This window comes from Megascapheus bottae, chromosome 7 (genome assembly GCF_031878675.1).
Source record: "Megascapheus bottae isolate mThoBot1 chromosome 7, mThoBot2.hap1, whole genome shotgun sequence".
In the NCBI taxonomy this organism is placed as follows: domain Eukaryota; kingdom Metazoa; phylum Chordata; class Mammalia; order Rodentia; family Geomyidae; genus Megascapheus; species Megascapheus bottae.
The window spans coordinates 6869094-7012419 of NC_143515.1; the positions used below are offsets into that span (position 1 = coordinate 6869094).

Here is a 143326-nt window from a genome sequence, read left to right on the forward strand (position 1 = left end):
AGGAAAAGCCTGACAACAGCACTGGCTCTCCCTTTGGCCATTAGCTCAGCTGCCCTCATTTTAGGCCCCAAGGCCTTCACTGCTCCCTTCAAAATTGTCACCAGCAGAACACATACCCGTCCCCTGACTCACATGCCTCACCCACAAGCTCGAGCTCCCCCTTCCTTTTCCTCTCCAAGGATCTTACCCAGTACCCAGGGCAGCTTCTCAAAAAACTCACCACCACCACCACCACCGCGAGCATTCTTTGGGAGAAGGATTAAAGGAATTGACATCTACAGCAAAATGTTAGAGGAGTTTCAACTCTGCCCTTCTCAACTGCATTGTTCCTGCCTTTGTTGTCTAATAATAATTAACTTTTGTACAGAGCTCTAGTTTTCAAAGGGCTATCACGTTCATAACTCTATTCAGCCTAACAATAAAGCCACAAGGCAGATCTTAACCTCTTTACTCCCACCTGCACTCATATCCTACAAAAGAGGAAACTGGGGCTTAGAGGAGGGAAACATGATTCCATTTTATACTGTTGGGTCAAGAACACTTACGTGCGCATGTGTGTGTGTGTGTGTGTGTGTGTGTGTGTGTGTGTGTGTGTGTGTGCGCGCGTGCACACACATGCCAGATTTAGGGCTTGGATTCAGGGCTTCCACTTTTCAACTCAGCTAGTACTCTACCACTGAAGCCATGCCTGCAGTCCAGCACTTTGCTGGTTAATTTGAGGTGGAGTCTCTCTGACTTTTCAGCACAAGTAGTATGAATCTCAATTCTTAGATCTCAACCTCCTGAGTAACATTACAAGCTGGCCACTAGTGCCCAGCTAACACTTCTGACTCAAAGTAGAAAGCTGCACTTTTCTTCCTAAAGGCTGTTCTTTAGGTCCAATATTGCTTCTTCATGTAGGAGAAGCTGGTTCTGTAGATAAGAAGGAAGGTTTTGGTCAGGGAAGGGTGGGATCAGGGGAGAGTAAGAAATTTCTGCCATGGCTGACTTCAAGGATACCTAGCTTATGCAGAGAAACTGTTAAGAATTCATGCCAAAGGACAGAAGTGGTCTCAAGTTTTCTTTACTATCTAGGTCTGAGATAGAGAGGCCCATAGAACATTTTGGAGTACTGAGGCAGGTCAGCTGAGCCAGCAGGTGGGTAAGATTCCACAAGACAATGAAATACCCAATAAGTTAGTTGAATACCCAATAAGTTAGGCTATTTACCAAAGACCCCAAATCATGTCCATCTAACCAGCTACTATGATAAGCCAAACTCACTTCTCCTGGGTAGGCCATTTTAGCACTGAAAAATCCCATGACTAGTGGCTGGCCTTTGGTTTTTGTCTGGAGTTAGCCATACACTACTAAGCAGCACAGTTAGTTTCAGCTTAAACCCAGAAAGAAAAACCATGAGTGCTCAGCAGATCATCACAGAATTTAAAAGTCACAGATTTAATGCAAACTCAAAAACTTAGGAGAGTTAGGCCGTTACCTAAAACAGCTGAAAGTGTAAACATAAAAGAATATTCAGTTCCACAAAAACACACAAGATGTCTCGCCACACTTCTCAACTTTTTAAAGGCCAGCCTGAGTTATTCACTTTGCTCTACTTTTGCATGTTAATATGAGCAATGAGTTAAACTTTTTCAGAAAGTTTAAAATAGTACGTGGGTTCAAATCATGGGTTGTAAACAATAATCTTGGCAATGAAGCACTATAGATATAAGTCTAAGGAGAAAAGCTAGAGAAGGAGGTGGTAGTTTTAAAAAGTGCTATCTTGGGGCCGGGAGTTTGGCCTAGTGGTAGAGTGCTTGCCTAGCATGCATGAAGACCCGGGTTCGATTCCTCGGTACCACATACGTAGCAAAAAGCCAGAAGTGGTTCTGTGGCTCAAGTGGTAGAACCCTAGCCTTCAGAAAATCCAGGGACAGTGCTCAGGCCCTGAGCCCAAGCCCAGGACTGGCAAAAAAAAAAAAATTAAAAAAAATAAAATAAAAAGTGATATCTCAGTTTCCCACTGAACTAAGACAAGATGTAAATTCATTGTGAACTCAAATAAAGTTAAAGGAAAGCTTGAAGTCTTTATAGGTTAATGTAAAACTGATTAAAGATATTCAACACATATATGTACATATGTATTATATCTCAAAATATATTTTCCAAAATATATGTATTTCCCAAAATATATGCGTTTTCCTAACTATATGTATTAGGAAACCATTACCAGTGAGGCTAAGTTGGGGTACTTACTGATGACAATGCTATGTCCCTTGGTCTCAAGGAATCAGGAAGAATGCAGACCTGATTTCCAACTGTAATTTTGTTTATCTCTGCAACAGAAGCTCACCGTGTTCTTAGTGCTTTTTTGGTTCTAGAAGATGATCTTTCTGAGTGTCCTCCTGTTATCTACTGTCACCTGCAGCCTGTAGAAGGGGTTTTCTCAGACTGTGTGGGTGTTTTTCTTTGAGAAGTAGTCCTGCTCGGCTGTGCATTGTTTTTATAATAAAGTGATTTTTCAAAGAGTTCCCAAACGGGACAAGGAGGTTTAATCTACTGATATTTCCCTTTAAGAACTTTTGCTCAAACAAGGGAGGTAGGAGAAAGATTTATTTTGTTGGTCCATAAAAAGAACATTGGCCAGAATAGATATATGACTCTCAATTATTGACATCTGTCGGGTCCTTGGCTTGAGTAGAAATTCATGGGTTTGCAGAACTTTTTGAATGAGACAACTTGGAAGCAGCTCAGAGTGCGACCTCTCTAGTGAGAGGAGTGCAGAGTCTCCATCTCTCTGTCACTCCACTGGGTCCCCTCCAGTGTCAGGGCAGAGATCCCTTAGGGGGGTTAGGGGTGGAATCCTTGGGACTAATGATCCACTTTCATCCTGTTAAGTGTCTACCATTTTTCCCAGGGAGGGAGTCTAATGGAAGAAGCTGAGGATCTAAATCTTTCCAAATCATAGCAGTTTTCAACCATTCTGGAGAAACATTTAAAATACTAAAGTGTTTTTACTTAAAGACCTTTACAAATGGGGAAGCTCTATCCCATAGCATAGATAATTCTTTTCATGAACCAACTAATGCCAGAGAGAGAGAGAGAGAGAGAGAGAGAGAGAGAGAGAGAGAGAGAGAGAGAGAGAGAGAGAGAGAGAGAGAGAGAGAGAGAGAGAATGGAGAATGTCCTGGGCCCTTCCACATGTTTCCTTCTCCATCTAATAATGCCTTAGCCTGTCTATGCCTCAGCAACCCTTCAAGGTAACACAGCTCCTTAGAAGCCTTTGGGGATGTCTATCAGCTTCAATCCTAAAGCCAGAGATCTGGCATGGGGTTGGGGAAGTATCGGGCCTTACTCCATTGGCTTGTAGGTATTTCCAAATATTTGCTTCTACCAGCTCAAAATCTTCCCTGTACCCATAATCCCTCCTCCACAGACAAAAGGGCCTCTGGAGTCTACCTAAAGAAAGCCTCCTTACCCTGACCAGACCTCAGCAATGAGAAGTGTGGACTCCAAACTCCAAGGCCACGGGTCAACCCACTCCTGTCGATTCTAAAGCCCTTCTAGGAGGAGGTGAAATTTAATCCCTCAGTGTTCTTTCAAACTTTTCTTCCAAGTGCAAAATTTTCAAGGAGTAAACAAGAGGAAGGTGGCTGTACATGTCTGCCCGCATGGAGAAGAATCCCAGTGGCTTGGGATGTGACCAAAGGAAACCAATTTCAAGGCTGTTCAGGGGCCTTCCCCAGAATAAGTCCACATTAGTGATTCCCCACCCACCCTCACCCAGAAGCTGGGAGCACCCTCTTAGCGGGCTTCTAGGGCAAAAAACTAGGCTTCAAAACTAAAGTTCCTTCCTGAAGAATAAACGTCTGTTATCCGTGAACAGATCAGGGGAGAGTTATGGGTGTCACAGAGGAACTACGCTGCTTACTCTGATGGTCAACCACCCCACGAGGCCCCAGAGAACCTCACCCTCACCCTAGGTCTTTTATCTCCCACTCCTCTAGCATTTCCAGGCTGGCTGAGTTAGGGCTTCCTCTCTTCCCTCCGCTGGAAACAGAAGCTCCGGCAAATGTTTCTAACTCCTGAGTCCACTCAGCCATGTCCCCCTTGCAAAATCCTCCCCTTCCCGCACCCCCCTGCACCCAGCCAGCCAATCGGCGGCCTGAGAGCCTCGCCAGACCCATCTCCCAGGGCCTCAGCGGGATAAAACCGGTCGGCGATGCCGAGTGGATGGGAACAAACTTCAGAAGGAGGAAAGACACACGGCCCAGGGCACCATACAGGTGGACCCAGGCAGTGAAGGCCTGTGTCCAGCCAGCCAGGTATGCCACGCGGGGGTTGACAAGGAACAAGTTGGCTGGGGGAAAAGTGGGACTTGCAGAAATGACAGGGTCCCAGCAAGTCTGGCCAACCCTCCCACGTCAACTAGGTTAAGGCCGGGACAGTGGAGAGCAGGGTGGGTAATGGGACTGGAGTTGGAGCTTCTTCTGTGCCTCCAATTCCGGATCTTCCAGACTGATAAGTAAGCGAGGCCTGGCTGAGATTGGCCTTATTTCCCCGTCAGGCTCCTGGAGGCTTGGCATGCAGTTGAAGTCTAAGGGGCAGGGTGTGGGTACCCGGTCTAACGTTAAGGGCATCGGATCTCAAGCCCCTTCCTTTGGGTCTGTGCAGGGCAGCGGCGCAGCGGCATAGTGTGCGGGCCGGACCTGAGTTTAAAAAAAAGAAAGAAAGAAAGAAAGAAAAAGCCCCAAGTGCCACAGGAAGAGAGAGAGCGACTCCCTGGCGATGCCGCACAACTCCATCAGATCGGGTAAGGATGGAGCTGGGCCCGGCGGGGACCCCCGAGCCCCCGGGCGCCGGGGAGCGTCAGTGCGTGCGCTCGGATCCGCAGGGCTGGCGAGCTTTGAGCTCCCGGCTGGTGAGGACCACCTTGGTGGGGACCGAGCTTGGGGAAGCCCTGGGCCTAACTCTCCGCCTGGCTGTTTTGGGGTCCCCCTTCCACCTGACCGAGCCACCCTCGCCAGGCTTTGGTTTCGGCCGGACTACACAGAGCGGTGAGGGGTTCTCTGCGGGGCCGCAGGGGTTGTACTTGGCGCTCCATCTTGCATGGCCCGTTCTGGTGAACAGCCTTCGGCTTCTCAGATCCGTGGGCGCCTGGGTGCTGCCGGGCTCGCGACCCCCTTGCCCCCCGCCGACCTCTGCGCTCCCGTCTCTCCCTGTGAATCCCCTAATGGGACTGTGAGCTCTGCGCCTCGCTCACGCCCAGGGCTGAGGAGCCCAACGCCGGGGATCGGGCAGCCGGGGACTGGCTCTGACGCTCCGGGAGTCCCTGGCCCCTCACCGGGCAGACAGCGAGCGTCTCCTGCGGGTGTCTCGCCGGCGGGGACCCAGGCTGTCAGCGCGTCCGATCCGCCTCCACACCTGCGCCCCGGGCCTAGGGCCTTCAAAGCGCTTGGGCTTCCCGACTGGCGTGCCTGCTCCCCGGGCTCCTCACCCGGGCCAGGCGGGGTCTGTCCGGGGAACGAGTGCCCCCCGCCCCGGGGGTCGGGGCGTGGAGGACGCGGTGGGTACCGCCGCTCCGCGGACGGCCAAGGGAAGCGCGATTCGGCCCCCGCGGTGATGGATGGAGCACGGGCGGCCGCGAGGAAAGCGATTTATGGGGCCAGGGCTCATCGCTATCGATTTGGGCCGGGGACGTGAAAGGAAATCGATATTCTCGGCGAATATGAAGTCCTGCTCCGCAAACGGGACATTTGTTATAATAAGGAGGGTCGGGGGGCCCGGCGCGGCCCCGGGCTGAGATCTCTCTATTGAGCCGCGAGCGCGCGGAGGTCGGGCTGCGGGGCGCAGTGGCGGGGTCGGGGCGCCCCGGCTCCTCTCGGAGGGGGCGTCGGCCACCTCCTGGGGCGCCGAAAGGTTTCTCATCTTGGTTCGTTCTAGATCCGCAGATGGAGCCAGCAGGATGCTTTCTCCGTTGCTCCAGCTGCCTCCTGAGAAAGGGACCAGAACCGTGCCAGCCATTCCCTGCGGACCTGGGGCAGTTTCTGGGGCTGCCAGGTTAGAGAGCTAAGACCTTTCACCCAAGTCGCAGGGTTGGTGAGGCCGGGGACTGGGCAGCGGCTGCTCCCAGAAGCCCGGCGAAAGCCAGAGCAAGCTGGGTCCAGGACCCGACGTCGCCCAGGTCTGGGGATCCGGATGGTCTCCCGGGCCTGGCGCGCCGTGCCCGGGCCCAGCCCACGCCAAATGCTCGCTCCCATTCACTTCCGCCAGGCTTGTTTTTTTTTTTTTTTTTTTTTTAAAGAGTTTCGCTGTTTACCCCCCCCCCCACGACCTTCCCCTGACCTTTCGGGCAACGGTACGAGTGGGTGCTCAAACACCTTGAATTTACTGGGTTGTGCGAGATCTTTCCTCCCCACTGACGCTGCGGAAAAAACGAAAACAGTCACAGCTTAAAGAAAAAAAAAAGCTACTTATTTTCATGCTAGTAGCACTCATTAGAATTTATGGGGATCCAAGAAGGAAAGACGAAATAGGCACAAATTTATCTTTATTTATTATTTTTATCAACAACGATCTCAGATGATGAGAGGAGGATTTCCCATTAGCTCAGATACAGATTTCCCTTGGGGTGGGGGAAGGAGCCAGGCCAGGTATGGGGGGAGTGTTGCAGGGGGAGATCAAAAGGACTTCAACTCTCTCCCCCAAACAAATAAGAACAAGGGAAAAAAGCCTTTGGAGAAGGGAGAAGGACACTTCCTTCCTTCATTCGCTGAATTTAGTGCTTGAAGAAAATGGCTTTAGATGTCTTCAGCTGTTTAAGGTTGTCCCCTAATTATTTCTGACTCTCTAGTTCAAGCTGAGCAGGAGACTATCGTTTTGATCCGTTTACTTGGTACTATTGCCTATATTTAAGCGGAATTCATAAGCTGATCCTTCTTGTTTTTAGAAGCCCATTTTCCCCCCTCTTAGTTTTTAGCATCCTCCCGGCCTCTCAGCCCCGCACCTCCTTTTCTAAGTTGAGCAGTAAGCAGGGAGCTCTCCTTGAAGTTTTTTCCAAAGCAGACTCCTGAGAGTGAGCATCTGCTTGGCTTTTCCCAACGGCGAGGGCGGCCAAACGCGCTATTTCCCCAAACTTCAAACCCTGAGACACCCTAGAAAAGTTTCCTGCACGCTTTCCCCTCCCAGGTTACCAAGGTTCGCTTTAGGCTCACCCTCTGCTAATTTCGCTGTGCAGAGACCATCTTTCCTCCCCTACAGCTTTGTTCTGAAGAAATGGTGCTAGCGAATTATTCTGAGGCCGGCAAGCCAGTGAGAGCTAAATGCTAGGTAAAATCCGCAAGATTTTTTTGTTGCATCAGGGAACAAAATGTTCGATAGCAGAAATATTTGTTTAATTTAAAGGTTCATGAAAAATAATAAATGGCACATAAGTATTAAAGTGTGAGTAAATGCTGTATCAGTGAGAAAGAATTATGTAAAAGCAAGCCAGGTGCCATCAAATTTTATAAAAAAAATAATTTGCAATCTTCATAATGACTTACAAAGAGAATCCGCTTGCTAGGATGATCATAGTTCACGAAACTAAAGCTCCCGCCCTTCCTCCTGGTTTTAGACTTGAAGGAAAAGGGAATAACTACATCTGAGGAAGGATTCGTTTCTTTCCCAGGATTTTTGCCTGGGTTAAAAGCAAAGTCTTTGGGGAGAGGAAACATAGTATTGAAGAACATAAAGAGGTATTGGGGTTCCTCAATTCATCTTTGTTTCAAGATGGTCTCTCCTCCCACCCTTCTCAATGCAAGTTAATTAGGAGATAATTTAGTTACCTTGTGAATTAGTTTTAAGATAAGTATCTTTTCAAGCTTTGTCACTTTAATTGCCCCACTGATTGATAAGAAGTAATTATTTCTAATTGACACTTTTTGATGTCTATTGGAAGCATTTATCTGGGACCTTTTTGGACTAGGAGGAAAGTTAATTAATTTTTTTCAGTCTAGATCAAAAAAAAAAAACCTGCCTAAATTTTCTGAAAAGGACAAAGGGAAGTAAACTGAAACAAAACCCAATCTCATGGAACTTCAGTTATTTAAAAGTATTCTGATTCAAATGAAACAAATCTGTTGCTAGAAAAAAATGTACTATTTATGAACTGAGATCTCTAAGTTTAACGAAGTGTGCATTTGGGGGAGACATATTTTCTCATGAATAAATTTACAAGCTCTTTATATGCCAACTTCATTTTAAATTAAGCCTCTCTACTTGATAATTTTTGAAATGTAAAAGGCAATGGAATTTACATATATAAATATAAAATCAATAGAATGTTCAGAATAAATAAAATCATTTTTGTAATAGTTAATAGTAAGAAGGATTTACTAGGTCATTCTTGTTCTGTAATTATTGATGGGGTTGGTATAAAGGTGAAACTTTTCTTATGGTGACATGCCATCTCATAACTAAACCTTGGAGTAAACAGTTTAATAATTTACAGCCTCTAGAACAATTTTTTAAAATTCTGTGCGAAAGACAGGGAAGAATAGAGAGAGAAAGAACGTCAATGAAGACGAGGTAATATCAAAGCAAAAAAGATAAGCAAAGAAGGTGGCTGAGAATAAAATGAAAGTGCTTATTACAGAAAGGAAGGTAGCCAGGTGTACAGAATCTTTGCTATTCGATATAAGAAAACTGAAATCCCATTTTCTGAATTGTTCTTTTGAACACAAGTTCTTTATGATAAACCCTAACCCACTGTTTTCTACCATCCTAGACCCCCACTTTTTCTATACATAAAAAGGCAGAATCTTTGAGAACCGTCTGGTCAGAAGATTATCTGACTATCAAAGTTTTAATTTGAGAGTCCAAGGAAAGAAAACAAGAAAATAATCATCATGCTTTGAGGATTTACCAAGATATTGGAGTGTTACTGTTTTATTTCATGAGAGCCCCTGTAATCTTCATCGCTAGTACCTATGCAGTCTTTTCATACTCAGACTTGTGACTTCGTGACATGAGGATATGTTTCTGAGTAAACCAAAAGAAAAGACACACACACACACACACACACACACACACACACACACACACCCGCATACCTGGTATTAGAAGAACATAATTATGCAAGATTAACTTCATTTAGATTAATTTCAGCTAGTGCCATTTCAATCATTTATATATAAAATATTGTTTGCTTTTAATGATGTTTCTCCCAGATTACTCGGAGCTGAAAGAATGAGGAAACATTTTAAATGAAAAAGAAATTTAAGACGCACAACAGCAGATAATATCACATACCAACCTCACTACTAGCAAAATTGAAAAAAATATAAATAATGCAAAAAAATCAGCAAGGGAGAATTTAGTAATGGAAAATTCCCCTGCAATTAAATGAAACAGTAATTTAGTGCAGATATGCCTGAATGAATTAGCATTTATTAATTGGTTCTCATAAAAAACAATTTGTGTGCGTATGGGGAGGGTAGTGTAAAAATTTTATTTTTCCATAGGAAATGTTCCTCAAATGTTCATGTCAAATTATGTCATTAGTACATGCTATTTTGTGGAAAGTTCCAATTCTTTCACTGGTAAGTTCCTTCTGAAGCTCCCATCTCCACCCCTAGCAGAAATAGATGAAAGGGGGTCCCCTTTCTTCTCTTGGTACATTTCCAAACATAAAATTGATGGGGTACACATACAGGCAGAATCTACTATTCTTAGGAACATCCAAACCAGGTACTCCAAAAGATTGTTAGGTGATTCTCATTCTCTGGATCAAAACTCACTGAGGCAGAGAAGGCCTCTGAGGTTTTGGTCCCTTCCAGCCTGCTGAAGTATCCTCACTGGCTCAGGCAGTAGCTGCAGCTTGCAAGCTCAGTGAGGAGCTTGCTAGGGTTGACTGGTGCATGGATGTGTTTACTTTCTCTTCTTTCTCTTGCCTTAGTTGGTCTGTTTTCAGTTCTAAGCATGTTCAAGCTGCTCTGTCAGTCGAAGAGGTGCTCAGTTCTCAGTTAAGCTAGGAAGCTTTGAGCTCAGTGGTTCCCAGTACAGAAGGAGTCAAAAGATAAAAGAAGCAGCTTCCTTTTAGGAGAGAGTTGAAAGAGGGAGGAGAGGCAGAGAGAGGAAAGTGGGGTGGGGGGAAGGGAGGGAGAGATGATTTTCAAAGGAGGAGGAAGGGAGTGAGCCCCTTTGGAGATACAGATTGCTTCAGTTATAGGTATAGGCTGAGGCACTGGTTCCCCATCAGTCCCCGCTTCCTTCAGTGCTAGAAGCCAGGGGTGCACTATACAAGAGGAGAATAAGCCCCTCACTCTGTGCTTGGAAGGGATGGGCTCAGATTGTAGCACCTTAGCCCAGGTTGTTTAAAAGAGGAGATAGGTGAAATGCTTGCTTCTAAAAGGGATGTTTGGAGGCTGTCTTTCAGGAGAAAAGTACAGAAAACAATCCAGTGTATAGTGAATAGCCCTAAAATGGTCTCTGGAACAGGATGGGTGAGCAGAAACTAACTGCACACTTATCTACAGTAATGACAGACTTTCAAGTACATCTTGAAGATTGATGGTTATTTTTAGCATGTCCAGAGTTAGGCTGATGGGTCTATTTGGGTTTCCAGCCTGCTCTAGACCCCTTCCATAGCCACAGGGGGACTTGATGAGTAAATGTCTGTCATTCAAGCTATTGGTCATAAAAAAAATCTTGCCGGAAAATTTTCTGTTTAAACATGGAATTCATATTACTGAGTCTGAGTTACCCAGGAATGAGTGTGGGTAGAAACAGGTCTTTACTAAGTCTTATTCAAGGTCAAAGGCGGGAGAGTTCAAGACTCCTCCTGGGATACTTAGTCCCATTTTCTGTTTATTCCTGAAGACCCCCCCAATAGTCTCACATATCATGTATGATGCCAAGTATTTCTAGGGTGCCTTATAACCACTGCTGCCCTTCTTTTATATCCAAAGAAAGAGACTATATTTACAAGAGCCAAGCTTATACTGTCACTAGGGTGAGCTTTCAGTAAGTGGTAGCTACAATGATGATCTCCAAGGCCTGTGACAGGTGGGGTGTTGTGCTGAGGGTGGATTCATCTGTCATCTCATTTAATTCCCCTAACGCTGCCCTACAGCTGCTGCTATAGATGTTCTCACAGAAAAAAAAAAAGAAGAAGAAAACTAATGCTCAGAGAGGTAGATCTGTCTCTACTTTCCTGCCCACTACTCGGACCCACCCACATCTAGTTCTCCAACAACTCCTTGTCCTACCAGGAGAACAATGATTCATACCTGCAAATTCAGTGAAAACTCAGCCAGAGCTCCAAGTGCCTGCACCAGCGGAAATCTTCATGGTCTTCTAAGAGCTCTTTCCATATCCATGTCCTGAGCTTTATTGAAATTGATTATCATAAATGTCATTTTGGTGTGGTCCTCAGTCTTCCCGCTGTGAAACAGGTGATGTAGCACTATCGTGATATCTCATCTCAGAGCAACTTCGGAGAGAAGGAAGGAGAAGGACCTTAAAAAACACACACATTCCCTCAGAACTATAGTGTGTCTGCTTCCACCAGAGAAGACAACAGTCTCTGGGCATCCCCAAATGCTTGAATGTCTATTGGAGGTTTATTTCCCTCCTTGGCAAGGTAAGACCACAATAGCCTGGGCCCATCTTAAGGATGGAGAAGTATCTGTGGCAGAATAACTTTGGAGTCCCCAGGCTTATCCACTCTTCCAAGGGCCAGCATTGGACCTTCCCTCCTCCATGCAGCACAGCCAGAAGTGGTAGAGGCGCTGGTGGCTGCATTCCGTCTGCAGTCTCCTCGAACGCCTCTGAGTGGAGACTTCAAAATTAAGGCTTTTGCTCGTTTGATCTTCTGTAAAGGTTCAGACTGTAAGCATGTTTGAAAGGGGAACCTTCTTAACAATGTTATTGTTGCGTGTGGAGAGTAGCTGGCTTATACTTGAGCAGTTGGTATTTCTCGGGTGAAAAGCTCTCTTTGAGGAAAAAAAATGCATTTCTTCTCTTCCTCCTTCTAATTCTAATTTTTCTTCTTTTCAGCTGCAGTGGTCAGTGGTTTTGTCTTTTATCATTCGTTTTTCCTCAGTGGCCTTGGAGTGACCTGGGTAGTTAGTGCTAATTAGTCTGCTGAGACATAATGTCACTGTCAGGCCAGCACAGCAGAAAGGTCCAGCATGGTCAGGATGATGCATCTAAGAGGGAAATGGCTTAATCTGCTGTCACCGTGTGAACTGTGTGTTTGCACACACCCGGGGCCCTCTGTGTGAGCTGCATTTTTTTTTTATTCCCCAGTGTTTCTAGAAGGACAGCACATCTATTATTTTGAGGATAAGCTCAGGGGCCAGGAGGTGTCAAGAGGGTGAGGGACGTTTGATTTGAGTGTGAAGTCCAGGCTGTATGGCAGTCCCCAAAGTGCCTGCTTTGCCAGCAGCAGCAGGAGGATAAGCCTGGAGGCTTTGTTCTTAACCCAGACCCTTATGGAAGTCAATTGTCTCTCTGAGCTTGATTTCTTCATCTGTGTAAAATAGAAGGGATGTTGTGGGGCTTCTAGAAAGCAATCTAAGGAAAATCGGTGTCTTCAGTGGGCAGAGAGCAGCTAGTCAAGAAATTGTTTTCTACCAGATACAGAGATAACCAGAGAAGGCCTCTCTAGGGCACATTTCCAGTTTCTATTGTCTTAGTACTTTCTGTGAAACTTCAAATGGGTAACTTGAAACCCAGCTTGAAATTTTGTTTCTCTTAAAATATGGGAGAGACTTCCACATAGTGGAAACAATAGGCATATCACATGTTGAGGCAAAAAGCCAGAGATAAATGGGCTAGTGACTCAAGCCTATAATCCAAACTATTCAGAAGGCTAAGGACCTGAAGGATGGAGGCTCAAAGCCATCTCTGGCAGAAAAGTCTGAAAGATTCCACTTCCAATCAGACAGCAAAATTCTGGACAGGAGGTATGGATTAACTGGTAGAGTGCCAGCTATGAATAAAACAGTGAGGACCCGAGTTCAATTCCTAGCACCAACACAACAAACAAAAATAAATGGAAGCAGTATCTGAGAAAGTTGGCCAGGCTTCCCACAGACATTGTAGTTCTGTATAGAAAAGGATTTCCTATTTCAGTTTTCAAGAAAACCCAATAGTAGCAGGAGCATTAGGAAATGATAGGACAATTCATGTATGGACTTATTATTTTGGAATCAGAACACTAAACAAGAGCTCACATGAATCTGCACTGGTTCTTTTGAATACAGTTAAGATGCCAGAGACACAGAAACACTAGTCTTAGGAACTTGTTTTGCTTTTTGTTTGTTTTCTTGTATTGGAGTTTGAACTCAGGGCTTGGGGTGGTCTCCTCTAGCTTGTTTTTGTTGTTGGTGGTGCCTGTTTGGGTTTTTTTTGTGTGACTTTTTTTTTTTGCCAGTCTTGGGCTTGAGCTCAGGGCCTGAGCACTGTCCTTGGACTTTCTCAAGGCTAGAGCTCTACCACTTGAGCCTCAGCACCACTTCCAGCTTTTTTCTATGTATGTGGTACCGAGGAATCGAACCCGGGTCTTTGTGCATGCTAGGCAAGCACTCTACCGCTAGGCCAAACTCCCGGCCCTGTTTGGGTTTTTTTTTTGTACTGATTCTGGGTCATGAACGCAGGGCCTAGTTACAGTCTCTGGGCTTTTGAAGCTTAAAGCTAACACTTTATCACTTGAACCACATCCCTAGCTTTTTTTTGGGGGGGTGTTAACTTTTTTGGGGGGAGGGGATTCATCGAAGACAAGAGCCTCACAGATTTTTCTTCCCAAGCTGTCTTCAAACCAGGATCCTCAGATCTCAGTCTCTTGAGGAGTTAGATTTATAAGCGTGAGAGCCTTGGCCACCTATCTAGAAGTCTGCTTTCAATCAGCATAGAATCACATAATGACTTTAAATATTAAAACCCACCAATCTTCTACTTTATCCTATTTTTTTAATCTCACCTTTCTCATTTAGTTGTTTTGTAGTTTCCTGCTTCGGTATGATAATCCAGTTTTGGCATGATAGCAAATGCTATTGCCATACAAAGGTCTGAGGAAAGGTGCACTAACACTTGGCATGAATCTTGTGTTCTTTGATTCTAACATTGAGACTGAGCCTTGTTCCTGTGTCAGAATGGAGGTGATGGTGGTGAATTCCTGACACTCTCACTGGGGTGTTGTTTTTTTTTTTTTTTTTTTTTTTGCCAGTCCTGGGCTTGAGCTCAGGGCCTGAGCACTGTCCTTGGACTTTCTCAAGGCTAGAGCTCTACCACTTGAGCCTCAGCACCACTTCCAGCTTTTTTCTATGTATGTGGTACCAAGGAATCGAACCCGGGTCTTCAAGCATGCTAGGCAAGCACTTTAACCACTAGGCCAAACTCCCGGCCCCTCACTGGGCTGTTTCTAATGGGAGGTCTTGCTGAGGTGGGAGCAAGGTGGCAGAAGGTTGTTAGAAGCTGGGAATCGGGACAGGAAATGGTACTGGAGGCAAGCTAGGAAGCAGCTGGAATCTGAGGGTTAGTCATCACTCAACTTTAACTAGTCCTCATAGAAGCTACTGCCACATATAGAACGTCATGCCAGCAATACTGGCATTTGTGACCAGGGGAGAGAAAGTAAATGATTTGAGATTTGACAAAATCCATGATTCCATTGAAAGAAAACAGACCCACAGTCTCAGATGATAGGAATAAGCAGGCTAAGTAATTGAAGGACAGGACTAGAATGAGCCTTGACAGTTCAAGGGGGGAGAGTGGAGCTGCTGATCCACCAGGGAGCACCGGAGATCATTTATCTTGAATAGGCATCCCAACCACAGCATCATCTCTGATAGTTAAACCTCCTCTGGCCCTTGAAGAGGCAGCCTGGGAAGCTCTGTGAAATTAGTTCCATGATAATCTAGGCTAGGGGTCCATGTCGTGTGGCCTTCCAGCTCAAAGCAAATGGTGACAGAGCTGGAGGTACCAATACAATGGAGACATATCCACTTCCACCAAACCTAAATGCTTGCTGGACACATCCAGTGCTCGATTCGTATGCCGTCATAGTTTGCAAACTTTGTAGGGCTTTTCATCTCTAAACCTCCCTTATCCTTGTCATTGACATGTCCTACTGCCCTGAGATTCTGCCTTCCTCTAGTCCGGGCTAGCTGAACTCTATTATCTAGAAGGTGTTTAACTTTCTATACTCTAGTATAGACACAATTATGGGCAACCTTCTATTGCCTGCAGATTATTTTGCTAGTGTTCCTCAATTTGCCCATGTTGATGGTGTCATTCTTGCAGCCAGGGAACTGACTTTTTTCCCCATTGGCACAGATAAAATGGACTGCTTAAAAGGCTGGTCTTTAGGAATAGCTACACCTGGATTTAAATCCCATTCAACTATTCACACTTCAGGAACCATTTAGTTTGTCAATCAAGTGGGACTCATCAGTCCTGGCTCAAGATGGGCCGGTGTTATGTTCATGAAGCATTCATACCCCACAAATTCCAACTATACTCAGCCAACCTAGCTCTTATGCCATCACACTTAAAGACTTCCAGTTTTCCTCTCCCCAGGTCCCTAGGTCCCCAGGCCTCGTAGGCCTGCATTTGCAAGGCTGTTTTGAAATCTGCTTTGCTGAGGTGTATTCATCTCTGGTTCTCACCTTTTAGACTATAGCTACTTAAGTTCCCAGCTAGACAGGTGTTACATACATCTGAAAAACTGTAAAGATTTTGTTATAGTGAATAGTCCACTTAGACTAAGGGTCATTCAAGGCCAGGAGACTCAAAAATGAGGCCAAACACCACATACTATGGATAAAGAAACTGAAGGCCAGAGAAATGTGCCTTGATCCAGATCCGCAGCCCCTGTGGCAGAGCTGAGAACTCCTCAAAACCAGGACACAATGGTGCCTCCCAGGGTATGGTATGGGTAGAGAGATGACTCTAAGCTGAGGGAACAAACCCAGGTTGTAGCCTGTTCTGACAGAGCATAGACTGGATGATAGAGCCTCTTTCACCTGCTGGTGAAGACTGGGAAATCCAATGACAGCTTCTGGACACGCAAACATATAATCACACACCATGTATACACAGATACACAATACTCATTTTCTTATAATAGAAACACACTAATAATAAACCTTTACAACACACATTCGTGCATATTAAACACAGTCCTAGATCTATAGGTGAATAAGAAACAGGCATGCAAAGAAGAGACTTCTAGAAATTCAACTATGAAGTTACAGGTTCGATGCATCCTGGTTGACTCTACAGTTGGACAGAAGGACAACACAATGGATGGGATGGGGACCATTGAAAACTCAGGGAATCTGTTCTGTGTTGCAGGTCCAGTTAGGTCCTTAGAGCCGTGGATCTCTTGTTCTTGCCGCCTATCTAGAGAAACAAAAGCGTCTAGCCATTTCCTCCCTTTCCACCTGTATAAGGAGGCCCACACAATCTTGCATTTTATATTCTGGTGTTTAGTTGAATCCTGGGGTTAGTCAACTATAGTCCCTAGTATCACTGGATCTCTGGGGTTCATGGTTATGTTTTTCTAGGTCAGGGCAAAGCTAACAAAGGGGGGTGTAGCAAATAGCAGAAAGGCTCATTCTTTCCAGAATCCAGCCTGTGTTTCACCCTGAGGAGTGAGGGTGTCCTCTGCTTAGATCACAGGATATCTTCTCTAGCATCCTTGCCTCATTCAGATTTTATAAGCAACGAGGCTCCAGTGAGGTCCTTGTTTTGGCCCCACTGCCTAAAGAATAGCAGTGTCCTACCTTACTCATACCTGTGCTCACTAGGACCTGAAGGAGGGATGTGAAAGTGAACAGCAAGGTAGCAGATGCCCGGCCTTGTTTATTGCCCCGCTTACATAGGCAGGATCCATGATGGTTGCAAATAATATGGTGGTATCAAATATTCTGCACATTCGACCAAACAATATTTGTGGACATTTTTAGATACCCGGGTCAGAAAAGGTGTTCATTGCTACAGTCTAAATTACTAGCAAGAAAAATTGGAACTGAGAGTGTGGCCTAGTGTGCTTGTCCAATATGCAGGAAGCCCTGGGTTCGATTCCTCTGTATTACATACACAGAAAAAGCTGAAATGATGTTGTGACTCAAGTACCAAAGTCCTAGCCTTGAGAATGCTCAAGACTCTGAGTTCAAGCCCCAGGACTGGCAAAAAGAACCAAGAAAAGAAAAGTACATTTGTGCCTTTAAGCTTAAGACATGAATGCTTCTATTTAGGAGCCATTTAGGTTTCCTTAGAACCTACGATCTGATTCAGCAACACATCCGTTTTACTGTATTGAGCTCACTGTTTTATGGTATGGTTTTGCTGAACACTGTGACCCTCTATATGTCCCATGTCCAAACAAGTGTTACAACAGCTGGCATTGGCATTAAGTGTGTCTTCTCTGATGTCCACAGGAGGAGAAACATTGTTTTGTACAAAAGCACCTCTTAGTTCTGTTTCCTGGTAAAGCCTCCTTCTTCCTAGGCACATAGCATGGCTCATAGATGTTGGCCACTTAAGGAATCCAGCTGCTTTGCAGCCATGTATGGTAGGCTAGCAGAGAAGGCCTCCTGGTACTCGACTCCCCAGATGTGCCTATCACACCTGTTCAAGTTGCTCCCCTATCTTCTATTCCACCCGGGGCCATGTGTCCCTCTCAAGTTTTAGTGATTATTAAAGAAAGCATGATTTCTTTTGTCTCCTTCTGGGCAACAGGCACAGACTTCTGGGAAGACTCCTAGTCCTAGTCCTCCACTCTCTCCCTCCTCCTGGTCCCTTTCTGTGATAGGTGAGTAGTGCTCTGCGCTCAGATCTTTGCAAGTTTTGTTCTGGCATCTAAAGAAAGGCCTTGTGCGACCTATTTTCTGACTCTGACTTCTCAGTCTCATGCCTGGCTCTCTTTTGTACCTAGAGGTGCCCTGTGCAAATCCAACACTCCGACTCTCTGCCACTTAATTCAGTTACCTTTGGGGTTTATGATGCACCCTCACCCAGTCAGGCAATCATGTATTCTTTGGCCTTGCCTTCAGTTGCTGTGTGTTTGTTTGTTTATTTGTTTTGCCAGTTCTGGGGCTTGAACTTGGGGCCTGGGAACTGTCCTTGACCGTTCTCAAGGCTGGTGCTCTAACCACTTGAGCCACAGTACTGCTTCTGGCATTTTTTTGTGTATGTGGTACTGAGGAATGGAACCAAGGGCTTTGTGCACGCTAGGCAAGCACAGTCTATCACTCAGCCATACTCCCGGTCTTGCCTTCAGTTTTTTTTTTTTTTGCCAGTCCTGGGGCTTGGACTCAGGGCCTGAACACGGTCCTTGGGCATTCCTCAAGGATAGGGCTCTACCACTAGAGCCACAGCACCACTTCTGGCTTTTTCTATGTATGTGTTACCGAGGAATTGAACCTGCATCTTCGTGCATGCTAAGCAAGCACTCTACCTCTAGGCCATGCTCCCAGCCCGCCTTCAGTTTTTAACTTCAATAATTCAAGGAGCATTAGTACTTAATTATACCATTCAATAAGTAAATGTCTATTAAACTCTCTAGTGTGGCCGATGTGGAGTTAACTTCAGTGTCTGAGAACTTAAGATCAAGTGCTTGTGCTTTCAAGTTGCCATTACAGAGAGAGAAAAACCAACTGGACTTTTACCCACAACCAAAGGAAGAAAGAAAAGGCTTCAGTCCTGCCAGGCAGAAAGTGCTGAACTAGTGAGGAGTGAGAGGCTAGCTGGATGCCGCCCAGTGGGTGGGCCCTGAGGCAGGAGTTCAGGGAAGGAGCCACCCAACAGAGACATGGAGACCTAAGAGCACCTGTTAAGGAGACAACGAAATAAAGATGGGCAGGATATGTGCATGCAGTCAGGGCAAGGTACCAAGTGAAACCAGGGGAGGGCATTAATTCTAATCTTCTCTCAGAAAGTCTGTCTAGAGCATTTGACTGCTCAGCACAAATTCCATCCTGGACTGGCTTGACCTTGCGTTTCTGTCATTGGCAATGTTCATGTCCCCTTTGCTCTCCTTGCAGAGCTACCTACTTCCTGACTCAGTCCCTTCTGGGACAGAGTGTTGTTTTTATTAAGTGGAACAGCTGTGCCAATAGCCCGTGATAGCTAGATTATTCACATTATGAAAATTTTCATTTCTTTCTTCCCCTGGCCGTGTTCCAGAGAAGCTTTGCCTGGTGATTTTCCAAAATAATCTGAGATTCCTGCTTATACTTCCTTTTAATCCAATCATTAACAAAACTTGTAGGACCTACCATTGATATGCAATCCAGAGGACTCTATTTCACCTGTCTGACCCTATATCCCACTATTTTTGCATGCAAAACCATGTTCCAGCCAATTAGCCATTGTTTCCAAAACACAAGGTACACACGCCCACCCCCACGTAATGCTGCTTCTGGAACACTGTTCTTTTGCCTGCTCCTTTGACAAGTTTGTCCCAAGTTCTACCTTTTTCAACTAGACCTTCTCAAGCCTCAGGACTATGCTTTTCAACTTTCACTACCCCTTCCCCTAGCTCTCAGTATCTGTTACCAGCACAGCTTGTCACTTACTTGGCCTCTTCCAGTGGCCTTCTATATCTAGAACTGGTTCAGACCTTTCTGTAGCCTCAGCGCCTCATACAGACTCCTATAGGAAGGGAAGACTCCACAAATGTCTGTATTAGTTATTCTAAAATGATATGGTTTATTTTTAACACACTTGAGTTTTATATGCGAAGTTTTCCTAACGTGAAGAACACTTGATTCTTTTCCATGATATTAGTATCATTAATTTTCCATTTTCTTTATAGTAGTTGGCAATTAGGGAGCTGAGGAAACAAGAAATGCAGCCCTTCAGAAAACCCATTTTCTTAGTCTTGAGGACATGTTTGTGACACACACACTCAACTACAGAGTAGCTCAGTTGGGCAGTGGAGGCCACTGGAAGTAACCAACAAGAACATATGTTCTGATTTAACATATGTTCTGGTGGTCTGCCTGGTAGACGTAGGGTGAGGGTATAAACAGGTAGTTGAATTTAAGTCAGAACCCCTTAAAGGACCAAGAGTTTGACATTCTTAGAAGTGGGGACTAAAAACTTCAAACATTTTCTAGCATAGATCAGACATATACATACAAATATATGCATATATATATATATATATGGTGAAAAAAATCTTTCTTGCTTCACCCTCCCCCTCCTACTGGCCCTTTCCTTCTTGACTTCCTTTGTTTCTTCTTGGCTTTGGATTCTTGTTTCTCAAATGGTCTCTAACACAAGAACTTCAGAGGTTCCCAAGATTTGTTTAGAAAATACAGAACATTAGAATTTGTATCCTTTCCAAGCTCCTGGGGATTCTTTTGCAGATCAATGTGAGGAGTGGTCAATGTAATGATATTGAGAGGTGAGGAGACCTTTACAAGTAGGGCTCAGTGAGAGATAATCAGCTCATAAATGTCTCCTGGGAAGGTGCCAGTTCTCTTAGGACTGGGTTAGTTTCTGTGACAGTGGGTGTTTTGTGATAAAGACCACCCCAATGTTGTACATTTTCTCTATTGGAATGTCATGTCATAATGCAACACAAGGCCTTGATGTGGCCACGTAAATGCAGGCTCTTCAGACTTTAGAACAATTAGCAAAAATAGCCCACATTTGCTTATAAAGTATCTAGTTTCTGGATTTTGGTTATTGTATCATGTCAGCATTTGTGAAATACTGAGAGTCATCAGACTGGGAGCCAGCCAGAGGCCAGCCCATGTGTAGACTCCAATACCAGTCAGCTGGGAACACAGCCCTTCTTGTATAATGTCTTTTTCCATTTGCCTGTGGACCAAAGCAGTTTGACTTGGGTGTAGGCTCAGGTCTTCTTCCAGCTAGCTGTGCACAGCCCATTTAGTGCTCCTGGATGAAACCTACAAAATGAGGCTCCAGGTGTCAGCCACCTCCCTCATAAGGCTATTGTGAAAGTCCAGCTCTGATGAAAACCAAGACTCCGCAGATGTCTGTTGGAATTGAATTTAGGAATAGCTAATCTGTAGACTAGAACTAGGATCTGGAAGGTCCTAAAAGGAAGGAGAAGCCTGGAAGGTGGGGAGGGAGGCCGCAGGGTGTGGGGGGTGAGAACTCACAGATACCTGCACAGTGGCGTTGCTATGCTGATTTATGGACAATCTTCCATTAAACAAAAAGAAAATTGGCCACTTTTGTTCAGGCTGGACCTATATCTTCCTACCTCTGCCTCCCAAATAGCAATGATTACAAATATGTACTACCCTGCCTGGGGAAATCAGACATTTCTAACTGGCACCTGTTCCCCACATATTTGAGGAGTGTGGTCAATTGTATTCCAAGAATGACCTTAAGACACTGTAACACCTCAAGCATCCTCTGAATCATCAGGAAAGGAGAAAATTGTACTTATTAAGTGAACACATATATTCCCAATGCATTTTCAAGTGGTTACAAATGGATCAATATTGTTCACTAACCACACATGAAGCAGCTATAGAGACAAGAACTTTTCTTCCTTCTGTTCTTTCAAAATCTGTCTTGCTCCAGTTCCTGATTCCTGATTTGTTTGTTTGTTGTTTTGTTTTATTTTTCTTTTGGGGTTATAGGGTTGAAGTCTGGGCCTGGACACTGTTCCTGAGCTCTTCAGTTCAAGTTCTATCACTTTGAGATACAGCACCACTTCCAGCTTTCTGGTGGTTAATCAAAGATAGGACTCTCACGGACTTTCATGCCTGGACTGGCTGTGAACTAAGATCCTCAGATCTCAGCCTCCTAGGATTAAAGGCTAGGATTAAAGGCATGAACCACCAGTACCCAGCTTCCTGTTTGTTAAAGGAGACTTGGTAGTCGAAGTCAATAGGTCCCTCTCAGAATGTTGTTGTTGTTTTTTTTAACAGGCCCATGGGGTCCTTTTTTATTATCTGATTCACATACAACAGTAATTAAATGGGCTTGCAAAAAAAAAACCAATCAAATGAATAGTTTGGACAGTAATTGTAAACACAAGTGTCAGGACTCGGGTTGTAGGATTAAACATAGAATGTTTGGTTTTCAACAAATAAAAAAAACAGACATGATTAGCAATGCAATCATATGAAAGCACAATTTTTTTTGCCCTTTTTTTTTTTTTTTGCTAGTCCTGGGGCTTGAACTCAGGGCCTGGGCACTTAGGTTTTCTCAAGACTAGCACTCTACCACTTTGAGCCACAGCACCACTTTTGGCTTTTTCTGTGTATGTGGTACTGGTGAATCGAACCCAAGGCTTCCTGCATGCTAGGCAAGCACTCTACCACTAGGCTGTCCTCCCAGCCCCTAAAGCACAACTCTTAAACCATGTGAAAGAAAAAAGAAAAAAAAAAAACCGCCATGTGACAGATGGATCCAGAATAGAGAAAAGAGCAAAGTACTGGTAGCTCCTACTTTTAATCCTTCTCAAGAGGCTGAGATCTGGAGGATCACATTTTGAGGCTACCATCCTCAGGAAGGCTCACTAGTCAGACCCCAGACTCCATCTCTAAAATAACCAGCAAAACATGATAGGCTTGGCTCAAGTGGTAGAGATGCCAGCCAGCAAGCATGAGGCTCTGCATTAAAAGAAAGGAAAGTAGGGCCGGAATTTTAGCCTAGTGGTAGAATGTTTGCCTAGCATGCATGAAGACCCGGGTTCGATTCCTCGGTGCCACATACATAGAAAAAAGTTGGAAGTGGTGCTGAGGCTCAAGTGATAGAGCTCTAGTCTTGAGAAAGCCCAAGGACAGTGCCCAGGCTCTGAGTTCAAGACCCAGGACTGGCAAAAAAAAAAAAAAGAATGAAGAAAATACAGAAGGAGGAGGAGGAGGGAGAGACTGATGGCAGCTCTTTAGGGAGAAGAAGTAGATATACTTACCAAAGCTGGGTGTAAGTAAGCATTTTCTCCAGCAGCCTGACTAGATCTGCTTTATACTAGACAGCATTTGGACAGCAGCTGGAGAGCTAGCCAAGTATTTCAGGAGAGGAGCCCACAGGGCCTTCTCCTAACTGCTGGTAAATCCAGTTCAAGGTTAAAATCCTGTTGCGCCAGGTGTGATGGTACATATGCAATCTCAGCATTCAGGAAGCCGAGGCAGGAGGATTGAAGTTTCACATTGTGAAACTACTCCCTCTTTAAAAACATTAAAAAAAAAAAAATAAAACCCTATCAGCCCGTGAGTGTGGCCTAGAGGTAGAGTGCTTGCCTAACATGCAAAAAGCCCTGGGTTTGATTCCTCAGTACCACATGCACAGAAAAAGACAGAAGTGGTACTGTAGCTCAGGTGGTAGAGTGCTAGCCTTGAGAAAGCCCAGGTCCTAAGTTCAAGCCCCAGGACTGGAAAAAAATACTTATTTATCTGTAAATTCATTTTCTAGAGCTATTATAACAAAGTATCACAAACTAACTGACTTTAACAGTAGAAATTTTTTGTCTTACAATTATGGAAGCCCAAAGTGTTAAATCACAGTATCAGCAGGTGGTGTGGAGCAGAAATGCTTCTCTCCTTATTCCTGATGATGTGCTGGCAATCTTTGGCAGTCTTTGGCTGCAGGCAGTGTTAAGTCCATTCTTCACATGGGAGCCTTCCACTTTTTCTACGTCTGTGTCCAAATTTCTCCTTTCTTTCAGAGGCATGGGCTTCACTAGGACGGAGTCCTATCTTCCTACTTAACTCATCTTCCCCTCATCATCTGCAAAGACACTGATTCCGAATAAGGTCACATGGGGAGGTACTGGAGGCCAGCACTTCACATACAAATTTAGAGGGGCTACTCCTCAACTGCTAACAAACACGGGTGCTTCATGTTATTGGCCTAGCTTAGTTGCCTGTGACTGCAGAACTCCTGCTTTAAGATTGACAAAGAGAAAAGGAAAGCTTAGAGAAGAGGAAGCCAGCCCCTGGCCTCTAAAGATTTCCTTATCATTCCCCAAAAGGAGGAATTCCGCCTCCTAATCTCAGAACTCCTAATAAGAATCAAGTCTGGGTTCAACATCTGGGAGGATAAAAAATACCAAGCAGATAAGAAAGCCATGATCTTCCAAGGTTCCTTATTTAGAACACTTCTCGCGAATTCTCACCATCTCTTCCTCCAGTCTAGCAAAATAGCTTAAGCCCAGATCGTGTTAAGATCCCCAAAAGTTTTCAGGGATGAGAGAGAATGAGCAGGAATTTCAGTCAAAAAAAGTAAGTTCTGTTATCTATCTACCAGAAACTAGGACTACCATAAAACAGGTCATCTTCTCCTCCCATCTGGCAACAGTCTCAGACTCTGCACAGACTCCTATTGGCCACAGCAGCTCCCTCCTCTACCTTCTTTCAGGAGCCCAAAGGACCCTCCTTGAAGCCTGTTACCTTTTAGCAGGAAGCCACGCTGCTAGTCAGCTGCATGTTCAGAGATCTATAGCTAGGCACATCTGGCCTCTCGCCCAAACTTACATTTCTCCGTGTATTGTGTAGCCTTTCTTCATTTGTTCCTACTTGTTTTGCTCCTCAGAGTGGTCAGATCTCTTCTGTCCCTGCCCTGAATTTCACTAGACACACAATCTTACAGAGACATGCACGCATGCACGCACGCACGTGTGTATTCTATCCTTCTCTTTCTCTCTCTAGGTTTGCCACCTACTTCAGCCAAAGCCTACCCTTTATTCCTCTCTGAACTTGCCAATCACATCTTAGTTAAGATCTGAAATATAAAGAATCCCAGAGTTAAAGGGGTCATTTAGTTCAACTCACTTGGTAAGAGTCTCCTCTGCCTATTTTATGTGGCTTCATTATATTTAACACTTTCTTATTTCTCTGCCCCCCTAGTCACTACAACTGCCCCAACTACAATTGTGGTTCTTTCTAACCTGCTCTCTCTTCCTCTCTCCTTTCCCTTCCTCATTCTCATAGTTTCATGTCCCCTACTAGGGAATAGCCAACTCTCTGTTTCCCTCCTTTATCTATCTGTAAGTAAGTTTTTAGTGGATGTGCATAAACCCACATATTTATAACATTGCAGCTCTGTGCTACAGAACCTAGCACCACATTATTATGTGTGCTGTAGGGACCCAGATGGTTTATTATGCACCAGCATCATAGACACATATTCTCTGCACCCTCTCTCACACATGTGCACACCCCAGCATCTTCCACAGGTCTACTGGTGGAAAACTAGTGCATGAGAGTAAATTAAAAACCCTTAAGGTTCTATAACTTGCCAAAGTTATTAATTTATAAGTTTCTCAAGGGCAAGGATTGTCTTCTCCACAGTAACCATTTCTCCACATGAACACCTCCTGGAATGCTATTAGACTGGGAGTGGGCACTAACTGGATTGGAATCTAATGAACTGAAAATTGCTTTAACATCAACCCATTTTTTAAAGCCAGCATTAATAGCCATAGGCCTCTGACCCCCCAGGGATGACTTGGGGTGCAGCAAAGTGATTTGTACAGACACTGGAGATCAGGCTATATGTTCAACTGGCTCTTGGCCCTCATAGGCAGCCCACAGGCTCCTCCCACAGCTGGTGTGTAATACTGGGAGCCTGGAGGCCTCAAGAAACTCAGAGGAAGGAGCTAGGAAAATGACTACTAGACAATCTGCAAGGAGCATCGGCAAGCTCCATGAATAGCCCTTGATGAGAGTTCACGTTTAGTGAATTAATGAATGCTTTCAATCTAGTTTTAAATACCCACTGAATGGATATAAATTCTGGAAAATCACCACAGGCACTTTTTCAAAAACTCAGGTTCAGGAACATGATGTCAGAAGCTTATGGTTGAACTGATCAAGGTGGAAAGTTCCCAAACTACTCAAATGATTCTAGTACAGTGTGCACCAGGGCCAAAGACAGGGCTCTAATCCCTGTTGAGAAGCCTAGACAATCAGGACAGGTGTTGCACCTGCCCCCAAGGTACTTAGTATTCAGGGGAGGTTGAATCATGAGGCTATTTCACAGAGAGATATATGGGTTGTGGGAGTGGAAGCTTCTTGAGCTTTGTCCTTGGGTGAATGGAGTCCAGAGTGCAAGACGGGGATTAGCCACACCCAGGGCCACAACCTCAGAGGGGATTTTACCTCTTCCAGAAGAGGGGGGTTTACTGCCTATTTGGGAAATAGTACCCAGTACCCAGTACACAGAGAGAAAGGATCCCATTTCCTCTTTGGCCTACTGATAGAATTGATTAAATCTAAGGCCTACAGGATCTTAAATGTTCTTATAAGATCTTATAGGATCTATGATGCATAAGAGACTTCCAGAAATCTTTGACAGAACCTTGCAGACCACCCTACCCATGAAACCCTTGGACCTGGTGCCCTTCAAGCTCTGAGTAGTCTCTGTATATCCTATTTGCTTCCAGCACTCAAGGCCTCCAAGACTGACGACTGACTTTAGGAAAAGGTGGAGGCCTTCAGGTTAAGTGATACTTATCCTAGCGAGCTTAGAAGCCCATTGACATTTTCAGTGGCTCCATCCTTGGAAATCCACACACCAGGGTCTTTCCTGGGAGGGAGGTGACAGGGTTAATCTAAGGGCTGGGGGAAGTAGAGAGAAAGGCCTTGAAACCACACAGTGAAGCCAACCAGATTAATAGAGAAAGAGAGAGGGGGGTAGACCATTAGGAAGACAAAGAGAAAATCATGCTGGAGCAATAGAAAGGGAAATCTAATATCAACTAGGGAAAAATAAATGGAGATTAGGGCAAACAAATTAGCTTTAATGGGTTCAGTGCTAATACAAGAATAACAGCAGAGCTGTGAATGCCTTTGAGGGGAAGACGGGATAAAGAACCTGAGCAGTCATGCAGACAATAAAGATGATGCAGGGAAGGGGGATCAGCCAGGGGGGTGGAGAGGGGAGGAGAGAGAGAGAGAGAGAGAGAGAGAGAGAGAGAGAGAGAGAGAGAGAGAGAGAGAGAGAGAGAGAGAGAGAGAGAGAGAGAGAGAGAGAGAGAGAGAGAGAGAGAGAGAGAGAGAGAGAGAAAAGACAGGGGTGAGTGGGCAGGGGAGATTTGGCATAGGAGCAGCCTGCCACCATTGACAAGAAGGGACTGGGGCAGGGAGGGAGCTAAGAGCTGGTAACAATGGAGAAAGAGGCAAACAACATGGGGTGGAACTAAAGAAAAATAAAGCAACTAGAAGAGACTGAGGACAGGGATATAAAACTCAGAACAGGAACTAGAAAGAAAAGAGATGGTACAGACGGATGTAAACAAAGAAAGTAACAAAGTAACATGGGAGAATGGGAAAAACAAAGGAACTGGGTTTATTTTCTGTCTGTAGAAAATAAAACAGAAAAAAAAATAGGCCCCAACAAAATGAAAGCTTGGAAAGGATCTGGACGTGGGATTTGGAAAGCAGCAGGCTTGGCGGGTGTTGTTGAAGCCAGGTTGGCTGGCAGGAGAGGGTCTGGTTATGCCTGGAATGACCACACTGTTGCCAGGGGTGGTACAGAAAGTGGGTGGGCAAAAACCACACAGTGCAGAACCTTCACTATGACACTGAGAGACTCATGGCCTTGGGGCTTAGTTCTGACCCTTCTTAAGGCCAAACCTTGCAACATGGAGCAATTAATATATTATTTCTTTAAAATGGGTATTATGTCTTTCCTTCATCAAAGACTTACTATGAAAATTAAAGGGGAAGACACATTTGCAGTGTTCAAGGTAGGACTAGTATGTAGGTATAGCCTATCCTATCTCAAGAATAATCACATCCAATAATGTTGCCTATAATTACTATTCCTAAGCGTTGTCTAAATGAGAAGAGGGACTGAATATTAAAGAGAGTCCTTCCTCCTTTCTTCTTTCTCCTCCTTCCTCTTTTTGTTTTCTTTAATTAATTAATTAATTTATTTATTGTGTCAAGGTCTCAATTTCATGAGCCTCCCAAGTGCTGGTATTGCAGGTATGAGCCACCATGCCCTGCATTTTCCTCTTCTTTTAGGTCCAACATAAAAAAATAATAATAATAAATAATATTTTAAAAAGCAGCCAAGTTTGGGGGCCGGGAGTTTGGCCTAGTGGTTAAAGTGCTTGCCTAGCATGCATGAAGACCCGGGTTCGATTCCTCGGTACCACATACATAGAAAAAAGCCGGAAGTGGTGCTGAGGCTCAAGTGGTAGAGCTCTAGCCTTGAGAAAGTCCAAGGACAGTGCTCAGGCCCTGAGCTCAAGCCCAGGACTGGCAAAAAAAAAAAGCAGCCAAGTTTGAAAGTTTGGTTCTTTTCCAAAAATAATCTAATACAATGAAACCTCCTTATCGATCCTTCTATCCTCTTCATCCATCTACTCCTATCCATCCCTCTGTCCACACTGGAGACAAGTAAATGGTGCCAAGCCATGCACTAACAGCCCCCATCTGGGTTGACCCAAAGAAAGGGCATGCCAAGAAGACAAACGTCATAGGCTGGGCGCCAATGGCTCATGCCTGTAATCCTAGCAGGAGGCTGAGATCTGAGGATTGCGGTTCAAAGCCAGTCTGGACATGGAAGTCCATGAAACTCTTATCTCCAATTAACCACCAGAAAACTGGAAGTGGTACAGTAGCTCAAAATGGTAGAACACTAGTGCTGAGCTGAAGAGGTCAGGGAGAACACACTGGCCCAGAATTCAAGCCCCACGCCTGATAGATACATAAATAAATAAATAAATGTCAAACATGGTATTCTATGGGGAGACCCTCTCAGATTTGCCTGAGCTTCCCAGCTGCAGTAAAAAGCATGGGAGGCCAGCTGGAGGAATAGAGCCCAACAGGGTAGGGGAAGGCATTCAGAAGAATGCCTAAGAGTCAATAAATAACTGCCCAGTCATGCACTCAGTGGGAGAAGGGATTTTAGAAGAGTGAGAAGAGAAAACAATCCAGATACAAAGAGGGGCAGACAAGGTAAAGAGTTGTGTCACTTGCTAAGATATGAAAAGTTGAATGATAACTATTACAGAAAGCATTTTCTATAAAACTCTAGTCTGGAAGAGATTGGACACTAGCTCTCTTGATCTTTCTACATGCTGAAGCCTTAGAGCAGCACCTGGCACAGAAAGAGCAGAGGCTCAAGTGGTCATTTTGCGGAGCGCCACACATGAATCATATTCACACAACAAGGAGAAGCAAAGGAAGAGGTGGTTCATACAAGGTCATAAATTAAAGATGAAGCCGAGATTTCCTAATCTTGATCCTCTATAGCTTCAAAGAATGAAAGGAAATAAATACATGAACCACTCAGTTTCCTATGTATCAGTGCAGAGGAACAGATTGAAAGTTGCCTGTCGCATGAGGCTTCTGTCGGGAACTGATAAAATGGCAGCCTGGCCCACAGAATGCGTGAAACTGATAGGATTTCCTTTTTGTTCTAAGCGATTCTTGTGGGCATTTCCTCAAAGCAATTGAGGCAAACGTTCATCTATATTCTAGCTCTCCCTGTGTCAACCTCACCTCTTCCAGCTATAGCTGGAGTCATTGTCTTGTAGGTGTGAGCCCCAGTTTCATGGACTCTCTTCCTCCAAGTATCTAAAGACTTCAGCTCTTTCCTTTATCTCTTCCATCGCTGCAAAGTGGCTGCTTCTTACAGGTTATATATCCCTTAATCGAGGTATTATAATGTTTGCATATACACAAATGGGACTTCTTAGGAACAGGATCTGAATTAAACAAGATATTCGATTGCATCTCATATATACCTTGAACTCATAACCTGAAGGTATACCACCTGCGTTTTGACTAACTCCTTTCATATTGGTCATGTGCAGAACTTTTAATTTGGGTGTTAATGCTGATGCTCAGAAAGTTTCGGGTTTTGAGAAATTGCAGATATATTTTTTTAACTCTGAATCAGAGACACTCAACCTTTGATTCAGAGCATCTGAATCCTCCCTTGTGTGTTTATATTCTCTCAGTGCCCAGATAAATCAATTCCTTGTGTTAAAGATCCCCATTGAAATAACCAGGAATAGGTTTCTATTTTCTGACTGTGTCCTGATTGACTATACATATTAAATACCAGGAGAAATTCAAGGAAACAGAATTCTATGACTGATGGATTGTGCCCCTAGTCTTAGCCCTAGCATTGAGCTCACTGGCCATGAGAACTAGGATCTCGTTTCTTTTTGATTGACTGGACCATGGCAGACATATAGGGACAGCACTGACAATATACACTGCCACATTCAGCCATAAAGCTTCTTATGAAAGGATGTGCTCACACTCTGAATGGTGACATTGAAGGCTCAATATAAAGGTCAGCAGGAAGACTTCTGCATGCGTTCCCTGGCTCCTGCAGAAGCTTGGATATGCAGACCTTCTTTCAACAACACATGTCAAAAACATTTGTGAAAAGGATAATTCTGCTTCAGACAATGTGTTGGCTTCACTGAACTTGTTTTAGATATGCCTTCTTCCCTCTTTTCCTCATTTTTTTTCCTTGCCTCTCTTGTTCACCTTTTTCTTCCTTGCATCTTTCCTTTGTTCTTTCCTTCTACTGATAATAAATTCAATCACTGTGCACAAAGCATTACATTACATATTAGGACTTCAGGGATAAAGAAACTATGTCATTCCTCAAGGAACAGGGAAAAAATTCATGCAACAGGGCACAGCCATTGGACAGGAATGTCTAGTCTGCTAAATGTAGTGCCAGAGGTTAGACTTGCAGTATGCCAGCTCCTCAGTCCTCGTCCAGGGTCTGCTATATATCAAGGTATCCCAAAACTTCATGGATGCAGGATTGATCTGGTGAACAGAACTGGAACATTTGGATCCCGTGGTCCCGAGACAGTGGCTCCAGACTTCCTTCCAGAAAGCATCATGCCAAGGAAGCATCTGAGAGGTTGCAGAGGAGGAGGTTAAGGACCTGCAGACAAGCAGGTTAAAAAGCCAAGAACAAAGGGTATCAATGTATGTGAATTAATGCAACTTCTATCTGGCAAATATCATGTAACCCTTCTATTAATTACAATAAAAAATATATGAAAAAAAAAAGCCAAGAACACTGGAAACTAACCAGCACTGGGAAGACCATTCCTTCATGGCAAGTCATGTCTTTCTGGTATATAGCACATTTGAAAGGCACTGCGAAGCTAGAGGTATGCCTCTCATAGCAACCCTGTCATACTCAAGCTCCCACCCACCTTGACCCTCTTTGAAGTTAGAGAAATACTCCCAGATTTTAAATGGAAAATTTTTGCACAGCACATTGAACCATTGTCCAAACTTTAAGAGTTGGACAGAGTTACTAGAGATCAAACAGATGAAAAACACCTAGGGGGCCGGGAGTTTGGCCTAGTGGTTAAAGTGCTTGCCTAGCATGCATGAAGACCCGGGTTCGATTCCTCAGTACCACATACATAGAAAAAAGCCGGAAGTGGTGCTGAGGCTCAAGTGGTAAAGCTCTAGCCTTGAGAAAGTCCAAGGCCAGTGTTCAGGCCCTGAGCTCAAGTCCAGGACTGGCAAAAAAAAAAAAAAAAAAAACACCTAGGAAAACACTGGAATATAGAATGTGAGGTTCACAGTGGGGAATTCTGAGTTCCTAGAATTGCTATCACATAGAAAGCGCTTTTCTGCCACATGTTTATACTAAAGACTAAATCAACTTAGCGAATGGGTTATATAGACAAAGACAGGGATCCTACCCTTGAGGAATTTAGAAAGAATCTAAACAAATAAAGTTGTCTTTACAGCTGGGAATTTGGCCTAGTGGTTAAAGTGCTTGCCTAGCATGCACAAAGACCCGGGTTCGATTCCTTGGCACCACATATAGAGAAAAAGCCAGAAGTAGTGCTGAGGCTCAAGTGGTAGAGTTCTAGCCTTGAGAAAGTCCAAGGACAGTGCTCAGGCCCTGAGCTCAAGCCCAGGACTGGCAAAATAAATAAATAAAGTTGTCTTTACAAAATCCTTATCAGTACCATGACAAGGAGAGGGATTTTCCTATGCTGTGAGGAAAGTACCTCACATCGTAATGGTTTGACAACAATTCATGTAATCAGTTTTAGTCAATGAGCATTTTTTTTTCTTTCTACCATCTTTAACTTTTCAGAATCTTTTAAGAGTCAAAAACTTACTAAAAGGCTTTGGATCTGCCCAGATGGTCATTTTTTTCCAAATCAAGTATCAAGCCAAATCAAGCCTTCCAGCCACAAGGCCTACCTGTCCACAGAGCAGCATGGAATAGGGGTCCATCCAGTAGGTACCGGTCCCCCTTTCAGGGCAGGAAGGAAACTTGCACCCACCTCTGGGCATTCAGTGGTGACTCACTCAGAAGAGTCTACTCCCCCACACCGGACACAGGAAAGACAAAAGACCTGCCATTACAGAACTCAATTTGAAACCTCAGACCATAGATAGCACCTTTCATATGCAACAAGCTGGCCCTTTCCAAATCCTTCTTCCTGCCTGTCTGCAGCCACAGCAAATATTACTCAATTTCTTCAACATACTGAGACTTTCTGCATGGAATTTGTTCTTCCTTTCTACAGAAACTTCTTCAGTTAGTTACCTCTTAACCATTCATCCCTGAATCTTTACTCTGGCTATTTGTAAACTCACTAGGCACTTAGACTTGCCTCTTCCCAAGGATCTCACCCCCCTACCAGGGAAATTCTCTGGTTATCTGACTGTATCTCCTAAAAGGGTTTAACTTTTTGTAGGTAAGCATCTTGCCTTGTTCAGGCTTGAGGCCTGAGTCATCATAAGCACTTGGTTAATATATATTGAGTTGAAAAGAATTGGGAACCATAATGTGGAAATAGTATTCCTAAAAGAAAGTAGAAAAGGATAAAAGATGAGAAATGATCTCTTTAAGTTTTCCTTACCAGCTGCTACTCACTAATACTCTCAAGTTATGGTTCCCTGATTCTTAGGATTCCACCATCTAGAAACTTCTTAGAAACCAATTATTGGTTCCAATCAGAATTTGATTCAGCTGTTTTAGTTTTAACAAGCCCTCGGAATATCTCTGATACACTCTTGAATCTGAGAACGACTACTCACTCAAGTCCAAGCATGGATCATAGTACTTGACCAACTAAACACTGAGATATTGAAAAAATTTTACACTGATACTTACATTCAGTTACTCAAATGCTTCTCTATCCTTAAACCTCTGACTTCCAATAGCAGTTGTAGGGTAGTTGCGGTTTTGCTCCATTCCATAGTTCAGTTGGAAAAGAAAAAAAAAACCAAGAACCACTTTCTCAAAAATAAAACACACACACACACACACACACACACACACACACACACACACACACACACCATGGCAAGCAAGCAAGCAAGCAGACAGAATGAGATCAGGAATCGAGACATAGGCTTTTTCTAAAATCACTCAGAAACTCATAAAAAAAAAAAAGAATAAAACAAAGCCCTAGAAAATTCACAGTTCAGGTGCTGAAAAGGTGACTATATAGTTAACAGACTTCAGTAGAGTTGCTGGGGGAGTGAGTTTCTAAGGACATGGAATCAACTCCACGTAGTTAGGGCCCATATTTTAAAGCATTTTGGTCTCACAGCTTACATTGAGCAATTACGTTCATGGATTTATTTTACAAAGCAAAATGCCCAACTCATGCCATTCAAAAATCACTTTTCATTTTTGAAAACTCTATTTTAAGAGGGTAGCACTTCTAAGAAATCTTCCTTCTAGATAGAGAAATCCCAACACAAACACCTAAACCTCAACAGACACACCATGAATGTTCTGGAAAATGGGGACATCGCAGGACTTCTCAGTCTTGACTGTGTTTGGGTGACTGGCTGGTGCTGCCCCCTGGTGTTCAATGACCAGACACAAGAGTTCAAAGCAGAAATAATGTTGGCTTAGGAGTGCAGAATTCCCACCAGTGGCAGCGGACCCAGTGTTAAGGAGTGGGTCAGGGCCACTCTGCTTATCCTCTGGGCTACACTGATAGCCCCTGGGGCACTGTCCCAGCTCTGGTGGCAAAGCACTCACTGAGACAAGTGGCGTAGAACGAGGCAGGTAGAGGCTGTGCCCAAGCTCACCCAGTTGTCCAGTGGGGAGAGATGATCATTGTGTCCCTTACGCTGAGTGTTTGGCTAGTAGGCTTTTCCCGTTGACTTACTGCCCATGACAGAGGCTTACAGCTTTTTGTTGTTGTTTGTTTTAAGGGAAATTAACTGTTCTTCTGAAAACAGCTCGGGCCCCTGAGGAGACATTATGAAGCAGTTCTGAATGTTCTAAGCCAGTGGGTGATAATGGGCACTGTGTGCCCAGCAAAAACACTTCCCACCCTTGGTCATAAATAGTCTTAACTGGCTCATGCGGGGACCTGCTATTGGTTCTTTCTTCTCACCTGTCTCTCCCTGTGACTCCCATCTCCCAGGCTTCAAGCCATCACCAGCCAGATCATCAACTCATGTCCCTAGTGTGAAAAGACAATCTGCCTAGGCCATCATGCCATCACGACTACAAAGCCCATCCCTGCAGGAGGTCTAGGGTCAGCTTGCCATGGAGACAGGGTTTACTAAGAAAGCAGCACCAAATGGAAACCTAAATCATGTTGACTCCTAGCACCTCAAAATACATCCTGAGTCATTCCAGCCAAAGACATCAAGTCACTACAACTCTCCTCAGTCTCCTGCTTGGAAAGATGGAGACCTTGAGTCTTGGCCCCGAAATGAGCCCAACATGGATCTAGGGACTTAAAGGAATCAAATATGTAGGTAAATATCACAAACACAATCCTAACTTCAAAGCCATGACACACGTTCTTCTCACTGTCTTCTCACTGTCTTCTGTTTCACTGCCCACTGTCTACCACTATTTGCCTTAGTCTTAACTTTGATATGTCTAGGAACCCATCTGCAGTCCCACAAGCTTCCTCAACCCCCAGTTTCAGAAGTAGTCAACTGGCTGTTTGGTGGTCTAGAACCCTTTTATAACAGATCCTGAGTCAAGAACAGGCATCAAATACTTACCTACTTTTCACCTGCAGGGCCTGGCATAGCCCCTGGCCCATTGAAAGTACTCAGTAGATACAATGAGGATAGATGAAAGGGATCAGAATGAAATATGGATTCAGACTAAAAGGCAGAGGTTGAGTCAGGAAAACAACGAAAGCTTGGCGTAAACTATGTAGCATGCAACTTCTTGCAGCTCACTGTGGCAGTTCTGGCACTTGTGGAAAGTGTCCAAGTGAGTTCTCTGCCTGTCTTTTTGTTTTCCTTGCCAGTCCTGGGGCTTGAACTCAGAGCACGGGCACTGTCCTCGGACACTTTCTGCTCAAGGCTAATACTCTGCCACTTGAGCCACAGCACCACTTCCACCTTGTTTTTGTGTATATGTGGTACCTAGGAATAGAACCCAGGGCTTTGTGCATGCTAGGTGAGCACTCTCTCACTAGGCTATGCTCCTGGCTCCTCTGCCTGCTGTTTTTAGGGCTCTTGTCTCTTGGAAAGAAAAGAAGAAATCTTGGGGATCGTTCAGGTGAGACACCATTCTTCCCCAGCTAAATCAGAGATCTTATTTTCTTCTTTTGTATTAATGTTTGTGTTTAAAACTGTGGTTCTATGGTTGAAGAGGAGAGAAAAATGGAAAAAGCCACTGATTTCATTCTATGCTTTCATTTCACAGAAAAGGAAAGGAAAAACAAGGAGGTGGGGATTCTCTTCCCCAAAAATCACTCGCCTCAGGAGCAACATCAGAAGTCACTGAATCCTGTACCTTTAACAGCTTTTCAGATGGAGGAAAGCAGATAGGGGACAGAAAGAGATCAGTGGTTCCCAGTTGAGTTATTTAGGAATGGGGAATGCTCTTCATAGTCCTCTGTCAGCCTCCCTAAGAGATGGAAAGCAAAGCAGGAAGGGTTACAGATGGGGGGGAGCATCGGAGGACCTGGCCCTGGAGCTCACAATCACGGTCAGACATACAAAGCACTCATACCCTTGACTGATTCTCACCTAACCTCACTGCCCAATACTGACAACTATCTCTGTAAATATCATCTCTTTAGGTCATGGAGGGCTAAACCAGCTGGGAGGAGCCTTTGTGAATGGCAGACCTCTGCCTGAAGTGGTCCGCCAACGCATTGTAGACCTGGCCCATCAGGGTGTGAGACCCTGTGACATCTCTCGCCAGCTCCGGGTTAGCCATGGCTGTGTTAGCAAGATCCTTGGCAGGTAAGCACAAAATTCACCTAACACCACCCTTCCTGTAGTGTTTGTCTTCTGACTGACCTTAAATGCAGTCCTTAGATTGGTCCTCCTGTGGACCAATCCCAATATTTACCTTTAGTCCTATCCATTGAACTGAAGGAGGGGATGCTGCAAGACCTCTCTGCCCAGTATTGCTCTTCTTCTATTGCTTTCCTGTCCTCCTTTTCTTCTTTGTCCATTTCTCCTTGCTTTAGTTTCTCCTTCTCTCTTTTACTCCTTTACCCTGTGTCACATTTTGTAGCTGTCAGTCAGTATTCCTGGGGTAGAATTGTCTCAGCTGAGACCCAAGGAAATGAATAGTGTAGGGAAAGAGCACATGTTAAAGGTGGCTCCTGAGGTTTAAAGGGGCATTTGAATTCATGATGTTCAAACCAAAACTCTAAGAGCATCTGCCACAGAAACAGAGGGGAAGGTGGAATACCGATTCCTAGGTACTGAATCAGCCTTTCTGGAAACCAGGCTTATAAGATGCTTATAAGATGACTATGTAATCAACACTTCAAAACGTGAAGGATACTGAATGACTGATCTATAAGACAGACTGTCCTCAATCCTGGCTGTACCTGAGAAGCTTAAATTTGAAATGCAAAAATAAATAAATCAATGAGTTGGGTGCCAGTGGCTCAAGCCTATAACCTGAACTACTCAGGAGACTGAGATCTGAGGATCGTGGTTCAAAGCCAGCCTCGGAAAGCCCATCGACTCATATGTCTAACTAAATACCAAAAAGCAAAAACTGGAGCTGTGGCTCAAGTGGTAGAGCAGTAGCCTTGTGTATAAATCTTCAGGGACAGCACCTAGGCCCTAAGGTAAAGCCTAGGACCAGCACAAAATAAATAAATAAATAAATCATTGTCTAGACTCTAGCCCAGACAAATGTAGGAAAATGGACCCAGGTCAAGGTCTGTTTGGGGTACCTGACCCCCACATTGTTCTGCTTCCTGGCAGCCAGTTGAGAATCACTGGGGCTAGGAGCAGCAAAGGCTTTCCATGTGTTTTGGTTTCAGGAACCTTGATTTATATCAGAGTACCTTCTCCCCTCCCTGCTCTAACTCATGTGTGGATTTAAGGGTGGCTCTGTCATAAAAACAAAAACAAAAAAAATGGGTAAAGGGGCTGGAATGAGCCACAGAAAACCTTGGCCCCTGCCTGAATCCTCGGGGAGAATGTGGCCTTTGGCTGGGATCAGGAAGAGGGGAATTCCAAGATGGCTGTAGAGTCTCAGACAAGAAAGAACTCTAGATGGGAATGACACATGGAAATCTAAAGAGCCAAGTTGTTTGTTTTTGAATGGCAAAAGAGACCAGATTTGCAAAACAAGGAAAAGAAGATATCCTGACTAGAGGATGAGTCTGCTAGGCTTGGTTGGCCAGGAGGGAGGGTGGGGTGGTTGGAAAATGGAGAGTAGCTGACACCCTGGAGAAGAAGGCTAGTTGAAAAGGCCAGAAGTCTAAACAGGCCTGGATTCTAGAGTCTAGGAGGAACAGATTTAACTTGAACAGAAAGCCCATGAGTGGTGGAAGGGGGTGCAAGGGTTTGGGGGGGAGGGGCAGGTGTCACAGGCTACAGCAGGACTGTGAACAAGGGTGAACTATTAAGATAGGGCAAAGGGCTTGATGAACCCAGCCAGCTTCTAAGGAGGGGTAAAGAGAGGAGTGAGAGTGAAGGCTTTGGTAGAAAGTTCTGGTTTGGCAGCAGCCTAAACCTACCCAAGCAAGGGAAACAGGCTGTTCTGGGAACATGGAGTGTTTGAGCCCAGCCAGGGGGCGGGAGTGGGGGTGGAGGAGGGGGAACAGCTCACTCCCACACATCTTCCCAGAAGTGTGGGAAGAAAGAGTGGCTCTAGCTAAGTCATTGCCCAAAGGCCCCACCTGCTTACTGGGTAATTCTTTGGGGTTCTCTATTGGAGTAGGTACTACGAGACTGGCAGTATCCGGCCTGGAGTGATAGGGGGTTCCAAGCCCAAGGTGGCCACCCCCAAGGTGGTGGAGAAGATTGGGGACTACAAGAGACAGAACCCCACTATGTTTGCCTGGGAGATCCGTGACCGTCTGCTGGCTGAGGGTGTCTGTGACAATGACACTGTACCCAGTGTCAGCTCCATCAACAGGTGAGGGACAGCAGCCTGTAGCATTTGTCTGGGCCCTGGGCTTTAGGGGAATCGTGAAAGGGACCTGAAGAAGAGTGCAGCTTTGTTGAATCAGGGGCTTGGATGAGGCCTCGTGCTGAAGAATCAGCCACTTCCTGTCTCCTTACTGGCCCCCACACCAACGTGTGTTATCTCTAGCTGCCTTTTTCAAATACCTCATCCTTCCTTTCATTCCATTTTTTAAATTCCTGAATTCATCTTTTCATTTAGTCCTTCGATTATTCACCCACTACCTCAATCATTAACTTACTCATTCCTCACTCATTCCTCCATTCATTCACTCATACAAATTACCCTGGGAATAGATAAACCTTCCCCGAGTGAAGCCTACAGTCTCATAGGAGCATAGACACAAACCAAGAGCCCTTGTAAAACCAAGAGCCATTGCAAAAACAGAGCCTGGCATCCTGTGAAGGACAGGAAAATGAACACCTGTGAGGTGGCATGGGGGACTTTGTTTCATAACCAGGAGGTTCCAAAAGTCTTCTCCTAAGGAAAAACAAAATGAGTAAGAGCTAACTAGATGAAAATGAGAGCAAAAGGAGCTCTGATACAGCACATGCAGAGAAGCCTTAAGTCTAATAAGATTGTCTACAAGAAGGTGAAAGAAAGCCAGGAGACAGAAAGAGAACATGAAGTTCATTGAGTCTGGAGACGTTAGCAGAATCCCCACCTCTGGGGCCAATGCCTTGTTCCATATTCAAACCTCGGACCTATGAAACAATGGAAAACCCTTAACATAGATTAAGCAGGAGGGCGCCTACCCTTTCCAAAGCTCCCTCTGGCTGCAATGGAAAGAATCAATAGAGATTCATGAGTGAATGGGTTGTGATCATGGAGGGAGAGGGTTGGTGGTGGCATGCCCTGTGGTGTTAAGGAGATACAAAGAAACATGGCGCTGTAGAGGTTAACGGAGATGATAAGGAGGCAGATGTTAAGGAAGCTCCATCTCCATGGCCTTGAGTGGCCATGGTTCCAGTCATGTAATGGGAATATAAAGGAAGCCTAAATATGAGGAGTGAGGTCCTGGACTTGACTGTACACTAGTTAATTTGAAGATGTCTTTTGAGAGAGCCAAGTGGGATGTCATAAAGATGACTGGATCTGGGGCAGCTAAACTTCCTGTTTCCTTCTTTTGTCTTTAATGGCTTTTCTTCTCTTCCTTGTAGAATCATCCGGACCAAAGTGCAACAACCATTTAACCTCCCAATGGACAGTTGTGTGGCCACCAAATCCTTGAGCCCAGGACACACACTGAGTGAGTGCTGAGGGCCTCAGAAATAAATGTACCCTAACTAAGTCCCCACAGACAGAGACATAGAGACACACTTACACAAGCTCCTACGGGCTCTAAACTTGTGCTTGTGGAAAAGTTGAGACGTCACACACCAGTAACTTTAAGTCCCTTCTACCAATAGGCCCTAGGGAGGACTGACCTCCAGTCTGCCCAGGCCATGCTGACAGCAGGTGCTATGAGGAAGGGTCACTGTCACATCTTGATTAATCCCCTCCTTCTCACCCCTCTGCAGTCCCCAGTTCAGCTGTAACACCACCAGAATCACCACAGTCAGACTCTCTGGGCTCCACCTACTCTATCAATGGGCTTCTGGGAATTGCTCAGCCTGGGAGTGACAACAAGAGAAAGATGGATGACAGTGAGTATTGAAGGGGGACAGGAAGGTAATTAGGGGTGCAGGAGGGCAATTTCAGATCCTGATGGGGAGAAACACTTTTCCCTCCCTGGCTCAGGACGTAGTCAGGTTCTGCTACTTCTCAATGGCAGTAGTCACATGACCTAGTCTCTCAACCCTCCCTGCCAACCCAGGAACCTGACCTTTTCCTCATTCTTCAGCCTGTTTGTGCCCTCTGCTGTGGCCTAGGGGGTTCCTCTGAAAGCTTTCTCCCTGCCTGGGGGGTACCAGGTGACCAGGACAGCTGCCGGCTGAGCATTGACTCACAGAGTAGCAGCAGTGGACCCCGCAAGCACCTTCGCACAGATACCTTCAGTCAACACCACCTGGAGCCTCTTGAGTGCCCCTTTGAGCGACAGCACTATTCAGAGGCCTATGCCTCCCCAAGCCACACCAAAGGCGAGCAGGTGAGGATGTGGGCTGTGGAAGGTAAGCAAGGGAGCGCAAGGGGTAGAGTAAAACATCCTTGAGGCCACAGAAACTTGCCTCTATGGGGTCAGACACAGGCTTCGTGTGTCATGCAACCAGACACAGAGGCCCTGGTATCTTCTCCTAATCCTCTTACCTTCCCTCAAACAACCTGAAGCTGGCCTTTTTACTGCAGGGCACCATAACTTGGTAGCCCTGACCCTTTGTCATCAGTGGCTTTCCCAGACCAGAAAGCAAGACCACTCCAACTATAGTATAGAGGCTTGAAAGTAATGTATCAATAAAACTCCCAGCGCAAACTCTACTCCCCTGGCACAGCTCAGAATTCTGTGTTACTCATGTCCCCAAGCACGCCAAGCTCATTCATGCCTCTCTGCCCTTGGGCCAGGTGTGCTCTTCATAGCATGCCTTTCCTCCCACTCCTCTGCCTGGAAAAATACCAGTTAGCTTTTGCAATTCAGCTCAATCATCCTGAGTGTGAATTTGTCTCTGCCTGTCTGCTGTACTTCTTCCCCCAGTGTGTCTGTGACTCTTCATGACCTACAAGTGTCTCTTAGGGTCTTGACATGGTGCATCATAAGAAAAAAATCTAGTGGACAGAAAGATAAAGACAGGGAAGCTCTTAAGACATATTTTTACTCTAGCACGGAATATTGTGTATCTCTCTATCATCTATCTATATTCATCCATATCTATCTTTTTATCATCTATACATCTATCCATCCATATGTGTCCAACTATATCCATCTGTTCTATCTGTCTGTCTGTCTGTCTATCTATCTATCTATCTATCTATCTATCTATCTATCTATCTATCTTCCTTCACTGGGAATCAAATTCAGGGCCTCATACATGCCAGGCAAGGCCTCTCCTGCAGTGCCCCTCTTTTAATCGGTACTCAGTAAAGTATATCAAATGAATGTACAAATGAAGAAGTTGAGAAATCTGGAGCAATAAATCACAAGCTGCAGGGAAGTTTTCTTTCCAGTGTTCAGGACAGGTGAAATGGATTACAATGGGTTGGTGTCTATGAAAAGCTGACAGAGACGTGAGAGGTCCCACCCTGAGGCCAACGAAGCCTACAAAGCTGTCAGCCACTGAATTCAGTTCATTATTATCTGTCAACAGTTTCAGTGTCTTTCTCCCCTCAGTGCATCAAGTCAACCAGCTGAGGAGTGTCTTTAGGGTGAAGTCTATTACCCCTTTCAACTAAAACTATAAGTGAGGCAAACCTGTACGTATGTGTGTGTATTTGATAGAATATATATATATATATATATATATATATATATATATATATTCCCTAGACAGCCTGGGCACTATATCTGAGCCTTTTTTATGCTCAAGGCTAGCATTCTACCACTTGAGCCACAGCTCCACTTCCAATTTTTCATTGGAGAAAAGTTTCTCAGACATTCCTGCCCAAGCTGGCTTCAAACTATTATCCTCAGATCTTAGCCTCCTGAGTAAGCTAGGATTACAGGCATGAGCCACTAGCACCCTGCTGTATACACATCTTTAAAATCTTAGACAATAGAGATGATGCCAATAATCAGCTGATTAACTGCCAGTGACTGGCTGGCTGCTGGCCCAGGCAGCTGGGCAGGCAATCTCTGTCAGCCATTTTTATCAGCCCCCTGTAGCTGTGACAACTACAAAGAATGCAGAGAAAGCTGGCTATCGACAGACCTGGGGAATGGGGCTGGGTGCTCAGCCTTAAATCAGTGAGTGGCTCTTAGAGGGAAATAAGGACTCAGTGGTAGGTCTGCAGGAAGCCTAGTCCATGAAGACTAAACTTGTAACACCCAGTATGCACACATTAGACATTCTGGGGGCATAAAGAAAGCCTACTGAGGCGACCCTGTGTATCTGCTGGGTCCCAGGGCCATTTCCTGGTTCCATCAGTAAGCCTGAAAAGGACTCTGCTTGATTTCAGAGGGGCCCCGTGCTATGCTAGCACATATACATGAGGCATCCTGGAATGAGAGACTCGTAGATCTAGAATAGATCTTAGTCCAGCTTTTCTATTTGTGTGCAGATAGCCAAAGACCAAGTGGCATAGAAAGGACCTGGAGAAGAAGCTGGTTGAATATGCCGGCCTTGGTTTTATCAGGGTGGTCAGTTATTACCTGTTTTGATATGGAGCCTCAAGTGTAATGTAATTTAAAGACAAAACAAAAACATTTGCAAACTGTTTGAATTTCTCCAACACTTTAGCCTATAGAGTCTAAACAGATGTCCATCAATAATTGATTGTGAGAAGCAGAAAGAGTCCAGACTAAGCCACAGCCCTTACCTTCCCTATCTCTAGTGACTGACTGTGCTAGCAGAGTACACTGTGTTCTCTCACCTGGGCATGGGAAAGCCCTCTGGCCTGAAAGCTGCAGAAGAAGCACAGACATGCACACTTAATCTTAGCATGGGATGAAGACAGAGACTTCTTGTTTGGAAAACTGATTAAGAAGATGTTCAACAGATACATCATATGGCTCATTTGTAGTTGCTATTTTACTACCACATAGTTGGAAGTCCATATAGTTCTTCCTCTATCATACAAGTCCATCCAGAGTTGGATCAACAGAATAAAAATACTATGATAGAGCTACATGCTGGTGTTTCACCTATTATCCTTGCTACTGCAGAGCCTGAGATATGAGCATTGAGGTTCAAATCCAATTCAAGCAGGAAAATCTATGAGAGTCTTATCTCCACTAAATTACCAAACAAGCCAGAGCTGGAACTGTGTCTCCAGGGGTAGAGCACTAGCTTTGAGGAAAAGAAACTCAGGGATAGTGTGTGGGCCCTAAGTTCATGTCCTAGGACTGGAAAAAAGAATTATAGAGATCAAGAATTAGGCAACTTATGCCTCTTTTCAAAGTCCTAAAACCCTATGATCCTATACCTGTCATCACTAGTTATTGGGCACCTATTGTCCATTCTTACCAACTTCCATGGGCTAAGCACTTTAGAAGAGTACTGAATATAAAACCCCACTTAGTCTGTGTGTTAGTCTTATAATCCCCATTCTGTGATCCATATTATGACAGGTTAGATAAACCAAGACTCTGAGAAGGCAGGTAGACTCATGCTACCTGCCAGACAATTGCAGAATTAGTGATCTAACTCACCCAATTCAAGTTCAATCCCAGAAAAAAAAATCACTAGAATGTTTAAGCCATTGATATTTGCAACATCATAAAAAATATTTTGACTATATAGGTTTCTTTTTCTTACGGAACTGCCTACAATTTGACATAGAAATATTTTTATATCAAGCCAACACATTCATATGGCATTTAAAATGGTTCTTGCTTTCTCCACAAATTAGGTATTTTTGTTCAGTTTCATCCGGCCATCCAGTTTCATCTAAGCAGCTCTACTCTGTCTCTAAGTGGGCCTCCTCACAAGGAATGCAACCAGAGCACTATTTAGTCAGTAATTGCCGCTACATGCTGATGGAGCCCTGGTGGCCTCTAGAATTGACTAAAGCTTCCAAAAGTGCCCCGCATGCAACCAGACAGTGCTGTGACTCCTTGGAGAGCCTAGCTCAGTGGAAATCACTGAAAATCATTGTCTTCGGTAACACTCTATGCGTCTGTGCAACCTTCTTTCATTTCCATTTTGTACGATATTTCACACACTGCATTTTGTAATATGTATGATCCGAGATGGGAAATGGATATGTTCTGACCCTTCATGAAGAGGAAGGGATATATTTATGCTTTTAATTGAGCAAAAAAGTTCCTTTTGAAGGAACACCTTAGGCTATGACAATGCACATGTGTCCAAGGAACATCAGTAGGGGTCTTCAATTTGTTATTGAAACCCCCTCCCCAGGTACTTTGTAAGAGTTTTTCAGATAAAATTAATCCTAAGTATCTTCCAAGCTAACCTGAATACTTCTATTTGCTTGGATATAGAGAGACCGAGAGAGAGGAAAGAAACCGTCTGACTGTTCTGTGGAGCACAACCCCTGTGTCAGCATAGTGAAGTTCTGGTTTCAATAGAAAATACTTGAACATTCCCAGTCTGGGATCTGGGCTCTCAGAGTATGATACATAATCTTCTAGGTCTATGCCACAAGGCTGCTGTCCTATTCTGTAGGTCTAAGCCACATGAGGAAGAACACCAGAATCCATCCAAGGCTCTCTCTAGATGATACCTGGCCTCCCAGCTGGCCTTGAATTGTAGAACCTGGAAGGGGAAGCCCTAAGCCAATGGTAGGGCTTTGAGGTAGAGGATCATGCCAAGTAGAGCTCTGGCTGAGAAGGAAGGAGACAACGGGCAAAGGAAATTTTCCTGGGGCAATTGCCATCACCAGGTCCAAAGACAGGTGGTAGCTTCTGGAGGAAGGCTAGCTTGCTCAGGGGCCTCTGTCCTGTTGACTTTTCTTTATTCCCCAGGGCCTCTACCCACTGCCCTTGCTCAACAGTGCCCTGGACGATGGGAAGGCTACACTGACCCCCTCCAATACGCCCCTGGGGCGCAACCTCTCAACACACCAGACCTACCCTGTGGTGGCAGGTAGGATTCCTGGGCCAACTGGAGCCAGCTATGAAAGTGGGCTGGAGAGGAGGGGAAGGCAAAGGTGGCTGGCTGGCAGAAGGAAGGTGACTGAGATGCCTGCCTGGAGAAGAGTGGTGGATAGTGCTGGCTGGGCCTCAGAGTGGGGCAAAGGGGTTATGCCTTGGCCTCCTGGGGTCCTTCCTTCTGGGAACACACAGTGAGCAGTTTCTCAGTCCACACCAGGGGCAGAGGGCACCCCGCAGGGAGGCAGAGCATCAGGCCCCCCCCCCACCTCTTTCACCCTGAGAAACCACCCCTGGATCCCCCGGACTCCAAGAGCAGCCAGGCCTTCCTGCCCCCCACGCCACCCGCCTCACCCCCCCACATCTCATGGCTTGATTTGTGCATATTCCCGCCCCGTCATCTCACACCCCTCTCTCCTTGTTGTCTCCCTCCCTCCAGCAGATCCTCATTCACCCTTCGCCATAAAGCAGGAAACCCCGGAGCTATCCAGTTCTAGCTCCACCCCTTCCTCTTTATCTAGCTCGGCCTTTTTGGATCTGCAGCAAGTCGGCTCTGGGGGCCCAGCCGGGGCCTCGGTCCCGCCCTTCAGTGCATTTCCCCATGCTGCCTCCGTGTACGGGCAGTTCACGGGCCAGGCCCTCCTCTCAGGTATGGCTGGGAGGTCCCTCCAGGTATCTCAGGGATTGCGAGGGGAGGGAGGGGGGTCAGCAGGGTCAGCCCACACTCCCTTAGTTTGGTCCAGCCTGTCTTTGATCCCAAACTTGCCCAGCACCGTACAATTCCCTACCTCCTCCAGAGCTTTTTGGAGTCTCCAGTGTCAAAGTGTAGTTAGTTCTCCATGTTGAGGAAGAGAGGGGCCACCAGAAAGTGAGGTTCGTTACTTCAAGACCCCATGAAAGGACGGGGATTCTAAGACAAGGAAAGTCTGTATGGAAGCCAGGTAACCAGTGAAGAACTACTCTATTTGAAGTAGAGGGCCCTGCACCCAGGGTGACAACTACTGAACCAGGAAAACACCACTTTGCCAGCCCAGAAGGACCACAGGTCCTCTGATTCAAGGTCATGGATCCGGTCTTAAAACGGACTGCCATGCCTGTGTGGCACTTGGGATTCAAAAAAATTTTGTATGCATCCCTGCATCTATGCAGGAAGTTCTAATGAAAGATGGACACCCAGTGTGGGGGCAAAAAGGCACGCCTGAGGATCTGAGACAAGGTAGGGAAAGTTGACTTCGAAATTGACATTTCAGCAGTCGGAAGTCAGCAGTAGATTTATTTTGATCCAGGTGATTAAAGAAGAAAAACCTGTAAAGAAATGGGACACAGAAGGGGAAGGGCAATGCCTGCTACAGAGGACAGGCTGATTGTGGGAGCATACTTGTGTGTCTTGTGGAAATGGCAAGCTGGGACTGAGTGAACCAAGTCAGGGGTGAAGTGTGGATAAAGCACAAGATGACAAGAAGCAGTTTTTAAATTACTGTGGGAGCTGAGGAAAAGGACAGATAGCAGCTTGGGAACGGGGAGATAGATCAGAACACAGACAGGTCTATGATACAAAGAAGGACTGAAACAATCCAGGCAAACTCCCTGATTCTGAGGTCCAAATTTCTCCCTGTCATCCTTTTAAGGCTGCAGGATTCCCTGTCAACATGCAACCAATGAGAATTAATGCAGCCCGTGTCTGATCAGCTGTTCATTTAGTGAGCATGCTCACTCTACAAGGCAGCTGCAGGATTGGGATGTCATCCAATCTATGAGACAAAGCAATTGGCAGTAGATACCAGGCAGTCACCCAGGCAGCAAGCAGCCAAATATGCGGCATCTGCAAGTCCTCAGCCAGGTGACCCCAAATCCATGCTCATAGGCTGCTGAAGGGCAGGTGTGAGCACCCATGTAGACTAGCCACGGCATTGGAGATTTAGCATAGAGGCCAGCAGTCTGAAGAGATCCACAATTGGAGGGAGTGGGGTGCAAATAGGTAGCCATAAACAGAAAGCGAATCAGAGCTATACTTCACAGCCAAGTCTAGTCCTGCAGTTCCAGGCTGATGATAGCCTGTGTCCACTATGAATTCAGGACATCAACCCCAGAGCTCCTTCTAGACACGCCACCTGATTCCATTGGTCAAGATTGAACCTAACTACTTAGTACAGAGCTAAGCTCTCATGGGAGGGCAAGGAGGAAATGTTAGGATGGAGGATAGAGGAAGGCTAAGAAGAGTCTAGGGCTGTAAATCCATCCATGGGAGGGGGAGAAATATTTGAAATAAAGGAGAGGAAGCAGAGACCAAATTATTCCTGAGAAATGCTGTGGTCAATGGTGAAAGGAAGAAAGATCTTGGTTAGTTCTGATTTCATAGTTAGCTCTAACCTATATGGACCTTCTTAGCTCCCCTCTACTGTGTGACCTATCAAAATTCTCTTGCCACCGCCTGAAATGTCTTTAACCTGCTTCCCACTATGTCATTTTTCTTGATCCAGCAAGTAACTGACTTTGTGTCTAAACTTATCCCAATCAGTCAAGAAAGTGGAAACCATAAGGTTTGAGGAATGGTGAAATCACCTAGGATTTCTGACAGTCCCCTTTAGATATTCTAAGGTGGCTTCCCATACTTGGGTCACAATAGTGACATCAAGGCTGGCCTTGTACTGCCAGCTCCAAGGCTGACTCCAGTTCAGGTCATCAGAAAGCTTGGAAATAGTTAGGTTTTATCATCAAAGAGTCCAGTATCCTCCTCCATTCTTTTGTACAAATTATATTTAGTCCTGTCAAAGAGATTTCTGGGTTACCATAAATTCTCCTTGCTATCAGAACAAGATAAGAATTGAAAAATGGCTACATAGAGGCCAGACATCAAAGGGGACAAATGAAATAGTCTGAAACACCTCTACCCTCTAAATTCCTCTAGCTAATGGCTTTCTGGTCCAGTTCTCTACCATTTAGCATATTTGCCAATAGATCTGGGTGCTTTAGTGTTCTTAGAGAATCTTATTTCACAACCTGTTAACTTGGTCCTGAGCCTGAGTCAACTTCCAGGCCTATACTGGAAATGTTTTTTTTTTAATACAGAGGAGATGGAATTACTCAGAAAGGATACATTTATGATAAAGAGCTTAATAAAGAGATAAGTCAATAAGAGGACTTGTTAGACCATGATGAAGTATCTCTATCCCATAGCTTCTGTTGTCTTGTTTCTAAGAAGGGTGCAAGTTCTTGGCTTTCTGGGGGAAAACAAAAACATTTTTTTCAGTGCAAGCTTGACAAGTAGATTATCACCAACTCCAGCCCAATAAACCATTTTTTTTAAAGGAATTAAGAGCAGAGAGTCTTAGGACAGTTGTGGTAGCAGTTTAGGTGAATGTTAGTAGAACGTTAGGAGAAAGCTCTACTGGGTTTTGCAGGAAAATCAGGTTTTCTTATTTGTTTCTTTGGATTTTGTTGTTTTTATACCAGTCCTAGAGCTTGAACTCAGAGATTGGATGCTTTAACTGAGCTTTTTTGCTTAAGGATAGCACTCTAGCCACAGCTTTACTTTTGGATTCTTGGCAGTTAATTAGAGCTAAGAGTCTCCTGGGCTTTCCTGACTATCTGGCCTCTCACTGCAATCCTCAGATCTGGGCCTCCCAAGTAGCTAGGGTTTCAGGCATGAGCCACTAGTGCCTAGCAGGACCAGATTTTATGAAGAAAAATATTCAGGATTTTTCTTCAGTCATTTGGTTCAGAAATTTACCCTGTTATGAGAAAATCACACAACTGATAGAAAATGATTAAAATCTCAGAATCTAAGGAAGGAAGACAATGATTTCCACTTGTGAGAGCTGTGTTGGAAAGAATATCAATGTGTGCGAAGTAATGCACCTCCTATCTGGTGAATATAATGTAACCCTTCTATTAATTACAATAAAAAACATGGAAAAAAAGAGCTGTGTTGGGACTGCAGCACATGGGGTAAGATCCCAATGGATACCATAGATTATATTGTGGCCTAAAAAGAAAATGTGTTCTGGAATTCTGCCCAGTAGGCAACATAGCTTAGGAAGCTGCAGGGTCAGGTGATGGAAAGTGACAGGATGACAACAGGAGGGAGAGGAGAGTGGCTGCCAGGGGTGGGGAAGCCCAGGAACATACTAGACCATCACTAGCAAATGACTCATATCCCATCACCCTTCTCTTAACCACAGCAGACACAGACACACAGACACTGCCTCTGAATCCTTCTCAATACAAGGAAGCTTCTACCATGGAAAGCAATGTGAACCCAAGTTGCAGGTTCTCATCTAATTCTCCTCATGTGACATGGAGAAATTAAATGATTTGTCTTCCCTAATCTTGCCTACATCTAGTCTTTCCTCTCCTCCATCCCCTAGAAGTAGAAGGGAAGAAGAAAAGAGGAAGTATCAGACCGGAGTCTGATACCATGCCATTCATCTATCCCATCCATGTGCCCTGCACTCCTGCTGCTAGAAATTTCACATTGCTCCTTCCCTCTCTGGGTCTCTAGTGACTGGCCAGGTGCTTTACTAGGATCAAGGGGACTGAGTCTAAGAGTTGAACACGTTAAGGTCCTCTCAACAAGCTCAGTTGTTACTGTGGCCTATCTTCTTTCTATTTCTCCTTCTCCCTCTAAATATATCAAAATTCTCTTTTCCACGTTTGTTTCCATCCTTCCCTGGGTTCTCCTGATGATCCTGTGTTAGGTGAACAGGAGTGAACCTGTAGAATTTCAGTGGGTTCTATCCTAGTTGCTGCAGCACCAACCATAGCTGGACACTTCAGGAGAAATCAAATTAGAAGTTGGTGTTCGGATATTTCAGAACCGTGTATCATTTAAAATAAGAACACTGACAGCTCATTCTAAAGAGGATTTATTCGTAAGAGTTCCACAGACATAATCATTTCTAAATTATATACATTGCATTCTTCAGTGTATATCTGGAGCATGAAACGCTGGGTTTGCTGATAACCCCAGAGTAATAATAATGTGTGTAAAATACCCTCATTCCCCCCACTCGCCCATTTTGCTTGTGAAGAAAGGGGCACATAGTGGATGGTCAAAGGGCACACAGAAAATTAACGACTCTGTGGTCATAGCTCCCTAGACTCTTGGAAGCTCAACAGAATTATGTATAGTTAGTATTTGGATGAAAGAAAGTTAGCCATAAAAGCAGGGGGAGGGGAGAGAAAAAGGAGGAAGAGGGAGAAGAGGAAGAGGAGGAGGAGAAGGAGGAAAGTTAGCAGAAAGTTAGGTAAAAGCTCTACTAGTTTTTGCAGGAAAAACCAGGTATTCTTATTTGTTTCTTTGGGTTCTGTTTTGTTGTTTTAATACCACTCTTGGGCCTTGAACTCGGGGATTGGATGGTACCTCTGAGCTCATTTGCTTAAGGGTAGCAAAAGGGGAAAAAGGAAGAAAAAAGGAAGGAATTGAAGACACAGGTCTTTTACTGATCCCTTAGCTGAGCTCCAAATGTTCTTCCCAAACGATATGCTTCATGTTGACTTAATGTTTGGCCTTGAGAACTAGCATTTCTGTTGTCTTATATATCCCTGAGTACTTAGGAAAATACATTGTATATACTAGAAAAATACATTGTTGGATGAAATAGCTATGCTGAGGAAACGCCAGCAAGAGAAGTAGGGGAGATGGAGCCCTTATCACATTAACAACTGTAGGGTTTCATGGGATATACCTTCCCATGGGTACCTTCAAGGCCCTGAGGTATGAAGGACAAAATTGGAAGAGGGGTGATAGATGGGAGGAAAGTGGGGTGAGAAGTACCACAGAGAATACAACTATGGTAAGTTGATGTACTGGCCTCACAGGCAACCTGTTCATCCTAGGAGAAAAATCAGCCCCAGGAAGGAGGCAAAAGGCATTCGGGTCAAGGTCATAATCTCAGAGAGTGGTCTTTAGCTCCCACTGAGGACGTATGACAGTGTCTGAAATCTAGTAGGTAGATACCAGAGATGGGCAGCCTCCCGGAATTCACATGACAGTCTCACAGTAGAACACTAACTAGCCTAAAACACCAATATTATTCAGCTTGAGAAACTATGTGGGCATCAGCAAGAACTAGGATGGCCAAACAGCACAGCCATTGTTTTATTAGTAGTATTTTGCCAATATTAGCATATGAACTCAGGGCCTTATGCTTGCTTAGTTTGCTTGTTTAGCAGGAACTCTACTACTTGAGTCATGCCACCAGCTCTGCTTTTTGATGTTAGTGACAGAATCTCAGACTTTTCTGCTTATGCTGACCTCAAGCCTCAGTCCTGCAGGTCTTGATCACTTGAGTAGCTAGGATTATAGGCATGAACCACTGGTGTCTGGTTAATGAAAAATAATTATTAATAAGTATGCTGGGACAGTTATCACTTCTTAGGCAACCCCAAATCCTTGGGTGATGCAGATTCTGGTCTGGATCTGCAGAACATAAGAGATGATGGAGGTACATGGGAGAGGATAATCAGATCAATTGGGGTCTCCTGAATGGAGATTTATGCTTTTTCTTTTTGATGGGGAAGACACATAGAGCCAAGAAGATGCAAACTAGTTTATAAAACTACCCTGATGGCTCCAAATGTAGGTTTGACTTGAAATTACAGACAAAAGGGAATCTGTGTTTTGCTGCAAAAAAAAAAGTTTAGAAATGCATTTGAGGCTTGACACCAGTGGCTCATATCTATAATCCTAGCTGCTTAAAAATCTGAGGTTTGAATATCTAGGTTCAAAGCCAGCCTACATATACACATCTAAGACGCTCTTATTTCCAGTTAACCAGCCAAAAGGTAGAACTGGAGGCATGGCTGAAGTAGCAGAGCACCAGCTGTGAGTGTAAAGTGTGAGGTCCTGAGTTCAAGAACTGGTACTAGCAAAGAAAATAAAATAAGAAAAAATGCATTTGACAGATACATAGTTCATAGTCATGTGAACACTAAATATTTCTCAGCCACATCTCCTTTTAGTCAATAGGTTTCATGTCTCTTGTATCCTTGATCAATTATATCCACCTAGAAGACCAGAATATAGTATAGGAACCACCCTCACTGGCTCAGTGGAAAATGGGATGGTGACTGAATATCACTATTTACCGCAGGACCAAAAAGGGGAAGTAATAGGCTGGAGGGCCACACATCTGTCATCTGTCCCCAGGATCTGACTCTTGATTCTTTCAGAACTGGGGCTCTCTATCTCTAAGAAAGAGATGCTTTGAGTCAAGTGGATTCTAGTTATTTTAAGTCATTGATGCCTATCATTATGAAGGACAAAAACCACTAGAGACCAGAGAACAAAAGAGGACTGCACTATTAGAGTTGAGAGCCCTGCTAGAAGAGACAGGTACCTGGGCCTAGAGGAAACAGGGGAGAAGATTTGGAGAATGGCCTTGGAGGACTTGGGAATGACTGAAGGAAGATTTGCTAAACCTCATTTAAGTGAGATGATAAGCATGGGAACCCCCTCCACTGATGACTCTGTTGTATTTTTCCAGGGCGAGAGATGGTGGGGCCCACGCTACCCGGATACCCACCCCACATCCCCACCAGTGGACAGGGCAGCTATGCCTCTTCTGCCATTGCAGGCATGGTGGCAGGTAAGGGGAGGGGTTGGCAGAGGAGAAACTCTGAAAAGGGAAGCATAGAAAGAAGGGCCTGGACAAGAGAGGAAAGAGATAGGCTGAGTCCCGTTCATAGACGCCATTCTCCAGAGCTTCCATTCAAGGGCAACAAATGATTGACCAATGAAACACTTTCTTGCAGACACCGGGAGAAAATGCCCCAGTACCACTCTGGCTCTTTAACTTCTATCAGCTCAGCCTCATTTTTCCAAGAACATCCATATCCAATTCCAAGCTTTTACCTTTTTCCACTTCTTCCACTGACTTAATGAATACTAATAGAGCATGTAGAAGAACTGGTTCAATAGGAAAGCCATACCTGAGACAGTTGATGGTATCCTAGAGATTTAACTGATGAATCTCAGTTGACCCCCTCTCAAAGATCTGAAGACATTCTCTTTTGCATCCTATCCTCTTGCAAGTCTGCATGAGAAGGGCCAGGTTCTAGGTACTCTGAGGGTACCAGAGAGTAGGAATGTCTCTCTATCCTCCTTTGGTTTTCTTTGTAATTAGCATCTAATAGTAACCGAGGATGACAAGGTCTGGACAAATGAGGACAATGATGATTTCTTCACTGAAGTCTCTTTTAGAAACCAGATTGGAAAAACCCTGGGACAGATGGAGTTGAACATTTCCACTTCATAGAGAGGTCTAGGAGTGGTCTGGAGCTCACAGAAGAGGCTCCAATCTCAGGATCTGTGTGACCCCTGTGTCAACCCGGGAACCAGTCTCTTTGGCTCTGGCCTAGAAGCTTGTACATTCACCCAGGCCTGCTTCCCCTGGCAGGGGTTAATGTTTGTCAGCCACCCACTCTGGGCACCCTGTGCAGAGGCAGGTGGGCTGGGTTCTCCTGGGCAGAAGGAAGGGAGGGGGAGAGAGGAGGGAAGGAGGCTCTGCTCCCTGGGAACCTGCTGAGCTGGCACTTGTTGCTGCCGTTACCGTGGCAATGTGCTTAATGCAGCGTTGAAAATACAGAATACTGACTCCTCTCTCCCTCCTGGCCCCGGACTGCCTCCCTCCCTCCTTCCTCTTCTGGAGCGTGAAATGAGATTGGTCAAGATAAAAAAGGAAAAGATTCGGTTATTTTTTTAAGAGTGTGGATAATGGGGCCTCTCAATCAAAATCCCAGGCTCCAGTCTCCGCCCCCCCCCTCCTCCATTCCCCTTCTAGTCCTTCCACCTTTCCTTGCTCCTGCTTAGAGGAGGAGGAAGAAATATAAAGGCAAGCCTTTTCTCTTAATTATGAATCATTCCTTGAGGGCAGGCCCAGGGCAAGGAATTCCTGGGGCCAAAAGTTGACCTGTGAGGTAGCTAAAAGGCATGGGCCTTCTCATCAAAGGCCCCCAGGTTCTTTCCAGAAATGCCTCAGCCAGAGTGGCTGCAATGAAGAAACACACACATATACAACCATCACATAGACTGTAAGAGGATTGCAAATGAGAGAGGCCTTGCCTCACATAGTAGGAAGTCTTCCAGTAAGTTTTCAGAAAATACAATTCCGTTCACCTAGCTCTTAGGAAAGCCTTTGTGCAAACGAATTCTTAGAGACTGTGTTTGTAGGAAAACTCTATGTCTCTCCCTTACCATTCTACGGGCAGCCCAGTTGACAGAATGAGGACTTCTTCAATGGAAGACAGTCAAGTCAACCAGCATTAATTGCATACCTGTAGGTACATAATAATGTTTGGAGTTAATTGTATCAATGACATTCTCCAATCAGTTATGGAAAGGAAGAAGTGATCATTTATTATTCCTGTTGCATGCCTGGCCTTTCGTACATATAACTTAAGCTCTCATTTAATTCTTATCATAAGATAGGGGACAGGTTGATGGTAACAAGATTTAAAATTAGAAAAAGGTGGGGCTTCAAAAGCAAAGTGGTATGCCCAAGATCTAACAAAGCAGCAGAAAGATTCAAGCATTGGCCCTTGAATTTCAAATCTGGGCTCTTTCTTTTCACTACACTGTCCCCCCACAACTCCTGTGTATATCAGAAATTTAAAGACACAGGCTTTGGGTAAATAGAACTAAAAAGGGTCAGAACACAGATTTCTCTTGTCTGTTCATCCTTTGTATCTTCAATCTCTGTCTCTGTCTCTCTTTCTCCCCTGCTTCTTTCTTCCCTGCCTCTTCTCCCCTCCCCTTCCCTCTCTTTCCTTTCCTTTCCCTCCCCTTCTTCTTTTCCTTCCTTCCCCTTTCTTCTCCTGTCCTCCCTTTCCCTTTCTCTTCTCCTGTCTCTGAATCTGGCTTCCCTAGCACAGTTAATAACTCATATCAATACAAGAATACAATCAACAGCTCTAGAGACGAGGATCCAGCCAGATGTCTAGCCTTCCTTCTGTCTACTCTTTTCATCTTTATTTTTTAAAAAATTGTTGGTGGTTCTGGGGTTTGACAGTACTAAGATTTGCACTTGCTAGTCAGGTATAGTTGTTTTTGCTTTCATTACTTACGGAATAAGGGCTCACTTTTTGTATGGTTGGCCTGAACCCGCTGATTAGGCTTCTTGCATTTCTGAGCTGACAGGTACATTCCACTGTCCCCACTGTAGTTAAGCTAATTCTCACTAACATTTTGCCTATGCTGGCCTCAAAGTGAAGCTCTCCTAATTTCTCAGCCTCCTGGGCATCAAGGATTGCAAGCACAAGCCCCACACCTGGCCTTCTATTCATCCTTCTATTTAAGTCCATCTTTTCCATCTACTTGTTTTTTGTCTATTCACTCACCTACCTGTTCTTCCCTCTATCTTTCTATCCACCAGTATTTCTGGCCACTTTTTCATCCATCTAGTCTTCCATCTAGTTGTTGATTTTCCATATATCTATCCCTTCTCCTATTCATCTTTCCGATCATTTGTCTTTAATCCACATTGTATATATCCTCACACCCTTATATCTGTTTGCTACTTTTTCCTTAACATATACTAGTAAGGATGGAATTCTGGTGGTACAGAAGTATATAGGATATGTTCCTCTTATGTATAACCTACTAACGAAAAGAAATGGACAATGAACAAGTCAATAACTGGATAAGTGTAATATCAGATTGTGATAAGTGCATAAAGACAATGAAACGTAATGATGTAACAAAGAACCACAGGGAGAAGAGATAACTGCTTTAGATTGGGTGATAAGGGTAGGCCTCTCTAAGAAGTTCTTCAAAGTGGGCAGCCAAGTGATAAACTGGAGCTGACCATCCCTGATCCAAAAGAACAGCAAGTGCAAAGGCCCTAAGGCAGGAAAGGACTATAAGGTAAGATTTTGGTAGAAGCAAGGTCAGCTGTTAAAATATCATTCAGGCTTCTAGGAAAATAGATTACAGACCACCAAGAGAAAGCATGGACACCAAACAGGTGATATAATATTTCTTGCAAAAAAAAAATGCTGGTGGCATGGGCTATAAAAATAGTAGTGAGGGAGGAGAAGAGAGACACTGATGAAATGTTTTGGTGGTAGATCTACCACAAAATTATCTGCTGATAAATGTGCTACACTGAGAAGAAAAAATAGGTGGCATCGTTATCACTCATAGAGTTGAAGCGTGGGAAAATCAACAGATGATGACATCAAGTATCCATGGGGGAAAATGAGAGGAAAGGAGTTACAATAAATTACAAGTCAAAATGAAGTTCTGTTAGGCCGTGTTATGATTTAAATACCTACTAAACACCCAGCTTACTATATCAGTAGGCACAGGATACTTGTGAAGTCGGCAAACGATCCTGGCTGGAGTATACATTTCCACTGTGGTACAAAGCTAATATTCATTGCCAAGGCATGAGACAAAAGAGAAATGAATGAAAATTCATAAAGTCCTTCAATGCAAGAATTCTAACATAAAAATAAACCAGCAAAGGACCCACGAAATTATGAAGCACACCAGGAGATGGTCTCCAGAATCAGAGAGGAGTGAGGCTGAGTTAGCTAAGAAATACGAGAACTAGTGATACAAAGGTGACCGTTGGGTCACATTACAGATCATGATGATTTGGTCAACATTGGTCTGAATGAAAGAAGATGGAAGATGGAGGCAGACCATGGGAGGAAGGAAGAAAAGGGTAGCTAAAGAAGAATCTGGAGTTTGGAAGGGATTTTTAAGATTATAAGAGTTGAAAGGCTTAACGAGTTAGAAAAGAATGAACTAGTGAAGCAGAAAGAGTAGATAGTTGTTAGGACGACATGGAAAGGTGAGTGGGTGGAACTGGCCTCCCATAGGCCTTAAGGACATTTCATGCTCCAGGCTGTACACAAGTTGGTAAATCTAGTGATAGGAAGATGCCAAACCTAAGATTATACTGCCTTCTAGTCCCATTCCCTACGGTAGACTTCCGTGTGGCTGATGCAGGTAGGTATGCAGTGTATGTTAAGTAAATGAGTGAGTGTATAGGTGAAAGGATGCACGAATGAGTGACAGAGTGAGAGAGCAAACACATTGTGTTTTCCATCTCTCTTCCTTGTCCTTTAAACTTGTGGTGTTCAGTGTTGGGTAAGGCCAAATAAAAGTCTATTGCTCTATAGCTAGTTCAGAACTAGCTTTCTTCCAAGGATCACTGTAACAGGAGAGGGAAGTAAATCAGTAGTAAACAGGCTGTTTCCTCTGTAGGTTTTAAGCAAGTCCCATTGTTGGAGTTGGGAGTCAGCTTCTAGTTCAAGCTCTAACTAAACATATGGCCTTGGGCAAATATCTTTCCTTCTCTGTATAGCAGTTTGTTGAATGAATGACTGAATTAGATAATTTCTTTTTTTTAAATTTTCCCTCTTTGTTCCCCCCACACACACACATACTTTCTTTTTATTTGCATACTTTGCCCTTTCTGTGCTTGGCTCAGTCTGTTCCCCTGGGGAACTTGGTGTTTGCTCACTGTGATTTGCTGTCTAGTTTTGCACTGCATAGATTCAAAGGATCTGGTAGCCTTCCTCTGCCTCAAGTCCTAACAAATGTCTATGTCTCTGTAGGAAATTAGCCCCAGCAGTGGCATGAGTTATTGTGCCTCAATTGAACTTTTAATGCTTATTTCATGAGAAAATAATAACAATCAAATATTTATTAAATGGTATTTATATCTGAAGCATGGGGCTAAGCATTTAGTATACATTATCTTAGTAATTGTCACTGCGTGAGATAGGAACAGTAATTGGTCCCATTTGACAGATATGAAACCAAGGCTCAGAGACGCTCAGTGACTTAGCCAAATTTGCCTGCTAACATAGGTTAGCTGTAGAACTAGAGAGTTTTAAACCTTTCTTCCAAACAGTCTGTGGAAGAGACAAGGAGCCTAAGAAGGTACTTAGCTCACAAATGAAGATGAGAGTTTTGTTGTTGTTGTTGGATTTTTTTTTTTTTTGCCAGTCCTGGGCCTTGAACTCAGGGTCTGAGCACTGTCCTTGGGCTTTCTCAAGGCTAGAGCTCTACCACTTGAGCCACAGCACCACATCCAGGTTTTTACTATGTATGTGGTACCGAGGAATCGAACCCGGGTCTTCGTGCATGCTAGGCAAGCACTCTACCACTAGGCCAAACTCCTGGCCGCAAAGCCTGTGTGGACACTCATTGGCTTTCAAAGGTGGCAGGAACCTGACTTTGTAAATGAAATTATTGAATAAGTGCACCAAGAATTATTTGGAATTTAAGGTCAAGTTCTGCTCTACCATTTGAGGCTATAATTTGCAGCAAACCACTCAATCAGTCTATACTCTTAATTTTCTTTTCCATAGATTGACAATATGGATAAATATGTCATAGAATAGTTATAAGACTAAATGTGCTTTGCAAACTTTAAGCTTCATACCAAGTACCAAAAGTAGCTGTAGTGATCAGCCAATCGTCGTTCTACCTTACAAATAGGACTAATGCAACTAATTACAAAACAAATAATAATGATGCACAACCCAAAATTGACTTGGTCACTGTTATATTATGAGGGAATTCTTAAGTGATTTTTTTTTTGGTAAATAAATCTTGGGAAAGACAAGAATTTACTCAGAGAAGGAGGTAATCTGGTCTATTTAGTGGTTAAAAAAAGACCTAAAAAATTCTTGTTTGGACTTCTATTTCCTTCCCTTCCTTATGCATCCACTCCCCCTTCCTTCCCCCCCCCCCCCCATGACACTTCCTTACCCCTACCTCTGCCATAGGTTCCTCTGGAAACCCTCTTCTACAGAAGGTTCCAGAAGCAGATAAAGACCCCAGAGTTGTAGCACAGCTTCTACTCTGCACTGGAAACTCTTCTACAGAAGGTTCCAGAAGCAGGTAAAGACCCCAGAGTTGTAGCACAGCTTCTATTCTCCAGTGGACCCTCCAGCTGCTGCAGAGCCAAGAATCTTAATTTATTTGTCTGGAAAATAAGAGAGCAATGACGTCTGACTCGTCGGGCTCTTTTGAGGGCTGCAGTGTATCCGAGCAGAGCGCCTGGTGCCTGGGGAAAAAGGACACGGTGCAGTTCTCACAAAGGACAATAGAGAGGCCACCTGTGTTCTTCAATCTTTGCTCTGGTTTCACCTGCCTCTTCCCTGTGGCTCATCCCGGGCTCATTCACCTCCAGCCATGGAGATGCTTCTTCCTGACCCCAGCCCTGTTTGACTGCCATCGGCCTCACAGGCCTCTATTTTTGTGTCTCCAACAGGAAGTGAGTACTCTGGCAACGCCTACAGCCACACCCCCTACTCCTCCTACAGCGAGGCCTGGCGCTTCCCCAACTCCAGCTTGCTGAGTGAGTCCCTGGGATGGGGGGCTGTTCATGGTTCCTGCTAGGCAGGGTGGAAGGGGAACAAGACCAGACAAAAATGAGTCTATAGCTGGGATGCCCTACTTAGGTGGAAAAACTGGAGAAATGATGGGTGTCTGCTGTAATAGAAAGAAGTAGCTTGTTTTTTGGGCTGGAAGAAGGGGAGGAGATCCCACAAAGCTAGAAACTTTCTGGCTTCTGTTTCCCTTTAGCTTTGCCCCTCAATGCTGGAGCTGTACCACCATAGATATAGCTCCACTTCTGGTTAGTTAATTGGAGAAGTTTCCAACTTCTTGGTCTGGGCTGACTTTGCACCATGATCCTCAGATCTCAGGCTCTTGAGTAGCTAGGATTGCAGGCATGAGCTACCAGCTCATGCTAAATCTTTTGTGTGCTTGTAAGACTTAGGGTTCAAGCCTTCAAAGACAGGAGAAATGGAGGGCAAGGATGGACTCAAGAAAAGCCTAAGTAAGACAGGCCCTGAGGCTTATAACCCACAGCAGCAAAGACTGGCTCACGGGCCTCTGCAGGCATGCCAGCTGCTCTCTTTTGTGGGGGCTGATTTCAAGATGCCATCTGTGCTCCCCATTAACCATCTAAGTAGATAATAAATCATGATTCAGCAGCAAAACTCTTACCCAGCCATTCTCGTTCCACCCAGTTTTCCATATTTGTCTGGAGAAAACAGCATTTAGGGCAGAGGTCCAGAAAGTTGAGTGTCATTGTCAATGAACTTTGAAGCTATTCTTCACCTTCTTTTATCCTGACGTCCTTAGTCTGGATAGAGAAAAATGTTCAGGAAAGCAAGCCCACAAATGGGGGACTTGAGGGATTTCCCTAGTGTACCTCCTGAAGTGGTGGCCTTGGGAGTGTCAGGACAGACCTGAGCCAGAGAGAACAGTGGCCCACAGGCACAATCGCAAGCTAGCTGAACTGTACGTTCTCTGAGACCTTCCTTCTCCACTTGTTATGTCCTGGTATCCCAGACTAGAAGAGTGGACAGTATGAACTCTGTTTGCCAAATGCCTGCAACAACAAGCCACCTATTCGTTCACTTTAGATGGAGAGCATGTGAGCAGTGGGGGCGCGGAGGGGAGGGGCTCTGGATACCTTCCTGCTGAGCTCCTCCAGGCTGCCTACCCCGCAGGGGCACAGAGCCTGTTGTGAAGCACTTATGCCCAGACTGATGATGGAATCCCCAGTCTATAACCTGTCACTGTTTGGGCAAGGCTGGAGAAAAGCCCAGTGGCCTCCAGTATATTTGGTTGTTGGGGGTCCCATATATAACTGTTCTTTTTTACCCTCTTCCAATAGCCAGGATATTGAAGGCCAAAGAAGCTGGGGTTGGGTGGGTGGGGGGGGGTAGGGGAGAGACAGAGAGCAAAGAAGCCACCATTCTCTTTCTGGCCAGAAATTCAAAGGTGAGGCTAGAGAAGAGAGCAATAAGGCTGGAGAGGAGTTAATCTTTGATGATTAGGTAGGCAATGTGTAAATGATTAACACATGCTGTCCTATAGGTCAGCAGGTGTAGGGAAGGCTGTGAGGCAATTTCCTCCTCTGACCAGCAATGTCGTTATTTTTTTTTTAAACATGTCCAGGTTCTCCATATTATTACAGTTCCACATCAAGGCCAAGCGCACCACCCACCACTGCCACGGCCTTTGACCATCTGTAGTTGTCATGGGGACAGTGGGAGTGACGGGGAAGCAGGAGGACCCAGCTCGAGACAAGCCCCCGAGAATCATACAAAGGAATCTTTATTTATTACATGAAAAAAATAACCACAATTCCAGCATTGCGACTCACTCCCTGTGTGGTTAATTTAATGAACCATGAAGGACAGGATGACCTTGGAGAAGGCTGAACTGTCCTCTGAGACTTCTTGATGATGGGCAGAAGTCCCAGAGAGAGAGAGAATCAGCTTATTTCAAAAAGAGACCAAATTGGTGGAGAAACATGCTCAGGCTGGTCCCCACCACAAAAAAAAAGGAAGAGAAAAGAAGAAGGGCATGAAGAGCTTGAGGGGGTTGAAAATGGGCTAACCAGTACACAGCGACTCGTGTGTGTTATCTGTTATCAGCACAACTCCAGCACTCGTGACAGTAGTAAGCGAATCTTTTGTCTCACAAGTCATACCCCGAGCCAAGGCTCTCCAGCAATTACTAAGAAAGCCACCCCCTTCTGCTACCTTCTTCTGCTCAGTTTGCTTGGGTCTGCCGACACCTCCCTCGTGGACACGAGGGAAGGCTGGCCAAATCCACCTCGAACTCCACCCAGCTGCCAGCTGACCTGCCCTTTGCTCGCTGCTGTGAACTTACAAGCACTACCCAGCCTCTCTTCCAATAGATTGCTTTGGTGGTTGATGTCAACCGGATCTGCCAAAAGTAACTGGAGCCAGAAATTCCAAAGATCCATGGCCTTTGGGAGATACAGTGCAGTTCCACCAAGGGCAGACCAAGGCAGAATGGTGGGGACTTACTTCTTCCCAATGTCTGCCAAACCAAACGTGTTGTCTGCAGCTCCTGCCCACACAGCCACTGAAGAGACCTTGAGGCCACCGTCTGGAGCTAATAACGAGGACCCCTCTTTAAGCCCCTGCAGTTTGTTCCCCCCACACCCCGACTGTAAATACTGTAAATGAAGCTCTGTTTAGGTCAAGCTTCCCTCTTTCCATTCCCCATATTTTGGCCTCCAAGTGAATCATCTTCCTCCTGTGTTGGGCTTTTCTCCTTGATGCTTTTTTCTTTTCTAAAGACAACCCACCATTGCCAAATGACTCAATAAACCATTACTCTTTATCTCAGGCTTTGAGGTTGACTGGAAAGGAAGTACCCTAGGGTTGAGGCTTCCTCTGAGCTGAAAGCTGTGGCCAACTATCTCACTTGGGAGCTTTGGGTGAGAAAGAACCTTCTGCTATCCCCAGGTCCTGACCTAGCATTCTTCCTCTGTCCTTACTAGATGTCCACTACGGTGTAGATCAGTTATTTTGAGCTTTGAGTTTTTGCATTCTTTAAATGTGAGCATGAACCAAGCATGTGACATTGTCCCATCGTGTACTACCACCCATCAGAAATTTCTGTTGGTATTAAAACAGGATTGAGAGAATCAGTGGCCTTGGTTAGGGAAGTATACAGGAGTAGCTACAAACTGGGACATCTCTTATGGGGCTTCATGGTATTGGAGGGTGGTAGGGAGAAGATGAGGCTCTCTGGCATGCCCTCCTGGGGGATGGGGACGGGAGGTGTGTGTCGTGTTAGTTAAGTTGGAGTCAGCAACACTATACATAGTAGGAAATTGGGCCTTAGGAAGGAATGAGTTGGTGTGCCTAAGATGGGAAGGGTTGGGTTGAACTTGAATTTCATCTTCTTACTCTAGCACTTTCAACTAATGATACCTGGACCTCATCTTGGTGCAAGAGGATTCTAAACCCAGGGGAGAGTGTAAATTGCCATTGAGGCAGTAAAATGGCACAGGGAATGGAACTGCTGGGGAGAATAGGGGATTTGAATAACTGCCTCCAGGAAACTTGGGAATAAACAAGAAGGATTCCCTAAGAATTGCCTACTACAGGTTGCCCACTGGGGACTGTGTAGTATTTTCATGGATCTTCACGGATGTGGCATCCAACTGTAATGAGAGCTGGGACCCTGCAAGGCAGATGCTCAGGTTAACATGGATACCTAGGCAGATAATTGATGGAAGAAAGGTTCTTTATCCCACCAAGGGACTCCTAAGGTGGGGGAGACAGAAGTGTAGAGATGAGGCTGCTATCTTCTTAGGTCTCCCAAAGGAAAGACCAGAGAAGCTCATAGGGCTGGGATGGCTTGACAATAGTTGTAGCACAAAGGGAACCCTCCTGTGAAGAAAAGTTCCTGTTTGTTCACAAGGGTTTGAAACAAGGCCCATTCTCTAGCAACAGTGCTTCTCCTCTGGCTATGAGCTTGGCAGCAGGACACCAAAACCAGTTTTATTTGAGCTTCCTTATGACCTTGCACCCAAGTTCCTAAGTACCCTAAGACAACCTCCTGCCCAAGACTCCTTTTAAGATGTGTAGGGTCTCCAGAAATCTGTACATCAGTTCTTTGCGTCCACATACGAAAAACTCTCTACAAATACTGTGGGGGCCAGGAATTTGGCCTAGTGGTAGAGTGCTTGCCTAGCATGCAAAAACAAAACAAAAACAGGTTTAATTCCTTGTTACCACATACATGGAAAAAGCTGGAGGTGGTGTTGTGGCTCAAGTGATAGAGCTCTAGCCTTGAGAAAGTCCAAGGACAGTGCTCAAGCCCTGAGTTCAAGCCCTAGGACTAGCAAAAAAAGAGACAAAGGAAGAGAGGAAGGGAGGGAGGGAGGGAGAGAGAGAAGGAGGGAGGGAAAAATACTGTGTGCCCCTGGCAGACCCCCTCTCCAAATGACTTGAATGAGCTTTTAGTGAGGTGACCTTGGCACAAAATCCACCTTCCTTTCTCTGAGATAACCTGGGCATCTCAGGGCACTCACCTTAGAGCAGATGTTGGGTGACTGTGTGGTGTAACCACGGGGATTTGGTTTTCACTAGACCCTATATGGATAAGTCATCCAAGTATCCAAAATGGAATTGTGGATCATTTGAGGTTCAGAAAACATAGGCATTTATCATCAATGTGTTGGGGGAGAGAGATGATTTTAGGTACCTCAGCACCACTGGGTGTGGTGTTGAGAGTTAGGTGGCTGGTGAAAGGGCCACAAAAGAGAAGGATTTGAGGACAAGGCTAGGGACACTTAGGAAATGCTAGGGACAGAGCTGGGAGTCATTCCACCCTGGGGGAGAGAGGGAAGCATCTGTGGATAGCTGGAGTTGAAGGGGACTGGTTTACCATGCAGGAAGTCAGTTTCTGAGGGTTGGTGGGAGTGGTATTTGTTAAAAGGGAAGTGGGAATGAGCCATGGGTTTGAAATATCCCCAAGATACCAAGGGCTCTCTGTACAGACACCCCCACTGCAACTGCTCCTACACTAATCTCTGTCACTGCCCTATGTGAAAAGACATGGGCTTTCTAGGCAGCTCTTTCTGATGTATCTCACGCCCGTCCGTCCTTCCAGTCCTGCCAGCTTCCCAGCACTGACCAAGCAAACCCAGAACCCTAGATCAAGTCTCCGGGATTCCATTTGACAGAGGGGCTGCGGCATGGTTCTGGGTAAAAGGACTCTTGCCTCCCACAAAAATTGCTTCCCCAGGTCTCTTATTTGCCCTTCCTTTTTTCCCATCTTATTTCCTTAGTCCACTCTCTCTTTTTGCTGAGTTCCTCCATGTGATCCAGCAATTGGGCTTTTGTGTCTCCAGGCTTGTGAATGTGTGAGGGAGAAAGTGAATGAGCCTGGAGGTCCTTCTTGAGCTGGGGTGGGTGGGGGGGTGCCTGGAAGCTTTCTCTCCCTTCTCAAGTCCTCTTCTCTTTGGGCTTCTTGCTCTTCTCACTGCTTGGCTCTCTTCTTTGGCTCTTGGGTGACTCTGGGACACAGACTCTGGAGATGATGAGTCCATTCTGTTCACACACTCTGACACACCCCTCACTACCATCAGCCTCACTCAGCCTCTTCCCATCCTCAAACAGAACCAGAATCTTCTTCCTGCAAGAAGCTGGAGGAAGGCAGGTCGGGTGGGGCTTTTTTCTCTCCTGGCAGTGTTCTCCTCAGGGACCCCTTTTCCCCTCCTCTTGAGAAGCAGAACAGACCAAGACCCAGCTGTGGAGGGCTGCGTGTGGTTTGGGGCAGGAGCCTCCGAGCCTGTGGGAGGAAGCCCGGTGGGGGCGGGGAGGAGGACCTGCTCCTCTGCATCTGTGCCCTGTGGCAGCCAGCCAGGCTGGGGGGCGAAGCTCTGCCTCCGGCTCTCCCAGGGAAATGTGATTTCCCTTGAGTGAAGCGGACTGTGCAGTGTGGAAATTGGCTCTTTTCTGAGCGAGCAGTCGCCGTGGCTTCGGAGTTGGGGCGGGCTGGGGCCTGCAGGAGGCCCCTGGAGTGAGCCGGGAGCAGCCATGTGCTGAGAACTCATTAGGGATAAATCAAACTAGTAACAGCATGAAGCCAGCACCCCTCCTTTCCCACCCCCTCCAAGGCCTCCCACTCCCTCTCTTCCTCTACAGTGGTCCTCTCCCATCCAACTCCCTCCTGCTTCTTCCCAGCCAGGATGCTCCCCCACCCCCCAGCTAAGACACCATACCCTGAAGTTCCAAGAGCCTGAGCCCAAGTCCACACCTACACAGGCGTCCATGTCTGCGTGCTCTTGTCCATACATACTTTTACCCAAACTCCAGGAGCTGACATGAAAAGAAAAATATATTCATTTAACAATATAGCCCTTTGGTTTGTTTTATGTTTGTTTTTCAGTGGTATAGGGGTTGATAGTGAGTCCAATCCAGGTCTTGCAGGTGCATAGAGAGGGACACCCCCCCTGCCCCAGCCCTTTGCAAGTACCCAGCTAGGTTCTGTATGATCTCCAACCCACCTCTTCATCCTTGCACAATCTTTTCCTGGATTTGGGAGTCTCTCACTGTAGAGACTCCTAGGTGTAGAATATCGGCTTCCCAATGTAGGAAATCCTGGGGAGTAGAGAACAACCAGAAGACTTCCTGCATCTGGAGAGAAATTGTCCATAAAATGGAAGGAGAAAGAATGATGTGAGGGAGGCCAAAAGAGAGGGCCAAGGACTGGACCACTAATACAGGGCTGCCCTATCACTGTCGTTAGAATCTGTTAGCTAGCAGTGTTGAGTCCTGCACCCCAACTGTAAGTGGCCAATGGATAGTGCTAGAGGAACCCAGGCCTGGAGTAGAGAGCTGGAGCTTCTGATCCACCCCACTGGTGATCTGAAGAGCGTCTATCTGGCTCCTTCAGCTATGGCTTATCCCCGATAGATGCTCTGCTTTCACCTCTGATGCCATGGTTACAGGGCCAGTGAAAACCTGGAGAGGTCTCATCTGACAGGATTAAGAGTTCTTAGTTATGAAATTTCTTCTCAAATTTCCAGGTGAAGTCATGCAAAATCTCATATTTGGAATCTGGTCTATCTTTGTTTTGTGGATGGGGTAGCTTTTGCCTCCTACCTACCCATACAAGCACAGGTTCTGGCTCAATATGTGAATGACAGCCAGGCTCTTAAGGAATTCAGGATGGGGCAGAAATGAAGGAGGAAAGAAGAAGGGATAGAGACAGGGATATGAAGATTCTGCTTCATCTTCACATTAACTAAGTGGTCCATTCATTCTTCCACGAATCAACCTACTATGGGCCATTCTTTTTGGTAGGCACCTAGAAGAAAATAAGGTAAATCCAATAGGAAGCTTCCTCCTGCAGACTCCATCTTAAAAAAAAAAAACAAAGCACCTCCGAGCTCAGATATGAGATGTATACAAAGCCATAGAATGGGGGAGGTGGTAAAGATCATAAGAGAGATATAAAATACAAAATATATTTGCAAAATCCCTTATGAGCCTGTTAGGTTTTTCTCTGGCCTTGCTGTCTTCTTCTACAAACACCTGCCACAAACTTCACTAATAAGCTCTATATTTCAAGCCCAACAGCCTGGCCTGTCTCTCTCTTAAGGGGTTACTCCCTAACTCATCTGTGTCTATGCCCATTCCATTCAGTCTCTAGACTTTCCCCTGCCTAACTTGTTGAATAGGAAAATCTGGCACCTGGAGGGCTGTGCTTCTCAGCCTGCCTCTTCCTTCCTCTGCCCTGGTAGGGGAGAAGGGGATTAAGTGGTCAAAAGTTGATCCTCCCTACACATCTTGCTGGTTTGTTCCTGTTCTTACCTTGACGCTAGGTACGCAGGGTGGGGCAAGCTGGGATCCTGACTAAGATCTGCTGAACTAAAGGAAGAGAGAGAGAAGGAGACTCAGGAGAGTAGGAAATGACAGGCACAGAAAAGGGGGTGGGCAACTGGAGCTGGTAACATGACATCATCTGGCTGTGAGTTCAAGGACTCCGGTGACAGTAAGATAGACCTTGGAAACCAGTCTTCCTTTCATGACCCTCCTCTTTCCCCTGCTGTGTCTTTCCTCAGGGCCCTACTTGAAGCCGGGAGGGAAGGGTATTTGCGAGCTGAAACACAAAAGCTGTGGGTGGGTTTCCCTTCCCAAATGCCCTGGGGAAGGAGTGAGGCAGAGGCAGAGAGAGGGGAGCAAATCTTTTCCCAGCAGCTACTCAGAGATGGTGTGTGTGTGTGTGTGTGTGTGTGTGTGTGTGTGTGTCTAGGGGGTGGGGAGAGAGACCCAGACTCAGACCAAGGCTCAGGACCTATTTGAGCATGTCGCCTGCTAAGGAGGAGCCGAGGCGGGGGAGGGGAGGGTGGGGAGGTGAATAAATAATAGGAAATAAAACTTCATGAAGCAGAAAATAAAAGGCAGATTATACAGATGTGGCAATTTGAAGGATCATTGCTTCTGTCCTCTTTTTAACTGCTGCATCTGGAGTTTTGAAGCGGCTTATCCTCTCCCTCCCTCTGGCTGGAGGCCCCCATGGGGCCAAAGCATGCAAGGGGACAGCATCTTGAACACCTCTGTCCATGGCATTTCCTAGTATCTTGTGCAGCTGCCCAACTCTGGGCAAATTCATAAAGCTGGGGTGGTGGTTAGAAAGGGTGGCAGGGGTATCTGAGACGATGCTTCTAGCCAGGTGTGGATGTGACTATGGCTGTGACAGGGTTGTGGGCAGGCCAGGGACAATAGGATGAGCATGCATAGTCAGAAATTGGGAATCATGTGAGGAAGGAATTCCTGGCAAGAGAGCTTTGAAGGACTGTCAGCTGGAGAGGGCCTCGGTGGCTTTTTTCTTTCTTCATCAAAATTCATTTGTTAAGCCTCAGTTTGACACTGTGCCAGGTGCCATATAAACAGACATGGTCCTTGCCCTTAAGGAATTTCCAACTTAAGACACACACACACACACACACACACACACATTTACTGGCATTTTGTTTATCTTATTTTAAATATTAATATATTCCCAGCTTGTTCCAAGGAGGATTTGTGACAGCTCATAGGAAATGCATGCAATACATTAATAAGATACAAATTAAAAAAAAGAAAAGAAAGCACCAAGACAACAGAATAGTCTCTATGGTAGGTAGGAAAAGCCCTAAGAGATGGCAAGGTAAGTCTGGAAACTGGCCTCAAATCCCACGGTGATCCCGTGAAAAGGTGACTATATCATATACTTGGCTCTTACTCAAAGGAAAGCAGCACTTTTCCTAGGAAAATCAGTCTTTTTTTATCATTAGTTGTATGAAAGGGCTTCCTCGTGTCAGTTTATGAGTATAATGCATCTTGATGTCACCTATCATCATTCTCCTCCATCTCTCCTAACCCCACCCATTCCTTCAGTTCTCCTTTTACATATATACATTGAATATTATGACCGCATTATCCCACCTGTCCTCTCTTTGTCTGCATCCCCCGCCCCCCCCACACCTCATTACCAGCTTCCTGGTATTCATTCTGTTAGACTGTAAGTTAATTCTTCAAAGGAGTTACAGCACTGCAATTATTCACCTGATCCTGATCAAGGAGACTCAAGTGTGGATAATCCCAAAGAACCTCGACAGCCAGCTCAGGCCCAGTACTCCCAGCACCCAGCAGGCAGAGTTAGGAGGCGGTCACTTCCAGGCTCTGTCCAGCAAGAACACTGAGCTCTACACCCTTCTGCCCTCCTTTCAGCGTTATCTATGAGTGGAGAGGCGGGGGGAGGGGGGCTGGGAGGTGAGGGTACTGTTAGCTAGGGATAGAAAAATGGCAGATGGAACCTGTAGCAGACAAGAGATGGCCTATGGGCATTTCCCTTAATGGCTTGCATTCCCAGTCATCCAATGGAAAAAGGTAGGATGGTGGAGTCAAAAGCCATCAGAAAATCAGTACCCAGCCCAGAAAAGGAGATGTGGAGGAGCTCCCATACTGAAACGATTGCCCTCTAAAAAGACTGTGATGGACCCCTCCGCTCTAGGACGTCTTCCCTAGTTTATTTCCCTTTCGCTAACCTTCTGTTTTATTATACTTCATGACTCCTCTACCTCTTAATTCTTTACCTGAAGTAGGAATGGATCTTCTAGACAGTATCAGGTCTTTTATTCCAGTGGGGTTTGGACTGCAAACTTAGCACACGATCAGAGGTTCTGTGCTTGAGTTATACATGACCAGAGTCTCAGAGGCAAAACTAATGCCAACCTTAGTTCAACCCAAAGTGAGTTGATATGAGCAGGAGAGCGGCTGAGAGACAAGCAAAAGACTGTTCTGCAAATCCTGAATGAGGAAGAAGTCTTTTCTCTGTCCACTGACTTCTCCCAATCCAGTGTCTTATCACAGATAGGGACAGGGGGATCAGAAAGGAGAAATTTCCAACCTTGCACGGAAAGTGAACTAGAAACCCGTGGGTTGAATGTCCTTAGGGACCTAGTGAATTATCTTTCAAAGTAATGGAGAAAGCATCACAGATTTATTCAGAAAAATAGACAAGAGGGGATAAGTCTGGGAGACAACATTCAGCTCAGTCTTACAGGTAACAGGTAATACTTGCCCAGAGTCTTACAGTTCCAGAGAGATTTACAGAAGCACCACGTCTTACAGTCAGAACTACAAGTCTGAGATTCAAATTGGGGCTGACTGTTTCCTTTTTGAATAATGCTTCCTGAAGCTATCCTGAAAGGCCCTCAGTGAACCCAGCCAAGAAAAGACCTCAGAGGCTGTACCTGGAATGAATTTAGGGGTTAGGAGGAGAAAGAAAGGTAAGTAAAGGCAGAAAAGGAATATGGAAAAAAAAGGAGTGCTAGAGGTTTGGAGGTGGGGGTGGTAGTCTTGAGATGTCATTCTTTGGTCTATTCTTTTGGCTCTGCCCTTGGAAAGTTTTGTTCTCTTGGGCATAGAGAGAAATACACACATACACACACACCACACACACACGAGGCAGGGAGGGGAAGGAGGTGAGGAGGAAAGGAGAGACTTGTGGAGGCAAAAAAATCACTGGAGGAGGTCACTCAAGGTAGACCTCACAGAGGAGCGACATCGGGATATTAGTTGGTTTTAATCCATTTTTCCATTCCTCCTAATCTGTCATGATAAAATTCCCAGTTCTCACGATGGTGAAAGTTCCTTGTTCTCTGGGTGGTATTGGTCATACTCCTGTTATCTTCTGAGGTGTTCATGAAATTGGCTCAGAAATAGGCATATGGCCCAAAGCACGAAACTCAAGGAATCTTTGGGTTGAAACTGAAATTACCAGAAACATATCTGTCCTCTAGATTTGCACCAAGAAATATCTTGGGAGTTACTGGGGCCATCTGGGTATCATGAAGAGAGTTCCTGAGTCTAGTTTTGGAATATAATCCCAGAAGAATATGAAACCAGTGAGGTGCTGACTGAACTTTACTTGTGTTCTTGATATGGATTCTGATTATACAATTACTGAAAATAATCCATGTCCTTTTCTGCTTGGGCCAATTGAGCTAAAATGGGCATCTGAATCCTCCAAGCAGAGAGAAAGCCAAGTGCAAAGATGGACCTCAAACTAAGTTGCCTTGTTTATAAGCAAGACCTAAATCAGAACCTGGAGAAAGAGTTGGGGATATCTGAGTTGGCCCAGCAAAGCTATGTGCTAATAGTTAACTTTCCAGGCCTTCCTTCTGTGCTAAGCATTGTTCTGAGGTGTTTACGTGCATAAGTATACTCAGTCTTCTTGAGGCTCAGTGTGGTAAGCAGTGTTATTATCCTCATTTTGTAGGGAAGCAAACAAAAGTGCAAGAATCTCAACAACAGGTCTGAGGCCAGGCAGCTAAAACAGGTACAGCTGGGAATCGACTCAAAACAATCCAATTCCTCAGCCTAGACATAGAGGCTAGGTTCACCTAGGCCTCTGTTCAGGGTCAGATGTCACATGGCCAACGAAGGCCAATGGCCACTTGCAAGTTAGGGGAGATAACGATTGAGAAATAGTGGATGAAAAGTCATTCATGATCCTTGGGGATGGCATTTCAGGGAGAGGTGAGCTGTGAATTAGAGCCAGATAGAAATGGGGACCAAGTAAGAAAGAAGCAGTTAGTGAGGGATCGCCATTCTGCAAGTTCACCACAGAGGAAGATGGGCCTCAGCCAAAGGAAGCAACAGGGTCTTAATGCAGATTTTGATTTTATTTTCCAGAAGTTATTTGAAGTCCAGATGCCAGCAAGATAATGTGAGGGTGAGCGGCTTAAACACTCCTAATAGGTCCCCTGAGGTGAGAGGTCTAGGGTAGGGTGAAGAGGGGACCATGTGAAATTGCGGGGGTGTAGTCAGCTGCAAATGTGCAATTCTTCCTCTGGGAAAGAGAAGAGGCAGGGAGCAGGTTTGGATGTCAAGGGTACAAAAATCCAGAAAAGATGGAGACAAAAGGTGGTGGTATTGGCAAAGGATGGAGAGTGAGTGGCCAAACAAGAAACACTTAAATACCTGTGAGTAGATCAGGAGACACAGTTTGTCCCAGGCCTGTTCTTGATCTTGTTCCTGGCTGATCCAGGTCATTGTCCCTGGAACCTTAAGGTTCTCAGGTTGTTTTAACAAAGATTTTGAAATGTTTTTAATTTCTATAAAAGTTGTATAAATAGTATAGTTCATTTCTTGGCCATCGTTTGACTCTATTTGCCTTATTTATCTCATCTTGTCTAAGAAACTCCTAGACTGTCTCCCTAAGCCATGAGTTTGTCACTTCTCTGTCTACAGCTGAGCCCCCAAAAAGGAGAGAGTTTAGGCCTTAAGCTATCGTGATCATGTTTATCTTCTGAGATGTTTAGAAAACAAGAAATGTATGTCCTTCACAGAAAGCCAGCTCAACACAGACCAAGAGAGAACAGGAGGTGTTTCATCAGGTATTCCCTGGAGCATTCAGACCAGGTTCCATAAATGGGAAAAGGAAGGAGTAGAGCCAACCTGAACCCACTTCTGGAACCTGAGCTAATCACCAGACCTTTTCCTCCGTTTACAAAAGGACCCACCCAGGCTGGGGTAAAGATAGTAAGAGGAAACAAGGTCAGACATAGGCCTTCAGAGGCCTATACGATTCCACATTTAGAATTGCAACTGAAAATTCACGCAGCTTTCACTTTGCTGGTCATTAAGAAAAAAAAAAAAAAAACACCTCTTTCTCTCAATATTCAGAAGGCTGTCAGCATCTCACACTTTTTTGGGGGGACAGACTTTCACAGACAGTAGGAGCCCTGGCCTGGACTACAGGATTGGAGAAGAGGAAGATTTTTAGGGGTACAGACTTTCTGCCACTTAGCACAGCTCGGTAAGCACATACCTGAGTAGAGAGCCTGGGAGATGCATGCCCGCCCCCAAGTGGCCATATGTTAGAACTACAACTCCACAATCCTGTCTACTTTTCCAGGTGAAGTGTCCAGACAGTATTTATTAACTTGTTGAAACCAAGCAGTCACAATCTCTTGGATTCAAACATCACACATGTCACCTTTACAAAACAAAAATAAATAAAAGAAACACACGTGTGCGCGCGCGTGCACACACACACACACACACACACACACACACACACTGTACTCTTGATTCTGGTCATGTTTGATAAGGGGGAAGAACCCTCTAAATGTTGCTCAATTTACAAACATCAGCTCTGAACCACATCACATCATCTGATGCTGTTTCCACCTGAACAAAATGAGACACACTTGTGTGTGGTTGTTAAATGCTACCTATACTTTTTGATCCAAGAAACTTTAAATATATACTCACCCCCCTGACAGGTCTCCTGAGTCAGAATCCTTGGGTATGAGAAAGAAATGTGGAATGTTTTTTCCAGGGTGCTTCCTTGGCAAGATAAAATATACCTCTATAGTCCTAGCTCAAGTTAACAGAGACGATGGCTAATTTATTAGAGTTAGAAATGTATTTAATTCATTTTGAATCCCCTGGCCAAAATAAAGTATCATATAGTACATAAAAAAATAAAGTATCATAGAGTACATATGAATGAATAAATGAAATGGGTGAAAAATGATTCTAGGGTCCCTTACATCTATGGTAGCCTGTCACTTACCATATATGTGATCACACAGACACACAGCATTCTATACACATGATAGACACCCATTTACACAGGGGCAAAGATGGATGTGGCCTGCCACACTGCAGGTAGCCCGAACTGCCTGACTCTCTCTCCCTCACACACAAATGCATACTTCTTATTTTGGTGGTTTGTATTTATTGAACACTCATCAAATTCATGGCTGGAAATTTGGTCAAAGACAACTCCTCCCCCGCCCATCCATCTGGCCCCCAAAGGGCTAGCCCATTTTATAAAGATCCAGGCCCCAGTCCTGGTTTACAAGCATGGGGGGGGGCAGCTAAAGGGAAGGCAAGAGGCAATGAGTCAGCCAGAAAGCAGTGGACAGGCAACAGAGGCCCCCACTTGGCAGACAGCCTACTTGCACACTTGACTGGACAGAGACAATGGCGGTTGCTCTTGCCAGCCAGGCCTCCTTTCCATAGGCAGGATCCTGAGGCCCTAAGTCTCCAAAACCTCCTCTAGAAAACAAACTCTGCTAGGAGGCAGCCACAGTGCAGGACAAAGGCATTTCCCAGGAGAGAGCAGCAAAGAGCTAGGAGTTCCCTCAGGAGCAGCAAAGGAGTCCTGGTACCCCCTGAGGAATGCAGTTTTAAGGGCTGTAGGAAAAAAGGATATATGGAGGAGATTAGAGCCTAGCTGAGGATCCTGGCCTCCAGTCTCAATCTATCCCTCATTCCTGCCCCAAACCACACGCAGCCCTCCACAGCTGGGTCTTGGTCTGTTCTGCTTCTCAAGAGGAGGGGAAAAGGGGTCCCTGAGGAGAACACTGCCAGGAGAGAAAAAAGCCCCACTCGACCTGCCTTCCTCCAGCTTCTTGCAGGAAGAAGATTCTGGTTCTGTTTGAGGATGGGAAGAGGCTGAGTGAGGCTGATGGTAGTGAGGGGTGTGTCAGAGTGTGTGAACAGAATGGACTCATCATCTCCAGAGTCTGTGTCCCAGAGTCACCCAAGAGCCAAAGGAAGAGAGCAAAGCAGTGAGAAGAGCAAGAAGCCCAAAGAGAAGAGGACTTGAGAAGGGAGAGAAAGCTTCCAGGCACCCCCCCCACCCCCAGCTCAAGAAGGACCTCCAGGCTCATTCACTTTCTCCCTCACACATTCACAAGCCTGGAGACACAAAAGCCCAATTGCTGGATCACATGGAGGAACTCAGCAAAAAGAGAGAGTGGACTAAGGAAATAAGATGGGAAAAAAGGAAGGGCAAACAAGAGACCTGGGGAAGCAATTTTTGTGGGAGGCAAGAGTCCTTTTACCCAGAACCATGCTGCAGCCCCCTCTTTCAGAGGGCAGATCAGCTCATTATCAGGGTGAAGCAGACCTTAGGATCGTGGCATTCCTGGTTAGAGTTCCACCAAGTCCTCTGCCAATAGCTGATGGGCAATGAGGCTGTTCTGGATTCTGGGGAAAAGAGAAGGCATGAGATGATGTTTGAGAGTAGAGCAGAGTCCTCACTTGGCCTCCCCTGTGCCCTCAAGAGTTATCTTGCCGATAGAAAAGGAAATGAGACTGGAGTGGGAGGACAAAAGCAGGTAAAGTATTCTTCAGGAAGTTCCAGACCCAGAGAGTGAAGACTGGAAAATGAACGTTGTTCTTAGGCAGACAAGGAGAGGTGCCTCGTCCCTCATGGGAGACCCAATGAACAGGGGCTCGTTTCAGCCTCAGCCCCACAGCAGAGGCTAGTGTCTTTGAGGTGCCATGGCTTCACAACTGGTTGCGGTTCCGCTTAGGAATGATCTTCCGGTAAGTTCTGCGCTCTGAGATGTTGCGTTTCACTTTGGCTGTGGTAGGGGCTTCATCCTGGTGCAGGGATGGGCTTGAGTGAGACTTCTTCAGGCTGGGCTTGGGGGACCAGGTGCCTCCAGCTTCCTTCCCCAGCTGCTCCTCCCACAAGGCCAGGTCTCTGGAGGGGCAATGGAGACGGGCGGCCAGCAGCTGCACATATGTCTCATAGCGGGTTTTCTGCAACAGACAGACAAGGCCCACTGTGTGAGGACCGTTCTGACTCTAGGTCAAGAGGAGGCCGGATTCTATGGGGCAATGCCCATAGAATTCTGCAGAGAAAAGTCCACACCAACAGAATTCACAGTGTTTAAGTAACTACATTTCAGAGCACACTTTAAGGCATGCTCTGCTACTGTCAGCCCAGTCTGGTTGTTCTAATATTGACTAACACCTGTTGTGTTGAAACTACCATCACGAGGCCATGTTATAGCGCCAAGACACTTGAGGATATGTAGCGCAGTGCTACTCAAGCAGCTCACATCTGGAGCAGAATAGCACGTTAATTGGCAGCTGTACAGCATGAAGCTAAGTGCCCTCATCTGCTTGATCCTCCAGGGCCTGCAACTAGCAGTGACTTGATCCCCAGTTCACCGAGTGCTTCTCCGTCCTCAGTCCCACTGGAAGTCTATCCCAGCCCTGGGAGGAGAGCTGGGTACAAATGACTGTCTCTAATGCCTGGAAAAGGAAGTGTGACCAAGCCAGGGGTGGGGTAGGGTCAGTGCTGAAGGTCCCAGCTGGGAGGTGGTGGTAAGAGGTTGAGTCCTTTTCTCTGTGGCCTCTGGGAGGCAGGGTGCTCTCCACTGCTGTCATAAGCAGTAAGCCAAAAGGGCGAGTTAGGGATGATGAAAACAACCCAAGAGGAGGGAGCATCATGAAAGCCAGATAGGCAGACAGGAGGTGATGGTGGCACCCTCTTCTGGGCCTAGGCCTCTGGATTGCCTCTGACACCCAGGACTCCTGAGACTGGCACCTACTGTTAGCTTCCTGTAATGAAGCCTAACTGGGATGTGTGAATGGGAGGGAGTAGGGGAAGACTGGAAACAATCACAGAGCTAAAAAAGCTCATGCCTTGGTTGAGACCACATGTAATTGGAGTGGCCGATACATTTATCAGAGAAATCTGTCTCAATTGTCTTAAATAAAATTAAAAATAACTCAGTGAGCTGTCTAAGAGAGTCCTTATAATATCTACTTCAAAGCTGTTGATTAAACAAGCTAGTCCATGCAAATAATAAAAGCCCAGGCGCAGATGGCTCACACCTGTAATCTACACAGGAGGCAGAGATCTGAGGATCCAAGGTCAAAGCCAGCCTCTTATTTCCAATTAACCACCAGAAAACCAGAAGTGGCACTGTGGCTCAAGTAGTAGAGGGGTAGCCTTGGGCTGAAGAGCTCAGGGGCCACGCCCAGGCCCAGAGTTCAAGCCCCACCGACAAGAAAGAAAGAAGCCGGTAGTATGTATGCTAGGTAGCTATAATCTAGTTGTGTGTGTGTGTTTCACTTTAGGAGCGGTCGAGTACACTGCTCGATGGGGAGGATTTTATAAAAATAACGTCTGGGGAGTGTTTCTGCCACGTGCGTGCTCCGGGCCCCGGGATAAGGCCTGGAGCCCGGGTGGTGGGAGCCCGGGCCTCGGCAGCCGGCAGGCAGCCCGGGAGGACGTCCCCCGATGGCAGATGGCAGCGGCGCACCTCGTGCTCCAGGTACTCCTTGCGCGAGCGGTACTCCTCCAGCTCGCGGCTGCGAACCCGCCCGTCAGGCAAGTTCCTCTGCAAATCCAGGAGGTCGTCGGAGGCAGCGTCCAGGCAATTCTCGTGCGACCGATGCTGCTCCTCCTGGGCGCGGGAGAAAGGGGGTGGCTGCCCCAAGTCCTACTCCCTGCTCCCCAGCTTCCTCCCTCTCTGAGCTCGGCCTGCCACCCCGCCCCTGCCCCAGGCTGGGCGCAGGCACAGTCCCGGGGCTCGGCCCCGCCCCGCCGCCCCGCCGCCCCGCCCACCGCCTCCGTCCCCAGGGCCCCGCCCACTGCCCACCGCCTCGCCTCCGTCCCCAGGGCCGCACCAGCGAGCTCTGAGCCGGGCTGACCGGCAGGATGGGCCTCACGAATCGGCGCTGGGAGCCCACTGCGGCCGGGAAGGGTGGAGAGGAGTGCGTGGCTGCAGCCAGGTTGATGCGAGAGATCCAGGAAGTCATTTCCATGGCAGTGCTGCGGGCAGAGACAGCCACGGGTCCCCAGGAGTTGACCGGACACCTGCCCTCCCCCACCCCGCCCCTCCCTCCCTCTCCCCCACCCCCTGCGTTCTGCCCCTCCACCCAGCCCCTCGGGATTGCGCTCCACCACTAGTGAGGGGGTTGCCCGATTTCGGTAGGAAGGAGGGAAACCCAGGGTGAGTACAGATTGACCTCTAATGTCAGAAATGATCCAGTTAGTGACTTCCTGCGATCCGCTATTCAGACCTGAGAGGCCTGGATGGACCAGACTCGGCCTGTCAGGCTGATGGGGGGCGTGGGCCGCACCCATCTCTGCATCCCTAGCATCTTTCCGGGGTCTGCCGACCTCAAGGTATCAGGGGGGCTCAGAGGAGGCCTTACCACTCCACTTGCCCCTGCCCTGGGGACTTACGGTGCCTGGAAGAGGTAGAGGCGCCAGTCAGCTGTGCGCAGCTGGAAAACATGCGGCTTCTTGGTGTAGTGTGTGGCTGGACTGGCCAGGGAGTGGTGGACTCCTACCGGCTCGTCGACCATCTGTGCCATCAATCCCTCCCCTGTGAGGCACTGGTCTTCTCCCTGCCACAGGACACAGGGGCTCACAGGAGAGTTATCATCAGCTGGCCACCCTCCCAACAGCTCTGGGGCTCTCGGGATCCCTCGGGCTGGGCTGCCTGTTAGGACTGCTGACTCTCCTACCTTAAGAAAGTACAGAACCATCCCTCGAAGTAAGGTGTGGAACATCTTCCAGCCACGCTTGCCCCATGGTGCTGTTGCAGGAACAGACAGAAAAGTGGGTGGTGGAGAACCAATTCCAAATGGATCAAAGACCTCAATGTAAGATCAGATATCCAGAAAATATTACAGGAAGGGATAGGGGAAACACTAGGTCTCCTTGGCACAGGTTGAAACTTGTGTAATAAAGACCCAGAAATACATCAAATAAAAGAAAGGTTGGACAAATGGGACTACATTAAACTGCAGAGCTTCTGCATGGCAAAGGACATAGCAAGATAAATAGAAAGCCCATAGATTGGGAGAAGATCTTCACTAGCTATACAACAGACAAGAGCCTCATATCTAAAATATGATTAGAGCTCAAAAAATTAAATCTCACATAAACAAACCCTCAAAGAAACAACAAGCACATTAATAAGTGGGCCAAGGACTTAGAGACATTTCTCCTAAGAAGAAATAAGAATGGCCAATAGGAACATGAGGAAATGTTTAACATCTCTGGCCAAAAAAGAAATCCAAATCAAAACAACATCTAGATTCTACTTCATCCCAGTTAGAATAGCCATTATCAAGAACACTAATAATGATAGATACTGGCAGGCATGTGGCCAAAGGGGAACGCTGCTACACTGTTGGGGGGGGGGGGATATAAACTTGTTCAACTACTATGGAAAGCAGTATGGAGGTTCCCTCAAAAGACACAGAGCTTCCCTATGACCCAGCAATCCCATTCCGGGGCGTTTACCCAAATGACCACAAACAAGGCCACACTTGTAAGTACACACTGGTAAGTACAACCATGTTCCTTGTAACATTAATTACAGCTAAGATATGGAATCAACTCGGATGCCCCCCCAATAGTTGAATGGATCAAAAAAATGTGATATATATATCATATATAAACACACACACAATGGAATTCTATGCTTCCATCAGAAATAATGGCATTGCTCCATTTGTAAGGAAATGGAAAGACTTGGGGAAAAAATTGTATTAAGCAAACTAAGCCAGACCCAAAGAAACAGTCTGCATGGTTTCCTTCATTTGTAATAAAATATGTCTAGAATATTTGTAGCAGAAGAGCATAATAGTTCAATAGATATGTGCATACGACCCTATAAAATGATGTTATTGAATTCCAAGAAATAAAAACAAGAGGTATTGTTTTTAGTCTAGTGTTTGCAGTTCTTTCTTTTCGCCCCCTCTTTAATTTATTCCCTGTTGTCTTTTATTTTTGTACCATTTGTCATGTATACAATGTTATCAGATTTGAGGAGGAAAAGGGGAATCACAGAAATAGTGGGACAAAGAGTAAACCAGGGGGAGCGGAAGATGGCGCCGAGACAATAGCAGCCTAGCTCTCTCTGACAAAAAGAGAGAACCAGGGAGTCCCACGAGCCAACTACCTAAAGAAATCCACAACAACAAACTCAAAAAGCAACAGAGAAGGACTCGAAAAAGAAAAGAAATCCAGATAAAGCTCACATCCAACTTTCTCAAAGAATTCTAACGCGAGGACCCCACCCCACCCCTTGCCGCTGGCTCCAAGCCTCGAATAGTGGCAGCGGAGGGCGCCGGGCTGGGCAGCAGAAACCAGCATAGGACCGGGCCAGCGAGCCGCAGAAGCAGCAGAACCCAGACGCAGAACACAGGCGGCGGAGGAGACCCGAGGGGAGTGAAAGACTCCCCAACACCATGCAGCACCCACAGATGGACGCAGAGGCGTGAGTAGTGCAGCGGGTCCCCAAACCCATCGGAAAAGCAGAGCTGGTGCCAAGCAATAGAACTTAATTCAGACCCCCCCACCCCGCCCGAGAAAGACCAGCAGGAGCAGGGGGACAAGGAATTTAGAATCCCGTCCCTTCCCTCAACAGCCCCCTCCCCCAGGCCAATGACTGGAGACTGACAGGGGAGCAGTGCTAAGACCCAGCTCCCCACCAAGGGAGGTGGAGGTGTCCCAGCTCCCACCCGCCCAACAGGTTCCTTTCCCAGGACACTGGGTCTGGAGAGTGGGGGGCGCTGCGTCCCTGCCTTACAACAGCGGGTGGGGTGTGTGGGAAAATAGGAGCCAGCATCTGTCCCCCTCAAATCTTGAGCCGGGCATCCTCCAGCTGGGAATCCTGAGCAAGACAGCACCAAGGGGCCCCCCACAGTCACAGACTCTCTGACAAAGCAGCAGGGAACTGAAGGGCTGACCAGCAGCCACGCTCACCTTCTGAGAATCAGAAAGGCTCTGCTCCGCCCTTGGAGCCCACGTCCTCAGCTGGGCCCCGCCCCTGGGAACAGAGCGGACACCTGCTGGTCCTGCTGAGAGCCCCTGGAAACTCCCAAACCCCAGACCCTTGGCTGGGCCCACCCCTAGAAGCAGCACAGGAAAACCAATCGTCCGCCCAGCACGCTGAGACTGAAGCTCGCAGATCCATCCCTCAGCCCACTGTGAGGCCACTGGTTGGGCTGAGAGCTAGTCAGGCAGCAGCACACAGCCTCTGGGAACAGGCTAAACACCTGCAAAAACTGCAAACTCTGACCTAGTCAGCAGAGGAATCAATTTGGCCAAGAACCACAGGGATTCACATATTCCCAGAACCACCAGTCCCAATCCAAGTAAAGACCACTACCTACTGACCACAGAGCGAACTACAACAACAGTTCTCGATGCCGAGGAGAGCACAAAGATGAATTACAACATACATAAATAATCAAAGCCCCACGCAAAGTCCAAAAGGAAACAAGAGCGAAGGGACGAGAGGGATGTCACCATCCCAAGAAATGACACCTGAAGAGACACGAAACATGACCCTATTCAAGGAGATGATTGTGGACATGACTAAAGAGATTAAAACAGAATTCCAAAAACAATTCCAGGAACATAAGCAGGAAATCACCAAAGAGCTCCTCGAATTCAAAAGAGAAATGGAAGAAAAGATGAATACCCTCAGAGCAGACATGATCAGCTCAGCGTCCACACTTCAAGCAAAAATGGAGGCATTAAGCAGCAGATTGACGGAGATGGAGAATAGAACATCAGAAATGGAAGATAAAACACAAGAACTGGAACAGAGAATCGCCACCTTGGAAAAATCAGTCAGAATCTACCAGAGAGAGCTCCAGGAACTGGCAGATGCAGCAAAGAAGTCGAATCTTCGTATAATAGGGATTGAGGAGGGGGCCGAATTCCAGGACAAAAGTATGCAACCTTTATTCACCAAAATCATAGCAGAGAACTCCCCCAACTACAAAAGGGAAAATACTCACATTATTGAAGGTTTCAGGACCCCAAACAGGCAAGATCCTAGAAGGAACTCACCTAGACATATCACAGTAAAGACACTAGACCTGAATACCAAGGAATTGATCTTAAATGCTGCAAAAACAAAGAAGGAGCTATATTATAATGGGAAGAAAATTCGAATTACAGCAGATCTTTCCACGCAAACCCTAAATGCAAGAAAAGCTTGGAAAAATATCATTGATGTCCTGAAGACCAACAACTGCCAACCCAGACTGATATACGCAGCAAAACTAGCATTTACATTTGAGGGAGAAACAAGAATATTTCACTCCAAAGAGAAGCTTTATGAATACGTGCACACTAAACCAGCATTACAAAGAATACTAATTAACCGAGAACAAATTGTAGAACATCAAGAACCCCCATCAAGAAGCAAACATCTATAATTCACTAAACACAAAAGGGGAAAAAGAGAGAGAAAGAAAAAGTACTACCAGGGCCTATATTCAAAGAAACAAGAAAATCTAGTAGAAATGGATGATTTCTTAAATAAATATAGGCTACCCACACTGAACAACGATGAGGTGAACAAATTGAACAGACCAATTTCTTACAATGAAATTGTGGAAGCAATCAGGAAAATGCCAACCAAAAAGAGCCCAGGTCCAGATGGATTCACTGCAGAATTCTACAAGACGTTTAAAGATGAAATAACACCTGTACTCTTGAAACTCTTCCGAGAAATAGAAACAGAAGGAGCAATACCAAACTCATTTTATGAAGCTAATATTACTCTCATTCCCAAACCAGGGAAAGACCCAACAAAAAAAGAAAACTACAGACCTATCTCTCTAACGAACACAGACGCAAAACTCCTCAATAAAATATTAGCCAACAGAATCCAGAAACAAATTTAAAAAATCATACACTATGATCAAGTGGGCTTCATCCCACAAATGCAAGGCTGGTTTAACATTCGCAAATCAATCAATGTAATACATCATATCAATAGAGTTAAGGATAAGAATCATACGATAATTTCTCTGGACGCGGAGAAGGCATTTGACAAAGTACAACATCCATTCATGTTGAAAGCACTAGAAAAAATAGGAATAAGAGGTACATTCCTCAAAATAGTGAAAGCCATATATGAAAAACCTACAGCCAGTATTATACTAAATGGTGAAAGATTGGAACCATTCACCTTAAAATCAGGAACTAGACAGGGATGCCCACTCTCTCCACTTCTCCTCAATATAGTGCTGGAACTCTTAGCCAGAGCAATAAGGCAAGAAAAGGGATCCACATAAGGAAAGAAGAAATTAAACTATCCCTATTTGACATGATCCTCTACTTGAGTGACCCAACAAACTCCACTCCCAAACTTCTAGAATTAATAAACCACTTTAGCAAAGTGGCAGGATACAAAATCAATCTTCAGAAATCAGTAGCCTTCTTGTACACCGACAATACACAAACAGAAGGCCAAATCAAGAAAATGAGCCCATTCGCAATACCCCCCAAAAGAATTAAATACTTCGGAATATACTTAACCAAAGATGTAAAGAAATTATTCAATGAAAACTATAAAAGCCTAATGAAAGAAATTAAAGAGGACATTAGGAAATGGAAAGACATCCCATGGTCATGGCTAGGGAGAATCAACATATTGAAAATGGCTATACTGCCAAAATTGATCTACAAATTCAATGTAATCTCCATCAAAATCCCAAAGACATTCTTTATGGAAATAGAAGATATAATCCAAAGATTCATATGGAACAAGAAAAGACCTAGATTAGCCAAAACAATTCTAGGCAAAAAGAGCAATGCTGGTGGTATTACAATACCAGACTTCAAACTCTACTATAGAGCCATAATAACAAAAACTGCTTGGTATTGGCACAAAAACAGACCAGAAGATCAGTGGAACAGAATAGAAGACCCAGAAATAGAACCACATACCTATAGGCAACTTGTGTCTTACAAAGGAGTCAAAGATATACAGTGGAACAAACACAGTCTATTCAATTATTGGTGCTGGCAAAACTGGGCAGCCACATGCAGAAAACTAAAAATTGACCCTAGCCTTTCGCCATGCACAAGCATTAACTCAAAGTGGATCAAAGACCTCAACATCAGACTGGAAACCGTGAAACTGCTACATGATAAAGTAGGAGAGACACTGGAACTCGTAGGCACAGGCAAAAGATTCCTGAACAGAATCCCAGGGTCACAACAGATTGGAGAGAGACTCGTTAAATGGGACTACCTAAAAATAAAAAGTTTCTGTACAGATAAAAACACAGTTGCAAAAATAGACAGACAGCCAACCAACTGGGAAAAGATATTCACCAACAATACATCTGACAAATGCTTAATATCTAGTATCTACAGGGAACTCAAGAAACTAGTCCCCTGAAAACCCAATAAACCATTCACTAAATGGGCAAGGGAACTAAAGAGAGACTTATCAGAAGAAGAGATTAAAATGGCAGAAAAACATATGAGAAAATGTTCATCATCTATGGTCATAAAGGAAATGCAAATAAAAACAATCCTAAGATACCACCTTACCCCAACAAGAATGGCCAAGATTTTGAACTCAGACAATGACAATTGCTGGCGGGGTTGTGGAGAAAAAGGAACCCTACTGCACTGCTGGTGGGATTGTAAACTAGTTCAGCCACTCCGGAAAGCAGTGTGGAGGTTCCTTAAAGAACTGAAAATAGACCTTCCCTACGATCCCGCCATACCACTTCTGGGCATCTCTCCTGAACAGCATGACCCAGGATATTATAAAGACACCTGCTCATCTCTGCACTATTCACAATAGCCAGGCGATGGAAGCAATCCAGATGCCCTACTGCAGATGAATGGATACAGAAAATGTGGTATATATACACAATGGAATTCTACATAGCCAACAGACAAGATAAAATAATGGCATTCGCAGGGAAGTGGATGAATCTAGAGCGAATCATGCTGAGTGAGACAAGTCAAGACCTAAGGAACAAAAGGCGCATGGTATCCTTAATATGAGGTTATTAAATCCAAAGAGTACAAGAGTGAGGACTGAGTAAGTGCATACCCAAAGCTATGGACATGGTAATGGAAACACAAACATAACTATATAGACATAAAAACCTATGACTCTATAGACATAATGTTTTATTTCATAAATTAATATGTTTCTATGACATACAAACCCTTAGCCTAATTTTGACTAAGTTCTAAATACTAAGTCCCAGTGATTGTAATTAGAGATTCCCTCCTTGAACACTTGTTTGTTAAACTTGTCATTTAAAATATGATGTAGACATAAGCCATATAATGAATGATTGTTGTCCTTAAGGTACTATGTTATCTCTCATCACTTTTGCTGCCCCTTGGTTATCTCATATTGTTACACTATCTCACTTTGTTACCTGATATATCGGATATATTTGTATTTGGTTATTTGAAATTGGATAGGGAACAGGGGAAAACAAGATGAGGGGTGGGAGTGGGGGGAGGGAAATGGGGACCAAGACATGTGAAAGGGTATCAATGTATGGGAATTAATGCACCATCTATCTGGCAAATATCATGTAACCCTTCTATTAATTACAATAAAAATATATGAAAAAAGAGTAAACCAATGCAACAGTGATACTGTTAGATACAGCTTGGGGGGGAGGACATTTGGGAGGGAGTGGGAGAAAATGAGATGGGGTAACACTGTTTAAAAAGAAATGTATATGATCATTGCCTACGTAACTGCAACCCCTCTGTGCATCACCTTTACAATAATTTTTAAGTGGGAGGTGATAACCACATCCAGACACACTTAGGCACCCACAAGTGTCACAGTCACCAGGCCCTCCACCATCTCCAGTCCCTCATCAGGATACATATATATAAATGCATGCTAACACAAAAGAAAATACTCACAAACATCTAGAGTTTTCCCATGTGGAAAATTCCACTCAGAAACAATACTAGAAAACAAATGTGGATATTCAAAAAGCATCTTTCCAAATACATGCCCACAACCCAGGAGCACACATGCTCATACGCAAACACATTTTCACTTGGACACCATGAACCTATCTAGAGGGGCACAGGAGCTCAGGTCCCCAATCTTGGGGGATTCTGCCTTATGCATTCCCATGTGGGTGTCAAACTCCACCTTTGTCCTTCCTCCCAGTCTTTACCCTCTGGTCTTGTATGGCAAGACCTGTTGCTAGCTTCTTGGGCAAAAAGCACAATTCTCTGTCACCACCTCCTCAGTTCCTGCTTAGGCCCTTGTGAGCTCTTACAACCAATGCTGATTCTCTTCTAGTCACTGTACCCTTATTCAATCTGTGATTCTAGAGTGGGCCTTGGTGATCACTGCTCCAGTCTGCAGGTTTATTCAGCAGCTCTCAACTGACTGGACAATGAGGCCCTAATGCAGACCCTGACAGTTTTGCCCCTTGGACTCCACCTCATTCCCTTCTACACACTTCTGGCAGATTCTGCTTGTTCTGTGCTCTGTAAAGGATGTCCTTGGTCCAGCTGCAAAAGTATGGCGCTCCTTGTTCTGTTTCATTCAGAAGCCATCATTTACTTAGAAGCTTTCCCTAGCCCTGTCCCTTAGAACAAAGCCTTCCTCCAGGTATCAGCCCTCCATCTACCTCTTATCATATGGACAAACAAGCATATGAAGATGCTTGTTTAATCTCTGCCCTATTACAAGGACCTGGGAACCCAGTCTCAGTACTGACAGTCCTACTTTCCCAGGACACAGCACCTGGCCACTGTTCCAGACATGCTGAGAAAGGAATGTGAGCTGCCTGTGCTTGACACGGGCCATTTCTCTGTACACAACGTACACACGGTATGGTCCTTGAACTGAGCCACTCCACTCTACACCTAACAGCCTGATCTGGGGCAAACACTCACTCTTCTTGCCATCTGCATCATGGTGCATCTTCCGAGCCAAGATGCCCTGCTTATATGTGGGCACCGTGGGGTCCTGAGCCAGCGAGAGGAAAGGACTATTCATCTTGGTAGCTAGTGGAGATGGTCGGGCCTCCTCAGGTCTAGACGTGTCCTCTTCATCCCTGAATGAAAGAGAATTAGACTGGAGCACAGCTGGGTGGAGGCTACCAACCAAGAAGTACCCATCATCTCTTATTAGGAAGGCCCATGGTAAGATCCCTAGAAAAGAATCCTCAAAGGCAAGATTATGTATTTCTGGAATGTTGATATAGCAATCCCTTGCTTACCCCTGCTTCTTTAGTATTGTCTGGGATCCTTTACCTTCCATAAGACTGACCTACCCCCCCCCCCGGCCCACACACACACCTATGGCTCCACCCATCCAGAGGATGGATGCCTGGAGCCCTAACTTCTCCATTTCTCAGGTAGGTCAGAGAAAGAGGAAGGCCTAGATGGAAAGGTAAAGCCAGAGAGGGGAAAGGGGCTCTCACTTACATAGTCCACTCTAGTTTTTCATTTCGGATGGACCAGTAGAGGACCTGAAATGGAAGCATGCAGTCAGGCAAAATGCCCTCAGGGTTACGGTATCTAAATTCAATCCAACAGATAACACATGCAAGGCCTCTTACCTCTACCTCCTTTATAGTTGACCTTTTCCTTGAGCAATCAAGCATCCATCCATCCATCCATCCATCCATCCATATACCCATGCAAAAATAAAAATTAATTATAGAGCATTTCCTATGTTCCAGGCCTTGTGCTGGGTACTCAAAACATAAAGATCATCAAGGAAGCCAAGTCTTTGAGTTGCTCAAGCTTACTGAGGTCTGAACTAGTCTTTTTTGAGGGGATCACGTGTGGCGTTTGAACTCAGGGCTTGGGCTCTGTACCTGAGCTCTTTTGCTCAAGACTAGCACACTACCACATTGAACCACAGTGCCATTTTTGGTTTTTGAGTGTGGTTTTGAGTTTGGAGAGAAGAGTCTCACGGGAATTTTTCTGCCCAGGCTGGCTTCAAACTGTGATTCTCAGATCTCAGCCTCCTGAGTAGCTAGGATGACAGACATGATCCACTGGTGCCTGGCTGAACTAGTCTTTTTAAAGGAGGCATAAATCACTCACACACACAGGGAACTGACAAAGAACCTGCTGAACAACTCCAGCAAGAAATATTTGATAATCCTAGTTACTCAGGAGGCTGAGATCAGGTTCAAAGCCAGCCGGGGCACAAAAGGACCTGAGACTCTTATCTCCAATTAACCTCTAGAAAATGGGAAGTGGGGCAGTAGCCTTGAGCTGAAAAGCTCAGGGACAGCGTCCAGGCCAAATTCAAGCCCCATGACCCACAAAAAAAAAGAGAGAGAAGATTTGATAAATGAAAAATGAATAATGTGCTAGAATTTTTAATAATACGGTAAGTAGAGTTAATCTAGAGTATCTTGCTTACTCTTATAGCCCTTGAAATACAAGGTATCTGACACATAATGAGAGTTCAATAAGTGATCACTAAGTATAGAAAAGAGCCAGTGCTCAATTGCTCATGAAGCACATGTATATGAAGTGAAAAGCACCTGATTTTTTTAATTTCATCTCTTCCTGTTTGTTCTAGTGTTTTGAATTCAGACCCTTACTAGGTTACCACTCCAACACTTGAGCCATACCCCCATCTGCTTTTGCTTTTGGTTATTTTTAGATAGGGGTTAGAAAGCCTTTGATCATCTTACATCCTCCTCTTACATAGCTGGGATTGCATGCATACCCCACCATGCTCAGCTATTTCATCCTGACATTTGGGGTAGTTATGCCCTCCAGGAAGACTTGAGTTGCTCAAGACTAGAAACATCCATTTCCAATCTGACCTCTTGACTTTCTTTCCGTGAAATGTGACCTTTCATCTTCTCAAATGAGCAACAAACTAGCTCAAATTCTCAGAGGTTGAAGAGTTAAAAAAAAGTCACTTGGAAACCTGATAGAACATTTGAAGAACCGCGGCCTCCCAGTGGGGTTCACTCAGTAGGTCCAGGACTGAATTTTCAAAGTTCACAAATTTTAAGATCCAACTGATGCTGCTAGCTAGCTCTATACAGGCAAAGTCTGTTTTTCTCAAGCATATTTTAATAGATGCAAGGTCTGAACTCCACATCTCCTCTGAACAGGAACCAAAGTCCCAGGTCCCAGACAGGGAGCCCAGGCCCTAATCTAGCACAGAAGCCATACCTTCAGCAATTCTTTGGGGAAGTTACCACCATCCTGGAGGCCATTCAGGTTGGTTATGAATTCCTGGCAGCTCATGCTCTTCCCAATATTCTGTGGCCATGGAGAAAGTAGAACAGCTAGAGCACCTGGCCCTAATAGAACACACCCCTACGAGTCTCTCAGGAACATTCTCTAGCTCCCAAATCCCTCATGCCATAGGGCCCTAGCACTAACCCATCCCAAACCTCTGTCCTCCTCCCGTCACCTCCCCACCCAATTCTCCATGCCACAGCCCCATTCTGACCTCTGCCTTGGATTCACAGGCACTCACCCGCCTTCTTACCTGTCCATGCAGGTCTGTGTTAAGAAGCATGATGGCACAGGTCAAGGTGTGTATGGAATCTGCCAGAGAGAAGGGGAAGGGGGTTGGAACCTAGATTTCTGCATTCTTCCACATGAGGCTGTGTGACCCCTCTCTCTCCTTCCCCCTAAATTCTCCATGGCCCAAACACATTCCTAGCAGCTGCTACCCAGTGAACTCCTAGCAGACACAAGGACACTTGTGTGCCATCCCCAGGCAAGCCCCTCCTACCTACTGAGGGGAAGACCCCAGGATTGCAGTAATGGAAGCGTCTAGAGAACTGGTAGAGGATTCGTTCCCGCTCCTGGGTCTCCCCGCTGAGCACCAAGGCCTGCAGGAAGCCCCTGAGAAGGGGCCAGAGTCAAAGAGAGAGTCAGATCGGGATACCCCACAGACCCCAAGGCCAATCACATCCTAGCCTTGGCAGGGGCCAGGCTCTGCAGCCACTCATCCTTCCTCTACACCCCCCCTCCCACCAAGGGTGTTACCGGAGGGCTTGGTCCAGGCTCTGGCCACCAAACTGGAAGAAGGACAAGTACTCCTCAGCCACAGCCCTGCTGAAGTCATTGCTGCCAAAGGAAAATGGAGATGAAGACTGGACAAAGGGTCAGGCTGGGCTCATACAGAGGGGCCTCCAGGGCCTGTACACATGGTGCCTGATATGGCCGGGGCTGACCAACAGAAAACCATAGCCAGGCTAGACCCTAGGTCCCAAGAGGGCAGCCATGTCTGGCCTGCCCCTGGCATCTTGTCCAGTGTTCATAGGAAGGACTATGGAATGTCTGGGGCCAGCAAAGGGAATTGACCCAGTGGCTCTAAGGAGGATCAGGGCATGCTGAAGAGGGGATGAGGTCAGGCCTCTTCTGGGAGAAAGCAGTCAAGATGCCCAAAGAATGGGGAAAAGGATAAGGAGGGGATAGGGAGGGGCCAGGTCAAGAGTGAGAGGCAGTGATGGGGCTGTACAGGGAAGGAGAGGGGCATACAGTGAAGCAGGTCCATTGCAGTTGTCCTCTGTCCCACCTTGCCCTCAGGAGCCTCCCTCAAGCTTTAAGCTCCTTACTTTTTCTGCAGGTAGGCAGCCACTTCAGACTTCCGGAAACCATCCAGGTGATAGAGGCGCGAGGCTAAGTTCCAGGCCTCCTTGTCATTCTTGATACCATTAGCCATCTTGTCTCCAGCTGGTGGACTCAGGTCTTCTTTAGGGAACTGTGTTTGAGGCATGGGGCTCTCCAGAAGCCTGGAAAAGTCCATTAGTGTCCTCAGACTTTCGCTTGGAATGGACATTCCAGGGTTCTGCATCAAGGGTCCTTGCAAGAGGGATGCCTAGAGCTCAAGGTCATTGCTGGAACTCATGGTGCTGAATGGTTGAGCTGAGAAGAGCTGGACTCCAGACCCTCATATTTGGGGGAGTGAAAGTGGAGTTTTGTAGTGAACTACTTCCCCTACCTAGAGCAGCTCTTGCCACAGGAGACGGTCTGGAGACCTCTGACAGTACAACTAGGCCCAGACAAGGCTCCTCAGTCAGAGAACACCGAAGCTAACACTGAGACTCAGATTTCACTCAGTCCCATTTTCAACCCATCTCTTCTGTTTCTCCTGTAATATTACAGACCGTGTGGAGTTTCCTAGTTATTTAAATATTTATTATCTGAGTTACTACAATTAGGGAGTTGAGCACATAGGCAAATGTCATTACAATATGGACACAGGCTTTGACAAACTGACCGTTTACTAGATGTTATTCAACAGTCCTCCTCGTTGACTATGAGGTCAGTTCTTTCCTGATCACTTCTTGGATTCCTGAAACTCTCAAATATCCACAATGCCAGACAAATATGACAGAAACTAACTGAAAAGGAAAACTACAAATCTTGCCTAAAGCAGGATTTTACAATGGCCCCAAAGCGATGCTGGATAATTGCAGGAATTGCATGGAAAAGTTGACAATGAGGAATTATAAAAGATTAGTCTGCTCAAACAAGCAGGAGGAAATAAAAGTGACACAACTGTCATATGTAAGAGAACTATTTAAATAACCAACTGTATAGGATACCCTAAATTTCTACATAGGCAGGAAGCACTTTGGCAAAGTTACACTGTAAATACTAAGTGTCATGGAATTCTATACTTTCAGTGTGTGATTTGTATAGTGCAGGAATTGTATTTCAATAAAGCTGTTTTTTTTTCAATAAAGTTGTTTTAGTTTGGTTTCTTTGGTTTGGTTTTTAAAGACAGCTAATTGTTGCTTTGAACTCAATGTAATCTTCTTATCTTTCTGAGAGGTGGGATTAAAGACATGGGTCACCATACCAGGATGCCTTGAATTCATTTAATATAATGAAACTCCTTTTTCAAAATACACTAAAACCAGCCTCTGAATGACTTCAGGTTGGCATGGTTTCCAGATATATAAGGAAAATAGTTGGTTGTTGTGGGACTTGAACTCAGGGGCTGGGTGCTGTCCCTGAGTCTGTGCTCAAGGCCAGTGCTCTACCACTTGAGCCACAGCACCACTTTCAGTTGTTTTTGAGTGGTTAATTGGAGATAAGGGTCTCATGAGAACTTTTCTGCTTGGGCTGGCTTCAAAGCACAATCCTCAGTTCTCAACCTCCTGAATAGCTAGGATTACAGGGGTGAGTAACTGATGCCTGGCTATGGTATTGTTTTTGCTTGTTTTATTTAAGTTGCTTTAGGGTTTGGGATGGAACTTAACAATAGTTCATTTGCTTGATGTATATACAGCCCTAGGTTCAATTCCCAGAATTACAGCAAACCGAAATTGCTTTAATTTCAAGATTTTGTCATTTAATTTTAACTTCATTAACTTTTAATTATTTTATCATTATGATCTTATGAAGAGCTGATCGGTTCTCTCTCTCTCTCTTTCTCTCTCTCTCTTTCTCTTTCTCCTCCCCCTCCCCTCTCCCTTTCCCTTGAACCCAGAGCCTGGGTACTCTCCTTTAGCTTTTTTACTCAAGGCTGATGTTGTACCATTTGAGACACAGCTCCACTTCTGGCATTTTGGTGGTTAATTGGAGATAAGAATTGGAGATATGAGGGCCAGGAATTTGGCCTAGTGGTAGAGTGCTTGCCTAGCATGCAGGAAGACCCGGGTTCGATTCCTTAGTACCACATACATAGAAAAAAATCCGGAAGTGGTGCTGAGGCTCAAGTGGTAGAGCACTAGCCTTGAGGAAGTTCAAGGACAGTGCTCAGGCCCGGAGCTCAAGCCCAAGACTGGCAAAAAAAAAAAAAGAATTGGAGATATGAGTCTCATGAACATTCCTGCTCAAGCTGACTTTGAACTGCTGTCCCCAGATCTCAGCTTTCTGAGTTGTTAGTGACAGTCATAATTAGGAGCCTGGGAGACAGCTACTTTGAGACTTACCCTTCTGTGGAAGCCAAATGAACATTCAGCTGGGCACCTACAGCCTCTGAAGTCCTGGCTGTGTCTTCCCTCTCTATTTCTTGCCTTGGGTCTGGGGTCTCCTCTACCTCTTCTTTCTTCTGGGGGGCTGACTCTACTCCATTTATCTCCAGAAGCAAAGGGTAAAAAGCATCTGATGGACACTTGGGAAAATTGCCAGGGCTATGGTACAGAAGCTGTGGGCTGCCCTCCCGGGAGGCAGGGCTGGCCCCAGGGCCAAGGTCTGTGGCCTCAGATACTGGGCCACTAGGTTCTGGCAAAGACTCTTGGCTCCCCCAGGGACCAGGGACCAAGGTGCAGGGCGCAGGTTCCTGGAGATTCCCAGCATCCTTCTCACCTGAGGAAAAGCAGGAGTCAACAAATGCAGGGCAGGAGGCAGGAAAACAACTGGCTACCATCTGGCAATTTCCCTCTCTGGGGCAGCACACCCTGTCCTCCCACAGGTAGGATCTCTCCCACACTAGGATGCCAGATGGCCTGAAGAAACTCCCAGGACTTTAGTCTCAAGGTAACTAAGGACTCTTGCTGAACTCAAGATCTGGACATTTCCTTTACTGAACTCTGTATTTTAAAGTCTGTCTGATTGATGAAGAATTAACTCCAACCATGTTTGGTTCCAACAAAATTGAACAGCTCCAGGAGTCAATCATCTCTATTCTGCATCCCAAAGCACCTCACCACCTGATTTCCTAGAACATCATATAGGGTCTCACCTCTGTCCTCAGAGATAAGATGTTCCTGGGGCCAGGAAGGACTCTCTTCTATCTGCAGGCCCTTAGGGCTGGATGGAACCTGTTTAAAGAGGTACAGACCTCTGGGGTAAACTCAGGAGACAGCAAGGAGAGTGGGGGCAGGTAAGTGGGAAAGGAATAATACTGAGAGTATATGGAATCCCCTCTGTCTACTATCATCACATCCCAATCCACAGAAGCAGTCTAGACCCTGGGTTCAGCGATGTGAGCCTGGGGGAATCAAAGGGTTTGTATTCCTCCTTTACAGACACATACAGTACAGCCTATAAAGGGAAAGGACTTGCCCAATGCTGCACAGGATGTGTGTCAAGGCTAAGGTCAGGTCCAGTGTGTCTTGTCTCCTGGGTCAATACTCGGTCCGCACAGGATACTACAGGTAAGGCAGGGTCAAGTTTGTCTTCCAGAGAAGCCTGAGAAAGAGAGAGAACAAAGGGCAGGTGGAATGAATTGATCAGAACAGAATGCCTACTAAGCCTTTTCCCATACTCTATGAGGCATCTCCTCATAGAGGCAGGCTACTCAAATGACCTCATTTGGAGTAGCATCTGATCAAGGAGGGCTGTGTTACTGAGAGCTGCTGGGCTGAGTGAGTTCTACCAGAATTAGATAACGCCAAGCTTTCACATCCATGCTCCCAGACTTCCATCTGAGGACCTGAAGTCGTAGAGTAATGTCCTAGGAGAATGCAATTCTATAGGAGCAGGAGCTCCACTGTTCTTTGGGAATGGAGAGATTAGAAAGTAACACTCTCGCTCAGCCACTTGAATCCTCTTATCTCTAAAACAGAGGACTCTCTGGGAAAACTCTGCTCCCAGTATCTCACATAGCTCCATATTATCTCACAAGTTAGGCGGTATCAAGGACTCCTGCCATTGTCACGACATACCCTGATCTACAAACATTGGACAAGAGAACAAAAGAGGATGGACTGGAAGTAACAAAATGCTGAACTATCTCATGAAAATAGAGGTCAAGACTCCTGAAATAGAAATGTATCTGTTAGAGGCAGCAGACAAGTCTAGGCTGCCTCTGCCCAGCTACAGTTGGGAATGTCTTAGAGGCAAGAAGGGAAGAAATCTGAGAGTGGCTACAATTCCCTGCGATTGAAGCTCTTGCTCTCCAAAACTTTCTAGACATGGCTCCTTAGAGCCGGTGAGATATGGAGACATTTGTGAACCTCACTGTCATCTCATTCAATTGAAACCATGGCGTGGAGAAAATCTCCTATACTCTTTTTTTATTTTTTATTTTTTTGGCCAGTCCTGGGCTCAGACGGGCCTGAGCACTGTCCTTGGACTTTCTCAAGGCAAGCGCTCTACCACCTGAGCCACAGCACCACTTCCGTTTTTTTTCTATGTATGTGGTACCGAGGAATCAAACCCGGGTCTTCGTGCATGCTAGGCAAGCACTCTACCACTAGGCCAAACTCCCAGCTCCTCCTATACTCTTGAAAGCCATACTGGTTACGATTCTCTACAACTCTTAACCCAGATCTTAAAAGGTCATAAGAGAGTGTTCAGAACCCAGTGGTCCCCAAGAAGGGCCCTCCCTGCAGTGTCCCCAGAATGGGCCTGGACTGATTTCTTGGAATAAACTTACCTCATCTTCTTCCTCACCAGAAGATGCTGTAGAAGCCCTTTCCACAGCGGCCTGTGAGGGCCAGCAGGATGGGTGTGATTTGTAGGGAGGCACAGGAAATGGAGGGGTGGTGTGCCCACTGGAATTAGTCCTGCTGCCTTCCAAATCTGACTCACTGCCTGGCTTCCAGGAGACTGTGCATCCCGGGCGAGGAGACTCCAGAGTCTGTGGGCTGTTAGGCCTAGTCCTCATGTTGGTATGGGAGTCTGGCAACTCCCAGGAAAAGCATTCCCCAGCAACACTGGTATCTGAGCAGGGGCTCTCCAGAAAGAGAGGGTTGTCAAAGAACACACTCTCTTCTTCAGCACCCCACTCCAGGGAGGAGCCTGCCACGTCTTCCCTTGGCCAGGCTTGGTTTTCCCCTTCCGACGCACTGCTGTCCTCTCTAAAATCCTCCTCCACTGGTGGGCTGGAGCTCAGCTCTACATTGCTAGAGGAATCTGGAGGAGGTGGAGGGATGCAGCATCTCAACTCAGCCCTGAGCCCTTCGGTCTTCTCCAGCTCCTCCTCCAAGTCCAGGACACACATCTGGGCCTGCAAGATGCCAGCCCAGAACACCACCTGTGTGGATGAGCTCTGGCTCTGCCGTGGACAGTCCAGAGTCTGGCTGCTTCCCAGAGCCCCTGGTGACCCTGATGCCTGTACAGGCTCCCCATGGGAAGAGCAACTCTCGAAGTGTGCAGTCTCCAAACCAGAGCCACTGTGAGGAGCAGAGTGCCCGGTGGATTCAGAAGGATCAAGGGGCCAAGTTTGCTCTCTGCAGGGTTCAGTTGGGTCTGGTTGGCTACACGTGTCCCTCCAACATGCTCCTGGGCAGGGCTGCAGGTCATCTCCCAAATGCATGTTGAGGAATTCCATTGGCTGAGGTTGGTCTGAGAGTCTGTTGTCACCCATCATCCACAGAGCAAAAGCTATACAGGAGACCGTTAGGGGTGTCTGTTTTTACGATCCCATTTCATGGATTAGGAGGAAGATCAGCCAAGAAGGCAACTGGGAACTGACATCTACCCTGCAAATTCCCAAAGTGAAAATGTTAGAGGACTGTCTGCCTCTGGAAGCACCAGAGTGCCAGACACGTTTGGAGTACCTGTAAGTTATGGCGTTGCTTTCACAGCCCACAAGGGGCTATCATGTGCCATCTGATCTCGTGACCTCAGCCTGGCACCAGAGCAATACCTGTCTCCCAAACACCCATCTATCCACTGAAAGAATCCCATATGGCTTAGCTGGAAAGGAAGAATTAGGAATTTCTATTGGAGAATGCAGAGACTGGGGTGGTTTTATCAGAAGCAACAGACAGAAATGTCTCAGGCCTTTGGAAATAGAAGAAATCCAAAATGGCATGTTAACAAGAGGATGGAGGGGGAGGTCAAAGAGACATAGATTGGCACCAAGAAGGGAGCATCCTTATAGGAGCACCTCCGACAGAAAGGGTACAGCCTGCCTACTTCTCCTGTGTGCTCCTGCCTCTGAGGCCTACACCATTCGCAGAGCTAGCTCACAAAGCACAGTCTTGTTTCTTCCAAGCTGCATAGGGCCATTCAAAGCAGTCCAGATGAAAGCAGTTAAGACTTCTCCACTTAACTTCAGCCTCACGGAAGAAGGAGTTCAAGCCTTGCTTTCCCATGGAGGTCTGGACCAAACACAGCATGGAGAGGAAATTGGTCTTATTACTCTTCTCTAACTATTTTAGTTAGATCTTCTGACATCATTCTTGGTTCCATCTTTTTATCACACATCCCCAGCCTTACGCTGAGGATGTATTGGAATTGTCCCCTAAGTCTCTGACTTAGCTACTACCTGCTACCATGTTCCTCAATGCAGCTGCCCACGTCTGTCCTCACCGCTCTCTAGATTAAGAGGCCTGTGACAGTCCTGCTTCCAGCAGGGAAGGTATGAGTGGGCCTCAGGATATACTATAGTTTGGATCTAGAATGTATCCCAAAGGCTCATGTATTTAAGGTATAGTCACTAGTTTGGCACTATTCAGAGGACTTTTAAGAGGCAGGGCCTAGTGGAAGGCCATTGGAAGCACACAATTGAAAGAGCTTGTTGGACCCTCGTCTCTTTTTAATTTTAGCCATGAGATGAATAGTTATTTTCTGTCACATGCTCTCTCCATGATGCAATGCTTTGCCAAAGGCCCAAAGCAACATTGCCAATTAACCAATTAACCTTCAAGATGATTAGCGAAAATAAAAATTTGCTCTTCATGTAGGTTGACTATCACAAATGGTTGTTGCGGGGATAGGAAACTATTACAAGACTCACTGTCTACACTTGAGTAAACTTTTATTTTTATTTATTTATTTATTTTTTACCAGTCCTGGGCTTGAGCTCAGGGACTGAGCACTGTCCTTGGACTTTCTCAAGACTAGAGCTCTACCACTTGAGCCTCAGCATCACTTCCGGATTTTTGTCTATGTATGTGGTATTAAGGAATCGAACCCGGGTCTTTGTGCATGCTAGGCAAGCACTCTACCACTAGTCCAAACTCCAGCCCAATACTTGAGTAAACTTGAGTCACAACCTCTCCCCCCTGAATAGGCTTGTTTCAGAGAGAGGTGGGGGGAGAGAGACAGACAGGAAGGAAGAAAGGAGGTAAAACACCCTACCACTGAAGCCTCCTCAGGAAACCTTTCACACAGTAAGTATACAACAGTGCACAATGAGTGGGAAGATCAAACTACTTAAGAGCTAGAAAGGAGAGGAGGGAGAATCATTTGGGTTACAGGTAATGAAACAGACAAATCTAACTCCACCCAACTGCCTCTCTCCTCAGACCACAAGCACTCCCCTCCCTGCCTCCTCTAGGCCCTACTAAGCCTTGCTGTCCAGGCCTACCTGGCTCCCCTTCCCATGCATGTCCCTTCTCCTGTCCTCACCTCTTGAGCCTCACATACCTCACATCTGGATATGTAGCAGCCTCATGCCATGTGGGCATCAGAACATTCTGTCACAATAACATCAACCCACTCACATTCACTGAGCATTAACTTGACAAATCCACATTCAAACAATGGGAAAAGAGGCAGGCTAATGGGAAGGGTGTCTTAGATTTTTAAAAATAAGACCAAACAGAGTTCCACATGCTTTTGTTTGAAAATATGTATATGGAGAACTCAAGAAACTAATCCCCCCCAAACCCAACAAACCAATCACTAAATGGGCAAGGGAGCTAAAGAGAGACGTATCAGAGGGAGAGGTAAAAATGGCAAAGAAACATGTGAGAAAATGTTCCTCATCCATGGTCATAAAGGAAATGCAAATTAAAACAACCCTAAGATACCATCTTACCCCAATCAGAATGGCCACTATTCTGAACTCAGAGAACAACAAATGCTGGCAGGGTTGTGGAGAAAGAGGAATCCTGCACTGCTGGTGGGAATGTAAACTAGTTCAGTGCTGGGGCCTACCGGCAGCAAATTGGGGTTCCTGAAATAGGGGGCAGGGACTGGAAAAAATAAAAGAGAGACAAACACATCGGGTCCGGGAGGTCTGCAGCCCAGGTAAAAACTGCGGCCTCGGCCTCGTTTATTGTCAACTCCAGGCTCCTCTCCCTCCTTGAAACCAAGGAACTTCCAGGTGTTACATTCATATGGTAAAATCTCAGGTCATTTAAACAGAATAAGGCCAGAAAACAATAAGACAATAAAGCCATTGTCTGATGCAAATCAAGGTACAGTTTGATTCCACTCCGGCTCCCAACAGTTCAGCCACTCTGGAAGGCAGCTTGGAGGTTCCTCAAAAACTAAAAATAGATCTTCCCTACAACCCAGTCATACCACTCCTAGACATTTACCCTGAGCATCATAATCCAGGTTATGATAAGGACACCTGCTCAGCCTTGTTCATCTCTGCACTATTCACAATAGCCAAGCAATGGAAACAAACCAAATGCCCTACTACAGATGAATGGATACAAAAAAATGTGATATAGATACACAATGGAATGCTACACAGCCAACAGAAAAGATAAAATAATCTTATTCGCAGGGAAGTGGATGAAACTAGAGCAAAGCATGTTGAGTGAGATAAGCCAAGACCAAAGGAACAAAAGGCACCTGGTCTCCTTGGTATGTGGATATTAGATCCAAACAGTACAAGAGCGATGACTCAATACTCAGATACTCAAGGTCATTGACATGAACTCAGAGATATAACTATCTAGGCATATAAATTTATGATGGACTATGTATTCTGTAGACATAATGATATACTATATGTATCTATGTGTATCTATGGAACTCTCAGCTTAATTTTAATTTTGTTCTTAAATTTATGTGGCAGTGATTGCATATAGAAATTCCATCCTTGAATACTTGTTTGTTAACTTGACATTTGAAATATGATGTAAAAAATCAATATTAATAAAATCTTTTAATAAAAAATGTATATGAACATAAAGCTACCATTTAACAACAAACCAATGGCTCTGCTGAATATAAGATTTACCTTCCCAGAAGGAAGCCATTGTTCTTGCTGAACTTTTTTCAGAAGGGGGAAAAAAAGTAGTAAAGCTGCAGCAAACTTCATGGAGACCAGAGAGAAGAGAGATGGTGTTGGCCTATAGAACTGGAAGGGTGTGAGAGGAAAGGGGGAAAGGAAAAAGGGGAGCCCCAGACAATAGAAGGAGAGGCAATTTAGATCACAGATAGTGTGGTTGATAGGGCAAGGCAGGTGGTATGACTAGTCCAAGACTCTTTAAACCAATTAAAATCCGCCTGACTACAGTCCATCTCTTACTCTGATTTCAGAAAACCTATCCCAGTGTGTACTTCCTTGTGTCTGCCCCTATGATTCTAGTTGCCTGGAAATAAATATCCAGAAAATAGATTCTCTGTGCTGCATGTGAATGGCTGCATTACCCCTACTCTCATCCACCAAGTGTTAGGGGGCTTGCTTACTGATTTCCTGTAGTTCAGCTGAATTAGAAGATTAAAAAGTGGGTGTTGACTCAAGAACTTCAAGTGCAGCCTGGTGGAAGGCAGGCCTAGTTCCATATTAGCCATAGAGTAGCACATGGCTTTGAAGCAGTGTTGCCAAATAAACATATTAGGGGGCTGAGGATTCAAGAACATTGACGTAGAGCACTGTCGTAAGAGTCTCCTTCTAACTCTACCACTGAGAGAAAAAAACTTCACCTGTTCCTTATCTGTAAAATAGGGAAATAAGATGATGTAAAGTTCCCCTGCTGGTTTGCTATGAAAATGGAAGTAGGTCTGGGCCTGGCTCTTGGGAGGTACTTCAGGAGCTAGTATGTTTTACTCCATTTAAATCTGTGGCTCTGCCATGCATTTAAAGAAGCAAAAATAAACACAAACAAAGACCCCAACAACTGTCCTTGTGAGACTCAGCCAAATCCCCACATTCTCAGCTCTCAGTTGACTTCTGGGGAGTCAGCCCAGAGCTTTCTTTCTGGAGAACTATGTCTATCTGCCTGCCTGCCTGCTGTCTGTCTGCTCTCATGCTCTCTCTCCCTTCCTCCCTCCTTCCCTCCTCACCCCCTTCCTTTTAAGTATTCAGACAGCAAGCAGCCTTTCTTCTTGGAAAATACTTTTCTTCTTGGAAAAAGCTTGAAGGCTCCTCCTGCCTGTCTAGGGAAATTTCTAGTTCCTGTGCAGCACAGGCTGCTGTTCTGTCTGTGTAGACATCCCTGGTAGGGAGTAGAGCGAAGTCTAACCCTAACTCTATCAAATGCCTCTCCCTGCTGCCCCCCCACACACCTGAACCTGGGACCAGAGCACAGTGAAAGCTGGAAGGAGTCTTCATGCAAATATGCACAGAGTGGGGGTGGGGAGGTCCCCTGAGCCTTGTGTTAGAACAAGCAGAAGCTCAGAAAGAAAACAGAGTGAGGGGGACAGGAGGAAGCAGTGACATACATTGAAGAGCTCCAGCACAGCAGTGGGCTATGCTGGCTCTTTCTTTCCTGTCCTTTCACCCTACAGCTAGGTTCTAATCTCCATGTTGGACAGTTCTTTATCTGTGGAAGGAGTTGGTAATGTTATGGCCTGCAGCCTCACAAAGCATAGGACAGACCTTTTGGGGCCCATTCTTTCAAGCCAAAGTGTATTCTAGCTAAAGTTGAGCAACTCTAAGTGGTATTCATTGTCGGCTAATGATAGGTCACCCTTCCCAGCCTGTAAGCTCAAGAATGACTGGAAAGTGGAATCTAGATTCTAGAATAAGGGGAAAAGAGACTGAAGCTTCACTTCCTTTTAGCATCAAGGTATCAACCACTACCAAAAGGTCTTCCAGTGTCTCCAACAGATGCGTTTGAGAACAACATGGTTCCTCCAGTATATCGGCATTAACAGACCTAAACCAGAGCTAAACAGACAGGAAGGATCCAGTACCTCTGGGTGGGGCCTCTGGGCCCAAGAGGTACAAGCTGGAGCTGAGAGCCCTCTAATGGCCAAAGCCCAGTCTCCTCCCCTAAAGCTAAGGCACACAGGGCTTTCCCAGCCCTCAGCCTGCTGGGACTCCCTCTCTCCAGGGTCTAGGGCCAAACTATAGTGGAGGTCTCACCACAGCAGCCACAAAAAAGAAGTTCAAGAAGGCTTCCTGTTCCCTTCTCTCTTCAATATTGCAGACCTCTCGGGATCTGGAACAAGATCTGGAGACTGGGAAGCCATCAGGGAGGGAAGGAACAGATGGAAAGGAAGCAGGCACAGAGAGGAGGACAAGTGTGGAAAGGACGCCATCCTCTAGCAAGGTCAGACTCATGCCAGGTGCACAGGCAAACGGACCGTACAGGCCGAAGCCCTCATCTCCTTCCTGCCCACTATCCTGTCCCTACCAACAGCTCTCCATCTTCCTGGCTCCTCCAAGGCTCTTCCCGGCCCCACCCCAGGCAGGTCCACCTGGCTCACCTCCAACGGACTCAGAAGAGGTGACCTGTCCTGAGCTGCCCAGCCTCGGGAGCACTTCCTGCTGCAAGTCATCTGCCCCGTGAATGTGGTAGCTGAGCTTCCGACTTCCGCTCTCTTCACCACAGCGACTGACACACACACACACACACACACACACACACACACACACACACACTCCCTCCTCCTTCTCCCCAGCCCTCACTGCTGCTCAAGCACCTACACTTTCTGCCCACAAGACAAGAACATGTACTCAGCTCCAGCACCTCCCAGCCCTTTTCCCACACAGTCCTTTGATGGAGGTCTCAAAAGACTGAGACATGACACAAAATGGGGCCCCAACAGTACCCCCTCACACTGGACTGGCTTTTCCCACAGTAGAAAGGCCTGTGAGAGAGAAAGGGGAAGGTATCAAAGCTGAGACCATGACAGGCCCCTCCTTCTTCCTCCCTGGGTTCTGCTGCAGCTCAGTCTTCTCTCTAGAAGATGCACGGGGAGACAGCAGGGCCCCCAGTCAGGCAACTCTGTTTTTTAAAAAAAATTTCATATATGGCATTTCAATTTTTATATGGCTTGCCTCATGTCCCCAGTAATAATGGCACCAGATATAATTGCCTTATAGTGTTCCCCAATAACTCCAGTCCTCAGACCCACTTTGGAAAGTTTTATTATGCTGAGATTCAGACCTATAGCCAGGCTCAGAGAACCCCAGCTGCTGCTCAGGGTTGCATAACCCAGAAGTCACAAAGTGTTATTCAAATTTGGAACCTCTGAAGATATGAAGCACCTGTCATTCACTTTCTATGGCTTCCCCTCCCCCCTGCCCAGGCTGTGAGTGTCAAATAGGGGATCGAGGCTGGAGGAAAGCCACTTTCATATACCATTTTCTCTTCCCTCTATATGCCCTTCTTCTCGTGCCTCAACCACCACCATTTTCTCAATGATGATCCAAAGATATCACAATAGCCTAAGCTCTACACCTTATAGGCCCAGCTACCGGTCGAGCTACCTTGACCGATTATGAAGCATAACAGTAGTGACCCACCCATCCCAGGCTGAGAAGACCTGGCCCTAGCTCAGGCCACCCTCCAGTCTTACCTCTCTCACAGCATGAGGGAGTGATAGGACCGTGCCTGCCTGGGACCCATATACCCCTTTCTTCTACCACAACCTGGGCATCAAGGTCCTGGGAATTCATTGCTTCCAGCGAATGTGACTTTCTCTTCCGGTGGACAAGTCATTGATGCTCTAGGCAGCCTTAGGCTAGTGTGGATGGTAGCAAGAGTGCTGATAAGAAGGCTGAGGGGAGACAGGATGTGGAGCCAAACACAGATCATCCATCCTTGTGGACATGTGATATGGGGAAGAGAAAAGGAGGAGAGGCTACTTCAGGGACCAAAGTCTGGGGTGAGCTCTGCTAGAGCAGGAGCTACATTTATAGGAGACAGAGAATCCTAGAGCTGAGTCCCCAGGCCACCACCATGGTGAGTGGTAGGAGAACTGGGAGATAGGAGAATATAATGCAGTTTGGTCTTGGTCTTGAACTCGGGGTCTGGGTGCTGATCCTGAGCTATTTCACTCAAAGCTAGCATTCTACCACTTTGAACTATAGCTCCACTTCTGGTTTTCTGGTAGTTAACAGGAAATGAGAGTCTCATGTGCTCAGACTTTGGACCAAGATTCTCAGATCTCAGCCTCCTGAGTAGATAAGAGTACAGGTGTGTGCCACCCGTGGCTGGCTATAATTTTCCCATATTTGATATGGCAGAGTGAGCAGAATAGAAAGGAGAGAATATTGTTAATGTGAGCTTGTTGAATCTCTCTAGAGAGACACTGGATTCAAGGTAGAGTTCTGGGGTACCCAGGGAAGAGAATTTTAGGTGGGAAGCTAAATGTCGAATTTCTTACCTAGGGCAGCAAAAGTCTTCACATGTCAGAGAAATGACAATAGGCCAAAGAGTAGGAGAAGATGATTCTGCGGCAGGATGGCAGAGCCAGTCAGATTCCACTGGGTCTCCTAACCATAAGCCAGAGAACATTTTAAGTTAGGCAAGTTGTGGAGAGGATTTGTTTTCTAAGCCCACCTTACAATACTGGAGATCAAACTCAAAACCCACTTGGGTCATATTCCTAGTCCTTTTGCACAGTGTTTTTTTGTTTGTTTCTCTTTTTCAGATAAGATTTCCTGCTAACTTAGCCCAGTGGATTGACTGAATCACTGCTTTCTGACTCCTGAGTAACTGGGACCACAGCTATTTAAAATGCCTGATTTGCTTTTGAAACAAAGCCTTGCTAACTTTCGCCCAGGGCTGGCCTCAGACTTTGATCCCTCCACTTCCGCTGGGATTATGGGTACATACAACCACACCTAGCTTTACATATTTATTTATTTTAATTTTAATTTTTGCCAGTCCTAGGGCTTGAACTCAGGGCCTGAGCACCGTCCTTGGGCTTTCCTCAAGGCCAGCGCTCTACCACTTGAGCCACAACACCACTTCTGGCTTTTTTTCAGAGTATGGGGTGCCGAGGAATCGAACCCAGAGTGTCGTGCATACTAGGCAAGCACACTATCACTAGGCCCCTTCATATTTATGTTTTAAATCATCTGCTGCATGGAGAATAGCTAGTCAAGGGCTACATAAGAGCAAGGAGACTGGTCAGGCTTTTTAGGGGAAGTGCAGGGACCCTGGCCCAGATAAGGGGAGGAAGGGCCGAAGGAGGTAGGGCTGGGACTTGGGATATAGATCAAGGATGGTTAGGAAGACTTCCTGCTTAACTAGATGGGAGATGTAAAGACAGGAGAGAAATCAAGGACAACTTCCAGACTTCTGGGTTGAGAAACTGCATCCCTAGCAACAATGGTTCTTGCTGAAATGAGAAAGAACTGGGGAGAGAAAGCTTAGGCAAGGGAATCAAGGGTTTGGATCTGAAAGACATTCAAGTCTGTACCAACAACTTTCCCCACTCCCTCCTGGAGCTCCACAGTTAGTGAGACCAGCACTGGGGTAATAGAGCCCCCAGGGCGAAAGGGAAAAGTCAGCAAAAAAAACTGATAAGGAGACAGAAGAAGGTCAGTGAACTAGGAGAGCGTAGTCACCCAGAACTGGAGGGAGGTTATTTCTGAAGGAGGAAGTAGGTGGCTTTGTCGAAGGCAAAAATCAAGGAAGTTGAAAAGCCAAAGTGATCCATCATTGAACGTGGCCACTGTAAAGTCACAGATGAGCCAGGCTGGCAGGGCAGGTTGGAGGCAGAAGTCAGGTGTCCATGAGGTGAGGACAGATGAAGAGGTGAGAAGGGTTGCCTGCTTGACTGCAGGCTCTGGCTAGACCTTCAGTCTAACCTCACTGCCCACAGTCCACTAAGTTCTCAGAAGCTGCAATGGTGCAGGTCAGGCCCATAGTCTATCCCTGTCCTTGACCATGAACTCCCTGAGGATAAAAGCTACAGGTTCACCTCACAGTAGAGGGCCTAGTTCACGGCTGCCACACTCCCTTGATGAGTGCCTAAAGCGGCTCATCTTCCCTTCCTTTATCACATCTAGTCAATCCTGTGGGAAATGAATCTTTTCTTCCAGGCCACAGGCTTAGTATGTGCATAGTGTGAGTGTATTGGGCATGTGGGAAGTGAGTGGTTCTTGCTTACACCAATTTTCTAGGCTCCTAGGGTCTTCTACTCAGTCCTTTGTAACTTTCATCTCCTTCCCAACACTGCAATAAACAATCCTCTGGGTGGAGGTCAGGACAGGCCTCTAGCTCTACAGGTGTTCTAGCTTTGGCCCTCCAGAGCCTACCAGCAGTGATCTTTGATGGCTTCTCTGCCCCCTGGGGTCTCTCCCCAGCCCATTACCTCCTCCTGAGGGCCCAGAGGTATATAGCTTCCAGATCTGATGGTGAGAAGCAGCCCGCAGCCCACACAGAGCATAGTGTGGCTAGATGGCCACTCCTACCTTCTCGAGGTGAGCTACTTCCTGTTTGTCCAAGGAGGAAGCTTCTCAGCACTGGTGGTGGTGAATTGGTTTCTCACACCTAAGCAAGGCAGTGGGGAAAGGGCCCACTTCCTAGAAGAGGAGCTCTGAGGGTTTTCATCTGGGAGGCAAAAGGAGAGAGGGAAGGTGGCAAACCAGGAGAATTGGGTCTTGGTTTACAACACATTTCCCTGGCCCTTTCTATGTACTGACATTCAAGATCCTCCAGAGATAGTTTCCGAGGTGACTTGGTTGGGGGAGAGCGGGGAGAGGAGTATTACTATCCCCAAGCTATAGACAGATGGGGAAACTGAGGGCAAGAGAAGCCATCTAAGTCCACTTGGGCAATAAGTAAATGGTGAAGCTGTGATTGGAATCAAGACTACTGAGCCCAGCAAATATACTTTCAGCTATGCTATAATACCTCCCACATGCTACGGATATGAAGATATGCATATGAAGATACGGATATGCATGAGGCAGACCCTCTTTCTAAGCCATCACGATGGTATCATGAAAGCCTGACATTTTGTCTCCCAAGCAATGTTCACTAAAACTTGAGAGTCTTAATGGTGCTTAAATATTGAATTTCCAGGGGTACCAGCCACCGAACAGGGCAACAAAGCAAGCCCAGAGCACCTTAATGAGCTCTTTTCCCCTTGCACTTGTTCCCGTAAAAGCATTTTAGGGAAGGCTAAAAGTAAGACAGCCACCTGTTCCTTACTCCAGAAAAGTCATTTTTCATGCAGGCCCTGTGACCTCTGTCAGCCTAAGCCCCTAGGAAGGACAGACAAGAGGACACTTGCTTCCCTAGACATCGCTTTGCCAAGTTACGTGTTTACCATCTCACCAGTCAGCCTGTCAGCAGCTTCCAGAGATGAAAGGAGGCCCTGGAAACAAATGAGCATTGCAAGAGAGGCCTTCTAATGACCAAGTACACCTCAGGGGCCAAAGTTATCCCTTCCTGAATGATATGCCTGTGTCTAGATAGGAGGAAGCCATTTCTCAGAGGCAGGATAAAGAAAGAGGACAAATCCAGGGGAAATAGTAGGGCTAACTTTCCAACATATATGTGGTTATAAACTCTGCCCTCAGTTTCCTGAAGAAGACAGGAAGTGATTGCAATCGTGAATGGCAAGGTTGGGGTACCACTTGGTTGGTAGTAGAGTACTTGCCTAGCAGGTGCAATGCCTGGGGATTTAATTCCAGCACACTTTTCACTGCTAGAGCTCCCTTCCTCGGCTCTGTCTCAGAGCCAGAAGCTGTCCCTGAGCTTTTATGCTCAAGCCACAACTCCACTTCCAGTTTTCTGGTAGCTCATTAGAGATCAGTCTCATGGACTTCCCTGTTCAGGCTGGCTTCAAACCTTGATCCTCAGATCTCAGCCTCCTCAGTAGCTAGGATTACAGGCATGAGCAAAGCCAGAAGTTTTTCAGGTGGCAGTCACTTACCATAGGTCTGTTTCTCTTATGTAATAGTAAGTTGAGCTTCAGCGTTATCCTCTTTTATCTCCCATGCCCTTGGCACCCGAAGGTATCCACAAAGCATGCTAAGGCACCTGTGCACACCTGCACTTACAGCAGTCTGAATGCTTAGTATCCTGACATTCTCAACATCTACTAGACGAAATGAGATTAGTAGATAATGGTAGAGCCAAATGGCTTTTTTTTTTTAAATACTAGGATTTGAACTCGGGGCCTTTTGGTTAGTAAGCATGCTTCCAGCCTTGCTTTGTGGTGTTTATTTTAGAAACAGAGTCTCACAGAATTTTCTGCCATGACTGAACTTGAACCATAATCTTTCTGAACTTAGCCTCTCCTGACTACAACTATAGACATGAGTTCCCAGCGTCAGGCACAATCTTGCTTTTGAAGCATATTAAGGAAATGGAAAAATACTTGTAATGCACTAATAAGAAAACGACATATTCAGTTTTTGAAACCTTGTTTATACACTAAGATAAAAGAACATCAAAATATTGATCATATACCAATAGGAATACACACTTACATTTTAACTTCTTTATTCTTGTTGTAGTTAGATGCATTTATCATGAATTGACATCCAGTACCATTGATAAAGTGATTTTAATTTTTTGTGCTTGCTTAGAATGTACCTACTTTTAAAATATGCATACACTTATCATTAGTAAAATAGTAAGTGTGAGTAACTATGATGGTTAAATAATGACGGAGTACATCTGTTCACTTTAAATGCTGGAAGATTCTTTTACAACCTCTGTTCAAACCTTACTGCTCAAGGCAAAAAAATTCTTGTGAGATGAGTGGTGAGGGTTTGAGAAGCTCTCACAGGTTTGTTTTTCTTTTCTGTTTTGTTTGTTTGTTTGGGCACTAGGAATGAAACCTAGGGCCTAGCAAACCCTCAGAAGATGCTCTAAATAAATTTATTTATTTTTAATCTGTCCTTGGGCTTGCACTCAGAGCTTGGGCATGGTTTCTAAGTATTTTTGGTAGGCTAATGCTCTGCCACTTCAGCCACACAGTACCACTGCGGGCTTTGGGTGCTTAATTGGACATAAGAGTCAGAGACTTTCGTGCCTGGACTGATTTGAACCATGATCCTCAGATCTCAGCTTCCTGAGTAGGTAGGATTATAGGCCTGAACCACCTGTGCCCAGCCATGTGCTCTACTTTTGAGCGATGCCCACAACTCTATATTTACTTCATGATTCTTACCTGCTGTGTCTCTCAAGTGGCTGCCAGTGTACCCTCGCTGATACATGTGTGAGGACCTATTTGAAATCCTAGTGTTCGTATAGAAAATTTGACATTCATCCGACATAGAAAGAAGCCTTCTTGGAACTTCTTTTATGTGGCTAATGGTAATAAGTTATGTGGGAAAACAAAGCCTCTATAAATCCTTTCCTCTGAAGTACTCAACCCCTTCCATGGCCCTCTATATTGACAAACACATGATACAAACCTTCTCTTATTTATTCTCCCAAATTCCCTCTGCCTTATAAAAACCTTGTTTGTTAGGCACACCTAAACCTACTAAGTTAGATCTATAAGCCTTTAACTAAATCATTTTAACAGGCCAGTTATTTATGGTTATTCTGTCTCTTGTCAACTTTAATTTGCAGGTGTTAGTCACTAACTCTAAGAGAGTGGAGAAAGAAGCCTTTTTGTTTTCCTACATGGGGTTGAGAGGAAGCATTTGCCCCAAAATTACCTCCTTCCTCGAATGCACAGATTTAAGGCTGTTTGTCTAAGTAATACACACTTGGAACATTTTTGGCAGTTATTTACCTAAGTAGGTACTAAAAATATGTAACATGTACAGCACTTGAGTTCTCATGGATGTGGTTATTTAGGATAATATGTGGAAATAGGTAACAAATACTGCATGCTGTTTTTAAGTGTGTATAGTCAAAGACAAACAGAACAAATAATAGGTGAAAAAGTCCTTGCCAAAGAATCACGATAGGGATGTAGAATTGAACAGCTACTTTACAGCCGGACTTGTTTCATCCACCAGTTATCCCTTTGGAGAAAGAACAAGATGTCTTCCTTATAATACTCATTGACACTGATCAGCCACCAGTCACTAAACAGGCCTCCAGGCTTGAATCAGGAAGGTCTGGCACGATGTTAGAAAACAGAACAGGTATGCTCTGACAAGATTAAGGAGGAAGAGGATTCAGAGCAAGGTATTATCTGAGCCACTTGAAAGGTCATCTATTTCCCTGGGGGTGCCCACACTTAACTCTGCCCTTGTAACAAAGCCCTGGACTACCCAGAGCCCTCTGCACCTATGGAGACAGACCTATGACCTCTATTCATGGTTACTCTTGAGGATGAAGGCACAGCTGAGCTTGGAGGTCTCCCAACAGAAATAGTGCTTGGACCTCCAGAGCTCTAGTGTAGATGACTGAGCTTGCATAGCTTCGTGTTTTAAGGCCATTTTCCTTCTGTCTGGCTCAGCATGCCTGTGCTTTCTCCAAGGACACTGTCCTTAAGCTTCTTGAAAGACAGGAATCAGTCCTCAGGTCTTGTGTAGAGTTCTATTCACCACACTTGCCCAAGTTCTAGAGCAGCGGTGTCTCTGCGAAGAGGATGCTGAGTTCATTAGCCAACAAAGTGTTCAAAAGTGCAGTAGGTCTCCTCACTGGTCCAGCCTGTCCATCCACTTTTCCTTGTGTATATGCCTCAAGGCTCTGTTCTGGCTGGGCTCCTCTGGCCTTACAGACTCTTCCAGGATGATTTTACTCCTCCATGTTTGTCTTCCAGTAACTTACTGGAGACCAATAATCTCCTCCTCCCAGCCAAGAGTCCTCCTTGTCACAGAAGGCTTTTAGCAGTACCTCAAACCTCGCAGGCTATCCATTGGCCCATCGGCCTTCTCCCATTCTTTACTGCTTTGCCTGCTGTTCTTGGTACTGTTTAAAGACTGGCTTCCCCAATGAGTAGCTTTACTAACTGCCTGAATCCTCTCCCATGGATCCTGAGAACCCAGGTCTGCTATTTTGGCCCCACCCTTTCCAAGACTCCCTTGTCACATCCTCACATGGGGCCCCAGCCATTTGATCTGGACAGTTGCAGGGATTCGCTGTCTCAGAGTTTATAGCCACAGTTCATCCTAATTTTTTTCTGTCCTGGAAAAATCTGGAGTCCCGCTCCAACTGCAACAACCCCCCGCTTCTCCACCCTCAAGTCTCCCTTACTTCTCCTGGGGAAGTACAACCCCAAATGCAGAGGAGGTCTCACTATGTGACTACCAGCTCCCCCTCCCCACCAAAAGCTATGACTCCAGCACTCTAAGAGCCATCTGGCCCATGCTGCTTTTCTTTCTATGCATCTACCTTCAGGATACTTCCACAATGCCATTTCTCCATCCATTCTTTCTAGACTAATCCAGGAGGAATCAACTACACTTCTGCACACAAGAGGCTGAGGCAAAAGGATCATGAGTCTGAGGTTAGACTGGGCTATATAATAAGCTGACACTAAGTTGCTAGGATTCGTAGCAAAAGCTTGTTTCAAAAAAAGGTATGTACATATGTATATATGTACACATGCATATATGTACACATGTACAGATGTATATATGGGAATATGTATGTGTGTATACATATACATACACACACACACACACACACACACATATATATATATATATATATATATATATATATATATATATATATAGTTACAATAATTCCCTAACTCCAGTACAGGAAAACAGCAAGCCAAGTGCACACTTAAAAGTCAACTAGACTGGGCCGGGAGTTTGGCCTAGTGGTAGAGTGCTTCCCTAGCATGCACGAAGACCCGGGTTTGATTCCTCAGTACCACATACATAGTAAATGCCGGAAATGGTGCTGAGGCTCAAGTGGTAGAGCTCTAGCCTTGAGAAAGTCCAAGGACAGTGCTCAGGCCCTGAGCTCAAGCCCAGGACTGGCAAAAAAAAAAAGTCAACTAGACCATTTTTTAAAGTAAAACATAACAATGATTTTAACAAGTAAGAAAAAGTTTATGATATATAACTGAGCATGGTGACTTATACCTGTAATCCCAGCTACTCAGGAGGGCAAAAGATTAGGAGGATCATGGTTTAAGGCCTATCTTGGCCAAAAACTACTAAAACCTCTTCCCATCAAACAAGCCAGGTATGACAGGTATACATCTGTCACCTCAGCTACACACAGATATAAATAGAAAAGTCACAAGTCAAGGCTGGCCCCAGGCAAAAGCACAAGACCCTATCCAAAAATTAACTAAGCAAAAGGGCTAGAGGCATGGCTAGCAAAAATGTGAATCTCTAAGTTCAAACTCCAGTATTAAGAAAGAAAGGAAGAAAGAAAAAAAGAAAGAAAGAAAAAAGAAAGAGAGAGAGGGAAGAAGGAAGGAAGGAAGGAAGGAAGGAAGGAAGGAAGGAAGGAAGGAAGGAAGGAAGGGAGGGAGGGAGGGAGGGAGGGAGAGAGGCGGGGGGGAGGGAGGAAGGAAAAGAAAGAGGTCATAAAGTATAGAATAATATAATTTATGTAAGTTTAAAATACACACATACATAAATCAACATTATATATGTATCCAAAATATATCTGGTTCTAAGGAATAATCTTGCAGCTGCTGCTCATGAGGGGTGAGCTTAGCAGACATGAGGAACAGAATGGTCACTTGAACAAGTATTTAAGAGGATAAAACTCTTTATGTTCAGTAATGAAAAGAATGGGGATAACCCAATAGTCCAGGGCTATAGCCAAAGTGTCCCAAAGTCCCATACATTAAAGGTTTAGTTCCCAGCACGTGGCATTATTGATAGGCAAAAGAGCCTTTAAGAAGTAAGCAGACTGTGAGGCCATGGGTCTTTGGGGGCATACCCAAAGAGTAGTAAAGGAAACCACAGCCCTTCTCCCCATCTCCTAGCTTCTATGCAAGCTACTTTGCTCTCTTGCATGCTTCCACCATGACATGGTGCCTTGCCATAGGCCAGAGACCCTGGACTGAAATCTCCAACTCTGTGAGCCAAATAAGCCTTTCTTCTTTATAAATTGATTAATTCCAGGTACTCTGTTATAGTAACACAAAGCTGACCACTACACCAAGGATATGAACAGTACACAGGGAGACAAATGACTTAACACATATATACATAAGGTATATAACATCACTTATAAAGAAACATGTACTAAAGCTACCGCGCGAAGGTTTTCTAAACATCTGTCAACTTTGCTGCACTGAGTTGGCAGAGCCCTGTGGACTTACAAGCCCTGAACTTATAAGTTCAGTTGCGTTGTATCACTGGGAAATAGGCTGGTAATATGAATCATAATCTAAAAGTATTCATCACATTCATACCACGTTTATCACCTTCTTCTTCTGAAATAGTCACAGATTTGAGAGATCAGGTACAAACAGGCTTAACACATTTCTGTCTATTATACCAAATGAAGAAAAATAAAGAAAACAACCCATAAACCGTGATTTTATAAATACAGCAGATCCATTCAGTGAAATGTGCTAGCCTTAACAAAAAGTACCTCAAACAGCATTCAGGCCCTGTGTTTAAGCTCCAGTACTGGTACTAAAATATATGAATTAGGAGCCGGGAGTTTGGCCTAATGGTAGAATGCTTGACTAGCATGCACAAAGACCCAGGTTTGATTTCTCAGTACCACAAACATAGAAAAAAGCCGGAAGTGGTGTGGCTCAAGTGGTAGAGCTCTAGCCTTAAGAAAGCCCAAGGACAGTGCTCAGGCCCTGAGTTCAAGGCCCAGGACTGGCAAAATAATAAATAAATAAAATATATATTAAACTAAATAAAAAAAGAAATTGATGGGCACAGGTGGCTTACAACTATAATCCTAGCCATTCAAAAGGCTGAGATCTGAAAATTTCGATTTGAAGCCAGGCAGGGCAAGAAAGTCCACGAGACCCGCCATGCGTGCATGAAAAAGAATAAGGAATTCCCTCAGATATAGTTGTTTGTGGTTCACAGAAAATGTACCCCGCAGGCTGTGTTGTATTTAATCACATTTTTATCCTTTGCTAGAAAGTTTCTGTGCCTCCTTGAGAATGCAGGCCTTGTTAATAATCATTTGAAATAGCAGCAGCTGGCTGATTTGCCTTTGATGAGCCCAGAGTGTCTCTCCCCTTATGAAGCTTGATACGATCAGCAGATGCTCAGATAAAGGAGCTTAAAACCTGTGATGACCTCAGATGGTCTTTCAGCATGCTACGCCCCATCTTCTTGGTCTTTCTGACTTATTGAATAAATTCAATGCCTTGCCAAGAAATGTGTCCTGAATTGAGATACTATCAGAAAGCATCTGTTTTTAATTTAGAGAAACAGAATGTGGTTATAGCCTCTGTGGTCTTCTCGCACCACCTCCTATGGCTGTGTTCTTTGAAGCCCCACATTGTAGACAAAAACACCCTTCTGCCAAAGCCTGTTGCTTTCCCCAAGCCTTCTGTGGTCCTACATCAATCCTGCTAACAACTCTTACTATATTACGGGTTGTTGTTGCTGTTTTTCCAATACTTGGAGGGCCTTGTGCTTTTTATGCAGGTGCTCCCCCATGAGCTATATTCCTGGCCTTTTGGATTTGATTATGTTTAAGATCAGGTCTTGAATTCATGTGGGGGCTATCCTGGATCACGTTCCTCCTATTTATGCTTCCTTAATAGGCGAAATGACAGGTATGTACCACTATGTCCAGCTTTGTATTGGTGGTTGAGATGAGATCTCAGCAACTTCTTGCCCACATTGGCCTGGAACCATGATTCTTTCCCCACCTACCTCCCTGGACTATAGGTTGTGAGCCAGGCACCCAGCACCTTGATCACATTACATTCTAATTTGTCCATTTGACTCATCAGTAGGCAAACCACAGAAGCCAAATAGTAAGTCAATTTCAATTATTTGAATGTGTTCTCCAAAATTCCTAGGTTGGAAACTTAATCTTCAGACATGTTAATGGTATTTGAGAGATGGGAACAATGGAAAGTGATTAGGTCATGAAAGCAACTTAATTGTGTCTCAGGATTGGTTTTCTGATAAAGGCAACTGTGTTTAGCTCGCTGTCTGGCCACGTGATATTATCCATCTCCACCTAACAACTCTAAGAAAGCTTTTGTAAGATACTAGGATCATGCTCTTACACTGCCTGTCCTCCAAAACCGCCCCCCAACCCCATTCTTTATAAATGATCCTGTCTCTTAGTTATAGAAACATAAGCAATCTAAAACACCAACTTCCTGTTCCAGACCTTCATTGTGTACTTAGGTGAAACTGCCAAGTGACATCCATGTGTTCTGACTTGGACTTGGTGTAACATCCAAATGGTAGCTGAAAGTCTTTAAGAGTCACAGAGAAATGGTACTTTCAGGGTATACAAGTTGTGCTTACATCAGTAGACAAACAATCTGACCAACCCACACACTGTTCGCCCTGGACCTGTATCCTCTCCACAGCCTCGTACTACTTACAGGACTGCGCCTCCTGGCACAAGTGCTATATCATGCAACTGATTTCATGTCAGCTCTGCTGTGGTAGCAAACAGAACTCCATCCTGAGTCTCTTAGCATGTAACCCCACACAACTTTCTTTATCTGTATGCCTCAGTTTTCTCATCTATAAAACCGAATCACAATAGCACAACCTCATAGACTCACTGTGACGATTATCTGTACTCTTCTTGTATATAAGCCCCTCAAAAGTGGGTCTAAAACATACCACATGCTCAACAAATGCCCATTGCTATTTGCTTTCCAACTAGTTTTTTTTTGAGTCTGTGACTGAAATTGCCAAATTAGTTTGACGACACAAGAGTAGATCAAGGAAATTCCCGGAAGGCAACTGTTTTTCTCTCATGCCCAGCTCCCAGGATCTTTACTGGTGTGTAAACCCTGATTCCTACTGCCCACTTTACTTTTCTCTGGGTTGGACACTGGAAGTACAAGTGCCACCTCACCTACACGGGACATACCCTCCAGTGATAACTTCCTGTCCTGCTTGATGTAACTCAGCAGGCCGGATACTGAGCTCTATCAGGGATGTGTAAAACCAATTGGAAACACTGTCTGCCTTCCCAGCTGTCTCTGGTCAACAGGCTAAGTCCCATCACTGCCTCATTTATGACAGCATTGGAGATGCCTGCTGGACTTCTAGAACAATCCTGGTATCTCCCCCTCCCTTTCCTCCAGCATGATCAGCACGCTCATGTCTTGTTCCCATCCAGGGCTTTGCATGCGCTGTTCCCACTATCTGAAATCTTCTCCCAGACAGTTGCATGGCTGGGTCTTTCTCTTTAATCAAACCTCGGCTCCAACTTCATCTCTTCTACACAGCCTTTACTGGCCCCCTTAGTGAACATAGCAGCCCCTACACCCCTAAAAGCTGGTTTGTTTTATGTTGTAGTATTTATCTGGCATGACACCAAAACTGTCATTGTTAGGCTTGGGAGAGATGGGGAAGAAGATGGGAGGTGTGACATTGATCAAAACTGCATTGTAGGGCCAGGAGTTTGGCCTAGTGGTAGAGTGCTTGCCTAGCACAAACAAAGACCCGGGTTTGATTCCTGGGTACCACATGCATAGAAAAAGCCAAAAATGGTGCTGTGGCTCAAGTTGGCAGAGTGCTGGCCTTGTGGACAAAACCACAAAAAAATGCATTGTACTCACAAACTATCATACTGAATTGACATACCTTTGTACAACTACTTCAAGAGAATAAAAATTATCTTGAAAAATAAAAAAGGGGGGTGGGAGTTTGGCCTAGTGGTAGAGTGCTTGCCTAACATGCACAAAGACCCAGGTTTGATTTCTTGGTAGCACATACATAGAAAAAAGCCAGAAGTGGTACTGTGGCTCAAGTGGTAGAGCTCTAGCCTTGAGAAAGCCCAAGGACAGTGTCCAGGCCCTGAGTTAAAGCCCAGGACTGCCAAAAAACAAAAAAGAAAAAAAAAATAAAAAAGGAAGGCTGGGAGTGTGGCCTAGTGGTAGAGTGCTTACTTAGCATGCATGAAGCCCTGGGTTCAATTCCTTAGTACCACATACACAGAAAAAGCCAGAAATGGTGCTGTGGCTCAAATAGTAGAGTGCTAGCCTTGAGAAAGCTCAGAGACAGTGCCCAAGTCTTGAATTCAAGCCCCAGGTCTGGCAAATAAATAAATAAATGAGAGAACTACCTTGTTCACTAATATACTCTTGAAACCTGGAATGGTATAAAATATCTGGTAAATATTAACTGAGTCAATAGTGAATGAATGAATGAATGGAGAAATAAATATGCAAGTAAGACAGAAGACATATTCTAGGACAGACACAAATGTCTGCCCTAGATTTAAGTCTTCAGACAAGAATATGACCTAAAACTTCAAAGAATGCTCAGGGGCCACTTATAGATCGCTCCTAACTTGCAGCTCACAGAGACAGATTCCCCCTCATTTTGTGCTTCAGATTTGGGGAATGGGAAACAATCCCTTACCTCCTTTAGGAGGTTGATCTGTTATCCATCTCACTCAGGGCCAATTTCTCAATTTCACTGTCATACACCTCACCACTCTGTTCCAGGTTCACACCCCCTCACACACACACACTTTTTTAAGAGTACTTATTACTGAGAAATGGATGATTCATTTCTTAATTACTCCCTTACTTTCTCTCTCCTACAATCCATATGTAAACTTTAATGGTATATTCTCAGGGCCTACATGCCCGATTGTAATTGCTGTTCAGTAACTATTTATTCATTAATTCATTAATTCAAATGAATTAAGGAATGATTCTTCTTTGTATGTTCCACAAAAAACCCAAAAATGTCATATAGGAAGAAAAATAAATGACCCAGGGCAATGCATGCTGTCTGAACTTGACCTTGGCAAGTTTCTTCAGTCCAGGGGCTTACAGACAACCAACTAGTTGCTAATCATAGTCAACCACCTCTGGTCCAGTTCAAGGGCAGATGGAGCCCAGAGGTTACACTTAGATGCTGGCCTTCGGGTTTGCCGTGAGTTGATCAGGGCAGCAGCATGCATTTACAGCCTGTAAAAGGCTAGCAGAGAACACACATCCCTGGCTTGGTCATCAAGGGACAAGTGTCAAGCTAGAGTGCATGCACCAAGGGCTCTCCCGCAGCCCAGCGCAGTCTTGGGGGTCAGTATCTCAGCTCCCACCACGCAGGGACCCAAGTATGGGATCACTGGAGAGATGGGGAGCAGTGCCGCCTCATTGGAGCACTGACGGGTTTCAGGGCTTCCTGCTCTCCGGGGGGGGGGCCTTTGGAACCTCCTAGGTGGAGGTCCCCGAAAAGCCAGCACACCCCAGAGCCCTGCTGGACCCCGCCCACCCACCAGCCCACTTTGGCTGTTCACCTGGATGGATTCTTGCCTGTCCCCGGCTCGCCTGCAGACTTTCCCGCGGTTGCTCCCCAGCTCGCGGCCCACCCCGACCCCGCAGTGTCTCCGCAGGTGTCCGCCCGCCCGGCGCGACGCGCGGGGACACCCCGGCTCTTACCCATTTCCCGCCGGCGGCGCGGCGGCCCCATGGCTCGGCGCCGGGCGCTGGGCGGCCGGGACGGTGCGGGCCGGGCGGGCTGCGCGGCGCTGCTCCTCCCGGGGGGCGGGCCGGGCCGAGGCAGCCGGGCGCTCCCGAGAGAAGGCCCGGGTTTCCGGGAGAACCGGCGGGGCGGGCCCGGCCCCGTCTGACTGGTCGGACGGCGAAGGCGCGGGCTGGGCCGCGGGGCAGGGCTCTCCGCGCCCTGCACTCCCCAGCCGCTCCGGTTGCTTTTCCGAGCCTAGAAGCCGGAAACGGAGGGCAGCCCGGGCGAGCTCGGCCCGCCTGGCACGGGCGTGCAGTTCCACGACTGACGGGGAAGAACAGGGCAGGGGTCTGAATCCCGCATTTCAGCTGTCAGTCACTGACTTGCCTTGGCCTTTGGCCCACTGGCTGGCCGCCGCCGGGTTGGCAGCAGGCTGGCAAGGTCGTTGTGACCTGAGCGTACGGTGGCAAACATTTCATCAGGATGGCATTTAGGGACAACGGAGTCTTCAGTGTCCCGCTTGATAATCCTGTCCAGCTTCCAGTTCTGGAACTCTGGAAGGCATCATAGTTACGAATTTGAGTTGAATGGTTCCAGATTTCCTGTACAGTCAGTGGTGTTTTTAGCTCGTCTGTATTTGCAACTCCTCTCTGTCTCCCTCTCTTTCTCTCTCCTCCCTCTCATCCTCCCCCTCATCCTCTCTCAGCTTTTTCTATCAAAGTTGGCTCTCGACTACTTGAGCTACAGCTCTACTTCCAGCTTTTTTGATAGTTAATTGGAGATAAGAGTCTTGAGGATTTTCCTGCCCAGGTTGTCTTTGAACCTCAGTCCTCAGCTCCAAGCCTCCGGAGTAGTTAGAATTAAGGGATGAGAGACTGTTGCCTGGTTAGCTCCTCTCTTAATTTGCCTTATCCACTACTGACCAGGCTCTGCAGAGGCAAAGCAGCCACAGAAATACCTGTTATTTATTTAGTGTGACATGCTAGGTTACCAGCGTCCTGTTTGTCTTAAAACTTTTATCCTCACACTAATCCTATGAGGTAGAGAGCTTTTCACATAATGAGGAAACTGAAGCACAGAGGGGTCAAGTAACCTGACCAAGATCACAGAGTGAGACAATGGAGAGCTACAGGTCTTATAAACCACCAGGCAACACTGCTGCTTTGTCTTTTGCTTATTTATTATTATTATTATTATTATTATTATTATTATTATTATTATTATTATTATTGCCAGTCCTGGGGCTTGAGCTCAGGGCCTGAACACTGTCCTTGGGCTTTCTCAAGGTTTTACCACTTGAAACACAGCACCACTTCCAGGTTTTTCTATGTATGTGGAACTGAGGAATCGAACCCAGGTCTTAGTGCATGTTAGGCAAGCACTCTACCACTAGACCAAACTCCCTGCCCCGGTCTTTTTAAATTTGTAAGGTATGTTGGTCTTTTTGAAAATTTAATTTGTTTTCTAAATTATTTTTACGTAGTTCACAAAGCAGCTGCCATTTAACAAGGCAGTTTATGAATATGCTATATCTTAACCAATGCCATCCCTTTCGACATCCTGTTGTGTCAGGGGCCCTGATGGTAGGTGGTAATCTTATAGCTCATTAAGTCATATGTTCACTCAATGACTATTTATTGGGTATATATGTGTATATACATACAACATATATGTGTATATACATGCCAGCTATACAACTATGAGACAGGGTGTAAATCTAGCATACCACGAGTTGTACCCTAGCAGGTCTGATAAGCAGTAGTACCACATGCTATGGTAGGGGTGGGGACTTCTTGAGGAGAAAAAATCTTGAAAAATGCGTGAGCCATGCTGGAGAAAGGCCCATTATATGCACACAGATGGCTATAGAATCTCTGACACTTCTGAATAAACACACAAAGGGCAGGAATTCAAATAACCCAAAGGATAACAATAATGACTGGACGTTTGAGTCATTACTTTTCATCCCCAGGGAATGTGGTTCAAGTTCTGACATTTTAGAGGGATTTGGTAAATATTTTGACTTTGCTTTGAAATCTAAGAATGTTCACAACCAAAGAAGAAAGACTACATTCCAGGATTAAAAGACATACTCAGACCTGGTACCTGGGGCTCACTCCTATAATCCCAGCTACTCAGAAGGCTGAGATCTGAGGACTGCAATTCGAAGTCGGCCTGAGCAAGAAAATCTATGGACTCTTACCTCCAATTATCCACCAGAAAAGGTAGAATTGGAGCTATGGTTCAATTGACAGAATGGTAATCTTGAGCAAAAAGTTCAAGGACAGCCGGCACCACACACACGCACACACACACACACACACACACACAAATTAGTGACAAAACTACAAAAAATTAAACCAAAGTATAATACCAAGCCTTCACAAAACCAAGTTAATTTAATTTCCTGTTAGAAATTGACATCCTTTGGAGAAATATGACAGAATCCATAATCATTTACTTTTTACCATGTAACACAAAGCTATTAGACATTTGAAGGAAGACAAAAATGTGGATCATAATCAAAAGGGGAAAAATAGTCAATTGAAACAGACCCTTGGACAACCAAGCTGTCAGAATTAAGGGATAAGGAATTAAAACTAAGGGCTAAATATATACAAATATTTTTATAAAAACAAGGAATCAAAAGAAATGAAAGAATATAATGAATAGAGATTGGGCATTTCAGAAGAAATATTATGACTTAAATAAATAGTGGGGCCAGGAGTTTGGCCTAGTAGTAGAATGCTTGCCTAGCATGCACAAAGACCCATATTCAATTCCTTGGTACCACACACACAGAAAAAAAATGCTGGAAGTGGTGCTGTGGCTCAAGTGGCAGAGCTCTAGCCTTGAGAAAGCCCAAGGACAGTGCTCAGGCCCTGAGTTCATGCACCAAGACAGGCAATCAATCAATTGAGCAATCAATCAATACAAAATAAAGTACTGAGGGACTATAAATACGTCTGTTCCAATGAGGATGGGAACAGTACTACTTTTATCATGTCATAATAAAGAGACATTTCTATCTTTACCATTCAAAGGGAAGGGTAGGCAACCTGCCCAGTCACCTGCTATTCTATTTGGTCACACCATGTGTTACTCATTGATTGATGTGACAAAATATCTGAGATCAACAATTTATAGGAGGGGAAAAGATTGTGACTCATGGCTTCGTGTGGCCTTCAGACCCATGAAAAGGCAGTGCATCATGGGAACGGAGTATGTGGCAGAGGAGGCTGCTCAACTCATGGCAGCCAGGAGGCCGAAAAGAGACACAGAAAGACACCCTTAGTCCCTTCCTGTCTTCACTTCCCTATCAAGTCTTCTTCCACCAGACCCACCACCTCCCAATTGCATTATGGGCTAGCAAACAAGCCCTAGTGTGTGCATGTTGGGGACATTTAAGATCTAAACGATAATCATGTCCTTGAGGAATTGGAAACTCAGAGAACCTTAGGAAGCAATGTTATTCTGCAGTTGCATCAGTGATGAAGTGTCCTGTGTCTTCTGTTAGAACCTATGAAACTGTGACAAGTCCAGTGGTTAGGCAAAAGAAAGACTCAGACCTATTTTGCAGTAAGTTAATAAAAAATAAAGCTCTTAAAACACTCAGAGTTTGGGTGCTGGTGGCTCACACCTGTACTCCTAGCTACTCAGGAGACTGAGATCTGAGGATTGTGTTTCAAAGCCAGCCTGGGCATGAAAGCCTTGAGACTCTTTTCTCCAATTAGCCACCAGAAAACCAAAAGTGGCACTGTGGCTCAAAGGGATAGAGTGCTAACCTTGAGCTGAAGAACTCAGGGATGGTACCCAGGCCCAGAGTTTACCCTACCATGGAAGGAAGGAAGGAAGGAAGGAAGGAAGGAAGGAAGGAAGGAAGGAAGGAAGGAAGGAAGGAAGGAAGGAAGGAAGGAAGGAAGGAAGGAAGGAGGGAGGGAGGGAGGGAGGGAGGGAGGGAGGGAGGGATTGCTCATGACTCACACTACTATTTGAACTGCACTCTCAGTTGTGGCTTTTTGCTGGTTACTTGGAGATAAGTATTTTGCCAGCTCTCTACCCAGGCTGGCTTCAAAACTTGATCTTCAGATCTCAGCAGGTCTCAGACCATGGAACAGCTAGAATTATAGGCATGCGCCACTGCAACCTGGCATACATCCACATATTTTTTAACAAAGGTAAGAAGGTAGCCTATGGAAAAAGGAAAGCCTTTTCAACCAGTGGTACTGGGAAAAACACTAAAAAAAATGAACTTGTATAAAATGTAAATAAATAGCTCTGAAAACTCAGTATAAGGAAAAATGTAAGCTGGGTGCCAGTGGCTCATGCCTATAATCAGGAGGCTGAGATCTGAGGATCATGGTTCAAAGCCAGCCCAGGCACAAAAGTCCATGAGATTCATATCTTCAGTGAATCACTAGAAAACTGGAAGTAGCACTGTGGCTCAAGTGGTCCAGTGCTAGCCTTGAACTGAAAAGGTCAAGGACAGGGCCCAGGCCCAGAGTTCAAGGCCTACAACCAGAAAAAAATTATTCAATTTTAAAAATCAACACAGGAGCCAAATAAACACTTCTGTAATGAAGATAAACTTACAGCCAACAAACATAAGAAAAGATGCTCAATCTTATTAGCCATCAGGAAAACACAATCCAAAGAGCTTAAAAACAGGTAATAGATGATAAAGAGAAAACACTAACAGTATTAACAAGGTTATGGAAACTTGGAATTACAAAAATGGAACAGCCACTTTGGAAATCCACCTGGCACTTCTTCAAACATTAAAAATAGAGTTTTCATATGAGTCAATTCCAAGAGAAATAAAAAACCATTTGTTCCCACAATGGCTTTCTCTCTGCAGAGTGGTAGTTATTGGTGACAATTCAAATGCCTATCAACTATTGAACAAATAACAAAATATATGGCTATAAATTGTACAGCTGTACATCCATACAATGCAGTATTTATGTAAAATAAAATGCTGAGCCAGATGTGGTGGTATACATCTGTAATCCCAGCAGTCAGAATCTACAGCTGGAGGTTTGTGAATTATGGCCAGCCTTTGCTACAGAGACAGGTCTTGTCTGAAACAAAACAAAATATGACTAAGCAACCAACAGATTAAGGAAAATATTTATTTAAAAAATAGAGGTGAGGGCTGGGAGTCTGGACTACTGGTAGAGTGCTTTCCTAGCATGCATGAAGACCCAGGTTTGATTCCTCGGTACCACATACTTAGAAAAAAGCTAGAAATGGTGCTATGGCTCAGGTGGTAGAGATCTAGCCTTGAGAAAGCCCAAGGACAGTGCCAGGCCCTGAGTTCAAAGCTCAGGACTGGAAGAATAATATCAAATAATGTCCAAACAGCCAAAAAAAGCCTATGGGAAATGATGATATCGTAAATTCAAATTACAATGAGCTTTATTCTGATAAACTAAATTGTTTGGCTAGCCTAAAGCTTTCTCTTATAGCTTTAAAAATTGTCCTTAGGTTTCTCTGTATTTAGTGAAGCAACCTAACTTGGCATACAATTACTCTTGTAGCGAATGGTGAGTGTCAGCCAATCACCAGGGGTCAACTGATGAAAACTTATTCAATTAAGACAGGCCAGGGCCGGGAGCATGGCCTGGTGGTAGCATGCTTCCTTAGCATTCACAAAGCCCTGGGTTCGATTCCCCAGAACCACATACACACAAAAAAAGCCAGAAGTGGAGCTGTGGTTCAAGTGGAAAGTGCTAGCATTGAGCAAAAAGTATCCAAGGACAAGGCCCAGGCCCTGTGTTCAAGCCTCAGGACTGGCAAAAAAAAAAAAAAAGACAGAGGCCAGTTGTAATGAATTAGGCTGCCCATCGAGCACTTCTGTTTTCTAGATCTCACTTCCTTTTCTCTGGCTATAAATATAACCTACTGAGGTGATGATACAGAGCATTTGAAACCATGTTTTGTTCTGGACTGCTGTCCCTTAAGCAATATAAAATTAGAATTGTTATAAACTTTGTTTTTACCAAACCCTAGAAGAACGGCTAAAATGTAATGGTAGGTAATATTGAATACTGACAAGTACATACTGCCCTCCTGTTTTAGACTCTGTTAGGAATAGATAACAATTTTGGAAAACAGTTGAGCCGTTTCTTATAAAATTTCAACCATGCCTACTCTTTGACTCAGCTGTACCACCTGTAGGCATTTACACAGGACAACTGAACACCATCTACATAGAAGAGTCCAATAAAAGAAATCTGCCTTATCCATCACCCATCACAGAAAAACCGGAGACAGCTGACAAGTTCATGAACAGATTGTTGTGATTAATATGTGGTAGGACAGTGCTACATATAAACTAATCACCTGCTGATTTCCAAGAACAACCTGAACTGAATTTTCAGAAGAATGGGTTCTACATATTCGGGGCTGCAATGGTCAGAATATACACATCTGTCAAAACTTAGGAAGTAAACATTTCAAATCTACTGTACACAAAGTATACTTCAGAAGAAAATGCCAATGGAAGCCCTTATCTTTAGCTTAAATCTTTTAATTGACATTGGTTACTCAGATCCCAAAGTCCTTCCTGCATGCCACCAAAGCACCCCGAGTACTTTATATTGTGTGTGCTTTATTGTTTATTAAATGCATTTATAGTAAAAAGAAAGAAAGAAAAGCAAATCTCACCTGATTCCGATGTCACAGATACTATTGGAAATTATACTGGAAAAAATCATGGGAATTATTTTATTTCTTTTCCTGAATTGTATCCTATTGTTATGGAATTACTCCTGATAAGAAGTGCTCAGGGACAGCACCCAGGCCGAGTTCAAGCCCCATGACCCACAAAAAAAAAAAAAAAAAAAAGAATGTTGCAGGAGGGGCATGGTAAACTTTTCCATAGACTTGAATTTCTTTTTAAAAAATGCTTTATTGTAATTAATAGAAGGGTTACAGTTATATTCACCAGAGAAAGGGTGCAATACTTCACATACACTGATACCCCTTCTCATGTTTTTTTCCCCATTTCCCTCCTCCCTCACTCCCTCCCCTCATCTTGTTTTCCCTTTTCCCTTTCCTATGTCAAATAAACAAATAATCGTATATATAACATACCAGGTAACAAGGTAAGATACTATAACAATATGAGAATAACCAAGGGACAACAAGAGAGATGAGAAATAATGTAGTGCATTAAGAACAACAATCCCACATTATATGGCTCTTGTTTCCATATCCTGGAAGTCCTTTCATTTAACCTCATCCTGTATGGCCTAATGTATCTAGGTTTTGAGCTATTGCAATCCTCTGCTAGGAGAGTCCAAGATTTGTACTAATTATTACAAATGAGGGAAACCTATATTCCTTTGGGTCTGGCTTACTCCACTTAATATGATTTTTTTCCAAGTCTTTCCATTTCCTTACAAATGGGGCAATGTCCTTTCTGATGGCAGCATAGAATTCCACTGTGTATAAATACCACATCTTGTTGATTCAATCATCTACTGAGGGGCATTTGGGTTGCTTCCATAACTTTGCTATGGTAAATAGTGCTGCAACGAACATCGTTGTGCTAGTGGCTTTAGTATGACCTTGTTTCTGAATAATTGGGTAAATGCCAAGTACTGGAATTGCTGGGTCGTGGGGGAGCTCATAGACTTGTATTTCAAGGCTCCTGGGACATTTTCTCCCTCTCTTCCCACCCCCCCCCCCATCAACATGCTCTTCTGCCTATTTGGGGGCTTGAGTTCAGGGCCTTCCGCTCAAGGTTGAAACTCTTCCACTTGAGTTACATCTGTACTTCCTACGTTTTGCAGGTTAGTGGGAGATAAGAGTCTTATAGACTTTGCTTCTCTAGGCTGGCTTCATATCCTGACTCTCAGATCTCAGCCTCTTGAATAAGCACCAAGTTGAGAATTTCTTCTTTGCGGGGACTTCTGGGAAGGACAGAAACACCTAGCTCTAAAGGAGTGGGAAGTCAAAAGCTAGGTCTTCACTAGTAGGGGAGCATGAAAAGAGTATCAGTTCTAGTATCAGTCAGTATTAAGTCTTCCCAGATTTTCAGAAGTGAAACATAAGGGATGGTGAAAAGTCTGACCCCTGGTGGACATTTGCTGAACTTCATTTCCTGCCCCCTGGAACTTGAGGCCACTGGAAACTCAGAAGCTAAACATTCTTCAAAAATTACTCTATTAAACTCTCGCTAGTGTGAGGCTAAGACTATCCAAATCTTTTTCACTATCTCTCCAATCACAGAGAGCTTGGTTTAGTATCAAACATGTGGATAGTTGCTGCTCTGGCTTAGGGACTTCAGTTAGAGAAAAACAAAATTATTTCATCTTCCGAAGATTGCAATAAGTATATATCAATTTAAATGTCCCCATTACTACGTAGCTTATGCAACAACAAAAAGTGAAGCCGAAATGAGTTAACCAATCTGAATCAGGTTAAGAATGAGAAAGTAGAAAACATTATTACTACTACTACTACTATGACTAGTATTATTTAAGACAGGTTGGCCAGGGTTAGCCTAAGGTTAGTCCAGTTTGGTCTCAAACTCATTAGCCTCCTGCTTCTAGCATTCAGATTCTGAGGTTACATGAACAACTATGCTTTATGGAGTATGCAAAAATTGGGGGTTTTGTTTTTCAGGTGCTAAAGATCAAACCCAAGACTTCACATATGGTAAGTAATCATTCCACCATTGATTTATGTTTCAATTAGCATGCAGTTGAAATCTACCCTTTCACGAAGTGCTTCTGCTCATAGGCAGAAACAACTTGGAAAGACTTGATCTCAGGGCTCCAGCCCTGACATATTGATTTCCTGATCCCATGCTAGTCCACTCCCAGATCAAGCAAACCAGTGTCTTTGGAAAGTCAGACCTCAGATTCTGGCTTTGTTTTGATAAAGAACTTCCACTGGGGAGCCTGCAGATGGCACAGATCTAGTTCAAGCCCTTCTATTTACCAGTGAAAATGTAGAGGCCCAGAAGCAGAGGGTGTTTGCCCAAGGCCACCCAGCTGGTTGGTGGGTAGGGACACGGACTAGCCATGGAAAGTCTCATATTGTTTTAATTTCAATTTTTTTTTGAATGAGGGATTCTGTGCTTTTGCAGTGTGAGAGTTACTCAGGCCTAGAGGTGACAGAAAAGAACAAGTTTCTTGTACGTGTTTGCTTAGGTTCCCTCTGAACCCTCCTGAAATCCCACTTCAAAGTCACCCATGCACAAAGACTTCCCATCAACATGCCACTTTCCAGAGCCATGTTCCATGCCAAATGAGACACAAATGGGCCTCTGTGTAATTCGTGCCAGGGTGACTGATTCCTTTGCTGCAGCCTGAGTCAGATCAGTTAGTTCAAAACCACACCCAAAGGTAAACTCAAATGTTTACACATCCTATCCTATGGATATAACCCAAATAAGCAGATGTTTGGAGCCACACCCATGAAAACTGCATTCGCTATTCCTATCCGCTAGCCAAGAATAAAGCCCAGGTCATAAAGGGAACCTGAGTAACTTTGCCTGAATATGGATGCCCTCTCTCCTAGAAATTCTCCCACATCTCCACCCAGCTGTAGCCTCTGACAGACCCCAGTTACAAGGGACTCCCCTAGCCCCATATCATAGCATTGCCCCATAAAGCTTGAGTGTGCTATTGCCACCTGGTGGTCAAAACTTTTCCCTGCTCAGCCTCCAGATTCCTTCCCCCATTTCCCTTTCTTTTGGCTTCGTTGAGATTTTCCTTGTCTGAAGCCTCAGCATTCTCAAAGTCACTGTTTAATCTAATATACTAATCCATATTGATGTGTCAGCATGAAAGTAACCATCACTTGGTTCTTAGGAAAGCAGATGGCAGTCTCTGCCTGAGCTGGACACCATTTAGCAGGACAATGATGAGTCAAACTCTCTGTCTGGAGTATTTTAAAGATCATCTACAGACAAAGCTAGGAAATACTTGTGAAATGTAAGGGAATTTGTATGCTCAATGGGCTGGTGGGATGGGGAGAATGGAATGTTTATAGTTATGAAAATTACTGGTAAGTTTTCTAAGGGCGTATGTCCCACATGAAAGTTGCATTTCAAAGTAGTCCTTCTCAGACTTTAACCTGCCTGGTCCATGTGGGGTCTGGTGAGAATGAAGATCTGAAGCCTGAAGTTTTAGTTCCCAAGCAATGATGATACTGCTGATCTATGGACCATACTTAGAGACACATAGCTTCAAAGTAGAATTCTTTGTGTCCTGAGCCTTCCAGAAATCATCATCATAATAATATATAGTATGAAATATACAGGGAAATAAATGGAGCTCAAAAAATTATGTTGAGTGAATCAAGCTAGATTCAGATAGATAATAAAGCAGGATATTTCCTTTTTTATGAGGAAGTTAGACCTAAAATGTAAATACATATGAAAATGTATATAGGCTATATGCATATATGGATGATCAAAGTATGTCTGAAATATAGAATATGCAGGGGTGGATTTCCATGCTGTAATATCCTCGAACAATTAATTGTCTAATATAATGAATGCCAGAAAGCTGAAACATGTCTTATCCATGGGAGGTGATGGTTACAGGTCAGAAAAGTGACGTGAGGAATGGTAGGTGAAGACAGGCGTCATACTCAATGTGCACATTGATCAAGATTCATTAAACACATCAATGATATGTTGAATTGAAACCCCTTGGTACAACTACTTAAAGATAACTTAAAAAATGAGTAGCAACAATCTTATCACCTATTATAGCTGGCTACTGCAAAGACAAAAGCCCTCTGTATCAGCTACTAACTACATTCACACCTGGGAAACTGAGTCTCTAAGATGTTGATTAATTTGTTCATGGATACACTCAACAAATAGAAAGCTGGATGTGAGGCCAGGAGTTTGGCCTAGTGGTAGAGTGCTAGCCTAGCATGCACGAAGACCCAGGTTCGATTCCTCGGTACCACATACATAGGAAAAAGTTGGAAGTGGTGCTGAGGCTCAACTGGTAGCGCTCTAGCCTTGAGAAAGTCCAAGGACAGTGCTCAGGCCCTGAGCTCAAGCCCACGACTGACAAAAAAAAAAAAAAAAAAAAAAAAGAAAGCTGGACGGCCGGATGTGATTGCAAAGCCCCAGGACTCACATGACTATCTGTTTTACCACCTTGCCTGTTACTAACCTATAACTAGCTACTTGGCTTAGGTTACATGAAGTATCTGTAGGGTTTTTTCTTTTTACTTTGTGAAGAATTTGTTTGTATATTATTTGTTTGTTTGTTATTCTGAGTTTTTGTGGCTTTTATGCCTTGCATATTTATACTCATCTGTTGTATTATTGAGTGTTATGGTTCAGTTACTGTCTTTGCTGTGGCATGTGCACTGTGTATAGACCCATGTGTTCATTCTTCAGTGATGGCACTTAAGTTGTTCCCATTGCTGGTCATGCTGTTCCACAGCTTCCAAGCGGGGGCATCTGCCCACTTGTTATCCAAAGAGAGTGAGGACTAAAGGGTAGGAGGATTCACAGAGGAGAAGCAGCCAGGCTGCCACCCTGGTTTAAGAAAGATTTACCGGCCTCTCTATCTCCCCACTATTCCATGTCCCAAACCTGCCAAGGCCATCATCAACAGTCCACAAAGTTGGCATTTTCAAAGTTTTATTATAAAATGGAGATGAGACATACAGCATACATTTACTGAGTACCAGAGGGCTAGGCCAGTTACTCAGCCCTGCAGGGAACCTGAAAAGACAGAGCTCGCTGGAGCTCACCATCTGATGGGAAAGACAGACAAAGGCACAGCCATCTTTCACACAAGTCTCAGCATCATAAGTGTCAACACGATCATGGAGTGATTTGTGACTCTATCCCAGGTCAGAGCAAGAAGGACCAGGACCCACATTTACACTGGGGAACTTCTGATGAGAGAGGTATACCTCAATTAGTACCTATTTATTGTAAAAGTTCTGGAGTAGATGGTACTGGGAGCCAGAAAAGGGTCCCAGATTAAAGGACTAATTGAGAAAGGAAAAAAGAAAATCATGGGATCAACCAAATCTACTAGCTTCATTTTTATAATTGAGGCACCATAAAAAGAAAGGAAAGCAAGGGAAATGGCCAAGTTCACGGCCATATCACAATTACATTCTAATTCCTAGTCCATCTGAGAAAAAAAAAAAAACCAGCCACAATATAAGTTTCTTCTAATCTCCTTCCTACTGAATAAAATTCATAAAAAATCATCAACTATTTAATTTGTATTTTTCAGAACCTAAAAACATCTGCATGGCTTGGATTGAAGGGCAACTTAGGCCCTCAGGCCCGAGGTCTACCCCTTAGCACAAAAACCAAAAACATGATCAACAAGAAAAAAGCCTTCCCCACTGACCAGCATTCATGTGGGAAACAGGGTGTGGTGAGCCACCTGAGAGGAGACAGGGAGTGTCCTGATGGATGAGTCATGGACATGGGATGGGATAGTGGAGGAGAGGGGAGACAGGGAGAGAAAAGAGGGTTTGCAATTGGAAAGCTTATGTTGGAGGCAATGGAGAGATAAATGATAGACTGCGGGAGGAGTTGTTACCAATGTTCCTTTGCCTCCTTCCACAAGTCTACCCTGCAAACATCATTCCTACGAGCCCAAAGATGGCCAGGGTGAAGTCAGTCTCTGGAGTCACTGATGGCCCCGGGTGAGGAAGGGCAGTTCTTGGAAGTACTACTGATCCTCCTGGAAGTAGAACTTGGTGACCGTGATAGCCTCTTCCGGTGTGTTGGTGAGGCTGACAGGCCTGTCAGCCTCCAGTGCAGTGCAGAGGAACCAGCCTGGGCAGGCAGCTGACTCAAAGGTGGTCGTAGGGCCATTATCGGAACGAATGAAGGTGAAGCGTTTGTTCTGCTCCCTGTTGTTGCTCAGCTCAGTGATGTTAACTGCCTGGAAGTCAAAAGATGGCCAGGTGAGAGCTGAGGGTCTGGGAAGCTGGTACTCTCTGCTTCCCACCAAACTTACTGGTGGCCCACAGTTAAATGGTAGGAAAATGCTTGCCCAGAGACCTGCAGAGAGACCACAGGTTCCAGGTTCTGGGAACAGCACTGACACAAAGGGTTGTCCCATTGTCACACCTTGACTTCAGGAATCTTGCTGCTGTGCTCTGACCATGGGCCACTAAGTGGCACAAATGAATGGCTCCATTATTCAAAGCCAGGAGTGGCAGGTGCTCTGTCAGAAGCTTTCTCCAAGGGGTGGAGACGGGGCAGAGAGTCTCACTGTTCATGAGACATAGTCCATGCACTATCTCAGCCATCTCTATGCCAGAAACGGCAGTCACACTCCCCAAAGCTATCACTGTCAAGTGACAGTTTATGGCCATAAGACTTTGAGTTACAATCTGAGACCAAGTCACCTTTTCTTAGGACTGGACAGTCCATTACCATGACATGGAATCAGAGCATGGCAAGATAGGATGTCAACTAGTCAAGGAGATAAGGATTGAAAGATAAACTCCTGAGAGTCAGGCTGGCTAAAAAACAGTAGGCACAAGTGGACTTGCTCCTGAGCAAGATGGCAGCCCCCACTCATCCAGGTCCTGTGGTAAACTACCATGGTGATGGTTTCCATATCATGTCCATACCCTCAGGCTGTCTCCGACTACACTGAATCCCACTTTAGCACAAGAGTGGCTTTTGCCCATGGGGCCAAGTAAACCAGAGTTTAATGAGCACTTTCCTATTGAAGCTTATTTTTCTGGAATAACTCCTTTGGGCAGCTAGTGCCATCTCCAAGTACACTAATGAATGCTGAGGACACTAAGAAAGAAGGCTAGCAGAGAGAAAACAGCTACAGAGTGATCCCTGCTCATGTTAGTGGTGGCTGAACTGCCCCATGGATCTTAGTCTACTCAGAGAGTCATGAGAACATGGCTGTTTGAAGGTGCTGGGTTTTGATACCTGTAACATCCTTACCTCCAGCTGGAGCCCAATGTTGTCACCAGACCTGACACAGGACAGGCACAGCTTCCCCTCATGGATCCCCAAGAATACAGCATGAGAGTCAATGGGTACCACATCTATCTTTTCTGGAGAAGACCAGAGGGAAGGATTAGGAAGAAAGAAGGGGAGACAGAGATGGTGAAGAGACTCTAGGCATTTCTGACTTGGGATTTGAACTAAATCCCAAATCAGAAAGACAGCAAGGTCCTGTGTCACAATCTACATTTAAACCGAAGGTAAAACAAAGATTCTAGATTCTGCTCCATAAGATCTCTGTCCTTTTACTTTCTCAGAATACCTTTGCTCAAGTGGATAGGAATGCTGTGGATGGGCAAAGAAAGTAGCACACATGCTTATGGATGGGGTCATGAGCCTGGTAAGTTAGAATCTGCTTTTTAATGTCCTCATGTAGTAGCAAAGATCTGTTTTCTTGTGCTTAGCATGCTTATTGGAAGAACTGCCAGAAGAACAGAATATATAGATCTTGAATTCTTCCAGTGTAGATCAAGGCACAGAAAGCAAGGAATACATGGAAGTTGTTCAGATGAAGAGAATGCTATTCTGCAATACCAACCAGGGAAGTGAAATGCTCTAAACACCATGCTAAAAGAAGCTGGAAGCCACACACCAGTGGCTCACTTAATCCTAGTTACTCAGACGGTTGAGATCTGAGGATCTCAGTTCAAAGCCAACCCAGGCAGGAAAGTCTGTGAAGCTCTTATTTCCAATGAACCACTGAAAACCAGTAAATGGATGTATAGCTCAAGTGACAAGTCACTATCTCTGAGGGAAAAAATAAAAGAAAGAAAAGAAAAAGGAAAAAAAGCTCAGGGACAATGCCTAGGCACTGAGTTCAAGCCCTAGACCATCATAAAAATAAAATAAAATAAACTGATGATAATGATGATGATAATAGTAATAATAATAATAAACTGAGACAGAGTGGGTAAAGCTTGCTCAGATTTTTTCAGTCTAGTTGGTGTGTCCTGTCTGTGAATAAGAGACACCACCCAATTTTGTGTATGGCACATATATCTGGGTAGGGTTAGGGTTTGAATGACATAGATATATAGGTACATTCAACAGGTACAAGAGGAAGGGAAGGGTAAGTCTCACCTTGCCTTCTGGTCCCTGCCCCTCCCCACTATGGCCCTGGGACACTGTCCGTTAGTGGTAAGACTTGACACAGTCTCTGGTGGTCAAGTCTGCAACTTTGAAATGAACATGATCATAATGCGGCAGACTTCAGGGGCAAAGTGACTCCATGCACACACAACAGGGCCTCTCCCAGAAACTACTCACCTTCCAATTTAGTATTTAGCCCTTGCAAGTATCCAGCAACTAGTTGGTTATTCCTCAGGTAGAAGGTCTTCTGGTTAACATCCCAAATTCTGAAAAAACAAAGGATTCAGCTATAGCAAGCATGACTATGGGTCATGTCGTGCATTCAGCATCTTTCATATCTCCCAGTCCTCGATTACTTAGGCTGCTGATAGCTAAGCAATAGACCCAACTCCCACAGCTGGTAAACAAAAAAGCCCTTTTCTAACCATTTCTTCTCATTTCTCCTCATTCAACATTCCCAACATGTGCATATCCTGTTTCAATAAAGAATATTCCTTCCAGCAAAGCATCTAACAGAATTTTATGGGATGCAGAAATATTCTCTACTTACCCTATTCAAAATGGTAGTCACCAGCCAATGTGACTATTGAGCTCCTTAATTGTGAGTTTTCATTTTCTTCTACTTTCCCTCATGTAAATGTAAATTGAAATAGCCACTTAAGATGAGTGGCAACCACAGCACGATATTAGAATTTCACAGGACAAACATCTTGGATTGGTATATGTCTTCCATTAGAACATTTCCACCCTCCACCAGAACCTTTCCTCCCTCCATCAGAATCCTGTTCTGAACCTGGCAAGGTGGCAAGGGCAGCTATCCCTGGAACAGGTTGGCTTCCTCTCTGGTTCTCCCAGGGACCCATTTGTTGGCTTTCATTTCTGTCTTCTAAAGGTAAAGGGACCCTTCATTAAGAGAGCCCAGAGGGCAGCTCTGAGCTGTGATAAACAGGTTTGGCCAGCAGGGCTTCGGATTTGTGTCTAATCTCCTCATATGTGAAGGATGGCTAATAACCCCTGATTGATCATGTTTGTTTTGAGCAGCCAACGAGCTTGGGGAAAGGTGGTCAGGTAATATGCTTTGCATGTGTGAACATTTGACTTTTTTATGATTACCCTTCCTCCACCTGAAGAGATTTTGTTTAAGTTATAATCATTTTCAGGCACTCTACCATTCATAGAACACTGTAAGAGTATCATCTGTGCATTTTATCTTTACAGAAAACCTGTAAGGCATACAGTGGGTTTTCACGAAGCCCGTGACTCAGTTGAGGCTCCAAGGAAATGAGATTCACCAACAGGTTAACACAAGTGGTGGATGCTGGCAGGTGATCTGGGCCTCTGGGTTCTGTTCTGCCTGCAGGTCCCATCTCTGCAAGGCCCAAAGGCCAGCATGGCTCCTGGGCACGTGTATAGCATTCACTGGGATAGGTGCTTGAGTCTCTGGGAAAGAGAGCCCAGCTTGTAAGCCCTGCTATCCCATCTGAGATAAAGACAGAGCACGTAGCAGGCCTTTGTTGATTAAGAGACATTTCTTTCCAGCCCCAGCCCAGTCCTCAGTCCTGGTAGAGCTAGTAGCCACAGAGGCGCTCTGCATTTCCTCTCTTTGGTTCCTCAGTCCCATACACTTGGGAGAAGTCTTACCTGAAGGCTTGCATCTTGCAAAATCTTCTCCCACAGGGGCGGCAGGCTGCCTCTGAAGGGAACAGGAAGAGGAGAAGAAGAGAGATTAGGTGGCTGTAAGGACTCCTGCAGATATCCATCCTGTGAATGCAGGAAGGCAGCGGGAAGTGCCATTTCAGCCCCTAAGATGCTCCTTATAAAGAAAGCTAGCCGCTCACCGGAGTCAAGCTGTGCTGCTAAGCAGGGCTATAAGAAGCGGAAATGCCCTCACATTTCCAAAAAGAGAAATCCTTGCTGTTGTCACTTTCAACCCCTCCAAGTGTCGCAACAGGGTGTTGTAACTAGTCCCCTCCCCTTTTTCCCTTGTGCAATTTCCCCAAAATCGAGATTTCTATTTCCCCTTTCGGAGGTTCCTGGGAAGAAAAGCACATGAAAACCAAACTCCCTCATTTGCCTGACAGGTACTCGGACAGTGTTTGTTGGCTTTCTAAAACAAAAATCAATAGAAATATCCCCAGCTCATTACAAAGTCAAGTGACAGGAATAGTCACAAGTCACTGTGTTTTTGTCGGGACTGCTGGACTCTGGACAAGGGGCTCTCAAACATTTTGTCCAGGACTAGATTGTAAATAATTTGGGCTTTGTGGGGAATCCAAACTCTGACATAACTACTCAACTCAGATGTCAGAGCTTAACTCCAATATAACTTTGCTTCACGTTGTACTCTAATACAACTCTGTGTAATACAGGGTGCAAGATAATTAAATTTAAAAAGAAAACAAAACTAAATGGGGCACCCATTAAACTGACATTTTGAAATGAAATCCCTTTATACAAGTAAAAGTAATTAAAAAATATAATAAACCAAGCTGATGGCTCACACCTATAATCCTAGCCACTCAGGAAGCTAAGATTTGAAGATTCCAGTTCAAAGCCAGCCTGGGCAGGAAAGTCTGTGAGACTTTTTTTTTTTTATCTCTAATTAACCACCAGAAAACCAGAAGTGGCTCTGTGACTCAAAGTGGTAGAGTGTCCTTTGAATTGAAGAGGTCAGGGACAGCTCCAAGACCAGAGTTCAAGCCCCATGACCGACCAAAAATAACTAACAAATAAGTAAATAAATGAATAAATAAGCCAAGTTTTTCCTTAGAGGTACTTTAAAATCAACTCTATTCCAACTATCTGACATCTTTGAAACCATGACATTAGAAAAATGAATTCAATTGGGCACTTGAAAAGAAATAGGTCAAAATTCTTCCATCATCACTTACCACATACCATCTATGTGATCTTGTACAAGTCATTTCATTTTTGCAGTTCCTTTCTCCCTGTTCTTAGAATGAGGATGATCATAGCTTTCATACCAGTGGGAAGAAAAAGGAAGGAAAAAAGCAGAGAGAGAAAGCCAGGGGAAGATAGAGGGAGGAAAGAAGGCAGGAAGATAGAGGGAGGAAAGAAGGCAGGAAGGAAAATCTATTCCTAGCTCATAGCTTTGCAATATTCTAGAAAAAGATTAGTGTGCTCATGTTTCATGAACATACAAAATGTAAACAGGATTTCTCTGATCAATCTGATGAGAAATATTACTACAGAAGCATAGACTGGAACATTTTTAGAACTCATTTAGATCCTGGAAATCATTGTTATCTTATCATTAAAGAGGCCTAGAAAGAAGAGACCTACCTAAGGTTACAGAGCTTGTTAATAAAAAATGTATTCCCATAAATCCAGTCTTCTAACCCACTGTCCCAAGTTAGCCTACTATAGCAGTTGATCTTGGTGGATTTAACGTTATTTTTCATCAAGAAGTCAGAATATTTGCCCAAATTTCTTAGTTGAGGAGTTGAACTTTTCAACCAAAAAGCTACAAATAAATTTCCCAAATCTTTTCAGAGTTCCATTTTTGGAGCAAATGAGACACTTGTGCAAATAATAGTGCTACTTTATCTGTCCAGGCTTTGAGATGGGATGGCACAGTTCTCCCACACTCTGTGACCTTGAGTGAGTCACTCAGCTTCTTTGCATCATGGAAGAGAAATAACACCACCATGAAAGGCTGGCAGAGGAAGGACACTGGTGTTGTGTTTCTCACTTCTTTGTTCACTTGTGGATTTCTTTCGTGAATGTTAGCTAAAGGAGGAGATATTTATAAACCTATCCAGTCATTTGTTCCTTTCGGCATTTGTTCACTTAAGGTTTAAAGTTTCTGGAACTTTCCTCAATCATCAGGTGCAAAATCATGATGTTTTCATTGTACCTGCTGGAAGTGGAGGGTGGAGGTGACTTGCATTCAACTGTGATAGATTTTCTCTTGTTTATATTTCTTTTTTTTCCTTTTTTATATATTTTTATTGTAATTAATAGAAGGGTTACATTATATTCGCCAGATAGAAGGTGAATTACTTCACATACTTAAGATCAAGGTTTTTGTTTTTGTTTGTTTGTTTGTTTTGGGTGGGTCATGGGTCTCAAACTCAGCCTGGGTGCTGTGCCTGAGCTCTTCAGCTCAAGGCTACCATCCTGTCTTTGAGCCAAGCCCCACTTCCCATTTTCTAGAGGTTAATTGGAGGTAAGAGTCTCAGGTCCTTTCTGCCCCAGCTGCTTTGAACCTTGACCCTCAGATCTCAGCCTCCTGAGTAGTGAGGATTACAGGCTTGAGCCACCCTGCACCTGGCTAAAGATCAATTTTGTTTGTTTGTTTGTTTGGTTTTTGTTTGTTGTTGTTGTTTTTTAATCAATGGGTCTCAAAAATGTGTTTGAAGATCAAAGAAGGATTTTAATCTTAAAGTCTTAAAAAGCTCTCTCACTTATCTGGGTGGGATGGAGGGGCTCTGGCTTCATCCTGGCCCCTCCTTCAGGCAATTATGCCTCCAGAGTAAATGTTTCTCTGATTCAGAGCTGAATTCATGGAGAGAGAGAGACAGGGAGGGAGACAGAGAGGGACAGGGATGGGAGAGAGAGATGGGGATGGGGAGGAGGGAAGGAGAGAGGGCAGGGGAGAGAGATTCTGCCTAAAGAACACAAGCTTTGGGCTGGGAGTTAAGCCTAGTGGTAGAGTGCTTGCCTAGCATGCATGAAGACCTGGGTTTGATTCCTTGGCACCACATACATAGCAAAAAGCCAGAAATGGTGCTGTGGCTCAAATGGTAGAGCTCTAGCCTTGAGAAAGTCCAAGGACAGTGCTCAGGCCCTGAGCTCAAGCCCCAGGACTGGAGAAAAACACACACACACACACACACACACACAAGATTTGACTCCCAGATGTTCCGCAGGCTGTGTGCTTCCCCTACAATTTCTTTCCAAATGCTCCCAGCACATCTTTTCTGGGTGTGCAAGGAAGGATGTGTGGGTCTGAATCCTGGGATGGCTTGGGTCTGAGCTGTCCTTTATTATTTTCAAGCTATGTCACCTCCATATGTGGAGACTGTCTCAGTCTCAGTCCATTATCTGTTGGACAGAACTGAAAACATGAAGCCACGTTATGGCTGCTCTGAAGAGTCAATAAGACAATGTGAGTGACTTGTTTAGCCCTGAGCCTAGCTTGTGGGCTGCCCCATTCCCTTCAAACTCTACCTTGCACTGTGGTCTTCCTGCTGTTCATGCTGAGCCATCCTCCTCTTCTGATGAACTCACCCAAACGCTTTCCCTACCATGCCCTGATGCAACTGGTCTACCTGCTCTAATCTCAAGCCACCTCTTACTCCAAAGGAAAGGAATGAGGAAAGGCAGGGGAAGTTCTTTCTCTTCCTCTCCTCATGCTCCTGCCTATAATTTCCACTCTTAGTTCTATTTTATAGCACCAAAGCAGTGGGTACATCTGGACATTCTGACCAGAGGACTTCTCTGACTAAACTTATTCTCAGTTCTGGGTACTCAGCCCCAAACTCTACTACCCAAATCAAGTTTAATGACAATTGCATGCAGTGGATTATGTCTTCTGAAAGAATAACTGGTGACTTCTTCTGAACTTTTGAACACTACAGTGTATCTAGTTCTTTCTCCAGATCGAACCCTATGTAAACTGAACCAGAGATGACAACAGAAATAACCAGGACATATTGAATGGGACTCTGCTCAGGTATGGAGACAGAAGCCTGGCTATCTATTTCTTACAAGTGCTAAGCTATAGCAAGAGATAAAGGAAAATGCTTCTATGCATAAATTGTAAGCCTTGAGACAATTTTACACCAGAAGTGGGAAAACCAACTTCACAAAGGTCTTATATTGATACCTACTAAGGACTCAGCACAGAACTAGAGGTATCCAACAAACATTATCTATTTTGGAATTTCAATTCATGTACTTTTGTTGTTGTTGATTGTGGAGCTTGAACTCTGGGCCTGGGTAATGTCCTTGAGCTCTTCAGCTCAAGGCTGACCCCTCTACCACTTGAGCTACAGCACCACTTCCAGTTTTCTGGTGGTTAATTGGAGATAAGAGTCTCAGGACTTTCGTTCCCAGGCTGGCTTTGAACCACAATCTTCAGATCTTAGCTAGGATTAGAGGCGTGAGCCACCGTTGTCTGGCTTTGTTTTTGTTTTTTGTTTTGTTTTGTTTTTCACTTGTAGAATTTCCACTTGGCACCTTTCATTTCTAGTTTGTGGTCCTTGGTCAAGTTGTCCAGTCATGTCTTCTGAATTTGGGCTGTATTTCTCCAAAGCTCTTGTGCGTGCGTACGTGTGTGTGTGTGTGTGTGTGTGTGTGTGTGTGTGTGTGTGTGCACGCACCCATGTAGGTGTGCACTTGGGTGTAGGCATTGTCTCTTAGCTTTTTTTGCTCAAGGCTAGCACTCTACCACTTGAGCCACAGCTTCACTCTGATTTTTGCTGGTTAATTAGAGATGAGTCTCACCTTTTCCTGCCCAGACTGGCTTTGAACCATAAGCATCAAATTTCAGCCACCTAAGTGGTTACCAGCTCCCAGTTTTCGGGATTCTTAAAGACTTCCCTTGATAGTTCCATTGTTTGAATCCTCTACCCTTAGTGTCCTTCAATTTCTTTCCTTCCTTCCTTCCTCCCTCCCTCCCTCCTCTCTCTTTCTCTTTCCCTATCTTTTCCCCCCCCCTCTCTTTCTCTTTCCTTCCTTTCCTTCCTCCCTCCCTCCCTCCCTCCCTCCCTCTCCTGGAGTTTTAACTCAGAATCTCATACTTACTAAGGAAATGTTCTACTGCTAAGCCTCACCTCCAGCCCTTCTTTTGCTCTAGTTATTTTGACATAAGGCCTATTTATTTATTTGCCTAGGATCCATCTGAACCACAATCTTCCTTGTGTATGCTTTTCCACATAGCAGATAGTCATGTGCCCAGCTTCTTTCCATTAATATAAGAACTCATCCTGGTGGGCTTAGAACCTTGACCGGCTCAGCCTGTCTGTAGCTGGGATGACAAACGTGCAACACTACACTCATCTATTGGTTGAAAAGTGATAACATGAACTTCTGCTCAAGCTCACCTAAAACTGCAATCTCAGCAATTGCAGCCTCCCCAGTAGCTAGGATTACAGGTGTGAGCCACCATGTCCAGCCTTCCTTTAAGGTAGACGACTGTACATGTGTTATCATTTAAATATATATCCCCCAATGATACATGTGCTCAAGGATATATGTGTTTGAGACTTTGTCGCCAGAATAATGCTATTGGTAGATAGAAGAATAATGAAAAGGAAGATTAATGGGAGGTCCTTAGGTCAATGGAGGTGTGCCTTTTAAGAGAATTATAGAGCTCATCTCCTTTCCCATCTTATTTCTTGGCTTTGCTTTCCAGCTAATAAGGTGAATACTCTCTGCTATTGAAATCTCACATCCCTACCTAAAGCTCAAAGCAATGGACCAATTCAAACTTGGACTAGAACTTCCAAAACTATGGATCAACTAAACTTTTTCTCTATAATTTGATTATTTTAGTATATTAGTACAAATATGCCTGGCTGACTTGGAGCCTCACATCTGTAATCCTAGCTTCTCTGGAAACTGAGATCTGAGGGTCAAGGGTTGAAGCCAGTCTGGTCAGGAAAGTCCATGAGATTCTTACCTGCCATTAACTGTCAAAAAGCCAGAAGTTCAGTTATGACTCAAGTGGTAGAGCATTAGCTCTTAGCACAAGCAGTTAAGGATGGTGCCTAGGCCCTGAGTTCAAACCTCAGGACCAGCAAACACACACACACACACACACACACACACACACACACACACACACACACACACACACACGCTCATTAAAAAGCTGAATGGGAGTTTGGCCTAGTGGTAGAGTGCTTGCCTAGCGTGCACGAAGACTCAGGTTCGATTCCTTGGGACCACATACATAGAAAGAAGCCAGAAATGGTGCTGAGGCTCAAGTGGTAGAGCTGTAGCCTTGAGAAATCCCAAGGAGAGTGCTCAGGCCCTGAGCTCAAGCCTAGGACTGGCAAAAAAATAAAAATAAAAAATAAAAAGCTGGATGGAAAGCAATGGAGAAACCATCTTTAATGCCACCTCCCCCTAAGGTCTAGGAATTTATCTTAAAATTTTATCAGAGGGTAACATTCTGGCAGAAAGTAGTTTGATTATACTTAAGTTGCAGTGGTTAAGATGGAAAGAAGGGCAGTAGTAGGCTGGTAAATGTTTAATAGCTGGATCTCAAAATTTTTAAATTTCTAGCATTTGTCAATATCTGTGGTGTACATGCTGCCAAATCAACAATAAAACCCACCATCAAGATGACATTGGATGGGGAGTTGGGAAGAGATGTACATAACCACATTGTGTCACTCCAGCATCCCACAGAGGCAACGAGAATCATCCCTATATGTTCCAACTCCAACCTCCTTCCTCTTGAGTCCAATTGGTCCGTAATACAAGTCCTATCCTCACTGTAATCTTTACTGATAAATTCAAGTTAACAGAAAATTTCAATGAGTTTGTGTACAAGTTATCCACTATGGCTCCTAGACTACATTAGAATCACCCAGGCATCATAAGATGTTAAGCACAAGGAGGTTTGGGGTGGATAGATGTGTACCCTGCGTTGCAATGACCTCATCTCATAAAGACTTCAGCCCAACTCCAGTGCCCAAACACCACAATGCACATAATACTGTGCAAGCAGTGTCAGTCAAACGTCATACCATTTTAATAAGATAATGGTACAAAGGCCTTGTTTCTTTTCTACAAGTCAAGGGTAAATATATTAAAAACAAACAGAAGGGAAAAAACAGATACAATCCCCCACAGTACCATCAGATGCCTGCTTTTTGTCAGATTCCATTCACCTACCTCTGCAAGCTACCCTAATTCATTTTTAACCATGTCCAGAAGTTCATTGTGAATTCCAAGGGCAGCAGATGAAGCTTAGAGATAGATTCTCTAGCTTCCGGATGCCACAGCACACATAACCACTTTCTGGCCACTGAAGGGCTTTCAAGAGATTTGTAATATACCAATTCTTACTTTTTACTACTTTCAATAATCTCCTCCCAGATTCAAACAGGAAACATTGTGAATCCTTTTCAAGGTATTGAGACTTCCAAGATTATTTTTTCTTCCATAATGTGTGTGTTTGTCATTATTTGTTGCAAACCCCTGCAAGGACTCTCATCAGCTGCGACAGGGAGCAAGGCAACCACCGGAAACTGGATCATGGAACTGGTTTGGGGCCCCAGAGAGCCTGTGCCTCTGGCTTGCAACAGATGCTCCAAGGTTCCATTATTAACAGGATCTTTACTGATTTGAGGACAGGGGAGTACGTGCAGAAAGTAAAGTACCAATCTCTTTGAAGTTACAGACAACGGCGTGTGAAACAATCCTGGAATGAGTGACATCTTTATCTGAGGAAGCGGAAGCAAGAAAGCAAACAACCACAATTTATATAAGCCTTTACCTAACTCCAAGGTCGAAGTAAGTCCGGGTTCTGACTAACTCACATTTAGGGTGGAATCTTGGGTCTCTGTAATGCTAGGAGTGACTAATCTTTCTTGGGCAACTCCAAGCTTTCTGAGAGTCAGAGAATGGCAATCTAGTTCTCCTAATGAGACTTTCTGGCTTGCCATTCACAGATTTCCCATTATTATTGGTCTAGTTTCCTTGAGTTTTCAGAGGTACATGTTTGCTTTTGCCTTCCAGGCTTAGCTGTTCAACTTTGTAAGGCAACTTTTCTTCAGGCAAAAGAAGTTGTATTGGGGGGCGGGGGCTGGCAGGAGGTCTAGGGGAGAAAACAGTTGTATTAATACCAACTGTGCTGTAGTCTCTCTGTCAGTCTTTATCACTGAACTATCTCCCCCCACCCCCTCATACACCAGCTTGTACATTATTTCATGATTTCCATGAGTGCTCACATCAGGTATGTGTGAGGTGGATATAATAACGCCCCTTTTATGGTGGGAACTTACACACAGTCACTTTATAAGAACTGAGACTTAGGGCCGGGAGTTTGGCCTAGTGATAGAGTGCTTGCCTAGCATGCACGAAGACCTGGGTTCGATTCCTCGGTACCACATACAAAGAAAAAAGCCAGAAATGGTGCTGAGGCTCAAGTGGTAGAGCTCTAACCTTGAGAAAAATCCAAGGACAGTGCTCAGTCCCTGAGCTCAAGCCCATGACTGGCAAAAAAAAAAGAAAAAGAACTGAGATTTAGAAAGATTAAATCACCTGCTCAGAATGAGGCCAAATCCACTTTCTGTTCTTTCCACCCTAATAATCCTACCAAAAAAGTATTTGACTTTTTTTTTCTCTGCTTCCTGCATGCCTCACAAAAGCAAGAGAATTCTATTTGCTCTATGGAGTTCCTTTTGCTTAAATTTATCCACCATAGATCAATTACTCAGTCCACTATTTCTTGAAAATTTGAAGAATTTTCTTTTATTTCTTTATTTAATATTTATTTTTTCATTATCTTTATTGTACAATGGAGTTGCCATTTAACAAAGCATTTTATGAATATAATATATCTTCATCAATGTAACCACTTTCACACATCCCTTCTAATCCATTTCCCTCATTTATTTAATCCTTTTTAATCCTTCCCTCACTTTTCTTAATTTTGTAGGATATACACTGAATTCTTTACTGGATTCTTCCCTTTTTCTCCTCTTCTTTTGTCTACCCCTTTCCCTTTTATCCCACCCTACCTCTTTCAAATACCCTTTTGGGAATTATCTTTTTGATAATAAGGAA

General features: G+C 45.0%; 3 protein-coding genes across 13 annotated transcripts; 1 reads left to right on the forward strand and 2 right to left on the reverse strand.

Moving 5' to 3' along the window:
* Positions 1–4204: 4204 nt before the first annotated feature.
* Positions 4205–62075, forward strand: Pax8 (paired box 8). 9 transcript variants are annotated; one of them, XM_090336351.1, is made up of 13 exons: positions 4205–4304; positions 4654–4792; positions 5923–6039; positions 35942–36107; positions 38053–38253; positions 39462–39550; positions 39822–39947; positions 40215–40390; positions 44816–44936; positions 45381–45590; positions 52429–52530; positions 59176–59262; positions 60876–62075. In XM_090336351.1, exons 2-13 carry the CDS (start codon positions 4768–4770, stop codon positions 60950–60952), a joined length of 1497 nt encoding a protein of 498 aa, XP_090192477.1. In that variant the 5' UTR covers positions 4205–4304; positions 4654–4767; the 3' UTR covers positions 60953–62075. The 9 variants fall into 9 exon arrangements, with proteins under 9 accessions (XP_090192477.1, XP_090192480.1, XP_090192479.1 ...); XM_090336354.1 differs by having other exon boundaries at positions 45384–45590; XM_090336353.1 differs by having other exon boundaries at positions 38056–38253.
* An 11081-nt stretch (positions 62076–73156) lies between these two features.
* On the reverse strand, positions 73157–101662 carry Psd4 (pleckstrin and Sec7 domain containing 4). 2 transcript variants are annotated; one of them, XM_090336363.1, is made up of 17 exons: positions 101520–101662; positions 94609–95656; positions 93294–93419; positions 92971–93049; positions 92219–92594; positions 89891–90067; positions 89319–89399; positions 89062–89174; positions 88813–88871; positions 88491–88580; positions 86769–86812; positions 86235–86395; positions 78038–78108; positions 77754–77917; positions 77192–77336; positions 76825–76968; positions 73157–75310 (listed from the first exon to the last, which is right to left on the reverse strand). In XM_090336363.1, the coding sequence occupies exons 2-17, from the start codon at positions 95542–95544 to the stop codon at positions 75053–75055; spliced, it is 3024 nt and encodes a 1007-aa protein (XP_090192489.1). In that variant the 5' UTR covers positions 95545–95656; positions 101520–101662; the 3' UTR covers positions 73157–75052. The 2 variants fall into 2 exon arrangements, with proteins under 2 accessions (XP_090192489.1, XP_090192487.1); XM_090336361.1 differs by lacking the exons at positions 92219–92594; positions 94609–95656; positions 101520–101662 and having other exon boundaries at positions 92971–93369.
* Positions 101663–129968: 28306 nt separating this feature from the next.
* Positions 129969–134444, reverse strand: Il1rn (interleukin 1 receptor antagonist). 2 transcript variants are annotated; one of them, XM_090336089.1, is made up of 5 exons: positions 134398–134444; positions 134201–134252; positions 132737–132825; positions 131408–131520; positions 129969–130379 (listed from the first exon to the last, which is right to left on the reverse strand). In XM_090336089.1, exons 2-5 carry the CDS (start codon positions 134212–134214, stop codon positions 130164–130166), a joined length of 432 nt encoding a protein of 143 aa, XP_090192215.1. In that variant the 5' UTR covers positions 134215–134252; positions 134398–134444; the 3' UTR covers positions 129969–130163. The 2 variants fall into 2 exon arrangements, with proteins under 2 accessions (XP_090192215.1, XP_090192214.1); XM_090336088.1 differs by lacking the exon at positions 134398–134444 and having other exon boundaries at positions 134201–134367.
* Positions 134445–143326: the final 8882 nt, after the last annotated feature.

Excerpts from the sequence above, each read along its gene's own strand:
- Pax8 (XM_090336351.1), top strand. The coding sequence starts at position 4,768 with ATGCCGCACAACTCCATCAGATCGG. Across the intron at positions 39,551-39,821 it reads GAGCCCAGGACACACACTGA|TCCCCAGTTCAGCTGTAACA; the intron begins GTGAGTGCTGAG and ends ACCCCTCTGCAG. Across the intron at positions 39,948-40,214 it reads CAAGAGAAAGATGGATGACA|GTGACCAGGACAGCTGCCGG; the intron begins GTGAGTATTGAA and ends GGGGGGTACCAG.
- Psd4 (XM_090336363.1), bottom strand. The coding sequence starts at position 95,544 with ATGATGGGTGACAACAGACTCTCAGACCAACCTCAGCCAATGGAATTC. Across the intron at positions 78,109-86,234 it reads TGATGCAGATGGCAAGAAGA|CACCATGGGGCAAGCGTGGC; the intron begins GTGAGTGTTTGC and ends TTCCTGCAACAG. Across the intron at positions 77,918-78,037 it reads TGGTTCTGTACTTTCTTAAG|GGAGAAGACCAGTGCCTCAC; the intron begins GTAGGAGAGTCA and ends GTCCTGTGGCAG.
- Il1rn (XM_090336088.1), bottom strand. The coding sequence starts at position 134,319 with ATGGATATCTGCAGGAGTCCTTACAGCCACCTAATCTCTCTTCTTCTC. Across the intron at positions 131,521-132,736 it reads GCTAAATACTAAATTGGAAG|AAAAGATAGATGTGGTACCC; the intron begins GTGAGTAGTTTC and ends GGTCTTCTCCAG. Across the intron at positions 130,380-131,407 it reads ACATTGGGCTCCAGCTGGAG|GCAGTTAACATCACTGAGCT; the intron begins GTAAGGATGTTA and ends TTTGACTTCCAG.